The sequence below is a fragment of the Kogia breviceps genome, chromosome 3, assembly GCF_026419965.1.
Source record: "Kogia breviceps isolate mKogBre1 chromosome 3, mKogBre1 haplotype 1, whole genome shotgun sequence".
Lineage (NCBI taxonomy): Eukaryota > Metazoa > Chordata > Mammalia > Artiodactyla > Physeteridae > Kogia > Kogia breviceps.
In genome coordinates, this window is record NC_081312.1 from 78,738,005 (window position 1) to 78,882,183 (window position 144,179).

The 144,179-nt window shown below is 41.8% G+C and overlaps 3 protein-coding genes across 8 annotated transcripts; all 3 read right to left on the reverse strand.

Annotated features, from left to right (window-relative positions):
• Positions 1-3,378: 3,378 nt before the first annotated feature.
• GREM1 (gremlin 1, DAN family BMP antagonist) lies at positions 3,379-16,504 on the reverse strand. Of its 2 annotated transcripts, none has more exons than XM_059056129.2 (2): positions 16,316-16,504; positions 3,379-7,367 (listed from the first exon to the last, which is right to left on the reverse strand). In XM_059056129.2, the coding sequence occupies exons 1-2, from the start codon at positions 16,480-16,482 to the stop codon at positions 6,812-6,814; spliced, it is 723 nt and encodes a 240-aa protein (XP_058912112.1). In that variant the 5' UTR covers positions 16,483-16,504; the 3' UTR covers positions 3,379-6,811. The 2 variants fall into 2 exon arrangements, with proteins under 2 accessions (XP_058912112.1, XP_066885010.1); XM_067028909.1 differs by lacking the exon at positions 16,316-16,504 and adding an exon at positions 15,873-15,998.
• A 31,111-nt stretch (positions 16,505-47,615) lies between these two features.
• SCG5 (secretogranin V) lies at positions 47,616-101,593 on the reverse strand. 4 transcript variants are annotated; one of them, XM_059056132.2, is made up of 6 exons: positions 101,277-101,593; positions 99,569-99,801; positions 62,975-63,124; positions 59,108-59,217; positions 52,344-52,397; positions 47,616-48,192 (listed from the first exon to the last, which is right to left on the reverse strand). In XM_059056132.2, exons 2-6 carry the CDS (start codon positions 99,792-99,794, stop codon positions 48,097-48,099), a joined length of 636 nt encoding a protein of 211 aa, XP_058912115.1. In that variant the 5' UTR covers positions 99,795-99,801; positions 101,277-101,593; the 3' UTR covers positions 47,616-48,096. The 4 variants fall into 4 exon arrangements, with proteins under 4 accessions (XP_058912115.1, XP_058912114.1, XP_066885013.1 ...); XM_059056131.2 differs by having other exon boundaries at positions 59,108-59,220; positions 101,277-101,412; XM_067028912.1 differs by lacking the exon at positions 99,569-99,801 and having other exon boundaries at positions 101,277-101,487.
• A 2,605-nt stretch (positions 101,594-104,198) lies between these two features.
• On the reverse strand, positions 104,199-130,735 carry ARHGAP11A (Rho GTPase activating protein 11A). 2 transcript variants are annotated; one of them, XM_059056128.2, is made up of 12 exons: positions 129,881-130,735; positions 125,880-125,950; positions 124,658-124,754; positions 123,875-124,128; positions 123,035-123,198; positions 122,721-122,867; positions 114,467-114,541; positions 113,504-113,668; positions 110,513-110,642; positions 109,916-110,024; positions 107,142-107,280; positions 104,199-106,738 (listed from the first exon to the last, which is right to left on the reverse strand). In XM_059056128.2, the coding sequence occupies exons 1-12, from the start codon at positions 130,007-130,009 to the stop codon at positions 105,150-105,152; spliced, it is 3,069 nt and encodes a 1,022-aa protein (XP_058912111.1). In that variant the 5' UTR covers positions 130,010-130,735; the 3' UTR covers positions 104,199-105,149. The 2 variants fall into 2 exon arrangements, with proteins under 2 accessions (XP_058912111.1, XP_058912110.1); XM_059056127.2 differs by having other exon boundaries at positions 113,540-113,668; positions 129,881-130,666.
• Positions 130,736-144,179: the final 13,444 nt, after the last annotated feature.

Below are 144,179 nucleotides of genomic sequence, written 5' to 3' on the forward strand. Positions count from 1 at the left end.
CTGGTTTTGGTTTTCATGGTAATACTGGTCTCATAGGATGAGGTAGAAAGTGTTTCTATTTTCTTAGAAGAGGTTATAAAGAATTGGTATTAATTCTTTAAATATTTGGTAAAATTCACCAGTGAAGCCATATGGTCTTAGGGTTTTCTTTGTGCAAAGCTTTTTGAATACGAATTCAATCTCTTTATTTGTGATAGTTCTATTCAAATATCTGTTTCCTCTTGCGTCAGTTTCAGGAGTTTGTGTGTTTCTAGGTGTTGTGAACACCTGTATAAACAGAGTAGACCCTTACCCAAAGTTTGGTTCAGACCGATGACACCACAAACACCCCAAGAGTATATGAAAAGATTTATTACTCACATAATGAGGCTTTCTGTGCAGAGCAGGGCAGGCCTCCCAACCTGGTCTGAAAATGGCTTAAGAGAGCAGGGAAAGGAAACTGACTTGCAGTTTTTATGATCGTTAAGGAATGATGCTGGGATGAGGGTTCCCACCTGGAGGAGAGGGGCCCTTGTATAGTTCAATCATCTCATCAGTGGTAAATGAAAGAGAACCTGGGCTTTCTTATCAGCTTGCTCAGATGTGGGACAGAAGGGGAAGAGAGAGGAGTAAGGCTTAATAGACTAGGAATTTGTCCGTTTTATCAAAGTTTCTAATTTGTTGGCATACAATTGCTTATGGTATTCTTATAGTCTTTTTTATTTTTGTAAGTTTCATTGTACTGTTTCCTTTTTTATTCCTGATTTTAATAGTCTTCTCTCCCTCTTCTCTCTCTCTCTCTTGTCTCTCATCAGTCTAGATATTTTCTCAATTTTCTTTTGCCTGCTCAAATCTGCTGTTCAGCCCCTCTAGTACAATTTTTATTTCACTTACAATACTTTTCAACTTTAAAATTTCTATTTGGCTCTTTTTTATTATTTCTACTCTTTATTGATATTCAGGATTTGGTGAGATTTTCTTCTATTTTTCTTAAATTCTTTAGAAATGGTTTTTCTTAGTTCTTGAACATATTTAAGCAGTACACTTGAAGTTTTTGTCTAAGTCTAACATCTGGACTTCCTAGGGGATAGCTTCTTTGTTTTTTGTTTGTTTGTTTTTTCCTGTGTATAGGCCATACTTTCTCGGATTTTTTTTTTTTTTTGTCATGTCTCAATGTTCTGTTGAAAGTTGGGTATTTTAAGTAATATGATGTGGTGACTTTTGAAATCAGTCTCTCTCCCTCGGATTTGTTGTTGCTGCTGTTTGTTGCTATTTGTTTGTTTTTCTGTTTAGCAACTTTTCTGAACTAATTATGTAAAGTCTGTATTTTTTGTTGTACATGGCCATTGAAGTCTCTACTTGACTAGCTTAGTGGTCAGCTAATAGTTGAACAGTAATTTCCTTAAACACTTGGAACCAGTAAGTCTTCCGGTCTTTGCTGAGGGGCTCTGTGCTAATGTTGGGGCACACCTTCAACACTCAGCCAAGCAGTTGACAACTCTGCCTTAGCCTTTGCTTTCTGCCTATGCAGAGCCTCAAGGTCAGACTGAGGTAAGAGCTTAGGGCCTTCTCAGATTCTTCCTGATCATGTTGAAATCCCTGGGCATGGACACAGCCCTATACCTGATTTGGCTTTCTAGATTCCCAGTAATATGTTGAAACTTTTCAAAGTCCCCCCCACAAAACTTCATCCTGTAGTCTCCTTTTAAGCTTTTTGTTCAGCCTATTGCTTGCCCCAACTGCTATCTACTGCCTCAGGCAGCCACAAAAATATAATCAATTGCCTCTGTTTTCAACTGGGCTTTTCACACTTGGCAGTTTCCAATTAGGTCAAGTGAAGATACCTTTGCAAGGGGGGCCTTCGGGCCTGACAGGTCAAATAATTACAATTCTCTGGGTATTTGGCTTTGAAAGAACTCCAATCTCATTCTACCTCTTCAAGTGGCTGCCATACTGCTCGTATGCACTATAGTTGCCAGCTGTTGGTTTTCAAGTCTTCTATGGAACTGGAGAGGGAGATGAGAATAGGGCAAGTTACAATATCACAGTGCTCACTGTTGTTACAGAGATTCAGCTTTTTCTTCAATAAATGTTCCTCAGACTGCTGCAAGCCTTAGGTTAATTTCCAGAGTCCTAAACATTTTTGCCAGTTTCTCATTGCTTTTATGGAGGAAAACATTTTCAAAACTCCTCACTCCAACATTTTTGCTGATGTCTTATTACATACTTTTTTTGAAACCTAGAATGCATTTGTTTCCAATCCCACTACCTTTTCAAACCCTGTCCAGCCATTACCCCCTAGGTGTGAGTGTGGCTTTTCTGACACTGTCTCCTTGGTACTTGCTGCCTTCTTTCCCCTCCAAGTCCAAGGAGGCCATGACAGAAAGAGAGGTGGCAAAGAGGCTTTGAATGCTTCAGAGCTGGGACTCCTGATAATGCCATCTACAAACTCAGGGTGGCCTTCATCATTAGATGAAATAAGCAAGAGTTGGATCTATCTTTAGACTGCTGCATTCTATCCTTAAAAGAACAAACAGGTAAGTTGAAAATCTCACAATTTTCCATAGCGTTTAAGCGCACAGCTACTGCAGTAAGACTTATGAGTTCACTGCCTCCTATCAGTGATGATAATGGTATACATATTGTTGAGTCACTATGAAAATTAAGTGGAAAACAAAATAAAATCCTTGACAGTGTCTGGCATAAGCACGTCATATATAGTTGCTGGCACTTTCATTATGACTGGCAGAGTACCAATACCTAGTATAAATCCTGTGTTGTACATCTGAGTAGAAAGGGACCTCAGAAATCCACTCATTCAATTGCATATCTGGGACAATAACTCACAATGCTGCAAATCCCTATCAAATGATATCTAGCATACGTTTTAATATTTCCAAGGACAGGGAGTTGATCATCTCAAAGGCAACTCATCGCATTGCCGAATCACTCTCATCATTAGAAAGCTCTTTCTTCTACTGAGCCCCAAATCTTTCTCCCCCTTTTCCCTTGAACATCTCAAAATAAAGCTATTTTCTTTTCAGTGTGACAATTCTTCCACTATCTGAAGGCTTCTCAGAAGCATTCTAACTCTTCTTTCTAGCTCTGGGGAAGAGGTTGGTACTATTCACTGATATCAGTGAATCACCAGATTTCCCCTGCCTCTAATTGCCATGGCCCGAGGTGTCCTCCTGAAATCAAGTGGGACCTGGAAGGTCTGAGTGGAGAAAATAAATTTCCTTTCAGATCATGAGAGATCTCATGATCTGTTTTCTACCTCCCTTCCCATGACAAGTGAATCCCTGCCCCAGCCCTGCCCTGTGAACATTACCAGTGAAACACACACACACACACACACACACACACACACACACACACACACACACACACATGCAAACAGAGAAGAGGTTCAATTTATTGATTGCTCTTTGGGAAAGGTTATATAGAACATTATTGGGGTGGAATTAAATTCTAGTAACAGATTCATAAAACGTTGCTTTCAACCCAATTAGCTTTTATGAGACTATCAAATCCCCTCTCATCCTCATAGACAGCAAAGGACCCCAATCATAGTCTTCATAAATTTTTTGTTTTAAATGATTAAAGCAGACATAATACATAATGCAGTTGATATTAAATATATTGAGAATGACAAATCAGTAGAACTACTTTCACTCTTCAGCATTAACTGATCATTTATAAATGTTCTGTACATACATTTTTAATTTTAGCTTTTCTCCTTAAAGGAACTTGCGAACTATTCATTATTATCTGCTATTTGTTTGTATACACATATTTTAATTCTTCCAAAATAACATTTAAGATCTTTCTTAAATTGCCTCAGAAATGTTAACCTTTAAGGAACATTCAATTAAAAAAATAAAAGCTCAGGTCTTGACTCTGTAACACATGTTCAGATGTGTCAAGATTTTGTTTCCCTCTGATAAAAGCCTCCGACAATATACAACGTGCCAGCCTCTTCTTTGCTCAACTCAGAGGAAGTCATATAAAGGAGAAAAAAAAATGCTTGAAATCACAGTGACCAAAGGATTTGAGTTAATAATTACATTAAATAACCATAACTTTTTGATTAACTATTCACATTCCACACAGTGGAAATTATCCTTTCCTCCAGATTTTTTACTTACATTTCTAACTTTGCAGAACTACAATAACAAAAAACAACTTACAGACTTGCAGGATGTGTTTTTCTCTTTTAATGCCAAGCACAAAGTGTACATCATAAAATTCATATTTGGTGTTTGGCATTATTTTAATAGGAAAGATCTAGATCACAAATATCTTGCCATAAAAAATTCTACTATAGTAATGAAAAAAACATATCATTACATCATCGGTGACTCCAATACAATATGTGACAGATATGGCACTTTCAATAAATGTTGGAAGACACACGGGACTTGGGCTAGTCTTAATGTAGGCACAATAAGAAAAGCAGACATTTCCCTCTTTGGCTAGTGCTGTGCTTTTAGGGCAGTTATGCTGCTGATTATCCCAGTGAAGCTCATTTTGAGGAAATTCTCTTTACTTAAGCCAAATCCAACTTACATGCAAGACTGTGGTACAAGCTACTAAAAGAAGATTCCTGCTGCCAACTGAAGTCATCTCTTTTTAACAAAACTGCATGCTTGTGGCAGAGTTAGAACAAGAGAGATTCAGTGTCTGCTGGTTCTGAGCGTCATTCTTCCTCTCTAGTGTGGTTTTATATTTTCAGCTCCTTCCCCTTTCTTTTCCTCTCCCCCACCCTCAAAATTCTAGCTTAGCATTTGCATGCTTAATTAAATCCATTCTGTATTTTATTGTTGGGAGGACATGGACGATACAAGGATTTAGGGCAGGGGCATACGGTGTACGTGACATGTACAGACTATGTGTTTGCACAAATTCACCTAGTGTAGAATCATCAGTAGTGAATTTCAAAGTTTTAAAACTAGACCCAATATTTCGGGTGTTCAAGATGACTTCTGCCTCAAAGTATGGTTCCTATTTATTTGTTAGTAGGGAGAGCACTGGACCAAAACAAAAATAAAATAAAAGCAGCCCCTTTAGTTGCATTGGTTCTTTGAATGCTGGAGCCTTCATGGGCAACTGAAACACAAGTCTATGGTGTTTGTTTCCCATGTTACACATGACTTGGCTGGTGAGACTGAGAGGATGCAAGGCAAAAAGAGTATCGGGGGTGGGGGTGGTTTACATATAAAACCTCAGGCTTGAAGAGAGCAAGTTGTCCAAATCCAAAATGCAGGAAGGTTCACCCACCCTGTGCTTTGGCCATCAGATAAATACTAAATACGCATTGCAAATAACCTATGTTTAATCAGGGAACAGTAGTTTCCAAATGGTTACAATGTTACATAAATCCTACCAGCTGCAGGACAGCTAATGCACACAAATACTCTGATTTCTTAACTGGGGGTTCCCATTAGACCCTTCAAGGGCAAAGGAAGAAGGGCTGGTGTATCCCTTACATGTCCTCCCTGACTTTTGACTACTCCTTAGCCAGAGGCAATCTCCTTCCTTTCCTTACTCTCCTCTGCTCTCCAGCTCAATCTCTTATAGATGGCTAAAACAAAAAGACCCCAAATATACTTCCTTCTAAAAAGGAGCAGGCCTAAACTCTCTTATCTTAGCCTGGTCTTTCACTGTCAGGTACATTCAGCAGAGGCAGAATCTTTACAATACAGGGTTGTGGCTCTCAGAAACATGACACAGGAATAAGGAACTGGGAAAGAGGTGATTATACCCCAGCCAAAAGGAAAGATAATAAGACCTTCTGCTTATAAGGTTTTTGTCTTTTTCCTATTCCTATGGGGGGGCTGTTTTTTCTGAACTACATCTTTTGTCCATCTGCGGGGCAAAGCAGGAGGGGCTGTTTTGCTTTCGTTCACTCACTTGCTTCTGAAAATAGGAGTGGTCAATATTTATGTTTTAAGTTTGGTATTGGGTTACAGCTAATTTCGACAGTCACAGTGACTCACAGAGTTAATGATTTTGGGGGGCAATTTCATTTCTCCTCTGTTTCCTTGGATTCTTTAAATACCAGGAAAAAACTTGCTAAAGCATGGGTCTCACCATGTTTGGGGGGTTGGCCTTTCCAGGCTCTGCACATCTCCCTCCTAAATTTTGCTGGGCCAGCTGGTCCTCACCTGCGACCTCTCCCTTCTCTCAATCCTCTAACCTTCCTGCCCTACCAGCCTCCCCCAGAGTCTGAAAGGTCTTCCCCAAATAGGAAACATCTGCATCTGTGGTCAAGCGAGCTACTTGAGAACCTCTGGCAGGTAGGGGATTCGAAGGAAATAGTCACTGAGATCCTAAGAAGGGATGGACTGACAGGGAAGAGGAAGGGGGAAAGCAAGCACAGGTTGAAATATCCTTTCTAAGGCCAAGGCAGCACTAAAACAGGTCTCTTGCCCTCAGAGTAGCCTCTTCCGTTAATATTCATTCTGAAGGGAGGTTCTGGTCCCCAGGAGGGCACATGGAAGACCCAGGCAGAACCAGACCACAACCCTGCCCCTCCAAATGTGCCTCAGGTGGCGTGGGCTTTCTGTACCATCCCACACGGAAGCAGATACGTTTACATAATAGGAAGTGCCCTCTAGCAGAGACTGTGTTTCCTCTGGTGTCTGCAAACACCCACAGGGACCCATGCACACTCATGCACACAAACTACGCACTAGCGGGCTCCTGGCAGAAGGCAGCTGGTGGTTCGTCTTGCCTCTAGATTTAAGCCAAGTAAGAATCAGGTTGATTTAGGTCTGGTTCTGGGCCCGCCTGGGGGCCACACCCCAAGGACGGGCTGGGTAGGCCCAGCTTAATCCAAATCGATGGATATGCAACGACACTGCTTGACACGAGTGACCCTCTTCTTCTTGGTGGGTGGCTGTAGTTCAGGGCAGTTGAGCGTGACCATCATGGTGGTGAACTTCTTGGGCTTGCAGAAGGAACAAGACTGAAAAGAGCCTTCCTCCTTCCGGATGTGCCTGGGGATGTAGAAGGAGTTGCACTGGCCGTAGCAGAAACGGTTGATGATGGTGCGGCTGTTGCAGCCCTCCTCGTGGATGGTCTGCTTCAGCGGCTGGGTTTTGCACCAGTCTCGCTTCAGGTATTTGCGCTCGGTCACATGCAGGGCCTCCTGGCTGGACTCCAGCACTTCCTCCCCGGGCACGGCAGTGCCCCGCCCCTGGCCCCGCCCCCGGTTCCTGGAGCCAGGCTGCTGGGGAGACTGAGTCTGCTCGGAGTCATTGTGCTGGGCCTTGTCTGGCGGGGGGATGGCCCCTTGGGACCCCTTCTTTTTCCCTTCGGCAGCCGGCAGCAGGGTCCCCAAGAGGAGAAGCAGGGCTCCCACAGTGTAGGCCGTACGGCTCATGCTAAAGGAGGGAGACACACAGAGGAGAGACATGAAAAATGGAAAAGATAATTCATGAAAACATTCATAAAACAGCTAATGTTTTATCAGGCACTTGCTAAACACTTGATGGAAACTATTTCATTTCCTCTCACGGTATCTCCGTGCATTAGGTACTGTTATACTCGTTACCCTCTGGGCCATTAAGCCATGAAGTAGCTTACCCAGGGTCAGCCAGTGAATAAGCCAAGATGTGAACTCTGTCACTTGTCCTCCCAGGGGAACTGCTTCCTGGCTTCTGACACCAACGACGTTTGACTTTGTATTATGGTCCCTTAACTTTATTCTTTTTTTCTTTTAATTGAAGTATAGTTGATTTATAATGTGTTAGTTTCAGGTGTACGGCACAGTGATACAGTTATACATATATATATTTACTCTTTTTCAGATTATTTTCCATTATAGGTTATTACAAGATTCTGAATATAGTTAGGGTCCTTGTTGTTTATTTTATATATAGTTATTCACTCTTGTACTTGACAGTATTTGGTAAGTTCCTACTATGTAAATAGATGAATTAGCCTCACCAGCCAGAGGGCTCATCTGACAGGAAAGGGTCTCACTCTTTCTCCCTGACTGTCCTGAGCCCTTCCTGAGTTCGCTTGGTTGGATGCTTATGAGATGTTCAGTGTTATCAGGCATCGGAAGGAGATGTGCGGAGACCAGACAGAGGGAGAATCCTTCACAGGAAGAGCACTAGACGAAGTCAAAACTCAGCTTCTAGTCGAAGGCCTAGGATAACAGCTTGCTTTCTGACCTTGAGAAAATTTCACTTTACTTTTCAATAAATGACTTTATTTAAGCAAAGATACAAACACCTCATATCCCCAGATATGTTGGTCAGATCAAAACTGATGTAAAACTGAAAGCAATTAGAGAACTAACTAAATATGGTGGTACTGCAGACAGAACAAATTACTTTACCAGAAAGATCACGTAATTCATAAGATTCCTGGATCACTCGTTCTCATTTTTAAACTGGGCACAGATATTCATTATATCATTCTTAATACCACAATACACATTGTTCTACTTTTAAAATAATGAAATACGTCCTTCACATATGTGTGTGTGTGTATATAAAATTTAGAAGGTAGAAAATGGACACAAGAGAACAGGTATGTGCACATATTTACATTAGTAAGTGCCACAGACATGTTGAATAAGTTAATGATAATGAATTATTGTGGATGGGTCTGGAGTTAGATATGGGTCAGGAGGAACAATGGCATATGAACAATGGCAAAAAAAATTAAATAAGGGGAGTGGAGGCAAAGGGAAAACTGACAAAAAAAACGGAAAGCAAGGATGGAGAGAGAAAAAAGTGAAAGGAGTGAGGAATGTAAATCAGAGAAAGGAGGACTATTCTAAAGTAGGATATTCAGGGAAGGTGGGGCAGATAGAGGAGGAGGAGGAAGAGGAGGAACAGGAGGAGCATATTTTTCAAAAGAAGGTGCGGGGCTTCCCTGGTGGCTCAGTGGTTAAGAATCCTCCTGCCAATCCAGGGGACACAGGTTCGAGCCCTGGTCTGGGAAGATCCCACATGCCACGGACCAACTAAGCCCGTGCGCCACAACTACTGAGCCTGTGCTCTATAACCCGCAAGCCACAACTACTGAAGCCCACACGCCTAGAGCCTGTGCTCTACAACAAGAGAAGCCACTGCAATGAGAAGCCTGCGCCCCACAACAGAGTAGCCCCTGCTCGCTGCAACTAGAGAAAGCCCGCGTGCAGCAGCGAAGGCCCAATGCAGCCAAAAATTAAATAAATGAATAAATAAATTTTTTTAAAAAGAAGGTGCAAGAGAGAAGCATCAGAGTCTTAAGATTCTCCTGGGACAGTGGTTCTCAAACCTGAGTGTGCAGACAATCACCTGGGGATATTGTTAAAATGCAGATTATCATTCAGTAGGTCTGCCTTTCTAACAAGCTTTGAGCAGCAAGACCTGTAGCACCTGCAGCCGTGGGGCACAGAGGGAGTTGTGAAAATGTGGAGGGATTTTCTTCTCAATGAGTACAGTTTCAAATTCACAGCCTCCCTCCTCAGGCCATCACACCAAGTCGGACCTGAATCCAGAGGTTTCCCGTCTTCCACATCCACCACAGTTCTGAACCCGAGGACATGGCTGTGAGGCACCCACGTCCCTCCTCTCTTCTGTCCACCAGTGTGACAACTGATAACCACTAAATGCAATTTAATAGTAACCTCACCGTGGCCCCCAAGGAACTATCCAAGTTGGTATTAGTAGCTGGAGCAGTTACCTTTCAAAGACAAAAGCAGGGTGGAATCTGCATTCTCTAAAGGGCAGCCCCTGTAAGTAAAGAGCATGCAACCCTAAGGATAATGTCAAATTAAGATAATTAAATATTAAATTCAAAATATTCTTAAATGGCACTATCTTTTAAACATTAACCTAATACTTTGGGGCAAGTTCAAGTTTGGAGCTGATAATGTGACATTTAGCTCCTGCTCTGACTGTAGACTCCCTGGCTTTTGTCAGTTTATGTTACAGCATCTTTGTTCTTTAAACAGAGCATTTTTTGCCTCAACAACAGCAAAAAATTAATTTCCTTGTTTTGTCTTTAAAACATTGCTCATGAGGAAGGCCCAGTTATAAAACAGTGCTGATTTTCTCCAGAGAGTAGGACACCTGAGCCATGACGGTCCAGTCTCCTGGGAAAATATATTGTGAATTCAAGAAGCTTTCACAAGTTTCTGTTTTTACTCAATTCTGGGCCAGGATCTAAACTAAAATTCAGTCTCTGCCCATTTCCAAGAGGAACACATAAGACAGCCCTAGGCCTCCACCCACCATCTTCCCCATCCCTCCTAAAAATGGCCTCCAGAACAATCCAAGCCTCCAGAGCAAGATTTCAGAGCCAACATCACAGAGGCAAATCTGAGACTTGACCGGGAAGGTATATTGACTGCATGGGAGAGGTTCAAGTCATGGGGCCAGCCATACCCACAAACATCTATCCAAAAAAATGCAATTTTCTTTCTCTACACCACTTAGGACCTCCTTTATACTCAGCTTTCCCTATCTGGCAGTTCCCATCTGACATTAAATAAATACCAAGTCTGAGAGTCATGAGGGCTTATTCATCACCTCTTCCTCCATGCCTGGCAGAGTAGATGTTCTTTTGTTCAATGAATGACTGTCATGGACCACACTTACCGACAGAGTTTCTGTTCTTTGCATTTAAAATGTCTTCACACATGCTGAAGATCAGCAGAGTCTAGCCTAGGGAACTTCTTAATACTTCTCTTCCTTTTTCCAAGAAAACTCCAAATACCCACTTCTTTTTACCTGGTCCCATGGAGAACACCATTAGGGTTTATATTTCCAATTTAAGCCTTTCTATTCTCTCACTTCATCCCAGCTTACCCTTCCCCCTCCCTATGTCCTCAGGTCCATTCTCTACGTCTGCATCTTTTTTCCAGTCGTGTCCCTAGGTTCTTCAGAACGATTTTTTTTTTTAGAGAGAGAGTGGCATGGATATATATACACTACCAAATGTAAAATAGATAGCTAGTGGGAAGCAGCCACATTGCACAGGGAGATCAGCTCGGTGCTTTGTGACCACCTAGAGGGGTGGGATAGGGAGGGTGGGAGGGAGACGCAAGAGGGAGGGGATATGGGGACATATGTATATGTATAGTGGTACACTTTGTTATACAGCAGAAACTAACACACCACTGTAAAGCAATTATACTCCAATAAAGCCATTGTATTCACTCTGGAAGAAACCAACAATAAAGCAGTAAATTCAAAATTAGTCAACTGTGGTTTTCTGTTTTAATTTGGACTGACTTCCTGTTCCTATGGGAGTGTGCAAACCCCATGAGAAAAAGGGGTCTAGAGTGACAGACTTTTTAAGAAAAGCAAATTTTTCTCAAAATTTATTAGGTGGGAAAAATATTATGAAATGGCTTTTCATTTTCAAAAAGCATACTCTTTAAATATCTTCAGCTTTTGAGTTCTTAAATCTTATAACTAGTTACTTGGAGAGAGGGAAAAAAACCACCTTAGGAATCTCAGTCAACAGAGACCTCAGCTTCTTAGAGAACAGCAGTGCTCTGAAGGACTGCACATCCCACACAAGTAAGAGGGTGGGGGATGAGAATAACTAGTATTAGAACCCGGGCTCTGTGGTCAGTCACCCAACCTCCTCCACACCAGAATGATCTTGATTACGCATTGAAGGAAATAGGGCTGTTGTGTTCTTGAAATCCCGATTGTATTACCACCGAATAATCTGCACTCTGTAAATATCACAGACATGGAGGAAACCAAGAAAATGTAAATTTCTTGAGGATAATTCTTTTTCCCATCAACACCTAGCAGAATGCCTCGTTATCAAAAATGAATCCAAAGGCTAATCCGGACTTAGGTCTTATAAATTATTATCTATATCCAAACGAGAGCTGAAAACATTTCTGGTAATTTGCATTCGTGAAATGACCCACTCACATTATTAAATTAAAGCTGCATCTCATGGACCCAGAGTGCATCAGACACCCACAAAGACGTCCCTTTATTCTCCTTTGCAGACAATATTCTTTTCAAATGCTACCTCAACTTCCCCTTAATGTATTCCTGCTTCTCCAGCTAATGTGATCACGTTTTCATGATGAGTTTCTCTGCAACTGTTTCCCACCAGCAAGACCCACCCACCCCTACCTTTTTTCTTCCTCTACCACCGTTCTCCCCTCTAATCCATTTGTCCCAGAGGACATAGATACTCTCAAAGCACAGCTCCTCTACCTGATGCTTTCCTTCAGGTTGCCCCAATTAATCAACAGCAAACTTCTACACAAAGATATGCCATATCAGCCACCCTCTGTCCTGTGCAGGTCATGGTGATTTATCCCAATCTTTGCCAGGCTGTGAGAACACAATCATGTAGTTCTGGGGAATCAGAAATAAAAGTGTTATGTGTAACCTGTTTCTAATATTCTCGATGTCTTTGGGAAAGTTTAGGCCAGCTCCTTTCAGCACTCTTCTTGCCGTATTTCTCATTTTAGCTAACCAACCTGCTTGTATTCAGTTAAATGGAGTGCTGAGTGAGATAAACAGTGAGGAGACGATGATCAGCAAGCCAGATGTCTGTGGCTGATCAATTCCTCTTGATGAATTGAATTTTAGAAAGCTATTCAACTATTCAACAGGCATGCCATCAAATTATTACCCAGTATTAAAAAAATAATGGAAGTGACAGCACAGCCTCTAAGTGCAGGCCAGGTTTTAGAAGACCCTATTCCTATTTCTCAGAACTAAATCTCTGAGAAGGGCAAAGGTTGTTTTTAAATTGGATCTTTAATTTTTAAAAAGACAGTCAACTTTTAGAAATTGAGCAGAGAAGCTCTTAAGAGTATACTGCGTTGATTTTTCTGTTTTCAGACAATTTGCACCAAAGGCAAACTAGTAGAGGATAACGTCTCATCCTGTATGTATTGCAAGTACCCTAACTGTAACCTCCCTATTCTGGAGACCATTCAGGCTAAGTCAGGCTGGGGCCCAACATCATATAGGGCAGGCAGGAGACTACCTAGTAGTTAAGTATCTCAGAAGCTCTCTAGGCTCATCCAAAGATTTTTTGGTGAAGTTAATGATGGTATACAATTCTTGTGGTCAACGGGAGACAAGTTAGAAAGTAATAAATGTTAAATGTTCACTAAGCAGCACTATTGAGAGTCGGTCAAGTCATAGGTTCTATATTGTAGTGAAAGATGTGTGTTGGTCCCTGTGTGAGCGGGATTTGCGATTTCATTTCAGAACCACCTTGTGTTACATGCTGATGTCCTATAATGTTACTGCCTCTCCCAATGCCATCACTGAGAGCCACCTCTATTTTTTAAACCCTATGCCAGGCATTATGCTAAATTCGGACTGAATTTTATAATTGATTTTTCACAACAAAATATGAGGTAGATAATATAATCTTCCTTTTACCGATCAGGGAATCCAGACTCTGAAAAGTTAGGAATTTGTCCAAGGTCACACAGCCCCTCATGGGAAAGCCAGGGTTTGAGCCCCATTCTCCCTAGCCCCCAAACACATGTCCTTAACCACTCTTCTATGGACACTCAGCATGGTATTTAATAAGGGACACATGGACTTGTTTCTAATGCAATCAAATCTGAACAATATTGTGACTCAAATAATTCTCTATTTTGTTCACATGTAAAGAAAAAAACCCTTCTGGTCCCAGGAATTATTGTTGTACTTTGCATTTCTAAGAGCATATGTTAAAACTAAAGACAATTCCTTGCAGATGTAAGACATAGGCTGATAACACTGGCCTGATTTGTGCTTTCAGTTGGATGCTACAGTCACCTCCCCTACCTCCCCCACTCCTTTTACATAAAAGGTTTAGGTTTTCCCGTCTGTTCTACACTCTCTATTCTGCACAGCTTTGCTGCTCCACGCTTTGCTGCTGACAAGCATTTCTTGGGAGCAGGGTTTGTGGCATAAAATTTCGTGGCATTGTATCACTTTTAACACTTAAACCTTAAGATTAGGGCTTCAGTTTAGAAGACAAGGCAGGCAGGTCTCATTCAGAGAGGTGAGGATGTAATAGGTTTCTATTCTCCCCTGTGTAACCATTCACACAAGTCTATGTTAGCCAGCTTGGATTTCCCATAGATCATGCATGGGTTACCAAAACATTTCACTCAAAACGAACTTTTAAGAAAATAGGAAACCTGTGAAATTACAAAGTTTACAAAACACTTTAATTCCTACAATGACCTGGGGTTAAACACACACACACACACACACACACACACACACACACACACACACACAGCCCTACACACAGCAACTAAGTTCTAAAGAGCCCTTAAATAATTAGTTAATACTAACAATTTGGAGTGTGCAATTTATCCAGTGATGGTAATCAAATCACCTACCACTGAAGGCTGCAGTGTGCCAGGGAGGAGATGAGAATCTGTAGTTTTTAAAAAATATTCTTCTTTCTCTCCTTGCTTTGAAAAGTCCATCCTTTCAAGTCCTGCACCCCAGAAAGAGAGACAGAGAGAGAGAGACAGAGAGAAAGAGAGAGAGAGAAAGAAGGGAAAGAAGGAAGGAAGGAAGGAAGGAGAAAGAAAGAAAGAAAAGAAAGGAAAGAAAGGAAAGAAAGAAAGAAAGAAAGAAAGAAAGAAAGAAAGAAAGAAAGAAAGAAAGAAAGAAAGAAAGAAAGAAAGAAAGAAAGAAAGAAAGAAAGAGAGAGAGAAAGAAAGAAAGAAAGAAAAAGAGGGTGCTGGAAAGTGGAAAGCCCTGGGGTGAAAGAAGACTCCTCACCCTGGGTTCAGGGTTATCTTAACCTCTTCTCCGCTATTTATTTAACTTGTGTGTACAGCCAAAAGGAAGCCACTACTCTGGGGTCCCTGGGACAGCTTAAATCCCTGGTGACCCACTTAACACAGTAGATTGTTTTAATCAACTCGTGTCCTGGCACCATCTCGAAGGGGAACATAAACAGACGCGTACACCGCTTGGATCTGCTCTTTCCAGCGGGAGATCCAATTACCTACCGATGGTCGCCTCTCTGCCCTTGTAACATTTAAGAAGAGATTTTTAACCCCTAACTTCGAGGCTATATTTCTGTCTAAAAGAGGAGAAAGCAGCACCCAGATCTGACCGGGGAGCCCCTTCGAGCCAGCTCTGGGCGCGCTGGAAGGGCTTCACTGGAGAGGTTCCTGTCTGCCCCCTGCCTCGCCCGGGGCGCCCATCACCAGAGCCCTGCGCGGGGAAACGCCAGGCTGGGGCGCCCCCAAGGCAGAGCTGGGATCCGAAGACAATGCCAAGCCAGAGCGGTGGCGCGTCTGTTCTTCCCTAAGCCAGAAATCCACAAGTAACTCCGGCCGGCAAGGTGTCGGCCCCGACACCCCACCGCCCGCCGGCCTTGCTCCGTGAGCTGCAGAGGGGTCAGCAAAGTGGCGGGGGAGGACGAGGGATGACCTGGGCGTCCAAGCCCGGGGACCAGCCTCCCGCCGCCAGTACCGCCTAGTCCGTCTCTAGGAAGGCGCGGCGAGGTGAGGCAGGGGCCTCTGGACACAAATCTAAGGGGTACCCGCACATGCCCATCGCCCGGACGTCCGCAGTTCAGCCGAGAAGCGCATGGGGCAGGGAGAAGCCTAGAAGAGGAAACAGCGTGCACGAGCGCGCAGTCAGTGTGTGCGGTGTTTGCTATGTGAGCACCGCGGGCTCGCGGGACTAGGCGTCCGGGACCGCGCACCTCACTTCAGCTGTCCAGTTACCTGACCCTTGGGTTTACACCACGGCGGAACTCCGCAGCTCCGCTGTTGCACGAGTCTCCATCTTGGGGATAGGCAAATGCATCGCTGATTCTCAGGATCCACCACCTCACGGCAGGATCACTCACGGCCCTCCGACGTGCGCGCCCCGAAGTCCCCAGACCCAGCACCCCGCCTCAAACAAATGGGACCCTCTCATTGCAACCTGCCCCGGCGTTTGCGGTCGAGCTGAAGGTCCCCGCAGCGCCTCGTTGCTCCCGCTCGCTCATTATCCCTCTGGTCCTGCGCTCTGGCCTCACGGACTCTGCGCCCTCACCCAGCGGGCGCGACTGGCAAGCGCGGCTGCCAAACACACCAGGAGCGTATTAGCGGAGCTCCGGGAGGTGCAACTGGGATGCGGGGCTCTTGCTCTTTACATCCTCTTTCCCAGTCTTGCCCTGCAGACCGCGCAAGGTGAGGTGATGGCAGCAAACACCTTGGCACGAAAGACCCCGCGATGGTTCTTCAGGGTTCACCCCAGGGATCGCGGGGCCTCGGCCTGCGCACGGCAAGTCTGCACGGAGCGGGACGCGGCACACGGGACACGGCGCACACACACACACACACACACACTCACTCACTCACACATGCCCGCGCCTCCGCGCTCACCTGTCAGTGCTGCGGGCCTTCGGGGCCTGCGCTCTCGACGCGTGGCGCGGTGTGCGGCCGCGGCACGAGCCGCCCGGGCTCGGCGCGGGGTCAGCGGGACAGAGAGCACCGCTCTTGCTGCACACTAGGTCGCCCGGTCCGCGGAGGGCGCACCGAGTGCGGGGCATCGCTCCGTCTCCCGTTTAAATGCTGGCGGCGGAGCGCGGCGCCCGGGGCCGCGCCTCTCCATTGGCCAGGCGCCGCCGCCGCCGCGGGACCCGCTATCCGCCCCCTTTCCCGGTACTGCCCCCGCCCCCCGCACCCCTCCTGCCTCCCCGCGGGGTCCCCTCTCCGCCTGCCTCGCCTCTTTGTCTGCTCCCCCCGCCCAGGCCGGCTGGGAGAGGTCACCCCAGGGAACCGCGCCTGGAATGCACAGCAAATCACATTTTCCGCTCCCGTTGGAGGGGGAAGCGCGGGAGGAAATCCCCCCGGCTCCCGGCCCCTCATTCCTCCTCTGCCCCAGGCCTGGGCTTTTCCTCTCGCCGGCTCCGCTCCGCCTGAGTCGGCCCCGCGACGCTCTTGGTCCCGGAGACTGCCCCGGGAAGAGCAAGACCTCCGTGGGATCGCGACCAATTAGGCGATCCTTTCCCCGTGGAGGGAGCGGGACTGCAGGGCGCTCTGGTTGAGCGGTCGCCGCGGCTCTGGTACGGCTCCGCCCGAGGCCCCCAACTTCGAGGGCGCTGACCCCTGCGCCCCCGTTAACCCCGGCGGGCTCGCCGGCCGCCAGCAGGAGCCTGTCGCCAACATGACACCCTCCTCTCCTCGCCCGCCACAGGTTCTTTCAGCTCAGATGCCGGCGGCCTCGGGTGTGAGTGTACAGAAGGGAGTAACGGGGGGCAGAATAAACCTAAAAGGACCCTAAAAAATCTAAAATGGAAAGTCAAGCTGTCCATTCCTGAGCCATTTTTAAAAGGGAGAGAACAGTCGCTAGGAGAGAAGAGGTTTTCCGTAGCATGTTAAAGTTTAATAAATAAAGAAAATAAAACCTCAGACGAGGAAATAACTTCCCAGAAATGGAAGACAAAAACTTACGTATGTGAAAAACCCATGTCACATTCTGTGTTCATTCCTGAGAACCCGATAAGAGTGGGGACATACCAAGCGCAGAAATATTTTTGAGAGATGAGCGAACACTTTCATTTGTTCTCTTAGCTTGGAAATTGGTTCCTCAAAGAGGCTGCAAAGTTTTGTGTGTCGAAGTTAGAGCCCGTGCAAAAATCAACTCGGCTGCAAGGTCTGCAGACCAGCTCCATCAGCGAGGTCAGATGATGACTTTGAAAAACATCTGTTACAGAAGGAAATTTGAAGGTGTTTGTACTGACTACAGCAAAATAAACAAGGCAATGAAAGCCATCAAAAGGTACTTATGAGACATTCGTGATTTAAGTATTTGGCTTAAGAAAACAAAACCAAACCCCCAAACAGTGTGTTTTTCTGTTTTGTTTTTGTTTTTGTTTTTCTCTCTAGGCAGGCATTGGGGGAGGGGGCAAGAAATATTGAACTTCTACTAGATACTGCTAGGAACTTGAAATCGATTTTTCAAAATAAATCAAACAAGAAGGAAGTCTGCATTAAATCAATATCTAGAGAATCTCCATCATCTGAATGTTTTGTTTGTGCAAACAGCGGTTTCTATCCATGAACTCAGTGCTGCACTTTAAATGTTTTCAATAATTTTTTGTTAAATCATCCCGTGAGCCATAGTTTGTAGTTGCCTGCGAGATGCAAACATTCAGTAGGGCTCAGAGACTTATCTTGGTCAAGTGGGCTGCAGGAGAGATGATGCACAGTCAGAAATACACAAAATACTTATGCAATTAACGCCCAGCCAAAGTGCACCACCAAGTCCTAGGAGCCAGCTGTTCTCTTCCTGTGTAAACTATTCCGCCAAAGAAAAGGAAGCATATTTTACAAATTCATTAACTCCTTCTAATCTAAAATCAATGCTTTAGTCATGTTTTTTTCCAAAACTCATGTGAACTGCTCCAAATAAAAATACAAAGAGACAAGAGCTTACCTCCTACATTGGAAGTAATTGTTTAAGAGCCCTGACCCTGTGGTTTTATATATCCCACCTTTTTCTCACCATCTCTATCTAGTAAATGTTGTTCATCATTAGGATCCCTCCTCAGGAGGCTTCTCAGACCACACTCCCTATAGTAGAAACATCCCGACCCGCATCCCACCAGCCCACAACTCTCTGACCCATTTCACTGCATCTTTTTTCTTCATTGTCACTTATCTCCCCCTGCCACTAGAATGTAAGCTTCATGAGGGTGGGCACTTTGTCAATCTTGGTCACTTTGATTACACGAGCATATAGAGTACAGAAGTATCTAACACAGAATTGGGATTCAATAACTAGCTGTAGATTGGAAATATTCAGCACATGCTCACTCGGTAAGGTTATCAGCTGAGCCAATGCTGAGGATATAACCATCATGCAGATGGTAAAGATGGGCCCTCGTCTCACCGTTTATAGTCTAGTATGTTGGTAAATATTTATCAAGCTTTCTGCCTCACATTTGTGTTTCCACAGCTCTCAACCAGTCATTGCAAACCATTATCCACTCAGGATGAAGGCATAAGAGTAAAAACTCTTCAGACCTCTTTAACCATAATTACATAATTGAAACCTGCTCTTAGTAAGAGAGGGAAGAAGTAGACGACTCCATGTAGGCAAACTTAAAATTCAAAATCTGAGATGCCTAAACAATAATCACTAAATGATAAATTTCACTTACAGAAACCACTTTCAAATTAATTTGAGGCTCTCTCTGGTGAGAAGTATTGATGCTACTGGCTTGTAAAAGGAAAGTCCATTTCTCTTGTTTTGCTCTCCTATCTAAATATAAAAAGTGTTTCTCCCCATCTAACTTACAAGATGCTAAAGGGGGCTACTCTCAAGATCTGGAGAAGAAATTTGAAGGCCTTTGTAGGGAAGTTTTTGCTTAAATCTGCAAAAGCTATTTATGCCTGTTCCCTCAATTGCAGAGACCGTGTATGCCATCTTGCACTGACTTAAAAAAAGAAAGATCTTTACCCATTTGGAACTGACCTTGTATGGCCCTCTTTTTAAAAAAAAATGTGATAATGAACTTGACAATGATTAAAGAAAAAGATATTTGCAACGGTCAAATAACAGTTAAATGATTCCTCTTATAAATTAACAAGAAAAAAACTCCACAAATAACTCTGTAGGAGTTGGCAAAGCACATGACCAGGCATTTCACAAAAGAAGAAACCTGAATAGCCAATAAACATGAAAAGGGGGCTTCCCTGGTGGCGCAGTGGTTGAGAGTCCGCCTGCCGATGCAGGGGACACGGGTTCGTGCCCCGGTCCGGAAAGATCCCACATGCCGCGGAGCAGCTGGGCCTGTGAGCCGTGGCCGCTGAGCCTGTGCGTCCGGAGCCTGCGCTCCGCAACGGGAGGGGCCACAACAGTGAGAGGCCCGTGTACCACAAAAAAAAAAAAAAAATTGAAAAATTGAAAAATAAACATGAAAAGGTGCTAGATTATACTAGTAAATAGTGAAATGCAAACAGAAATAAGAAGGTACCCTTGTTTATCAAGCAGATTAACAAAGATTTAAGTCTGTCCATATCTAGCATTGAAAAGAGTATGGAGAAGCAGGTAATTAAATGCATTGACAATGAGACTGTAAATTGGTACAACCATTTCAGAGAGTAATTTGTCAAAGTGTAATAAAATTAAACATGTACCTAGTATACCATCCAGCCATTCCACTTCTAGGCAAAACACCTTATAAGAATTTGAGCGTGTGTATGAAGGATAGAAACTTGTGTGAGCACTTCTATTGTGGTTTGTTTGTAACAATCTTAGTGCCAATTAACAGGAGTAGGAGAAGGCATAAGAAATTATTTTATTTATATAATAAAATGCTATACAGTTACTAAAATGAATGGATTAGAGTCTTCTGTTTCAACACACAGCTCAAAAACTTAGTGATATTTGAAAAAAAAAAAAACCAGTTGTAAAATGATACAAGCAGTATGACACCATTATGTATATTTTATAATAAACATATAAAACAATAGTATAAATTGTTTATGGAAACATATGTGTTCATGGAAATATATAAATAGTGGATTGGAAACCAGACCCTTGATGATGCCCACCAGAATGGAGTAGGGGATGGAGTTGGACTGGGGATAGAAGACAAAAGAGATTGCAATTTTATAATGCTTTTGAAATTTTTATTTAAAAAAAAATCTCAAAACTAATATGACAAAATGTTGACAATTTTCATCTCTGGGTGAGGGTATGTGGTTATTTGTTAGAGTATTCTCTTTACATTTTGGTTATTTTAAAAATTTTCTCAAAGTTAAAAAAAAAGGATCTGATCTTTCTATCGTGATTTCAAGAGTGATTTTGATTCTCATTTGGGCGCTGAGGATTTTTCCTTCCTGTGTGTCCCCTGTAACCAGCTCTAATCAAGGTAGGCAGGCTTTCAGAACACATACAAGCCCTTACTGGGGTCTGTATGTCTGCAGATCTGTCTGAGGGTCAACTCCTGACTAGTCACCTTGCTCTTTACACCTAAGTGGTAAGACGTTTACCAGTTGTCTGTATATATAAAAATGCGTGTGAAAATTCTGAACAATGCTGCCAAATGCAAGCATATGAAAGGCTGAAGCATGCAAATTTTAATACAGTTTGGTCCTAATTCTACACAGTATTTATTGTGCACATTACATGTGCAGTGAAGTATATAAAAGGCTAAAGCATAAAAGTCCCTCCCAGGGCTTCCCTGGTGGCGCAGTGGTTGAGAGTCTGCCTGCCGATGCAGGGGACACGGGTTCGTGCCCCGGTCCGGGAAGATCCCACATGCCGCGGAGCGGCTAGGCCCGTGAGCCATGGCCGCTGGGCCTGCGCGTCCGGAGCCTGTGCTCCGCAACGGGAAAGGCCACAACAGTGAGAGGCCCGCATATCACACAAAAAAGAGAAGTCCTTCCCAGTCAATATGTAGGCACGGTGGAAAACACACTGAACTAGGAATCAGAAAAAATCAGAATGTCCTGACTCCTTCTCATAGGAACCGAGTGTCCCTGGGTTAGATATTTAAACCCTCTACCTAAATTCAATCATCTGTGTTACAAGAACGGGAATAATACCTACCTCTGGGTGGATGATGGAACTAAGTAAAATAAGCTCCATGAAAGTGCCAGACATGTAACAGACACGTAATAAACAGTGGTGTCTGTATGGATATTAGAGTTCAATTGGGAGCTCAACCAAGACAATGAAAGTATAATATCAGTATGGGTCGTGTCTTATGAATCTTAATTTCACAGTGCATAACTCAATGGATGCCACATAGTAGGTGGTTGATAAAGCTACTAAATGAGTACTTGCAGAGGGGAAAGGAAGAAAGGGAGGGAGGGAGAGAGGGAAAGAGGAAGGGATGGAGAAAGGGAGAAAGAAACAGAGGAAGGAAGGGAGGAGGGGGAGGGGGGGCGGGAGAAATAAAAGAAAGGAAAGAAATGAAAAGAAGCAATCCCATTCCAGTAAATGGCACAGCGACTTCTATTTTTGGTAAAACCAGTGAATGATATAAATACCCCCACAGAGGGGCTCAAGCAGAACAGAAAACCCTTCTGGCACTCTTCTGCCTGCGTCATAAGAATCACTTTAAACCAAAACTTACAATCCTCAGGCTGTTTTCACTGCAGTGACAGAACTTGAGAAAAAGAGACCAGAAGATGCCTGAACGTGTAACAAGAGAGGCTGAAGCTCCCCGGCCGAGGTCTGCCGGCAGAGACATGGGAGTGAAACAAGACAAAGGCAGAGACAGAAATGTATCTCGGCAAAAATTCACATCCCCGGTGCCAGAATATAACAGAACCTGCTGAAAATTAGGCTCCCATCTTTGTGTGCAGACTAGGTGACTTGTTAAGTCTGAAAAGTTTCTATTTGTTTTGAGCTCTTTGATGTGACCTCCCTCTTGGACAAAAATTGGATGGGATTTTAATCAGTTATTGATTTCCTGCTTTCCCTTAGTGTTTGAACTGCTGTGGGTCTTCATTTTCTAAATCTTTTTTTGGGTACACTTCCCAAGAAAAGCTCATTCTACTGCAAATTTTAAATGCTGGCGCCTTGGAGAAGGTCTACTGAAGGTGCTTATTAAACTGAAGTTCTCTGGGTTTTACCCCATTGTCTTGGACTGCCCTGTTCCTTCTTTTACTTTTGGCTCGTTTAATTCACTTGCAGCCTTTGTTCCCTCAAGATCTCAGCTATTTACTAGGAACTATGTTTTAAGATTTATCTTTTTTTAAGGCATGGAAACATATATCTGATTTTGCTCTTGCTATAACTGTCCTAATAAGTCACTTGTTCTGGTTCATTACATTGAAAAAAAAAAGAGTTTATAACATTACAAGTATATTATAAACTCATTCTAGAAAACTTGGAAAATAGAGAAAATACAAAGAAATTTTCCATAAGCTCACAACCTCCCCAAACCACTGTTTACACATATACAACACACACACACACACAATATATATATATACATATATGGATTTACTTCCAGTGATATAAAGTGTGTGTATGTGTGTGTTTATCTTAAAGTTGACTTTTTTAAACTACTTAACATGTACTGAACACTAGGCTTTACATACATTATCTAATTTAATCTTTATAACAGTCCTATGAAGTTGTTTCTATTATTTGCTCTCTTTGAAGGTGAGGAAACCGATGTCCAGAGAGGTTGTGTAACTGTCTCTAGGGCACACAGCTGTATGAGGCAGAGGAAATATTCACAGCAGGCTGATACCTAGGCCCCCTCCACTTACCTTCCACACCATACACTGTGTAGTTAAGAGTCTACACTGCACACTGTCAGAGCTGGTATTCAAACACCATGATCACTCCACAAAACAGCACCCTGAATGCTAAGTGATTTAAATAATTCAATAACTGGTATTGTCAAGACATTGGTTATGTAAGATATGAAAATATATATGAGAAATATGAGTTAGATTCTACATGACTTGACTTATAAAAAATTCTGAACACGTGGTCATTGAAAACTCAGATATGCCCTGTCTTCTTGGGGTTTTGTATGAAAACTGCTTTACTGCGATTACAATTGTTATTAGTGCTAGACAGTATCAGTCTGTTTTTAAAATTAGGAGCTCATCAATAAGCTCAGTGTTTGGGGTCTGCTCAGAACAGAGAAGCGCTGAGCTGGAGGTGGGAAAGTAAATTCAAGACCTACTTTTCCCATCTAAAGATCAATAGAAGCTCATATGTCAGTTTGCACTTGGTTCACAAAGCGTTCAAATTTAAATCTCTTTTAAGTCATGGTAACTTCTTCACTCCTTCCCTCCCTAGCTTAAAAGGTTGGATCACCTGGAATATGATTTCTCATTCCTTTTTAAAAGAAAGACAAAAAATGTAAACTATGGGCCCCTCACTGCTCATGTCAGAGTAATACATGTGTGCTTTATATAAACTAACCATTTGTCTATTCATGTTTGTAAAGCTTCGCAGACATAAGGTATTTGGGACACACTCCCTAGAGAAATGTGGTGCCTTTCGAAAGAGGATCAGAGAAGGAAGAAACCAATGGGAAGAGAAAGTCCTTTATCCTCACATCCAGAATGTGAAAGGACATCTCCAGGATGAGCATCAAACTGCATTTCCCCCTATATTGAAGGCCATGGCTGGAGGAGGAAACTTCCAAGGAGACTAGGCAGCCTGGCCTGTAATGTTGGTTTCTAGATTCCATGTTACTTGTCTGTGTGACAAGAAAGAGAAAAACACAGAGGACTTACTTTGGACTGGACAACATGGCAGTATGTCCCCAGATACTGGCTTTCAGATGATCTCCCAGAGGTTTCCTGGTGACTGGTTACCCCATCAGCCTGAGTGGTGAGGAGATCTCAGGATGTCCCAGGGGCATGTGTCTACCTGTCCACAGGCCCACCATGTTGTAGGGGAGTGCAGGGCTGAGCACAGGCTCTTAAAGACTATAAAGCATGGACAAAACAAAGTAGTGAATATAACAAAAAAGAAGCAGACTCACAGATATAGAGAATAAACTAGTGGTTACCAGTGGGGAGAGGGAAAGGGGGAGGGGTTATTAGGGATAGGGGAGTAAGAGGTACAAACTATTGGGTATAAAATAAGATACAAGGATGTATTGTACAACACAGGGAATATAGCCAGTATTTTATAATAACTGTAAATGGAGTATAACCTTTAAAAATTAAGAATCACTATATTCTACACTTGTAACATATAATAATGTACAGCAACTATACTTCAATAAAAAATACTGTCAAGCATGGTTCTTAGTCACTGTTGCATAGAGCTAAAAAAGAAAAACTTTCTGAAAATAAACCTTGATTCCTGCTGCAGCTACTCTGCTAGCCAGAGAGATCCATGAGTCTGTGGACAGATTAGGATGTACTTTCCCTCGATACATCTCTGTGGCCACCTCTCAACACCAGCAGCCTCAAAAAGCCTGCCTAACCAAAACCTCAGGACTCTAGCCTGAGCCCTTGTTAGGTTGCGAATATTCTTGAAAGGATGGAAGGGTGAGAGGGAGGGAGAGAAGGAGGGAAGGGATCACACCTTTTAAATAAGAATGAAAATTATTTCAGAAAACAACAGCTTCCCTTAATTGGTACCTAAACTTTGGCTCTGTCATTCTGAGTGTCTATATTAATAGCAGTGATTACTATGTGAGCTCTGTGCTGTCAATCTAGGGAAAAGAATCTTGCCCTAGGAAGAGGAATTTCAGAGTTAGAGTTTGCTTTTGGTACAAACATTTGATACAAAGTTGCACAAATACAGCAGAGGAAGATGGGAAAGGAGCTGCAAGTGTCTGCTGCTGCCCCTGGGATGCTCTCAGTCTCACTTTCTGCAAATCCAACACTTGAGCCAAACTGGACCAAGGGCTGGTCCCCAAATACATACTCAGATCCCCACTTCCAGGCTTTTGCTGTTCCTGCTCCTTTCACTTAGAATTTCCCACCCTCACATCTTTCTTTTAAATTCCTACTTCTACTTCAAGACTCCTTTTCAGACGCTTTAGCATTTTCTGTGATTCTAGTCACGTTTTTACTTTGTTTTATTTATTTATTTATAATTATGCTCCTATGAGTTTTTTTTTTTTTAATTCATTTATTTATTTGTTTTTGGCTGTGTTGGGTCTTCGTTTCTGTGCGAGGGCTCTCTCTAGTTGCAGCAAGTGGGGGCCACTCTTCATCATGATGCGTGGGCCTCTCACTATCGCGGCCTCTCTTGTTGCAGAGCACAGGCTCCAGACATGCAGGCTCAGTAGTTGTGGCTCACGGGCCCAGTTGCTCCGTGGCATGTGGGATCCTCCCAGACCAGGGCTCGACCCCGTGTCCCCTACACTGGCAGGCAGATTCTCAACCACTGCGCTACCAGGGAATACTTTGTTTTAGTTGCATGTTTATTTGACATATTTTGTCCATGGAACACAGACTCCTTGAGGTCTGGCATCATTTCTTTCCTCATCCTTGAGTTCACTGTGGGTCTAGGGCTGTGTGCTGAGCAAAGAAGTTGCTCGCTCAGTAGATGTTTATTGAACTGGAAGCAAGAATTTCACTTAAAAAAAAAGGAGGCTGAGTCGAATCGTAACAAAAGTGCCCCAAATCTCCCTATTGTTTCAGTCTTCTGTTTTATCCCATCACCTGTGGGAACTCTGTCAGAAGTACTAAGTGCTAGCATTCATCCACCAGCTAGTTGCTGGTGATGGCCGTTAAGGTGCTGAGTTTGAGTCCACCCCATCTCTTTGCTGCCAGCACCCCAGTCCAGGTCTCGGACATTTCTCTTCTGGACACATGCAGTGTCTTCTTTACTGACTCCTCTCCTCACTTTCATCAACGCTGACACAGAACTGTTGGAGTCAACTTTTTTTTTTGCGGTATGCGGGCCTCTCACTGTTGTGGCCTCTCCAGTTGCAGAGCACAGGCTCCGGACGCGCAGGCTCAGCGGCCATGGCTCACGGGCCCAGCCACTCCGCGGCATGTTGGATCTTCCCGGACCGGGGCACGAACCCGTGTCCTCTGCATCGGCAGGCGGACTCTCAACCACTGCGCCACCAGGGAAGCCCTCCTTCACTTTAGAAACCTTGTGCTACCTCGCATTTTCCTGGTTTCTGCACTTTGCCTGGATCTCACTGGACAAATGAGCGTGGTATGGCTCTGGATCTGAGCCTTCCAGTGGAATCTCAGTTTTTAGATTTGTTGTGGAATCAGAGAGCACAGCCCTGTGCTCTGTGTGTGCCCCGCCCACTGAGGACCAGCCAGCAATGATGGCACAGACTCACTCTAGGAACTTCAACTGCGTCCCAACATCCCTTGTAAAACCGATCATGACACAACATTCCAAGACCCCAGAGAAGTGAGGAAGTTTCATTGCCTGCCAGATAGGATAGCATCTACTCCACTAAAAATACCATGGTAAAGTTTTGTGAGAAATTAATAATACACTGTTCCTCTTGTGTTTGGGGGAGACCTTAAAGATTTGTTGTAGGCAGATATTTTTGTTTTCTTAGCCTGATGAAATAGGGCACAAAAGAAAGCGATATTGAATGAGAGAAGGAACATTTGTGTATGTGGCCAGGAATGATGCACATTTTGCAACTGATTTTAGATTTTACTCTTTTTTGAAGCACGGTCTAGTAAGTACACTTTCAGGGCATCCATACTTCCAAATGCCTCTTCTTTTACTCTATTTTTTTTGTTTTTTGGCTGCATTGGGTCTTTGTTGCTGCACGCGGGCTTCCTTTAGTTGTGGAGAGCGGGGGTTGCTCTTCGTTGTGGTACGCAGGCTTCTCATTCCGGTGGCTACTCTTGTTGCGGAGCACGGGCCCTAGGTCGCACAGACTTCAGTCGTTGTGGCACGTGGGCTCAGTATTTGTGGCAAAATACTCAGTGGCTCAGTAGTTGTGGCACATGGGCTTAGTTGCTCCACAGCACATGGGATCTTCCTGCACCAGGGCTCAAACCCACATCCCCTGCACTGGCAGGCGGATTCTTAACCATTGCACCACCAGGGAGGCCCCCTAATTCATCTTGAGGAGACAGGACATAGCGACAGCATTTTATCATGGTTTTTGTGGTTTCTGAAAGCACAATTCCAAACCACAGGAGTATCCAATTGCCATTTGGAAGGAAGTGGGCTAGTTAGAAAGGCCTGGGGTCTCAGAAATAAATTCAGGTGATGCTAAGGCATATTTTTCATTTCTGGTAGAATTTTGTGAGACTGACTGTGGTTGGGTGTAGTTTTGCCCACAGCTCACACAGCATATATTCCACCCCCCTCCTCTCCTGGCCTCTTATCTTCAACCATTCTCAAACTATCTCTGGTCATAATTGTGGGCATTGTTTCCCCAAATGGACCATGCAGCAGAGTCATTGGAGGGACTTACTTTTTTTTTAATTCTCAGAGCTTGCTCTAGACTATTGAATCAAAATTTCCTGGGCTAAGGCCCAAGAATCCGTATTTTTACAACACTCTTCAATGATTCTGAAAAGTAACCTGGATTGGAAATCACTGGTGTGGTGTAAAGAATTCTATTTGCCCCTAAACTCAACCACCAACTGCCTAACCAACTTTAGACAAGTCACCTCTAGGACTATCAGGAAAACAGAAGAAATGACACCTACATAACAAGGATGCACAGAATTAAAGGAAATTACATACGGGATCAATCCTCATGGGTATTTAATAGGCCAAGTTAGTTAATACTCTGCTGGTGATTTAGAGGCTTCCCAGAATCTTTTTCTGACATAGTGTTTAGCTTCCTCTTCTGTGTTTAATTCCTTATGGAACTTCATTTCTCCCTTTGTCAGTCTCTAAGAATAAGGCCATATGTAGATGAATCATAAGACCATTATGCCATGTGTTCTAAGAGCCTTCCAATTTCATTGCTGCAAGAAATGCTCAACATTTAATACATATTGCTTCTCGCTATCTCTTTCCAAATTGCCAGTACAGTTTCCATTTCTGGGAAATTACATAGACATGTCTGGATCCAACTCTTTTATCTTTGCATTTCCAACTGCTCTGTTTTCCTTCTTTCTTCCCATCAAATTCTCATATTTTGACAGTTTTAAGACCAGCTCTTCCTTGATCTTTTCCTTCCTATAATATATGGAATTGAAATGAGCCCATTCTCCTTGGTGTGCATTCTCTCCAAACACAAAATATTCTGAAGTTCAGATTCTCTGTCCTTGAGGGGGTTAACATCACAAAAAGTGTGGTTTCTTCCATCATAAACAAGAGTGTTTTAAATGAACTCTGTTTCTTTCCTTCCAAGCATCACAAAAAGGTTGGGACAAAATGAAATGAAGTTTCAGTAAGAAATGTTACGTGTTAAAAATAGTGACAAGAAAAGTATGTAAATTGATTCAGGAGAAAGAATTTGTAAAATGCTTTAACTTAAAAGGAAATACTCTGGTAGACATTCACAATGAATCAGGAGGAAAACACTCTAGCCTCTTGAAAAAAGCTGTTACACTGTTTAGTATTGACAAAACGTATCCCCAAAAAAGCCCTTTCCTCTAATGATGTGAGGGAAGAAGACAGACTGCCTGTGAGAGCATCTGATCATACATACTTCATTTGGGGATGTGTACGCACTTAACAAGCAAAGTATTAGCTGCTGATGGTGTTTTGTATTGAACACACCCATTTGTAAAAATAAAAGAAATACTCTATTCACATTTTCAATTCTCCTCTTTATTTAAAAAAAAACTGCAATGTGGTTTGAGTTGTGAATCTATTGAAGACAGCTCTGATGAATCAACAGTCAAGGCATATGTAAAAAGTGATTTGGAAAATTTCTTCTGGGTTATGGGGGGGTGGGTAGGACAGTGGGGCATCTCTCCACACTCTTTCTGGCTTTTCCATTGGCCCCTTTCACTCTCTAAGTTCATCTGCTTTTACAGTAAAAATAACTCCCTCCCTCTGATGTTACACTTAGAGTTTTCTGGGGGTATGATTGACTAATGGAAAAGTAATCTGACCATTTTGGATAATGGGTGCCACCTGGATATGATGATGATTCCTCATCAGGCAATCTAAAATAGCATCATCCAATTTGAAAGCTTCCCAAAGCTGTGGAGGACAAATAAGGTAACAGCCCAATCCAAACCTCAATCAAAAAAAGGACAAAGTATAGTGAAAAATGAAAAAGAAAACCCTCCATTTTTCACTTGTTTCATTCACACCATTGTACAAATGGGGGAGATGGCTTTTACGTCAATACCAATGATAAAGCTTGAGTCTGATTACATCTTTGCTGCAATTACTCATTTTCTTTAGAATACATTTTAAAATTTTATCAAACAAGAATGTTGTTTTTAAAAAAAAAGTATTTGAAAATTCCACAGTCTACTATTTGGCCAGACTTTCTCCTGTGGAGCTATTATAAAATGATGAACTGGGCTTCCCTGGTGGCGCAGTGGTTGAGAGTCCGCCTGCCGATGCAGGGGACGCGGGTTCGTGCCCCGGTCCGGGAAGATCGCATATACTGCAGAGCGGCTGGGCCCGTGAGCCATGGCCGCTGAGCCTGTGCGTCCGGAGCCTGTGCTCCGCCACGGGAGAGGCCACAACAGTGAGAGGCCCGCGTACCGCAAAAAAAAGAAAAAAAAAAAAAAAAAGATGAACTGATGGCTAAACTGAGATCAGGTCAACGGGCTCTACTTGGACCCTTGACAGAGCACTGAACAGACCTGTGCTTCAGCCACTCCTAGATGGACAATATAGATTTCCTGATTTACCTGACAGAGTGGAGCAAGGAAATGTGATGTGGACTACCTTCACTTCTAAGAATAATAGCTTATGAATGCTGGCCTAAATTTGTATATCTATTAATCATGATGATTAACATTTAAGATCTCTTATGTCAACACTGTGCTAAGTAGTTGAAACATTGGATGTGGTCAACTGGCACACGGTATTTAGTCCCATCACCTTCCGTGCACCTTCTTGTATAGCAGGCACTGGAAAACTCAAAACTGCATTTGCTAACTTGTGGGCAGTGAGGATTCTGTAAGCAAAACAGAACACCAGATAGAAAAACTCCCACAAGTTTTGGAAGAGGAGAGAGAACAATTATTTTTCTGCTGCTGTTCTGCTATGAGAGACAGTAGCTGAAGGCAAACTCCACACACCTGTGTCAAGACCATTGCTTTGGGGGTGTCACAGCAGGGTGGTGTCAGCAGCTAAAACAGTCACCATTCCTGACCTCTGGATCCTGCTTATACTGTTAACCTTGAACTGGCTAAGCCCAGCCATGGGCTCCTGCCTGCTTCTCCATATCTTCAAATAATTTTGTAAGCACCTAATTCTTTTCATTAAATTGCTTTCATCTGGAAATATCCAGAGTAGGGAATTCCCTGGTGGTCCAGTGGTTAGGACTCCATGCTCTCACTGCTGAGGGCCTGGGTTTAATCCCTGGTCAGGGAACAAAGATCCCACAAGCTGCATGGCATGGCCAAAAATTTTTAAAAAGAAAATTTAAAAAATGGAAACATCCAGAGTAAAGACTTTGTTTCTCATAGTTTAATCTGACTAATTCTGAATTTGGCACACAAATCAAGGTTTAATACAGGTGTGGTATCACAAGAAATTTGTCCTGACATCAGTTTAATGATCTAAGTATTGTATTTCCCATTTGACAGATGAAAGAATTAAAATTCAGTGAGATAAAATAACTTGGTCAAGCTTAGTTCAAGATGGTGGAGTAGAAGGACGTGCTCTCACTCCCTCTTGCGAGAACACCAGAATCACAGCTAACTGCTGAACAATCATTGACAGGAAGACACTGGAACTCACCAAAAAATATACCCCACATCCAAAGACAAAGGAGAAGCCACAATAAGATGGTAGGATGGGCACAATCACTAAAATCAAATCCCATAACTGCTGTGTGGGTGACTCACAAAATGGAGAACATTTACACCACAGAAGTCCACCCATGGGAGTGAAGGTTCTGAGCCCCACGTCTGGTTTCCCAACCTGGGGGTCCGGCAACAGGAGGAGGAATTCCTAGAGAATCAAACTTTGAAGGCTAGTGGGATTTCATTGCAGGACTTTGACAGAACTGGGGGAAACAGAGACTCCACTCTTAGAGGTCACACACAATGTAGTGTGCGCATCGGGACCCAGGGGAAGGAGCAGTGACCCCATAGGAGACTGAACCAAACCTACCTGCTAGTGTCAGAGGGTCTCCTGTAGAGGCGGGGGGTGGCTGTATCTCACCATGAGGACAAGGACACTGGCAGCAGAAGTTCTGGGAAGTACTCCTTGGCGTGAGCCCTCCCAGAGTCTGCCACTAGCCCCACCAAAGAGCTTGGGTAGGCTCCAGTGTTGGGTCACCTCAGGCCAAACAACCAACAGGGAGGGAACCCAGCCCCACCCATCAGCAGGCAAGTGGATTAAAGTTTTACTGAGCTCTGCCCACCAGAGCAACAGCCAGCTCTACCAACCACCAGACCCTCCTCTCAGGAAGCTTGCACAAGTCTCTTAGGTGGCCTCATCCACCAGAGGGCAGACAGCAGAACAAGAAGAACTACAATCCTGCAGCCTGTGGAACAAAAACCACATTCACAGAGAGACAGACAAGATGAAAAGTCAGAGGGCTATGTACTAGATGAAGGAACAAAATAAAACTCCAGAAAAACAACTAAATGAAATGGAGATAGGCAACCTTCCATAAAAAGAATTCATAATAATGATAGTGAAGGTGATCCAGGACTTTGGAAAAAGAATGGAGGCAAAGATGAAGAAGATGCAAGAAATGTTTAACAAAGGCCTAGAAGAATTAAAGAACAAGCAAACAGAAATGAACAATACAATAACTGAAATGAAAAATACACTAGAAGGAATCAATAGCAGAATAACTGAGGCAGAAGAACGGATAAGTGACCTGGAAGACAGAATGGTGGAATTCACTGCCGCCAAACAGAATAAAGAAAAAAGAATGAAAAGAAATGAAGACAGCCTAAGAGACAACTGGGACAACATTAAACGCAACAACATTTGCATTACAGGGGTCCCAGAAGGAGAAGAGAGAGAGGAATGACCCAAGAAAATATTTGAAGAGATTATAGTCGAAAACTTCCCTAACATGGGAAAGGAAAGAGCCACCCAAGTCCAGGAAGTGCCGAGAGTCCCAGGCAGGATACACCCAAGGAGAAACACGGCAAGACACATAGTAATAAAACTGACAAAAATTAAAAACAAGCAAAAATTATTGAAAGCAACAAGGGAAAAATGACAAATAACATAAAAGAGAACTCCCATAAGTTTAACAGCTGATTTCTCAGCAGAAACTCTACAAGCCAGAAAGGTGTGGCAGGACATATTTAAAGTGATGAAAGGGGAGAACCTACAACCAAGGTTACTCTACCCGGCAAGGATCTCATTCAGATTCGACGGAGAAATCAAAAGCTTTAAAGACAAGCAAAAGCTAAGAGAATTCAACACCACCAAACCAGCTCTACAACAAATGCTTAAGGAACTTCTCTAGGCAGGAAACACAAGAGAAGAAAAGGACCTACAAAAACAAACCCATAACAATTAAGAAAATGGTAATAGGAACATACACCATAACAATTAAGAAAATGGTAATAGGAACATACATATCGATAATTACCTTAAACGTGAATGCATTAAATGCTCCAACTAAAAGACACAGTCTCGCTGAATGGAAGCAAAAACAGGACCCATATATATGCTGTCTACAAGAGACCCACTTCAGACCTAGGGACACATACAGACTGAAAGTGAGCAGATGGAGAAACATATTCCATGCAAATGGAAATCAAAAGAAAGCTGGAGTAGCAATACTCATATCAGATAAAATAGATTTTAAAATAAAGAATGTTACAAGAGACAGGAAGGACACTACATAATGATCAAGGGATCAATCCAAGAAGAAGATATAACAATTATGAATATACATGCACCCAACATAGGAGCACCTCAATACATAAGGCAACTGCTAACAGCCATAAAAGAGGAAATCAACAGTAACACACTAATAGTGGGGGACTTTAACACCTCACTTACACCAATGGACAGATCATCCATACAGAAAATTAATAAGGAAACACAAGCTTTAAATGACACAACAGACCAGATAGATTTAATTGATGTTTATAGGACATTCCATCCAAAAACAGCAGATTACACTTTCTTCTCAAGTGTGCATGGAACATTCTCCAGGATAGATCACATCTTGGGTCACAAATCAAGCCTCAGTAAATTTAAGAAAATTGAAATCATATCAAGCATCTTTTCTGACCACAACGCTATGAGATTAGAAATCAATTAGAGGGGAAAAAAACGTAAGAAACACAAACACATGGAGGCTAAACAATACGTTACTAAATAACCAGGTGATCACTGAAGAAATCAAAGGGGAAATCAAAAAATACCTAGAGACAAATGACAATGAAAACATGATGATCCAAAACCTATGGGATACAGCAGAAGGAGTTCTAAGAGGGAAGTTTATAGCAATACAATCCTACGTCAAGAAACAAGAAAAATCTCAAATAAACAATCTAATTTTACACCAAAAGGAACTAGAGAAAGAAGAACAAACAAAACCCAAAGTTAGCAGAAGGAAAGAAATCATAAAGATCAGAGCAGAAATAAAAGAAATAGAAACAAAGAAAACAATAGCAAAGATCAATAAAACTAAAAGCTGGTTCTTTGAGAAGATAAACAAAATTGATAAACCATTAGCCAGGCTCATCAAGAAAAAAAGGAAAAAGACTCAAATCAATAGAATTAGAAATGAAAAAGAAATAACAACTGACACTGCAGAAATACAAAGGATCATGAGAGATTACTATGCCAATAAAATGATTATATGCCAATAAAATGGACAATCTGGAAGAAATGGACAAATTCTTAGTAAAGCACAACCTTCCAAGACTGAACCAGGAAGGAATAGAAAATACAAACAGACCAATCACAAGCACTGAAATTGAGACTGTGATTAAAAATCTTCCAACAAGCAAAAGCCCAGGACCAGATGGCTTCACAGGAGAATTCTATCAAACATTTAGAGAAGAGTTAACACCTATCCTTCTCAAACTCTTCCAAAATATAGCAGAGGGAGGAACACTCCCAAGCTCATTCTACGAGACCACCATCACCCTGATACCAAAACCAGACAAAGACGTCACAAAGAAAGAAAACTACAGGCCAATACCACTGATGAACATAGATGCAAAAATCCTCAAGAAAATACTAGCAAACAGAATCCAACAGCACATTAAAAGGATCATACACCATGATCAAGTGGGGTTTATTCCAGGAATGCAAGGATTCTTCAGTATACACAAATCAATCAACGTGATACACCATATTAACAAATTGAAGAATAAAAACCGTATGATTATCTTAATAGATGCAGAAAAAGCTTCTGACAACATTCAGCAATGATTTATGATAAAAACTCTCTGGAAAGTGGGCACAGAGGGAACCTACCTCAACGTAATAAAGGCCATATACAACAAACCCACAACAAACATCATTCTCAATGGTGAAAAACTGAAAGCATTTCCTCTAAGATCAGAAACAAGACAAGGATGTCCACTCTCACCACTATTATTCAACATAGTTTTGGAAGTCCTAGCCATGGCAATCAGAGAAGAAAAAGGAATACAAATTGGAAAAGAAGAAGTAAAACTGTCATTGTTTGCAGATGACATGATACTCTACATAGAGAATCCTAAAGATTCCACCAGAAAACTTGTAGAGCTAATCAATGGATCTGGTAAAGTTGCAGGATACAAAATTAATGCACAGAAATCTCTTGTATTCCTATACACTAATGATGAAAAATCTGAAAGAGAAGTTAAGGAAACACTCCCATTTACCACTGCAACAAAAAGAATAAAATACCTAGGAATAAAACTACCTTAGGAGACAAAAGACCTGTATGCAGAAAACTATAAGACACTGATGAAAGAAATTAAAGATGATACAAACAGTTGGAGAGATATACCATGTTCTTGGATTGGAAGAATCAATATTGTGAAAATGACTATACTACCCAAAGCAATCTATAGATTCAATGAAATTCCTATCAAATTACCAATGGCATTTTTTACAGAACCAGACAAAAAAATCTTAGAATTTTTATGGTGACACAAAAAACCCTGAATACCCAAAGCAGTCTTGAGGGAAAAAAACGGAGCTGTAGGAATCAGACTCCCTGACTTCAGACTATACTACAAAGCTACAGTAATCAAGACAGTATGGTACTGGCACAAAAACAGAAATATAGATCAATGGAACAGGATAGAAAGCCCAGAGATAAACCCATGCACCTTTGGTCAACTAATCTATGACAAAGGAGGCAAGGATATATAATGGAGAAAAGACAGTCTCTTCAATAAGTTGTGCTGGGAAAACTGGACAGCTACATGTAAAAGAATGAAATTAGAACACTCCCTAAAACCATACACAAAAATAAACTCAAAATGGGTTACAGACCTAAATGTAAGACTGTACACTATAAAACTCTTAGAGGAAAGATAGGCAGAACACTCTTTGACATAAATCACAGCAAGATCTTTTTTGATCCACCTCCCAGAGTAAAAAGTCAACAAATGGGACCTAATGAAACTTAAAAGCTTTTGCAAAGCAAAGGAAACTACAAACAAGACAAAAAGACGACTCTCAGAATGGGAGAAAATATTTGCAAACAAATCAACAGACAAAGGATTAATCTCCAATATATATAAACAGCTCATGCAGCTCAATATCCAAAAAACAAACAACCCAATCCAAAAATGGGCAGAAAATCTAAATAGACAGTTCTCCAAAGAAGATATACAGATGGCCAAGAAGCATATGAAAACCTGCTCAACATCACTAATTATTAGAAAAATGCAAATCAAAACTACCATGAGGTATCACCTCACACCAGTTAGAATGGGCATCATCAGAAAATCCACAAACAACAAATGCTGGAGAAGGTGTGGAGAAAAGGGAACCCTCTTGCACTGTTGGTGGGAATGTAAATTGATAGTGCCACTATGGAGAACAGTATGGAGGTTCCTTAAAAAACTAAAAATAGAACTACCATATGACCTAGCAATCTCACTACTGGGCATATACCCAGAGAAAACCATAATTCAAAAGTACACATGCACCACAATGTTCATTGCAGCACTATTTACAATAGCCAGGTCATGGAAGAAACCTAAATGCCCACCGACAGACGAATGGATAAAGAAGATGTGGTACATATATACAATGGAATATTACTCAGCCATAAAAAGGAATGAAATTGGGTCATTTGTAGAGACATGGATGGATCTAGAGACTGTCATACAGAGTGAAGTAAGTCAGAAAGAGAAAAACATATATCGAATATTAACACATATATGTGGAACCTAGCAAAATGGTACAGATGAACCAGTTTGCAGGGCAGAAATAGAGACACAGATGTAGAGAACAAACGTATGGACACCAAGCAGCAGGGGGTGGGGGTGGTGTGATGAACTGGGAGATTGGGATTGACATGTATACACTGATGTGTATACAATGGATGACTAATAAGAACCTGCTGTATAAAAAAGTAAATAAAATAAAATTCAAAAAAAAATAACTTGGTCAAGGTCATTCAATATGGAAGTAGCAGAACGCAAGGTCAAATGTAAATTGAATTACAAAATTTTTGTGCCTAACTACTCTGATGAACTTTGATGGTACAGGGTCAAATACATAATAATAGTGTACAACTAGCTGAAGATTTTTTATTATTTATTTGTTTGCTACAAAGTACATGAGGGAAGAGTCTACATCTTATACATCTTTGTATAAGAAGACTCCCAAATCCCAGAGCATGGCTCAGTATTTGGCATCTAGAATAGTTCCTTGCTAAGTTACTGCTGAAAGAGTAAATGAATTAATGAATGAACAGTATTGTGATGAATACTACCAAGGAAAGTGACACCAAAAGATGACAATTCATATGATGGCCTGCTTGTGGGTTTATTAAGTTGTCAGACTGGTTTTATTAAGATGTTTCTCACTCCTCATGTGTTCAATTGCCTCTACTAAGAGCTATTACAAATATTTTTCTCTTTTCTGTGTGTATATTTTTAGTTTCTGTTGGGAGGAATAGCTAATTGACAAGCTCTCCTGCCTCATCAAAGGCATCAAACAATAGAACATTCAGACTGTTAGGATGGACTTCCAGGTCTATTTATCTCATCCCATCTTGTAGCAGTTCTTTCCTAAAAAACCTCTTTTCAAGGACCTGTTTCTACTAGAACCTTTGCAAACACCTTGTCTTTGCTTCCGAAGCCAAAGGGTGACATCCACAAATCTCTTGCTAATTTTCTCCAGTGTCTCCTCTGTGCCCATTAGCAATCCAGTTTTCTTTCACTAGTTATGATAATTTTCAGTGGCCCCTGCCTTCTTTTAGGGCTGAGAGCTCCCAGATCTGCTATCTTCTATACATTTTCTTTTCATTGTCAAACCCATGTGTATTGTAGGAGGAAATTTGATCCATCTCTTTCTGATTCATCTACAACTCAATCACCAAACTGGGGAGAGCAGCCTGACAGCCACAAAGTCCTGGTAGAGTCTCTTTTTTTCCTTTAGAAACAGGAAATTATGGATGTGAAGAGCGATCACTCTGAATCCTACTAGGCTCAGGCTGTTGGTCAAACCAAGGTTTCGGGAGGCTTCAGGGAATGAAACTTTCTCAAAATATACGCCTCTTTAAGTAGGGCTGGCTTACATTATTTTTTGTGATGAATGTCCTGGGAGTTGCTTTTGAGGGGTGATGGAACTGACCCACCCTCCTGACTTCACCTTGGGGCTCCTCTGTGTGCTAAGCAAGCTTCCATGGATTGGCCAATGTTTCCCAAGGTCTCACTGTTCTAATTCCAAAAGCAGTTACCATAGCACTTGATAGAGTTAAAGGCTGACATATGCTCTGTGTGCTGTCCACATGGCTACTGGATATTCCCCTGGTCAGAGGTGCACTGGCAGTTGAAAGGCCGTGGCATAACCTGATGCTGAGGCTGCTCAGAGATCTGCCCTTGTGGTAAGCAGGACCACTACACTGGTCTGGTCTATTTCCCTGATGATTAAGTCATGCTCAGCCATCGTTTGAGTACAGCAAATAGAGGTGCCTGACACTCCCCAGCTGTCGACATTTGGGTGGTGACTCAGGGAAGTAGGGAGCAGTCGTATCAGATGATTTTTAAAAGGACCTGACAATCGTATACACAGCTTATTGTAAATCTGTCAACCAATGCAAAGTAAGAGGTAATGCCAGTAATACCTTTCCTTCTTCTTTTTTTTTTTTTGGCCGCACCATGCAGCTTGCAGGATCTTAGTTCCCTGACCAGGGATTGAACCCAGGCCCCAGCAGAGAAAGCGCCGATTCCCAACGACTGGACCACCAGGGAATTCCCCCACCCTTCCTTCTTTATACATAGTCTAAGATATTCAACCTTATATGACTTTTGAAAACATTCCATAATATCCATTCATTCAGCAGTTATTGCATTTTTCAACACCTAGGTAAGTACCATGACAGAATGAAAAATAAGACATACTCCGTGGCCTCAAGGAGTGTATAACCCTGTAGAGTGAGGTAGACACATAATAAGCAAACAAGTATCGGGTAGCCGTGTGGTACAAGGAAAAGAGTATTAACTGCGGAGATCAAGAGACTAAAATTCAATTTCCAACTCTGCCACTTACTAGTTGTAGAGTTTTGGCTAAGTTATGTAACCTCCCTGCCTCAACTGCTTCATCTAGAAAATGTAAAGAGGGAGAATTAAATGAACCACATATACATAAACTGCTCTACATATACAGTAACTCTTATTATTATTATGCCCTGTTACAGGGACTGAGTGGAAGTATGTGTGAGGTCTCCTAGGAACACAAAGGGTTATAAAAGGGTCAACACTACTTGACGTTGGGGGGAAGAGTGACCTCTGACCTGACTGTATTTCCAGGTGAAAGTTGCTGAGAAGAATATCTACCCAGTATGTTGGAGTTCATATCCTCTTAGAATGAGCCTTAACTAATCTGACATAGTGAGGTGGAGATGGTACACTAGCCCAGCCCCGAGTCCACTTCGCTTTACAAGTAGCTCCCAGGCATCACAAGACCTGGAATTTCTATTTGCCCTGACATTTCAGTATTTCTAGTTCCCTTACCCCCTTCTGTTTTTTCTAGTCTAGATTATAAACTTGAACAGCCTTTGGCCTGGTCCATACACTATCACCAGCAATCTTTCTAAAACATGAACTTGGTAATGTCCCTACCGTTTATGAAATCCTCCTGGGACTTTTCATCCTTTGGGATGAAATCCATACTGTTTAGTGTGGCCCATATGGCTCTTCATGACTGTCTCTTCCTCTTCACCAGACTCCTCTCTTAGATTTCCCCTCTGTGTTACCCTTAAAACTATCACCAGACTGGGCTCCCTCCACATGCTATTGCCTCTCTCTCCTCTGGAGTTTTGAACATGCACTCCCTTGCCTGAAATATTCTGCCTTCCATCTCCTTCCTGGCTTTGAAGAACTCTTTTGAGACTCAGCTTGGGTGTGACCTTCTGGCTTCCTTTCCTAACCCTTTCCCTCTGGTTCAGCTGCCCCACTTCTGGGTCCTCGTGATACCTGCACGGATTCTGCCATGACTCCTGTCACCCTATCAATCTCTCTACATGGAGAGTTCCTTGGGCTCATAAATCATTTCTGTCTCCCCACCTGGCTCAGTCCTGACTCATAAAATACTTGTGATCGTATCACAGAACCTGAGAGAATCTCAGCCGTCATCCTACATGCAGTGCAGGAATGCCCTCTCCAGAGATTAAACTGAGTGCCTAACAAAAGGGCTGCTTCAAATGTCAGCCTCTTCTGTGTTTAGGGGGAGGGAGTGAAGACTGGAACAGAGACCAAAGACGAGAACCATTATGGGGAGAGAGGCCATTGGCTCTTCTTGAGTATCTAAGTGTCCTGGGAAAGGGTGTAACTGGACCTGCTCTTTGTTAGCGTGGTCCTTGCAGATCGGGCGGGGGAGAGGGTGATGGGGTGGCATGTGTTGGAGCATCCCCACATGCTCCTGGACTGTGCTCTAGAGAGCAGCTGTGACTGTGAATTGAGAGTATGTAACTCCATAGCCCAAATATGGAGCCCCATATCAGCCATCCTGTGGCCTGCGACTGGCATCTCACTAGGCAAGTGTCTATGCATTAGGCAAGACCAAAGATTTACCAACAAGGCTGTGTGGTAGCAAGATGCCTGCAGTAGCAGACAAGGATCCAGAAATCCCACCCCACCCCACTTCAGACTGATGAAGCACACTGGGGTTCTTAAACTGTTCTTTGGAGGGGCCCAGAGGAAGGAGATTCTGGACTACCTGGTAGGTATGTTTGAATGGTTACTGAACACATAAAAGAACTCTGGAGTTGATGGAGGGTTCATGTGGATTGCACAGTGGTGAGGAACCCAGTAGCCCACCAGGTGCCCCTTGCAGTTCTGATGCTCTGATGGAGAATCTTTCCCTCTGAAATAGGTGTTCACTGACTCCCAAAGGGCTCCAGGTGAGGTTTGGCTAAACAGGATATGGCTAAACTTACAGTTCTTAGGTGTCAGAGGAAATGCAGTATCTATTTTCTTTTGGTTTGCTTTAATTTTGTGGGAATCATGAGATTACTAGAGTCTGGAAGTGAGGGCTTTTGCAGATATGGAATGAACTAGGCTCTGAACTGCAGCTGCTACAACATCCTGCCCAATCCCCCCCACTCCACCCCCAGCCCCAGCTCGGCTCCAAGACTCCATCATCTTTATTTACTATTCCACTTGACTCTGCAATGTCACCCCAATAGGTGGGTGTGGGCTGTCTGAACCCTCACGTGCCTTTGCACTCTGCATTGGCTTTATTGCTTTAGTTTTGCTGCTGCTATCTTTCCATCTTTTAGTAGTGTTCCTCTCCACCCCACACACTTATATCTAGATCGGTATTTCCTGTAAGTCATTTAATGGAGAATACCCAGAAACAGGGCTTCTCAATCTTTTTCAACCCACACCCCATCCTATGTTTTCTCACTCTCTCTTCTGTGCATGCCCGCCTGCCAAGTAGTAGGTATCTTGTTCTCCTTGTGAATGTGTTGGGGGAGAGGGTGGGGATCTACAACTATCTTCCTTTTTTTTAAGATCCTTGGCTGAAGCATTGTGGAAAAATTGATAGACCCCAGAGGTGAGGTAAAGACCCTTCCAGCACCCAGAAAATTTAATATTTCTGCTGTAGATGCAGCCCAAACTCCACCAGGAGGAAATGGCCTTTCTGAGTTTGTCTTTCTGATGGAGGGTCCCTTTCTTTCTTGCCTCAAGTCATCATCCTCTTTCCAGGAGGATCTCTTCTCCTCCCAGGGACTCTGAGCCCTCACCATCCAGCTCACCGCCACCACCAGATTCTGTCTCCTAGGAAACCCCCTGCTACTTCCTTCCCCAGCAACCCAGAGAAACATCAGTCCCCATTTTTGCTTCCTCACATTTTCCACAGCCTTACCCAGTAAAGCTTTATACCTTGTCCAACATTGCTATTTTACCATTAATTGTGGTTTTATTGTGGAAAATTTCAAATACACCCAAATGTAGAGACAGAAGTTCAATGAACCACCATGCGCCCATGACCCAGCTTCAACAATTATCAATTTTTGACCAATCTTTCCCCCATTTCCCTCCTTCACTATCACTATCATTGGATTATTTTAAAGCAACTCCAAGATATCTTATCATTTTATTTGTAAATAATTCAATATTTATCCCTAAGAGAATTGTTTTAAAAAAATATAGCCATATACAGAAGCAGACACATGGAGCAATGGAACAGAATAGAGAGCCTAGAAAAAAACCCACACAACTACAGTCAATCTATGACAAAGGTGGCAAGAATATACAATGGAGAAAAGGCAGCCTCTCTAGCAAGTGGTGTTGGGAAAACTGGACAGTCACATGTAAATTAATGAAGTTAGAACACTCCTTCTCACTATACACAAAAATAAACTCAAAGTGGCTTAAAGATATGACATGATACCATAAAACTTCTAGAAGAGAACATAGGCAAAACATTCTATGACATAAATCGTAGTAATGTTTTCTTAGGTCAGTCTCCCAAGGCAAAAGAAATAAAAGCAAAAATAAATTAATGGGACCTAATCAAACTTAAAAGCTTTTTTACAGCAAAGGAAACCATAAACAAAATGAAAAGACAACCTACAAAATGGGAGAAAATATTTGCAAATGATGTGACCGACAAGGGCTTAATTTCCCAAATATACAAACAGCTCATACAGCTCAATATCAAAAAAACAAACAATCCAATCAAAAAATGGGCAAAAGGCCTAAACAGACATTTCACCAAAGGAGACATACAGATGGCCAACAGGCACATGAAAAAATGTGTAACATTGCTAATTATGTGAGAAATGCAAATCAAAACTACAACGAAGTATGGTATCACCTCACACTAGTCAGAAGGGCTATCATCAAAAAATCTACAAACTGGGCTTCCCTGGTGGCACAGTGGTTGAGAATCTGCCTGCCTGCCAATGCAGGGGACATGGGTTCGAGCCCTGGTCTGGGAAGATCCCACATGCCGCGGAGCAACTGGGCCCGTGAGCCACAACTACTGAGCCTGCGCGTCTGGAGCCTGTGCTCCGCAACAAGAGAGGCCACAACAGTGGGAGGCCCGCACACTGCGATGAAGAGTGGCCCCCGCTCGCCGCAACTAGAGAGAGCCCTCGCACAGAAACGACAACCCAACACAGCCAAAAATAAAAACAAATAAATTTTTTAAAAGATCTACGAACAATAAATGCTGGACAGGGTGTGGAGAAAAGGGAACCCTCCTACACTCTTGGTGGGAATGTAAATTTGTACAGCCACTATGGAGAACAATATGGACGTTCTTTAAAAAACTAAAAATAGAGCTTCCCTGGTGGCACAGTGGTTGAGAGTCCGCCTGCTGATGCAGGGGATGCGGGTTCATGCCCTGGTCTGGGAAGATCCCACATGCCGCGGAGCGGCTAGGCCTGTGAGTTATGGCCACTGTGCCTGCACGTCCGGAGCCTGTGCTCTACAACGGGAGAGGCCACAACAGTGAGAGGACCACGTACCGCAAAAACAAAACAAAACTAAACTAAACTAAAAATAGAGCTATCATGTGATCCAGCAATCCCACTATTGGGCATATATCCGGAGAAAACCATACTTCGAAAGGATACATGCACCCCAGTGTTCATTGCAGAACTACTTATTATACAATAGCCAAGACATGGAAGCAACCTAAATGTCCGTCAACAGATGAATGGATAAAGAAGATGTGGTACACATATACAACAGAATATTATTCAGCCATAAAAAAGAATGCAATAATGTCATTTGCAGCAACATGAATGGACCTAGAGATTATCATACTAAGTGAAGTAAGTCAGACAGAGAAAGACAAATGTCATATGATTTCACTTATATGTGGAAACTAAAAAAAATGATACACCTGAGCTTATTTGCAAAACAGAAACAGACTCACAGACATAGAAAACAAACTTATGGTTTCCAAAGTGGGAAAATTAGGGATAATTTTAGGGATAATGAGAGAGAATGAAAATTAGGGATAATGAGAGGGATAAATTAGGAGTTTGGGTTTAACAGATACACACTATTATATATAAAATAAACCACAAGTTCCTACTGTATAGCCCAGGGAACTATATTCAATACCTTGGAATAACTTATAATGGAAAAGAATCTGAAAAAGAATATATATATGTATAACCAAATCACTTTGCTGTATACCAGAAAGTAACACAACATTGTAAATCAACTGTACTTCAATAAAATAAATAATAAAAAATTAAAATCTCATAATATCTCATAACACCTAAATACCACCGAATATCCAGTCATTACTCAAATTTCCCCAGTTGTCTGATCAGTGTCTTTTTCATTTGAGTCAGGATACAATTAAGACTCACACATTGTATTTGGATTGTATGTCTCTTAAGTCTTTCTAAGTCTATAATAGTAGTTCCCCATCTATTTTTTTATTCCTGCCATTTATTTGTTGAAAAATGCTGGGTCGCTGGTCCTGTAGAGTCTCCCCCATTCTGGATTTTGGGGATTGCTTCCTACTGGTGTGTTTAACCTGTTTCTGTTAGCAGGGAGTTAAACCCAGTGGTTCAGGTTAAGATTGTTTGGGCAAGAGTATTTCATTGACAGTGCTTCATATTAATCACACCAGGAGGCACATAATATCTCTCTCTTGTTTGATCTGATTGACTAGTGGGTTCAGGTGCTGCTGGCCTGGTTGATCTATTAGCAATTAACTCTTTGGTCTTTCACCTGGTGGTTAGAAGCCATTGACGATTATTGGCCATGACAATTTTCTTTTGAAATCCACATAAGAGAAGTTACTCTACCCTCTTCTTTCTTTCTCAAGGGCCCCTCACGACAAACTTCACTGTTCCTCAGTGATGACCAACGTGTCTCACACTACTGCTCTCAGCAGTGATTTCTAAACTTTTGTGAGGTCACAGATCCCTCTGAGAATCTGGAACTTCTAAAGAAAAAGGAAACCCACGAGGTATGCATGGGTATGCATAGGCACGCAGAATGCCAGTGTCAGAGGCTCTTGGACCTCAGATTCAGCCTGCACTCTACAAGCTTGTGTGCAGCTTTGACCTCATACGGAATCTTACTCCCCTGACCTCCCCCTCTAACTCGAAGACTTTACCTCTCGAATTGGTGATACTGTCTTTTGTTCTCTGACTTTACAGTTTTCCTACTTCCTCAAGCCCTTTGATCTTCAGCTCCACTCAACTCTGTTTCCTGTAGTTGTCACAACGGAAATGTCATTCATTGTTGCTCAAAATTTTTCCTTTGCGGAGAATCCAAACTCAGCTTCCCTCAGGTGACCAACTCTTTACCTTTCCCTCTTGTTTTCTTTTGTACCTATTGAAGCTTATTTCAAGCCACCTCATTTCCACTAATCTTTTGACCTTTCTCAGATCATTGATCCAACCCGACCCATTACAGAGCCTCATGTCTATAATGGGGCATCTCAGGGTTGCTTTCCCTCATGTTTTAGAATCTTGACTCCTTGATGTTCTACCGTGTGCCAATCTGTGGGGTTCACTCTCACTTCTGCCCTATCTGCCCTTCCTCCCAAGATGCTGACAGTGGCTGGAGAAGGTTTCTAAATAATGTTGGCAGGGTCCTTACGAATTCAGACTAAGTTATTAACTGGGCTCTCAGAGCAGTTCATGCGCTTTCATTCATCCTCTCCTAATTCCCTTATTTCTGTGCAACTCAAGATGTTGCCCATGGAACAGCAGCACCAGCATCACCTATGAACTTATAAGAAATGCAAAATCTAAAGCCCTTCCTGGAACTACTGTGTCAGAGTGTGTTTTGTTTTTGTTTTTGCGATACGCGGACCTCTCACTGTTGTGGGCTCTCCCGTTGCGGAGCACAGGCTCCGGACGCGCAGGCTCAGCGGCCATGACTCCCGGGCCCAGCCGCTCCGCGGCATGTAGGATCTTCCCGGACCGGAGCAGGAACCCACGTCCCCTACATCGGTAGGCGGACTCGCAACCACTGCGCCACCAGGGAAGCCCTTAAACTTAATTCTTGATTTCCCCTATGGATGACTGCATCAGTCAGGGACCAACCAGGAAAACAGAAAACACTCTAAAGATTTCAAACAGAAATAATTCAATGTAGAAAATGGGTTATACAGGTGATAGAAAGGCCAGGAAGCCAAACAGGAGTTGGTGAAATAACCCAGAGATTAACAATATGACAGAAGCCATGGCCTCCTTAGGTTGCAGGGACCAGTGGAAGAGGTGACATGACTGGGGCCCAGGGACGAGGCTTACCTGGCAGGAGATGGAGCCTCAGAGAAGATGCAGCTACCGGGAGCAAAAATGAATTACCTTGTTTTCTTCTCCCATTTTCTCACCTTCTACTCCGCCCTCAGCGACCTCACATTAAACCCAGCCAGAAGTCAGCTGACAAGGCAGCCTGCGTAACAGGGGAGGGCAGAAAAGGCATTGGAAGGCGAACAAGCCTAACCCAGGCACAATGACCTCCCCTTCTCCTGCTTCACTTCTACTTCCTTCCTCATGACCTCAAAGCATGTCTTTAGCCATTTTCCTTCCTTCTGTCCAATCTTGGAGAAAGAGATGTCCTTTGTTTTTTCTAAGAGGACTGGAAGTGGTGTAAAATGTAATTTAAATGCCTACAAAACACAGAATCCATAAAGGAGACCCTCCCAGCTCTGTACGTCTCTAGGACGTGAGGGAACTCTCTCTTAAAATCAGATGATAATGATGCTCCTGAAATGATAGTACGGGTTGTGGAGAAATTGCCTGGTGAAGCCCTCTAGGAAAAATGCCTCCTGCCGTAAAACAGGGGCCAATTCCTTTTTTGATTTGTATAAGTAATAACAGACTCACATGCTAACTAAATATGGACAAGCTATTTTCTATTAGACAAGTCACTGACATTTGGATTTATTACGCAGTTATTAAAATTAAAATCAAGAATGATCTTTCTCCCTGAGTCCTTTCTCGCTGCCGTCTCCCTCTTATAAACAATGAAATTGAGGCCAATGATATCAAAGCCTGAAACCATCATCTCTTTTACAGTGAGGAGGTATAAAGAGCATGAAAATAATCTCACCAGTGAACCGATTCCTGCCAGCCTTTCACTGATTTTTCTGACTTGGGAGGACTCAGCTGAAAGAAAATTGCCTGCCTCTTCAGAAGCATGCAGGAGAGCACGTCTGCACCTGCCATTCCAAGCTTTGAAAGCAGCATGGAGCTGAATGACCTACTCAGAGCTCATGGATTGGATGCTTTGCTGCCTGAGGACCTGGCTGGTGTCAGTGTGAGTCCCCAGTGCGCCCCCCAGAGCCCAGCCCTGTGCCTGGCACATGGTAGAAACAATGTTTGCTGAATAAAAAGTCCGAGTCAGCAGACCTTAGTCCCTGAGTCCTGACTGTGCCACTTTCAGCTTTTCGTGGAAGCTGAGTCTCAGTCCCACCATCTGTAAAATGGGAATAATAATGCCCCCCCATTTACTTCACGGTATTATTGTTAAGATCAGATAAGATCATATCTGTGAGTTTGTTCTAGTAAGCAAAGAAAGTGTTTTTATAATGCTCTAAATTAAAAAGAAATTCACATACTCATGCTTGCATACACATTTATTAAGATGCAGCCAAGTGAAATGTGTCAGCTCCTCCTGGGTACAATCTTCTTTATTGGTGTGTAATAATGCTCAAGGGCTGGATTAACTACATAATCAAAATCAAATGCCAGCCTTTTACAGACTTGGCCAAAACAGTGACACCCGAAACACCATTTTAAACTGTAAGAAATCAGAGGACATTTCATTCATTTGCTTTTTATTGTTATTGACACATACATTTTAATTTTAATGCTCATTGCAGCTCCACAGTTAAAGAAAGAAAGCTCTTATCCTAATTTAGCAGAAAGCAGAGCTATCAGTGTGAAGGACAATAGGATATCAAAATACAGCTGCTTTTCATCCATACTTGCCTAAATTAGAAACATGCTGCCATTCACAGGGGCTCTAACAACGCGTGCACATAAGCAACACCAAGGAGGTCTAACAGGTCGTGTGGGTTTCCACTCAGCATTTTCACTTTACTCTGGGTCCTTATCCTCATCTGAAAAATGAGGGACTGACTTCTTCGCCACAACATTGTCCAGTCTCTGTCCTTGCAGATATGGATTGACACTCTGAAAAAAACACATGGTTTGGAGTCGTACGTGAACATTGGCTACAGACATTGCACAGAAGAAGTGAACGAGAATTGTTTCTGGCCTATTGGGTTAACAAGGTAACAGTGGTGCCTACAACCTACCAGGTGATTACTCCGGTGCACTAATCAATACCTCAGTGGCCAGAGAAACACTGACTGACAGATGTGTCTCTGTCTTTCACACAACTATCTCACACAGCTAAGTATCTGATACAATTTGGCTCCATCCCCTTTTTTTGGCATAAAGATTTGAAGTGAACCAGCTAACAAACCCTCACTATTAACTTAGATACAAAGCCTCACATGAAACAGAATTATTATCCTATGGCCTTATCTTAGGGGAGAGAGAGAATGTGAACTGCATTAAATCATTTTACAAGAAGAATGTTCTAAAGACGATGCATCCATTGTCTTTAGGGCCAAATGGGAATTCGTATCTGCAGAGTGGTCACAGATCACCTGTTGCTGTGACTGACTCTTTCAAAGCAGTAATCTACTTAAAGAGGACGCACCAGGGGCTCTAGCAATCATTTTCACCTTCCCTCAGTCAAATTCAAAACGTGAAGAAAAGAAGGAAGTTATACAGAAAGCTCCTTTATTTTTGACTCAAGACTCCACCATCTGAGATCCTTTTCAGCTGTTGGTATTCTGAACGAGTCAAGGTTTTTCCCTTCCTTCTCTAATCCATATCTATTTTCTGAGGTTTGGATTTGAACTAGTAACTGGAGCTTTACAACATAGTATTTAGCAAGCAGAAAAAATTCAGAAGTTTTGGAAGATATTTATTTGTTGAAGTTGGCTGCCAATAACTGAAAAAAAAAAAATAAGAAAGAAGCTGTAGTTACAAATAATCAGCAATCCCGTCACACCTCTAGTCCCCATGGATGAATGGAGGCATTCTGCAGGGGGTCTCTCTTGCCCACGGGACATTGTCTGCCATAACTTTCGAAGGGTGAGCGGACATTCTCCAAAAGAGAAGGCCTGGAATCTGAGTTTAGTATTTATGAGTGTCCTTCCACATTCTGACAGGTAAAAGCATGAATGATGAAAGGTCCCACACATTCTGCAAAAATGCATCACCAACAGGCTGAGAATTACAAAGTATGCAATGTCCTCATATATCTGAAAAGTGATATGTCACCAAATAACAGTACTTTGCTGGGAAGCATCTTTAAAATATTTTAAATAACTAAAATACCTTTTTATATCAGGAATTGTCAACTGGAATGGCCTGGCCTATCCCAGGGAATCGTATCAGAATCTCTGGCTAGGTGGAGCATGTGTGGACTGAAAAAGTGTATTCAGTATTATAAATATTTTGATTGTTTTTTAGTAAAAATATATTTTACTAAAAATCCTAATGTATTTTAAAAGGATATGAGATATTCATGTTATCAAATATGGGAATAAAGGGTTGATAAACTCTTTAAATAATAGTAGATCTCAAATATCCACAAGATACATCTTAAGAGTTAAACAGTTCACGAAGTCATTTAAAAGGTGAATTGACCTTTTACTCTTGAAGCAACTAGGAATTCAACCAGATTTGAGCAAGTATAGAAATTTGCATAAAACCACCTGAGGCTCTGTTGTAACTCTGGGGAGAATCCCTCCTGGTAAGGGACTGTCATGGCAGCAAGTCCTCTGGCCCAGACCCAGAACATGCCAAATGACAGAGGGCAGGGGAAGTGAAATAATGAGGAAGTAACAGGAGCAATCACTTGAACTTTTTTTAAAAATTTAAACTACAACAGTATTTTTATTTTTTAAAATTTATTTTATTTTATTTTGTTGTTGTTGTTGTTTTGTTTTTCGGTACGCGGGTGTCTCACTGTTGTGGCCTTTCCCGCTGCGGAGCACAGGCTCTGGACGCGCAGGCTCAGCGGCCATGGCTCACGGGCCCAGCTGCTCCGCGGCATGTGGGATCTTCCCGGACCGGGGCACGAACCCGTGTCCCCTGCATCAGCAGGCAGATTCTCAACCACTGTACCACCAGGGAAGCCCTACAACAGTGTTTTAAAAATATATATATATTTATTTATTTGGCTGCACTGGGTCTTAGTTGCAGCATGTGGGGCTTGAACTTTCTTGATAAATGTCTATGAGTATTGAATCCTATACATAAGAGTAATAATAATGATGATACTTGGTTTTAATTATCCTCTGAAGAACTCAAGGCACTTAGATATTTACCTTCTCCCTTGGGTGAGAGACTAGCTAGGTTACACAGAGAACATTATTGCCACTTCACAACCGGCAGAACCATTGGGGTGGGATCCCCTGCTTTCAGTGACCTCTGGAAACCACAGCAGATGCTGAGCTTCGTTGGAGAAAGCCTTGACTTTTCACAAAAGCCCATAATTTCTTTATATTGATTCGCGCACTTGAGGGAGTCATTTAAAGTCTTCAGTCAAGGTGGGAACACCACCTGAGGCCTGATGACAGGGGAGGCAAGTTCTGTTTCTCCACCAGACCTGAAAGGACCCTGGTTTACGGCATGAGCAGAGATCTTTGTATCAATAGATGCCTGAGAGTAGGAAGAACTTGATACCTCTGGGTCAAAGTGATCTTTACTTTCATAAACTCTGAGCCTTTCCTATGTAGAGGAAGTTGAAGCCAAAGTAAAATCCTTTATAACATGGGTTCTAGCCAGAATCCTGAGTTTTGGTAATCACTGGTCTCATGGAAAAATGACCTAAATCATGACCCACAGTCACTAACTGAGTCAGGGTAGAAGGGATAGTGAGCCGGGAAGTAGAGGCAATTAAAGCTTCATGCTAAGTTACTCATTTTGGTACGGTCATTGGTCTGATTTGGAAATGTCCTTGTGCCATGAGGAGATGCTCAAGCCATCTTACTGGTAAATTATGGATATTCTGAGCTCCTGGAATAGAATTTCTTGATGGTCTCTCAAGACCGCATTTATACCCTTCGGACCCTTCCTGCCATCATCTGCCACTAGAAACTAATCACCCAAGAAAAACCCCTAATAACACCATTAACTCTCTGAAGATCTGTTTACAAGCAAAACTTTGCTTCTCAAATAGAAAACTGGCCACGGGTCTTCTGCATTTTGTCAGGCAGCACAGGGGCTTGGAACTTTCTGTTTCAGGGAACTGAGGAATTAATGTTGAGTCCAGAAAATCGAGACCTCTTAAAGCATTCTCTGCCTGGATTCGGCAAAACTATTCAGAATGGCCACAATTACCACTGTCCAGATTCCCAGATTTTGCCAGGATCCAGGCACTTGCTATTCTAAATAAACAGTCAGTAGCCTTGGGTATACAGTTTGGTTTGTATATTTTAACTAAAATGGTTACTCCCCGGCAGCACTTTGCTATGTAATAAGCAGGACTTTAACTTTTTCCTTCATCTGATCCAACACAAATGGCAGGTGGTTTTGTCTAGTAAGGCACCAACCACTGACCATCTGTTCAGTCTCAACACCATAAAATGCATTGGAAACCCAAAGCAAATTGACATCAGCTTTACAAGAGGCATCACTGTAGTGGGTAAATGCACAGCACCTTGGGCAGCTCAGAGACGGTTAATAACTAAGCCTACAGTAAATTCACCAGTCAGCGAACAAATACAATGGATCTAGTGAATTTTTACATCAATCTGGCTAGAGCAAGGGAAAAAAGTATGTAGAAGGAATGAGGTTTGTTCATCTCATCTTCTGTCCCTACATTCCTTCAAAATTATTGCCTGGAGCAGGCAGTTCAACACCTCCTGGCTCCTGTCTTGAGTTTTTATATAATTGATGCAGAGGTGTGAGCCATTTCCCCCGGTGGCCTACAGACCCTTTGAGGAAAGACATACCCTCCTGTACTCCCTGCACCCCTACACCCATGGTAGGGATGCAACTGACATTTTGTGAGTGCAATGGAGCTCGTGGAATTGCCACAAAACTTAGCATGCCACTAAAAATCACATGATAAAACTTGGGGAAGACATCGCAGAAACCAAGGGCAGACTTTTTAGGCATGGCCCTTGTCACTCGGGACCACTGTTCAGCACGTGAAAGGATTCTGCTACTTTCCAACCACTGAGGCTAACGGCCTGTCAACTGCCCCCGCTCAGAAAGCTCCAGGCATCCCCACAGCCCGCCAGCCAGCCAGGCGTTACCCTCCGCTTGCGTCTCTGTCCTCCTTTCATCTTCTCATACAGGAGCTTCTTGTTCTAGAGCGGGGAGAAAAGAAAACACAAATGCAGAAGTATGGATCACATTTGGTCAACGTCTATTTTACACCTGGTGTGTCCCCCTGGATACCGGCATACACATATTTTGGAAACGAAGCCAGATGAAAGGAATGTCGTGGCAGAAAGATAGACCACAAGAGAAAAGCCGGTGGTTGTACAGCTTTTAATAAAGTGCTCTGCAATGCCCCGAGGCACACCAGTGTCATCAATAATCACATAAACAAGAAAATACGACATTCTAACACACAAGGGGCACTGGAGACCCATCTCCTCACTTTGAACAGGCTTTGTTTAAAACAAACAATTTAATCTTATTTTACGTTGGTATCTAACTCCTTTTATGAGCTGTACACATAAATCATTCTCTAGAGTAGGGTCTGACTATTAGTAACAATCCTCTGTGTAAGCAAACGAGACACCTGACTTCTGTGACCCTCCCTCTTGTGGCTTGAGTCAGTGCCCCCAGTCAAGGCAATCGGAAAACCATTCGGTCTATAACATTTTTAATAGAGTGAACCTTTTAAAAACTGCCAAAAAACTTCTTGGCAGAAGGAAAGTTGTGTTGGGGCTAGGCCGTGGGGACAGGCTCCGTTACCACAGTTTGTGTAAGTGTTTCCTCATATTGCTGGATTTCAAACACGTAGTGGACTTAAATGAGCTCTAGAATATCAGACGCATGCTGAATAGATTTCCATCCTTGGGATTACAAGAGACAGAACACTTAACCTGAGGGAGAACTGGAGAAGGGGAATTGGGGGCTTTCTTAGGTTGTTGTTTTATTTGATTTTTTAATCAGAAGGGAGATAATATATAAAAGAGGTGATTCATCTTACTCTAAATAAAATATCCTGACATTGATTAAAAAAAAAAAAAAAAGGAGACGACAGAGTTCTGGTAAGGAACATGTTTCTATAATCCTAGTATCTCCTGAGCTGTCTGGATATCAAATTTTTTTTTATGATAGATTTGCAAATGAAAATGACAAATGCCAAGAACGAGCTTCATAGTTTTCACGTTCATTAAAATCTACTCCACTCACAATTTACAATGTGTGTCTCTTGCCCAACCTCAGCTATGCACGGAAGCCGTGCCAGGGTGTCAAGGAGCCTCCACAGCCCCGCAGGCCGGTCCTGGCCGCAGCCTCCATCTCATGCTTATTTGGAGAACTGGTCAGTTTAAATCTCAGAAGGGAGAAAAGACGGACTTGCAGATCATTCTCTCGAGGAATGAGGATATTGCTGTGAAGCTCCTTCCCATTGTCTGTACTTGCCTTTCTGTGGATGAAATAATTCCTGAGGCAAGAGAATGTCCTGGGAGTTCGTGCTAAAGCTGGGGAAGGGGGTTGGGAGATAGGGGGCCAGGAAAGGGGCTTCTTCATGTGCATCATCAGGATCAGCTGCCTGAACGGGAAGGAGGGCACAGGGGCCCACGAGCTGGTACCATGGGGGTGGGACAGACAGTCAGCCATGGCAGAGGTCCACTGTGCCGCCAGCAGGGTTAAAGACAGCAGCATTTTAGTTACTCCCCTTTAGAAGGTCGTGGGACAGGTTATACTCATAAGAGCCTTCATTCAAAAAGAAATGCAAAGGTCTGTCAGGTCTTCCTCTCAAGGATGGTCCCTGTGTTTCCCTAAGAGCACAGGTTAGGATTAGCAGGATGCTTTCCAACCCCTCCCTGACAGTGGCCTTGGCATTCCCAACTAGCCCCGTTATCATATGGATTTAAAGGCAGGGACTGGCAGGTGGGTGAAAGAAGTATACAAAAACGAATGAGAAGAAACCAGCCCCTCTCCTGACACCCATTCCCTATAGGTGGGGTGGGGAGTGGGGAGCAGTGAGCCTGTTTTCCAGGTGAGTAGCAGGTTTGAGTTCAGGGAGAGAGCTTTCCATGGTGCCATCAAGATTTTGGACAACTGCCCAGATCTTGGCTTCAAATTCCATTCCTAAATGGAACCAGAGAGGCTTCTTAGAGAAATGTCTGATTCTAGGGCTAGGGCAGGGAAAGTACAAGGATGAATGAGGTTGGGTATCTAATTGGGCCAGAAAGTAAGGAAGTACTCAAAAAGTGATGAGAGGGGGCTTCCCTGGTGGCACAGTGGTTGAGAGTCCGCCTGCCGATGCAGGGGATGAGGGTTCGTGCCCTGGTCCGGGAAGATCCCACATGCCGCGCAGCGGCTGGGCCCGTGAGCCATGGCCGCTGGGCCTGCGCTTCCGGATCCTGTGCTCCGCAGCGGGAGAGGCCACAACAGGGAGAGGCCCGCGTACCACCAAAAAAAAAAAGTGATAAGACATAGCGAAAGGAGAGAAAAGCCAGCCTGCAGAGACTCCCACTGGTTAAATCTAGGACAGTTTGAACAGTAAAATAAATAATAATAGGAAACAATGAATCTATACTGATACTAAATTTTAAAACAAATAAATAAATGGGGGAGCAGGGAAAAAATCTGGCTTAGAAGAGAATGCCAACCAAGAAATGCCAAAAGAATAGTAGAGTTTTAAAAAAAAAATCACCATTTTACAACTACCATAGTTATCACTGATGCTGGTGAGTGTCATCAATGAATACTAAAATTGTTAGTTGAAAGTTTAATGGGTATAGAATATTTATACAGTCTTGAAGTAAATCCCCATAGATCAATGATTAATTTCGAAGGGAAAGATACTGATTTTACACTGGAGAAACTTGGCAGACACCACATTGCTCAAGTCACCACCAATTCTGGGACAAACTGCCTTCATAGGCCTCCCGAGGGAAACACTAAGAACACATCAGAAAGGCATAGCTCATGTCTAATGATACGGAAACATGAGAGAAACCCAAACTGAAGAGCATGTGACTCTTCAGACACACTGAGGGCATGAAAGATAAAGAAAGGCAGAGGGTCCTGTGTCTCATTTCTCCCATGGCTCAGGTTCATGGCTCCGTTCAACTGCATCCGATTATTAAAGACCTGAGCTGCTGATGAAAAGATGCGGAAAGCACTTGGAAAGGAGAAACATTTGCTTTCGAGACAACTTTTTCCTAAGTGAGTAACACTCAGCAATGAATGTGTGGAGGGGGAGATGGCTGACATCTATGGTAGCCAGCCTTTGGTCCAGCTGCTCAATGCTGTGGATACACACATCGTCTGAAAGACAAACCAGTCCTAGATAGGACTCGACAGGACCTCTGTACAGGACACACTATGAGTGATGAGCCAAGAAAAGATAAGGAATTTATCCAGTTTTTACAGAACTCTCAGAGTTGAATGGTCTGGTTCAAATACAAGCTCTGCCAATCATCAGCTCTTTGGTAGTGGGCAGGCTATTCAAACTCCCTAAGCCTGTATTTTCTCATCTATAAAATGAGCATGATAGGGAAGGGCAGACTGAATGAAATAATTCATGTAAAGTATTTAGCATAGTGTCTGCCTCACAGTATGTGCTCAACAAATAGGACTATCTTATTATTATTATTCTTACTATCTGATTATAAAGTACAATCACTATTGTCATCATCTTTGTATTTCCGTCACCTAACACAGGGCCTGGAAGGCATATGATGTGCATTTAATAAATGTATCTTGATGTATTAACAAAGAGAGAGGAATGCAGGAAATTAGATAGACACTGATATTTATAATATGTGAATCGCTGCTCAAAACCCAGCTAAGCTCCAGCTAATATCAAAGACAGGAAAACATTACTAGCAAATAAGGAATCAGGGTCCTGTGTGCAGGTCTCTTGTGAGAGATAATTCCTTTGTTAACTTAAAGGGTAATGGAGCTTAAGACAAGCTTGAGACCATCATTCTTTATAAACACTAAGGAAAGCTTCGGGGCCCCAGCTTGCAAAAGTAAGACATACTCAATTCACACTTCCATGTGAAGATCAAGCAAATCATGTTTGACTGCTGGGTGGTAATGAGAAAATAAATGAAGGAAACTTAAGTTTAAACAGACACATAATCACAGATGAGAAAGGTGTGTAAACATTGTTCCTGGTCATTGATCTGTAATAGTCCTAACTTCTAGTCTTTAGCTCTGATGTAGACAAAGAATGGGAGTGACTGAGAGAAAACATATCAGTATTTAGAGAAGGAAGCAAAAAAGAATGAGAGATGGTGGCCGGCCTTGTACTGGAGTGCTGGGAGTGAGTGGAACGTGATGAGAGAAATCTGTAAAGGTTTTCAAGAAGAGGTGAGGAAAGTTGGCAACAGAGAAGTTTCCATCTCTCCCACTTCCTCAGTTGGGCTCTCTGCCCTCACTCAGACTGTTCTCCATTTCCCCCTTGCATCCTTTCCCTCATTTCCAGCCTACCAGTCATGCGAGGTAGACATGTCACCCTAGAATTCAGTGCTGCCCTTTTTAGTGTCTTTGACATCCTCAATTGTTATCATACAATTGACCACGTGAGTCCTCAGTCCTGGGTCTTCCTCTACCCTTCTCTTCCATTTTCCCCAGTAATTTAACCTGGTATACTCATGGTATAGCTGGATCAGGAAGCTGAACAGTGCTAAGTTGAGTTCATTTTATTTTCATGCAATTCATCACAAGATGCTAAGCTCATCGAAGACCACTACCATGTTGATGACTACTGTATATCAAGCACCTAGCACAGTGCCTGGAACAAATCAGTCTCCATCCTGGCCCTTGCTCCAGTTTGGCAATACTTTTGCCCATCTCTTATGGATTGCTTCCCAGTGCTCTGCTGTGGTCTTCTACTTTTTCCTACCCTGTCTCTGCTTCCTTCTTTCTCTGCTACCTCCCTCTCTTCTTCCTTTCTTTTTTTTTTTTTTTTAATTCCCTCAGAGGAAAAGTTCATACCTTCCATTTCTTATAAACCTGATATAGCTCTTTTTTCCTCCTCATGCTGTGTATATGCCATACACCAATTCTAGTCAGTTCCCTGGCCCCCTTGGAAATGCCTTGGATTCTCATCGTGTTGGTGAAATTCACTTAAATGCTCTATGTTCACAGCCGTCATAACTAGAATTACCTTCTCTATTTTTTTCCTGCCTTTAGTCTCTTCTCTCTATATTTCATCATTCCCTATGCCACCCTAATAACTTTTATAAAAGACTTTCATGATTTCAGTCTCCTATTCAAGAACCTATAGATGATTGCCTATGTAATTCAACATATTTAAGTACTGCTAGTAGGCTTCAGGATGGCTCTACAAATTCTCCCTAACAGAGCTGCTTATGAAAAAGAAGAGAAATAGAATAACACGTAATGGAAAAAGCAAAATTAACTTAGAGTGTATTGTTGCTTTGTTGTTTTAAGACAGGAAACGTGCATGTTGACAGGAGAGGGAATCAAACTGCTTGGATGATGGAAAAGATGATGGAAAAATGAAAGTGGTTATTAATGAGGAAGGACCTCTCTCTCTGAAACAATGTAAAAGGAAGTGAGAGAATTTAGTCCTGAGATCACAGTATTCCTAGTAAAGTAGGCAGCAAGCTGGCTGCCAGTAATGAGCTGAGAAGAGACCTATAACTTTAGAGGGGCTTAGGCAGTTAGGAGTATCTCCTCATTCCTCATTCACTCACTCCTTCCACAGATGTATTGACCACCTATGTATATGTGAACTAACACTTCCTAGTATTTTTCCACTTTGCTCACATGGCTTCAGCATTTGATTACATCATCCAAGCCACAGGTAGATAGATCTCTCTCCACTCAATTGTGATCGTGTTCAATTCATTGTTTCAGCTTGTTAGGATCTTCTTGAATCCCAACTCTGTCATTCAGGCTCTCCCTTTCAACTTTGTGTCTTTCTGAAGAATCTGATAAGTTCATGTTCTATAGTTTTTATTACAAACATTTATAAAAATGTGGAGTGGGATAGTGCTAAGACACACAGGATATTATGTGAAATCGCTCTCCCTCTTGACATGGACTCTTTAAGAAGCTCCCTTCTGGTAAAGTTCTCATGCCTAGGTTGTATCCCTCCACTTCTTCAAACAGGAGATCATGAAAGAGCTCGTCAAACACTTTGCTGAAGTCCAAATGCACCATGCTCACTTCATTTCCCTCATCAAGCTGGCAAGTAAATGAATAACACTGGCATGTAGAAGAATACAATTAGATTGACAAAACTTGTTTTTTAGCAAACCTACGCCAAAGGGTCATGATTTCTCTTTTAAGTGCTTATAAACAATTTCCTTAACTGGCAGTTACAGATTCTTGCCTGGTATTGACAGCAAGTTCACTGCTACACATTTTGGAATTTATCTTCTCTTTCCATAGAGCAGAATTACATGTCTGTTTCTTAGCTTCTGGCATGGTCTTCCCTTAGTTCTGCAGAGATCATCTCCTTCAGTCTAGAGATAAAACTTGCAAATTTTCTTAGTATCCTTTTTTTTAAAAACAAAAATATCATATACTTCCTATAAGAGCTGCATGAAACACTGATGAGACTTTAGGGCATGTTGTGACACAGGCTATGGAGTAGACCAGAGTAGAAGCCTCTGGGACTACAGCCGATGAGACTGGTTCAAGTCCCTGACTCTTCGGATGGATTGGTGTATTGAGCCCTAGACAGTGAGTGTGGTTTGGAATTAAAGTCCCTCTCAACCAGAGATTTCTGGAAAATATCAGCTTCTAAGCAATTTTCCTTCTCTCTCCCCACCCATGTTGCTCATCTCTGCCATCAGTACCTTCAGAGTACCAGAGTATAAGACCGATTAGCAATTAAGATTGGACTTACCCACTTGCCCAAGCCTGGATAGTCATGTTCTGGATCAAATAGGTGCTGGTGTAACTGGAATTCTCGACTGAACTCTGCTGTGTCAGGGGTGTTTTCTAGACATCCATCATCTACTGCAAACAACAAAAGGTTTTTGAGGAACAGCCACGACATCTATTGTTATTCTAAGAGTTAATTTATTAAAAACAACTAGGCACCCAAAGGTCAGAATCTATTCACATCACTCTAAGTCACTTTCCTTCTGGGATTTGCTCATCCCAGACTCCCACTCCTCTCCTACCCATGGCAGAGACTGGTTGGCTGCTCCCCAAACCCACTTGCCATTCCCTGTTGGCACATGGCTAATTTCCCAGCCTTGCTATGCAATCAGGTGGAGTGATATGCCTGGGTTTGGGCCAATGGAATGTGGGCAGATGTGATGTACTCCACCTCCAGGCCTGGCCCATAGAAACCTTCTATATGACCCCCTCACCTTCTCTCCCCAACCCCCCGCCTTCTGTCGGTCTGCTTGCTACATGTTGCTGACCAGGGCAGCTGTAGCTGTCAAGTGCAAAGATGAAAGATGGCAGTCTGCGTTGCTGAACCATCCACCCCTATCACACCCTCATCCACCTTTGGCAGGACTTCACACAAATGAGAAATAAACTTCTATTTTGTTAAGCCACTATTATTTTTTAAAAAATTTTTATTCATTTAATTTTTGTCTGTGCTGGGTCTTTGTTTCTGTGCGAGGGCTTTCTCTAGTTGCGGCGAGCGGGGGCCACTCTTCATCGCGGTGCGCGGGCCTCTCACTGTCGTGGCCTCTCTTGTTGCGGAACACAAGCTCCAGATGCGCAGGCTCAGTAGTTGTGGCTCACGGGCTTAGTTGCTCCGCGGCATGTGGGATCTTCCCAGACCAGGGCCCAAACCCGTGTCCCTGCATAGGCAGGCAGATTCTCAACCACTGAGCCACCAGGGAAGCCCAAGCCACTATTATTTTTTATCTGTCATAACGGCAAGTATTTCCTTCACTGGTATACTTCCATTCCACATGACTCACTCTGTTTTCTCTTCATTGGGCTCTTTAGAAATGATTCTGGCTTCTTGGAGAAAGTCCATTATATAAGAACAATAATTATTGGACAGTACTTGATGTTGTGTGTTGTAGTGGTAACAGGGTAAGCTTGGAGTCAGAAAGCTAGACCCAAGCTCAGGGTTCAAATCCTAACTCATGAGTGATAGATGGGTTTAGTTTCTTGGGAAAGTTAACTTAGTCTAAGTCCATTTATTCATCTATGAGATGAGTATAATCAAATCCTTACCTTACAGGGCAGCTATGAGGAATAGAGATGATCATATATAGAGCATCTGGCACATAATAGGTTTCTTCCATGTTTAAGTTCCCATATCTCACCATCTTTCTTTAAATAACAGTTCATATTATCAATGCTCTTTGAAATAAAACATGTCTTCCATTCAAACCCAAGAAAGGTTATTCCTCTTGGCTGCTGCTTTTACCTAAGCCCTATCATTACTAGACACAATACTCTGAAAATAAGCCATTTTTTTTTCTGTCTCTAATGTGTTTTAGACAACAGCTTTAAAAAGGGGGGCTGGGGAGGGATGTGAATTTTGTGCAGGACTAGAATGAAAGAGACTTCCTTTCGAAGGGATAGTGAGGCATCAAAGTCAGTACTAAAGCGGGTCTAATACAATCAGCCAGGTAGTCTGGTCTCTTGAGACTGGTCTGACGCCTTCCAGCAGCTTTAAGCATCCAGTCTCTCAGCCCTTAACAGCATGAAGCTCCTGAGGAAGGCACTAGCATTTGGAACAAATCCCTAGTGTGGCTCTGACGTGGCTCCCCACTTCTCACTGAACTATTTATCTAACTTCATCTAGAGCAATTAACATGGAGGAAAGGGATAGCAAAGCAAGAGAGGTCAGGCAGTCTGCATATGGCAGCGTATGAAAAGACAGGGAAGGAAATGGCAGGTAATCTCAGACAAGAAAGGTCCTGGGAGCTGGGTCCTTTTATCCAACTCTATCAGCCCACCCTGACTGCTCCATCTCGGAGCTCCTAAGTGTTCCTAATTATTGCTTGATCACGTAGATCTATATATTGCTTTTCTTTCAGGATAAGCTACATTGAATTTTTTTTTAAGGCACTGACTATGTCTTCATTTTACAGATGAAGAAACTGAGGTCCAAGGGAGTAAACTGACATACTATGATTAGGACAAGAACTCAGATCTCTTGGCTCAACCTCTGGTTCTCTTTCCATTCTCCAACAACAGTTCTCAAAACTTTGGTATGCTCCAGAACCACATGAATGGCAGGTTAGAATATGAATTTCTGGGTCCTACCCCCAGAGTTTTTGATTCAATAGGTCTGGAGTAGGGCCTGAAAATCTGCATTTCCAGTAAGTTTCAGGTAATGCTGATATTGCTGGGACTATATATTAAGAACCACTGTATTATACGATATCGAATCAATTTAACCAAATCCCCATGGAGCCTGAACTGGCCTTTCTTCCTTCCCATCCAAAGTCCCACAGCAAGTAAAAGGTGGCTGATTCAGATTTTCCTGTGGTCCTGGGCCAGCGTCCCTGCACTAGCTTGGCCACATCCAAATACTCTGGTCGTCCCATCCCAGGATGAAGCCTCTGTGCCCCTTGGAAAACAGAGACCTTGCCCTAAATGAGAAGAGGAATATCTTTCAGAGAGAGCCTGTATTGAGTTTCAGAAAAGCTGAGGGGCCAATACTGACAGAATTTTCAGAAAAAGGCAGCATGACATGGTGGTTGCATGCACAGTTCTGAATCAGGTAGATCTGGGTTTGAGCCTTGGCTCAACTACTTGCTACATGGATAACCTTGGTGAAGTTACTTTCTAAGTTTCCTTATATGTAAAGTAGGGATAATAAATACTACCTATTATTATTATTAGGTTGTGGGGAAAAGACTACTCTGTTGCTGGAAGTGAGTAGAAGCCCAAGGAAAGAGATTCATTTCTTACTAGTGGCAAAGCTACTTATAATCAGGATGACATTTAATGAGTCCTTACTCTGTGCTGGGTGCTGTACCAAGTGTTTAACATGGATAATTTCATTTAATTCCCCAATAACCCCCATTTTGCAAATAAGGAAACTGAGGTGCAAGTCGTTCACCAACTTGTTCGAGGTCACATATCTTGACCTTGGGTTTGAATTCTGGTAGTCATCAGTCTAGAGCCACTACTCTGAACCACCAAGGTAAGCTGCTCAAAGCCCAGCATAAGTGTAGCACACTCACCATTCATTCTCTTTGGAATTGGGTGGTAGGAAAGTGGGAGCAGTATATGAGGATCCTTCTCCCTTAACCAACTTCTTCCCTTCCGGGGCCCCCTCTCTCTCATGCTGTCTCCCAGCCCCCAAAGAAATAGTTCAGGATAGATGCTCACTGGTTACAACATAGTTGAAATATCGATTGTCAAGAGAAGGTAAGGAAAACAAATGAGCATGGGTCATCCACACACTAAAAAGTTCCCAAGACACTAAAAGTGGGCAGCGATTGTATCATAGAAGAGGCAAAAAAAGAGAAAATCCTTCTCCCTTTTTATTAAAATTGGAGCAGCCAATTTTAATTGGTTGCAGAAAAGAGCATCAATTCCCAAAGAGGGAGAGAGACAGAAGATAAAGCCTTGGCTAGGAGAGTCCTCTGTGGGTGTATCGGAACACCAGAACTCACCAAGGGTTCTAGAATCAAATTCCCTTTCCAACCCACATACAAATACACAGGGGCTCATCGGAATAGAAATACTATTTCTCTGAACATGTGCAGCCAATGTTAGAATTTTTAATTTCCTCCCAAAGGCTCTACATTTCATGAGAACCCAAGGGCATGCCCACTACCTGTTTTTCCAACTGGACAGGGATTTGGAGGGTCTGGGTAGCCCTGATCTTCACTGAAGTCCTTGGGAATGTTGTCACCGGTCAACTCTGCCACAATGTTTGGGATGTTGCCAAAGGGACCCAAGTGCTGAAGACCTTCATGAGCTCCACCTGCCAGGGAATCAGAAGTAGTTCATTTCAGTGCAATGACATTCATTTCAACTAATATTTATTCGGGCATACCGTACAGACAAAGCACTGTGCCCTATGTTGTGGAGAGAAAAAAGGAAATCCAACAGTTCCTGACCTCTAGGGGGTTAAAATTTTAGTTGTGGAAACAGACACATACTGCACATGTATCATTTCCACACAAGGCACACTGTATATGTGCTATAATAGACATGTTAAAATATAGCATTGGGAGCAGAGTAAAGGGAGAGTTTCATTTGGCTGATAGGATGGGGAGGGCTTCTTGAATGAGTTGGAGCTTGAGTGGCACTGACACAGATGGGCTGGGGTTTGGAAGCTGGGCATGGAGCTCAGGGAAGAGAAGAGGATGCAACTGGCATCCAGGTAAAAGAACAGGTTGAATGACAACAAATTACCACAAAAAAGGGAGATGAAGAAAAAGGTCTTTGTCCTCCTGCCATTCTAGATCAACCACTTAAAACTGGGTGCATTTAATTCAGTTTTCTTCTCTGCACATCTTTTTATATCTAAGTGTTTATTGGTTTTCCACTTACTATTAAAGCATGTGGCTGCATGGTCTCTATCCCCTTGATTATAAATGAATATGCAGTCTTCTATCCAGTGGCTCTACCACAACATTTTAATCATTCCCACTCTGTGGGATGTTTAGTGTTTCCCAATTTACTCTTGGGCATTTAATTTTTTCCATATTTTGGATTAGTTTTCCTCAGGAGAGACTCCCAGAAGTCAAATTACTGGGTCAAAGGCTATAAATATTTTATGGCTCTTTATATTGCCAAACTGTTTTCCAAAAAGGAGGTACCAATTAATAAAATATCAACAAAATCTGAGAATACCATTTTTATAACATCTTAACCAGCATTGGGTTCTACAAAAATAAAATTTTATGTTGTCTTTGCTAATTTAAAATCTTGTAGAAAAATTACTGTTTTATTTTGAATGTCTTTGATTACTAGCTCAAATATTTTTCCATGTGTTTATTTACTAGCTTTAATTTCTTTTCTGTGAGTTGTCTGTTCATGCTCTTGGAATTTTACTGTTTCTCTTATCAATTTGCATGAACATTTTACATAATAAAGATATCAGGCCGGGCTTCTCTGGTGGCACAGTGGTTGAGAGTCCGCCTGCTGATGTAGGGGACACGGGTTCGTGCCCCAGTCTGGGAAGATCCCACATACCACGGAGCGGTTGGGCCCGTGAGCCATGGCCGCCGAGCCTGCGCATCCGGAGCCTGTGCTCCGCAACGGGGGAGGCCACAACAGTGAGAGGCCTGCGTACCGCAAAAAAAAAAAAAAAAAAGTTATCAGGTCTTTGGCCATTACATTTCCTGCAAACACTTCCCCATGCTGTCTGACTGAATTCTGGTTATTATATTTGTAATATTGATAGTTTGCTAACCTAAGTTTTAATATTTATGCACTCAGACTTCTTGTTGTTATCCTTTGTGATTTCTTCTCACCTTCTAAACTTACAAAACTATTGCCACTTCAAAAGTACTATCAACATTTAGGTATTTCTTTCAGTTTTTCTATTTTTAAAATGAACTCTTTGGTACAGCCACTATGAAAACAGGGTGGAGGTTCCTCAAAAAATGAAAAATAGAACTAACATATGATCCAGCAATTCCACTCCTGGGGATTTATCCAAAGAAACTGAAAACACTAATTCAAAAAGATATATGCAGCCCAATATTCATTGAAGCATTATTTACAACAGCCAAGATATGAAAGCAACCTAAGTGTCCATCAACAGATGAATGGATAAAGATACATATATCTTTATATATCTATATCTATATTTAGATACATATAAAGAAGATATCTATATATCTATATCTATCTATCATCTATCTATCTCCCACCCTCCCTATCCCACCCCTCTAGGTGGTCACAAAGCACCGAGCTGATCTCCCTGTGCTATGTGGCTGCTTTCCACTAGCTATCTGTTTCACATTTGGTAGTGTATATATGTCCATGCTACTCTCTCACTTCATGCCAGCTTACCCTCCCCTCTCCTTGTGTCTTCAAGTCCATTCTTTACATCTGTGTCTTTATTCCTGTCCTGCCCCTAGGTTCTTCAGAACCATTTCGTTTTTTAGATTCCATTTATATGTGTTAGCATACGGTATTTGTTTTTCTCTTTCTGACTCCACTCTGTATGACAGACTCTAGGTCCATCCCCCTTACTACAAATAACTCAGTTTCGTTTCTTTTTATAGCTGAGTAATATTCCATTGTATATATGTGCCACATCTTCTTTATCCATTCATCTGTCCATGGACACTTAGGTTGCTTCCATGTCCTGGCTTCTGTAAACAGGGCTACAATGAACATTGTGGTGCATGACTCTTTTTGAATTATGCTTTTCTCAGGGTATATGCTCAGTAGTGTGACTGCAGGGTCGTATGGTAGTTCTATTTTTAGTTTCTTAAGGAACCTCCATACTGTTCTCCATAGTGGCTGTATCAATTTACATTCCCACCAACAGTGCAAGAGGGTTCCCTCATCTCCAGAATTTATTGTTTGTAGATTTTTTGATGATGGCCATTCTAACTGGTGTGAGGTGATACCTCATTGTAGTTTTGATTTACATTTCTCTAATGATTAGTGATGTTGAGCATCCTTTCATGTGTTTCTTGGCAATCTGTATATCTTCTTTGGAGAAATGTCTATTTAGGTCTTCTGCCCATTTTTGGATTGGGTTGTTTGCTTTTTGGATATTGAGCTGCATGAGCTGCTTGTAAATTTTAGAGATTAATCCTTTCTCAATTGTTTCATTTGCAAATATTTTCTCCCATTCTGAGGGTTGTCTTTTGGTCTTGTTTATGGTATCCTTTGCTGTGCAAAAGCTTTTAAGTTTCATTAGGTCCCATTTGTTTATTTTTGTTTTTATTTCCATTTCTCTAGGAGGTAGGTCAAAAAGATCTTGCTGTGATTTATGTCATAGAGTATTCTGCCTATGTTTTCCTCTAAGAGTTTTATAGTGTCTGGCCTTACATTTAGGTCTTTAATCCATTTTGAGTTTATTTTTGTGCATGGTGTTAGGGAGTGTTCTAATTTCATTATTTTACATGTAGCTGTCCAGTTTTCCCAGCACCACTTATTGAAGAGGCTGTCTTTTCTCCATTTATATTCTTGTCTCCTTTATCAAAACTAAGGTGACCATATGTGTGTGGGTTTACCTCTGGGCTTTCTATCCTGTTCCATTGATCTATATTTCTGTTTTTGTGCCAGTATCATACTGTCCTGATTACTGTAACTTTGTAGTAGAGTCTGAAGTCTGGGAGCCTGATTCCTCCAGCTCTGTGACAAATCATATCTTGATACATATTTCTTCTATTAGCTTTGCCACTCTCATTCTGTTGTTTTGTCTGGTGAATCTCTGATCATTCTTTTATTTTTAACCTTTCTATATCTCTCTGATGACTTTTCCAATTCACACTGAGGTGCCTGCCTTCAGAGACCTTCTAGAAATTCACATTTATTAACTCACATTAACCCAAGACCTGCAAAAAGTTAGAGAGACAGATCAGTATACTTGGTATTGATATATTTGAAGTTCTGTACAATCTTGGCATTAGAGCCACCACTGTGCTTGCTATAGGGCATGCCTTCTGGTGTGTCAATACATGTCTCAACTTTTGAAAGCACCCTAGCCTTAAGTGCCAGGAATTATCCAACTTGGCTTCAGGAAGAATGCATGTCTTAATGCTCCATTAGTAATTAATGAAAGAAGCAAACACAGTTTCCTTTATGGAGGACCTGCCAAGGCTCTGTTTACCTCTGTGTACCAGTGCCATTAGAATGAATGGCACTCTTGTTAGGAAGCAACAGATGTTTAGCACCAGGCAGATACATTATAACACAGGCTCTTTTAAAACTATATTTAATGACATCAAATCAAAAAATACCGAGGAACTATGGGAGACAGATGGAAGTAAAAAAAAAAAATGCTATCCTTTGCTCTCCAAGAGCTTGAATTTTATAGACAAGTAACCACATATAGAAAATAATTAGAAAAAGATATCATTGAGTATACAATCAAACACTAGTTATCTGGTTCAGTATAATTTTTAGATTATGCTGATCTACTGCACCTGAAACCAAGTCAACCAAACTGTTAGGATGCCATGGATGCTATTTGGTCCATTCATCTCATACTCAACCAAACATATTTTAAAGTCATTATTCAGTCAGTTTAAAAAAATATGTACTGAGTACATACTACACATCAAGACGTGGACTAGAGGGTCAGTGATGAACCAGATAAATATAGGCCCTGCTCACACAGAGCTTACAGTCTGTAAGAGATACATAATGAAACACATTTTTAATGATACAGATGAACTTATTTACAAAACAGAAATAGACTCACAGACATAGAAATCAAACTTATAGTTACCAAAGGGGAAAGGGTTAAAGGGGGGAGGGATAAATTAGGAGTTTGGGATTAACATATACACACTAATATATATAAAATAGGCTACTCTATAGCACAGGGAACTATACTCGATATTTTGTAATAAGCTATAATTGAAAAGAATCTGAAAAAGAATATATCTGAAAGAATATATCTGAAAAAGAATATATATATATTATATATATTGGTATATAACTGAGTCACTTTGCTATACACTTAAAATTAACACAACATTGTAAATTAACTATAACTCAATAAAAAAAAAGAAGCGCAGATTTAAGATGCAGAGTTGTGATGCACTTATAGTGTAACTGGGATACAGTGAGATGTCACAGGTGCTTAGAGAAGAAACATCTAACCCAGATCTAGGATGTGGAGGACTGCCTGCAGGAAGCAATGTACCAATGATTATGTGCAGTGCTGTAGAAGACACAAATGTAAAAGACACGATTCCTGCTCTCTACTTGGTTCTTCATTCTAGTTGGTTGTTTAGCACCAACACAATAAGCCAGTGGTATGTTATAAGATACATTCCCTGATATAATTCATTATGGCATAGACTATAAATGATGTAGAAATTCAGGAAATAGGGAACCTTCCAGGAAAACTTCCATGGAAGAGGTGACACTTGAGTTGAATCATGAAAGGCAGGATCCATCCTTATAGGTGGCAAAGAAAAAAACTACACGTGAGGGCACAGAGGTAGGTGTGAGCATGGGATATTTGAGCACCGGTGAGTGATAAGCACTGCTGGGGAAGGGAGAAGCTGGATGGGAGAGGAGAAGGCCAATGCAAAGCCGAAAAGTATGAATTGATATAATAACAAATAGCAACCAAAGCTTTCTGGGAAGAAGAGTGATATAATAACTGGATGTTGTATAGAACATTAATTTATCAACAGTTCAAAGCCCCCTTTCCTACCTCGGGGTGCACATCAGTATCACTTGTGGAGTTTTCCAAAATTCCAATGCCCTCTACTCCAGATCCACTGTACCCAAGCATCCTTCTGAAGACCACTGTACATAGGTAAATTGGAAGGAAGTTAAGAAGACCTAATAAAAGGCAATTGCTAAAACTCATGGGAGAAGCGATAAGGATTGGGGTTGGGGTGGCCACAGCAGGAGTAGAAATAAGAGAAATTTCAAACAGTGCACAAGGGAGAGATGAGTCAAGAGTCCATGAGGTTTCCAAAGTCTAGAGCCCCCTTGATTTGGGAAAATAATGCCATTGGCAAAGAGAGGATCTTTCACTACAGCTTTTAAATTATTTCAGGCAATTAATTATTTCTATCCTGTGATGATGCTTTATTTGTTTCCGTCACAGCCACATGTTTCTAGAATAGACAAAAAATATTTAATTCTTGCCAAATAAGTTATAAGCCCTTTTGCTTACATAAACCTTGCTTTATATAATAAAACTGGTACCACCCAGCTGTTTACTTTCAAATTCTAGATATCAAATCATTGGTAGGTTTTCTCTGCATTGTTATGGCAATAAAGTGCCAGTCAGTTGTGATGTTCAGAGGCAAGGGAGAGCAAGGAAGGGGAAGGAGGGAAAGAGACCTGGGTTGGTCTGACCTAGGCCAAGGCCCTTAAATCTCCTTCTTGGCCTGCACTGGAGCCCTCCATAAAAATCTGCCAAGGCTTTTTCCACATCTTGGGGAATTTCTCCAACATCTTTTTCAGCTCTTTCCTGCACTCCCATCCTTGCTTTGTGCTGGGATTCTCCCTCCTCTGCATGTCCTTTTAGTTTGGCAATTCTAATGGGTGGTTGATCTTGCTGGTTTCAGACAGCTATCTGGTCAGCCTCAGCTCCATGCTTTGCCACCTGTAGCCTTGGCTGGTCTCAACGTGGCAGCTCCCAGCAAGACTCCAGAGGACCACCAGCCGGGAACCAGCACCACCAATAATCACTTATCCAGAAAAAGGCACTCACTTTTCTGTTTAATTTAAAACTCCATTTAGTTTCAAATCCATTTAGCTGCCTTAGTGATTCTGAAGATCAGTTGTCATTATCTAGTAAATGAAAATATGAAAACTGAATACTACTTACTGACGCCTAAAATTTTACCTGGCTCTGGACAGTCATGGGCTTTTTTTGTTATAACAGTTGAATTTTTTAGCTGTTTAGTTATGCAGTAAATCTCCTGTATCGCACCTTACCTTGATGTCATCTAACTCTCCTAAATGCAGTGCATAAAAAACAAAATCTGAATAAGAACCTGCTCTATAAAAAAATAAATAGGGCTTCCCTGGTGGCGCAGTGGTTGAGAATCCGCCTGCCAATGCAGCGGACAAGGGTTCGTGCCCCGGTCCGGGAAGATCCCACATGCCGCGGAGCGGCTGGGCCCGTGAGCCATGGCCGCTGAGCCTGCGCGTCGGGAGCCTGTGCTCCGCAATGGGAGAGGCCACAACAGTGAGAGGCCCGCTACCACAAAATAAATAAAATAAAATTCTAAACAAAAATAAAATCTGAGTGAACTGGGGTTTCCAATTATAGTAACATCTCACTTATCTCTTTACTGGAGAATGTGGTTTTCCACATAGTATCCAGATCACTGAAATATCCCCATTAACATCAATATTCATTTATTTAACCACTTTAAGGGAAAATTTTCACCATGAATTTTAGGTAAATACTCTAAACAGCAGCTTTGAAATATGGTTTTACCTCTTCTTGATAACTTGGGCCTAGTATTGGGAATATCCGTGACTATATAGTTTTGTAGCAGTGTGTTCTCAGAGCATTAAAATGTATACAGCAATACAACTGTATTAAGCAGTCCCAGCTGCTAGGGCTCTTAAAGTTCTTTGTCTCCTCCCTCTTTGTAAGCTATTAATCCCAGTCATCCCCAGTGCTTTTCATAATAAAGCTCAGTGCATAAATAAATAAACTGAAAGTGGGTCAAGGCCCTGTAAGTCCTGTCTTCAAATTTGCTTTACCACACACATATGCGAGGATCTCGTCAAAATGCAGAATATGCGGGCTTCCCTGGTGGCGCAGTAGTTGAGAATCCGCCTGCGGATGCAGGGGCCACGGGTTCGTGCCCCAGTCCGGGAAGATCCCACATGCCGCGGAGTGGCTGGGCCCGTGAGCCATGGCCGCTGAGCCTGCGCGTCCGGAGCACGTGCTCTGCAACTGGAGAGGCCACAACAGTGAGAGGCCCGTGTACCGCAAAAAAAAAAAAAAAAAAGCAGAGTCTGATCAAAGTCTGGGGTGGACCTGCCTCTGCATTTCTTACGAGCCCCCAGGTGATGTCGATACTATTGCTCCAGTAACCACACTTTCAGCAGCAAGGGCTCGAACACCAGAGGGCCAGACTTATTCGGATTATATGCAAAATAAGAGTCAGTTAGCACTTAGACCTTGGAGTGACCATCTTGGTTCATGGAGTTTGTGACATTCAGCATGGCTGCTGAGAGGCTTTTTAAAAGTCACTTGAGGTTTCAGATAAGGGAGCTCTAGCTACAGCTGAAGTCCCTTTATTTGAGGTTGTATTTTAATCCTAGAGGCACTCGCACACATTTCACAAGAAAAGGAGCCCACTGCACCCTTTCCCATTCTAATTAATTCTGTGGGCCCTGGAAGTAAAGACCTGCTCATGAAGCACCAAGGTATGTTCTCACGGAATAAGCGGTGTCTTCCGCAGAGCCCGATGCAAGAGCCCGGGGCTGAGGGCGATGGTTTTGGTAGAAGTCAAAGTTGGTCAGAAAAGAAAAAAATGAACAGGGGCTGCACCACTCCCCCGCCTTTTTGTAACGCTCTGATTTCAACACTTTCAAAGTACTTTCATCTCCTTATTAAAACCATTTTAGTGAGGTCCGTGGGACGACAGTTACTACTCATAACTGTGAGAAAGTGAGTCCTAGGAGATCATTACTTGCCTAAAGCCGCTCAGCAAGTCAGTGCTATTGGGAGCCTGGGATCCCAGCGCTGTTTCCAGGCACCAGGAGAGCTTCCCGGGGCCTCCTGCCATCCATCATCCAAAGATCAGCTTGTGCTCCCGAGCAATAGTTGGTAGGATGGCCTATCAGCATAAAAGGGGCCTCTCTCGTATTTTCTAGCTCACTCTGAGGTTCCAGAGTGTCAGCGACCAGGGCGGGGTCGACGTTCCCCCTTGAGCCAGGCACCAGCGGGGTGACTCTAAGACACGGCTCCAGCCGCGGGCCTCACCACCGTGGGTCCCGCGTGTCTGAGCGCCAGCCTCACGCCAGAAGGCTGAGAGCGGCCAGGCACAGCCCCTTCCCTGCAGACTCTTATTCACAATCCGGCAACACCCTGCCAATCTCGCAGCCAGGAGTCTCACCCGCAGCCCCGCGCTGGGGCCGCTGGGGGTACCGTGCGGCGGGGTAGCCTGGTGCCAGGGAGCCGGTCACCTACCTCCTAAAGAGGGAGTTCCGTGAGGAGAGTTTGGCAGGCAGCGGGCACACTCGCCTGAATACCAGCCATTCAGCTGAAGGGAACGGATCCAGCAGTTTTCACTTATGTTACCACAAACAGCAGATGCTAAAAATACACTGCGGTCTGGGCCTTCATTCCAACCGCGTGTCTCCATACATCATTTATAAAGCGATGTCCAGCTTTCCTTTTGTTCATGGTCTGGGAGACTGAAGCAGTCAGAGAGGTGATTCCAACGAATGCTGCCCTCTTTTGGTTTGTCCCTCTGAAAGGGCAAAGGAGGGGGCAGCTGAGAAAGAGGAAAGAAAGCCGAAAGACAGCAGAGGCCCCCGGCCGGGCCGGAGGAGGAAAGAAAAGTGAGGCAGGTGAGGCCCCTGATGTTGGTTTCCGAGGCCACAGGGCAGGTGTGGATGCTGTGATCAGGCAGCCCCGGCTGGACATGAGGGGAGAGAGGGGGCCTTAAGGAGGAAGGGCTGGCCGGCCCCAAAAGTTTGCGGGTTTTTTCCCACAACCTGTAAACACGTACACTTTTACAAAAAGTGCTGTCACTTCTCAGCTTGGAGGACAACAAGAGGGCCTTGGGGATGTGGCGGGTTCAGTTCCAGACCACCACAATCAAGCAAATATCACAATAAAGCCAGTCACACAAATGTGTGGGTTTCCCAGCGCATATAAAAGTTATGTTCCTGCTATAGTGTAGTCTGTTAGGTGTGCAATAGCATCATGACTAAAAAAAAATGTACATACTGTCATTAAAAAATACTGTCTTGGGCTTCCCTGGTGGCGCAGTGGTTGACAATCCGCCTGCCGATGCAGGGGACACGGGTTCGTGCCCCGGTCCGGGAGGATCCCACATGCTGCAGAGCGGCTGGGCCCATGAGCCATGGCCGCTGGGCCTGCGCGTCCGGAGCCTGCGCTCCGCAATGGGAGAGGCCACAACAGTGAGAGGCCCGCGTACCACAAAAAAAAAAAAAAAAAAAAAAAAAAAAAAAAATACTGTCTTGGGCCCGTGAGCCACAACTACTGAGCCTGCGCGTCTGGAGCCTGTGCTCCGCAACAAGAGAGGCCGCGACAGTGAGAGGCCCGCGCACAGCGATGAAGAGTGGCCCCCGCTCGCTGCAACTAGAGAAAGCCCTCGCACAGAAACCCAACACAGCCATAAATTAAAAAAAAAAAATACTGTCTTTCTAAAAAGTGCCAACCATCCTCTGAGCCTTCAGCAAGTCGTAGTAGTAACATCAAAGATCACTGATCACAGATCACCATAACAAATACAATAATAATGAAAAAGTTTGACGTATTGCGAGAATTACCAAAATGTGACACAGACACAAAGTGAGCAAATGCTGTTGGGAAAATGGCACCGATAGACTTACTCGTCACAGTGTTGCCATAGACCTTCAATTTGTCAAAAACGCAACATATGTGCAGTGCAATAAAATGAGATATGCCTGTAACCTGTCACCTCCTGTACAGCCATGGGTTTCTCCATAGCACAGCATTCAGGCAAGTTTCAGGCAAGCACACGACTGTCTGCACTGGAGCAAAGACAGAAGCAAGGAGATAGGGCTGGAAAGAGACAAACAACTTAGCCCTTATTAACGGGGGAAAAACACCTGAAGGAAATGGCCAACTTGAGGGGTGAGATTTTTAATGTCTGACATTTGTTTCTTCTTCCTTCAAGCCCAATAATTTAAGTGGGCTAAAAGGAAGAAATGAAAACAATTAAGAGTAGTTTCTGCAGATTCACAGACATAGAGAACAGACTTGTGGTTGCCAAGGAGGAGGTAGGGTGGGGGAAGGAAGGATTGGGAGTTTGGGGTTAGCAGATGCAAACTATTATACATAGGATGGATAAACAACAAGGTCCTACTGTATAGCACAGGGAACTATATTCAATATCCAGTGATAAACCATAATGGAAAAGAATAGGGAAAAGAATAGGAAAAAGAATATATATATGTATAACTGAATCACTTTGCTGTACAGCAGAAATTAACACAACATAGTAAATCAACTATACTTCAATAAATTTTTTTTTTTCCTTTTGGGGTATGCAGCCCTCTCACTGTTGTGGCCTCTCCCTTTGTGGGGCACAGGCTCCAGACGCGCAGGCTCAGCAGCCATGGCTCACGGGCCCAGCCGCTCCGCCGCATGTGGGATCTTCCTGGACCGGGACACCAACCCGTGTCCCCTGCATTGGAAGGCAGACTCTCAACCACTGTGCCACCAGGGAGGCCCGAGAGCACCTTTTATATAAAGAACCTTTATAGCCTGCCTGTGTTCGGGCCCCGGGTTCAAATCCACATGCTGTCGCACATCTGATGACATCCCAAACCCTTTTTAACTTGGGCGTAATTTGCTACATGCATAGCTAAGTATCTGGAATGTAGTAAGAACTCAATAAATGTTAACTGCTTTCATTATCCAATCAATGTTTTGTAACAGCACAATTAACAGAGCCCAAATTCACTATCCTACATATTTTTCATTCTGATGCCCACAGTTCTGTATTTGGGGCAGTGAGATACAGGGACTCAAAAACAGTTGAACTTTTTATTTACAGCAGTGCCTCCTCATCCACTTAAAACTAAAAAATTAATGCTTGAACTCATTCTACTCATTTTTTTTCAGGGCAAGCACCCCCCCCCCCCCCGCCCCGCCTCAACCAGGCAACATAATCTCTTTCTCAAGGCTTTGCCATCCACTTACAGGGGACAAAACACATCCACATAAACACATAAGTGCCAATTTCATGGAACAGACCATGAGCACAGTGGGGGAAAAGAAATATGTATCCTAGAATGAGAAAACGAGCATCTGATCACATACAATTAGAGATGGATGTTATGTCCTCAACTCTCCTCCTCCCTAGTAACAGTGTAGTTTATTTAGGCTGTTTAGAATGGTGAGGACTTATGTTGCAACATTCACATTCTCTAAACTCATGACAAGTGACCCCAAAGCACACAACATTTGGTAATTGAGAAAAACAAAGGAATGATTCTATCTATGCTGAACTGGCTTATTCATCGATTTGCCCCAGGGCAGGGGGCTGGTCCAGGCAGCTTGCTAAAGCTATCGTAATGCTCTGAGTGCGAGCCTGGTCCCTCAGCAGGGACTTACCCACGTAGCCTACATCACTGGCAAATGCACCCCATTTCAGCGGCATCATCCTATACATGCCAGACAGATCTGAATTGAGTTGCGCCTGTTGGCAAGTAAGCAAAAATGAAACTCACTGTTCAGATATTTTGTCTTGAAAGGCATTTGTTTGCATGGCTTTCTTTCTTCTTTTGCTTCCTCCCTCATCCTAGGATCTAAAAGACTCGGGCTCCTTTGGGACCAAAGGCAACATTATCAGCTTCTACTCGGAGGCACGCAAACAGTGAAGGCAGAAAGTCGGAGTTGAAATGTACTGCGTTTGTAGCTTTCACATCTCCATATGGTCCCAATTTAGGATCACAAGCAGAGTTGTTTATTTTAGAAAAGCTTTTTAGTTCACTTTTAAGGTATTTTGCTTAGGCATTGCTTGCTTTTCAAAAGGAGAAAATGTGTATTTTTTCCCAAAGTGGTGTTTGTTTTGGCTGTTTACTCATTTGCAGAAGTTCAGATTCTATTCTGTGAATTTAACTCATTTTCCTGCAGCCACAAGCCCCGCCCCTGCCCAACACATACACCCAAAACTCCAAATTAAAGCAAAATACATTAATTTGAAAATGGGCATTTTTAGGGTAGCTGTGAATTTTGTGGGTTTTGAAAAAATCATTTTAACAGGTAATTTACAGTAGCATTTTCAGTCCCTTCATGTAACTTCATTTGCTGCCTGAAATGAAGTCTCTATTTGGCAATTTATATGGAGGCCAGGTATGTTTTTGTACTGAGGTTGAAACCCATTTAGGGTTCTTTAAAACCTGTACTCTATGATTCTTGCTGAAATTATATGACTTAACTGGGAGGCAGTGGAGCTTAAGTTGGGGTATCAACTAATGTTGAAGAAATGGGACATACAGACAAAATTGTGGTGGGGATTGGTATTAGGTGAGGATATTGGTAAAAAAGTCAAACTATGAACTTGGACCCTCTAGCACCTGGTTCCATCCAGGAGTCCTGCTGTCTCCAACTATTCAAAGCCCCTAACTGCATCTTCCTTTCTGAAACTTCACTTACTGATGACATCCTCTGTCCAGAGCCTGGGCGTCATTCTCTGACACAAATCCTGGGTGTCATTCCTCTACTAAGAAGTATGAATTAACACGTGGTACTCTGCTCCTGTATAATATATTTGCGCCTTGGATAATTATTTTAACTTAAAGTCATGACTTCACTAACAGGAGTTCCAGGCCCCCTGATGTACCAGCTAAAGAGACAAGCAGGCTATGTCAGGTTCTCAGGTCAGGAGAAAGGACAATGGCGGTGACGATCCTGATAGGCAGGCAGAAATCAACGTAAGGAGGACATCAGAGGCCAAACGGGAGCCAAGTAAATGGCTGCAAGGTTCATGATTAGTGATCAAGCATCCAAGGAAATAGCTTCCAACACAAAGGAAAAAAAAGGAGGTCTGCAGAAGTGTAGAAAATAGGGAAGCAATGACTGGGTGAGCTGACAGGTGACGTCAACAACAAGCCATTTGGGATCATGGAGGTGGTCCTCTGCTCCAGTCTTAAAGCTCTTTGATAATTTCTTTCCCACCAGCTTGAGTGTTACAGGGGCAGCAGGTCACTAGGAACACAGGGCTGAGAAGGAGGCGTGAATAAGGGGTAGCAGAGGCCATGGTGGGTCCATTCTGGATGGGATGGAGATGGGAGGTGACAGGGCTTGGCAGTCCTGTGCTTGGTGTCAAGAGTCTCCTTTCTGAGGTTCTGCACTGGCCAGAGAAGCATCAACCTAGCCCAGAAGATACATGCCCAGGAATGCAATCATTTCCTATGGCAGCCCCCTTGTCTGTAAATTAAGACAAAGGGACTCAATTCCAGTCAGGGAAGGCCTCTGGGCCATGACAAAGAACATTCCCACCTGGTCTTACCAATTGGTATCTGCATTATCGAGCCCCTATTTCCCTTTCTCCATCCAAAGCTGCTGTAAGTAACTAAGCATCTTATAAAGAGCTAGCATAAACATTTGTTTTGGACAAACAGTGATCTCCTTATAGGACATTCTTTTCTGAGTTTCTAGCAGTTTTACCTTTTTTCTTTCTTTCTTTTTTGTTTTTGAATTGCAGCCTCGGGAGGAGAGGGCAGGTGGTGTGTGTGTGTTGGAGGGTTGGTAGGCGGGGGTACACTGGGACTAAATCCTCTGCAAACATTTGGTATAGTTTTTCTGGCCTGTAGTTTTCCCATCTCACACACATATTCCCAACTTCTTCCTTTGGTAGCCATGTAATCTCTGCCTGGCAATGTTATTAAGAATAAAACAACATCCTCACACACTGTGGATGGGAATGTACTAGGATACAGCTGCTTCGGGAAACAATCTGGCAGCTCTTCAAACGGTTCAATAGAGCTATCATATGACCCAGCAATTGCAGGTCTAGGTATATACCCAAGAGAAATTAAAACATACACCCACACAAAACTCATACTCAATGTTCATAGCAACATTATCCATAATAGCCAAAAAATGGAAATAAACTAAATGTCCATCAATTTTAAAAAGGAATAAGACAACGTCAAAACCAACAAAAAGTGCTTAGCTACTTACTCAGTATAAACTACGTGCCAGGCACCATACCTGGAGCTAGGGGCCCGTGGCATGCTGGAGGAGACACAAAGTTGGTTGGCACAAAGCTGTGTGCAAAGTGGAAGCAGCTCCCACTAGGGAGGACAGAAGACAGGCATATGCCATGCAACACTGAAGTCATAACTCATGTGTTTCTTCTGAACCTTAAAAATGGCAATCTTTCTTACCCACAAATGGTAATGGGAGTGAAGAAAGCATAATTCAAATTCATTCATAAATCCAGACTTACATAGCCTTAAAAAATAATTTTAAAAATTTTGAAATGGCTTCAGCCTCCCCACCCACCTTACCAACTAAAATTTTAACTAGAATTACTGATGAGAAACAAATTTCATAGTCTCTCTTTACTTGCAATAGTAGATAGCAGCTCTGTCCTATAGAAATATAATGAAAGCTACGTAGGTAATTTTAAATTGTCTAGTAGTCTCATTTCAAACAAATAAAGAGGAACAGATGAAGTTAAATTTAATAATTAGAAAAATTTATCCCAAACTATGCAAATTGCTATATCAACATGTAATCAATATAAAAAATGACTGATGAGATATTTTGTATTCTTTCTTTCTTTTTTGGGGGTACTTCCTTCAAAATCTGGTGTGTAGTTTATATTTAGAGTACATCGCAATTCCAACCAGCCATATGTCAAGTGTGTAGTAGTCACCCATGGCTGGGGTCTGTGTGTACAGCTCAAGTTCACAGAGGAGGTGAGGCATGGTGTGCAAAAGTAGAGGCTCTTGGGCTTCCCTGGTGGCGCAGTGGTTGAGAGTCCGCCTGCCGATGCAGGGGACACGGGTTTGTGCCCCGACCCGGGAAGATCCCACATGCCGCGGAGCGGCTGGGCCCATGAGCCGTGGCCGCTGGGCCTGCGCGTCCGGAGCCTGTGCTCCGCAATGGGAGAGGCCACAACAGTGAGAGGCCTGCGTACCGAAAAAAAAAAAAAAAAAAGTGGAGGCTCTGCAGTCTGAATGCTTGAGTTTGAATCTTGGCTCCATCACACTACTCTATGTCCTCATCTGTAAAATGAGAATAGAAATAATGCCAATTTGAAGGGGTTGGTATGAGGGTAAAATAAAAATGAAATAAATCAATAACATAAATTTTAAAATAATAAAATAATTAAATTTAATTTAAAAATTAAAATAAGACAAATAATAAAATAAAAATATAAAAACTAAAAAAATAAAATAGACCTTGTGAGGTTTTTTGCATGGATCTTGGCAAATATTAAGTTGTTGTAATTTTACAATACATGTGCTCCATACTTAAAAACTTAATGTGATCCTGGACAAGTTATCTTACCCCTTTAAATATTCATTTTCCTTTTCTGTAAAACAGAGGTGATAATAATACTTCATTAAGAAGATTAACTTGCACAAACATAGCACTTAATAAATGTTCGTTTCTCACCCCTTGGATTCAGGTGTCAACAGAGAAATAGACAAAGGGCCAGCAGAGTGGGAACGGAGGTAAATGAGCCCGGGGAATTGGCAAACTGGATCATCACAAGGTGACTGTGAGACAGGCAAGCATCTAGATGGTTCCAACCTACCTCGGGCAGTTTGAGAGTGCCCAAGAGATGTGCTTCTTTTGTAGTCCCTGTACTAGAAGCCATCTAACAACAATCAGGGTCACTGTTTCATAGGCTGATGGAGGATGGATTTGCATCTTATATGATACGTCCCTGCTTATGCCCAATTCAACAGACAGCCATTCGGTAGTTTAAAGCTACAGCCATGACCTGATTCTCTTGGTGTTAATAAGAAGAAAAACAAATAAACCGTTCATTTACTATATAATTCAAAATCTCTAATGGTAATGGCCTTGACTGCTTTCCCACTCCGAGGCTTGTTTTTTCATATTCAATGCCTTATACAAGATTTTGAGAAGGAAAACTTAAAAATTTTAATTAGAACCATATCCTAAATACCCTTCTACTCTTCTGCATATTTGTTTATTTTTTCTTAGGATTGATTTGTTAAGAGTTTTGGAATTACCGGAGAAGAGCTTTTGAGGATGTTTGAAATCCATGATTCAAAACAGGGAAGGTCACAAGAGTGATGGGATTGGTTATGACACCAGAAGGATCCAGCCATTCCTCAAACCAGGGGCTCAGAACGCCCCACCCTGCACTTCAAGGAGATGTTGTAAACCCTCCCAAGGTTTTAATGCCCCTTCGTGCTTTCACGTTCCAGAAGGCTCATTTCTGAATAATAATAAAACTGCCACGAAAAACAAAGTGAGCTCTAGATGATACCAAGGGCTCAGCCGTTCCTCCCACCAATGGAAAGGGAAATTTCGATAAGACACGAACAGTCCTTGATTTTACCTAAAGGGACTCACAGCTCTGACGCCTCACTTCTCCAAGGAATTCAATAAAACTAAGCGTAACAATAAAAAATGAAATAAAACAGACAGCACGAAAACACCCTCCACTAAACTAGGTCCCCTCTTGATCTAGATTTATCTCTGTAGCCATGTTATATCTTTCAGAAAGTGGCAAAAACCACTCTTTTATTTTAAAATACAGGAGTTAATGCTGATATGATCGATTACATAAAACAGCATCGGGCACAGACAGGTGCCTTACCAAAATGAATAAATATCCTGAGAATCTGCATAGAGATTATTCAGGATACTCATGTTATTCTAACTACTTCAGGGGCATCAGGCACAGTTTTAGGGAAAAGGGGCCCTGATGAATAAATGTACTTTTAATTCATTTAAAGGCAGTGATTTGAGATTTAAGGGACTCTGGAGGAGTTGGGGAGAGGGGTGCAACCACAGAAATGTCATTTATTTTTATTTTATTTTATTTATTTATTTATGTATTTTGCGGTACACGGGCCTCTCACTGTTGTGGCCTCTCCCGTTGCGGAGGACAGGCTCCGGACGCGCAGGCCCAGCGGCCATGGCTCACGGGCCCAGCCGCTCCGCGGCACGTGGGATCTTCCCGGACTGGGGCACGAACCCGTGTCCCCTGCATCGGCAGGCGGACTCTCAACCACTGCGCCACCAGGGAAGCCCAGAAATGTCATTTAAACCATGAAAAGTTTTTCATCCAGAAATCCCAAGGGTTTTACTTATGTTGATGTCTATTCCCCGCCTGATAGAGGGAGAAGAATGATTACGAGAGGAAGAAGGGGCTCTGAGACCAAAACTGGAGACACAGATAGAGGCTGGGTTTCCTTAGGCATCCCTGGCCCAGCCCACAGTTGTGAAGAAATTATTATGGATTTATTATTATGCTTTGGAGCCTCATCTCCTAAGTGAGACTGTAGCCTCCTTACCTCTCTCTGTCCCCTTCAGTATTTTTTTTTTTTTTTTTTTTTTTTTTTTTGCCACACAGCTTGTGGGATCTCAGTTCCCTGACCAGGAGTTGAACTCAGGCCATGGCAGTGAAAGCCCAGAATCCTAACCACTAAGCCACCAGGGAACTCCCCCTTTCAGTATTCTTTACGTAGAGCAGCTATTCAAGACATATTCGTTGATGAAATGGCCTCCGTTCTGTGAGACTGGAGGTAACTAAACGGTTCTCAGCAGGTTATGTGTTATTTATACAAACAAAAAAATTCTAGCAGAACACACATGAATAGTTGCTATAACTGCTCCTAGAGGTGGAATTACAGTGAAGTGAATGTAGCTGAAGATTCAGAACCTCTCATTTTCATAGACTGCTTCCAAGGCCCTGGACCTAATTTTGTAATTTGGTGTTATTTGCCTTAAAGAGGGTTTCCAAATTACATAAGCTTCAGGCCTCACAAAGCTTGGATCTGCTCTGGGCTGTTCTTAAAAGCCATCCATGAATACCATCGTGGAGTTTTTATCTCCCATTATTTTAACTCCTACTTATCCAAAGCAAATATAAATCAATTAGCTCTGGAACCATGGACAAATTAGGCCTGGGTTTCCTCGCTTCTGAAAATGACAAGCAACTGCATAGGATTCCTCATGTCCCAAAAGAGAGAGATGCGGAGAAGATACAGCGAGAAAAGAAGGCAGCAAAGGACCTGAGCCCCCAGCCCCAGTCCTGGCTGCACTGATAACAGCTGGTATGTGACCTTCAGTGAGGAACTTCACCTCTCCAGACCACAATTTTCTCTACTGTGAAACGAGGCAGGTGGACAAGATGCTCTCTGAAGCCCCATCTCCTCCTGTGCTTCCAATACCCTAATTTATGCCGTAGGCCACATGTCTCACCTTCTCTCACCAGATGCTCACAGGGGCCCCAGGGAGTATTCAGTGGGGTATTCTGGTGAGCTTCTGGATTCTAATTCAGTGTTCTTTCTGCTATACCCCACTGCAGACATTTGCCAGCCCAACAGTAAATAAGGCTGATGTCACTGGCTTTGATGGCCTTCAAAAAATGCACTGTTGTCATGCTGAGTCAAAGATGATGCTCTGACATGAACCAGCCTTGTAGCGTGTGGACGTGGTGATCACAAGCGTGCAGCCCCCTTCCCACGAGAGTCAGTGGATTTGAAGCTGCAGCTGGTACAGCTGGTCGGCAGGGAAACGTCATTTTTTTTCTCATGCCTCCATTCCAAACCAGGTTTCCTTTTCTCCATTACTTGACTGTCTATTGCTGACAGCTAGACAATCATTGGAATCACCTGGTGCACCCCCAAAAAAAAAAAAAAAAAAAAATCCTCAGCAGCCCCAACTGCCCAGAACTACCAAATTTACATTCCTGGAGATATTGGGGGCCAGGGATCTTTAATTCTAAAAGCTTCCCAGCTGATTCTGATTACCCAGCGGGTGAGAATATCGCTGTTCTCGGTAGTTTTCTCTATCTTCACAGGCCTGGAAATGCCACAGCACTTGAAACAGTCTATCCCGCTACTCTGATGCCTCTTGTTACAAAGTCAGCTGGGGCAGTGTTGGCTGGGACAAGTAATAACAGCCAGAGAACACCCCTATCACAAAAGACTGCGCATTGTACGATCCTGTTATATGAAGTGTCCAGAGTAGACAAATCCATAGAGTAGATTAGTGGTTGCCAGGGGTTGGGAAACGGGAAAAGGAAGTAAAGGGAGGGGAGGAGGGGGCACAGATGGAAGGAGTGGTGATGGCTAAGTGGAATGGAGTTTCCTCTGGGGATGATAAAAATGGTCTAAAGTTGACTGTGGTGATGTGAATATGCTGAAAACCATTAAAATGTATGCCATAAATGGGTGAATTGTATGGTATGTGAATTATATCTCAATAAATATATAAGTAAATAACCAGCCCTAACCTTCCCTTCCTCCTCTGCACACACACATAAACACACACCCACACACGTACCATGCCAACTTGTGATCACTGGCAGGTTAATCACAAACACCCAACAAGTGAATGTGCTCCGTGTTTGGCATTCAGCCTCCTTATCACCTCACTCACCTGTGACCGCTTGTTATGACCCTCTTCCCACCCTCCCAGACCAGATCCCAAATTGTCCCAGGCCAATAGTGCCACCTGGTGGCCAACCCAGGAAATCTCTGACTAGGTATTTCTGCGCTACCTACCTCCTCGCAATCTGAGGACCTCAGGCATAAGCCATTCTCTCCTTTTTTCTTCTGCCAGCTTCAGGGTTCAGTTAATTCTCATTTAGGTAATCTCCAATTTATACACAAGCATTCCCTTCCATCTCTTCTCCCAACCCTTTTCCAGAGTCTAACCCTTCAACTGCTGCTAAAAAGCTTAAGGAACTTCAGTTATAAGCCTGCACTCTGAAGAAGGAAAAATCTGAAAGTGGTTAGTCACAATCCGATCTACTAAAGAACAACGCAACTTTTTTTTTTTTTTTTGCGGTACGCTGGCCTCTCACTGTTGTGGCCTCTCCCGTTGCGGAGCACAGGCTCCGGACGCACAGGCTCAGTGGCCATGGCTCACGGTCCTAGTTGCTCCGCGGCATGTGGGATCTTCCCGAACCGGGGCACAAACCCGTGTCCCCTGCATCGGCTGGCGGACTCTCAACCACTCCGCCACCAGGGAAGCCCCACAACGCATCTTATTAACAAATATTTTGGAGAATAAGAAAAGCAAATAGCTACATAATAGATGGAAAGATGGTCAGTTTTGCTGGTAATCAAATAAATACAAGCTGAAAACAGTGTCATTTTTGCCTCTCAAAAGATTTTAAAAGGTAATACTAACAGTCAGCAAGGGAGACAAGATTCCCACAGAGGAAGAGAGAGCAGCCCTATTACTCCAACATTTACAGAAATCAATCTGACAGTAGGTAGGAAATGGAGCCTAAAAATATGCATGGAGCTTGACCCAATTTTTATTTTCATAGAAATATGTAGCCTAGAGTATTTATCAGGAGTCTACACAAAGATTCATATGCAAATATGATCACTGAAGCAATGTTTTTGATGGGGACAAACTGGAACAACTCTAAATGTCCTGTATTTGGGGAATACTTAACTGAACGTGGGATAAACATATAATGGAATATAATTCAGTTACTAAGAATAGTTACAGTGATTTTAAAAAATGATAAACAAAAAGGCTCTTGATATCATATTAAGTATAAAAATCCAGATTAAAATATTTACAGTATGGGGGGAGGGATAAATTAGGGGGTTAGAATTAATGCATACACACTATTGCATATTAAATAGATAACCAACAAGGACCTGCTGTACAGCACAGGGAACTATACTCAGTATTTTGTAATAACCTATTAAGGGAAAAGAATCTGAAAAAAAAATGTATGTGTAACTGAATCACTGTGCTGTACACCTGAAACTAACATGACATTGTAAATCAACTATACTTCAATAAAAAAATATTTACAGTATGATTTTTTAAATTACATATATATGCATAGAAAAAGAGACTGGAAAAAAGCACAATAAATGTTGAGATGCTTTTTTTTTTTTTTTCCCGGTACGCGGGCCTCTCACTGTTGTGGCCTCTCCCGTTGCGGAGCACAGGCTCCGGACGCACAGGCTCAGCGGCCATGGCTCACGGGCCCAGCCGCTCCGCGGCATGTGGGATCTTCCCGGACCGGGTCACGAACCCTTGTCCCCTGAATCGGCAGGCGGACTCTCAACCACTGCGTCACCAGGGAAGCCCAATAAATGCTGAAAGTAGGTACCTCTCCGTGGTAAGACTGTAAATAATTTATTTTCCAAATCATCCACAGTGGCCTTTATTACTTTTGTAATAAGAAAAATTACTATAAATATAAGTAGTCCATAGCACTTAGAGAGTCTTTAAAGGTATCCCAAATGTCCTTCTGAAATGTGCTGCACCAGGAAAAATAAAGCCTGCAGAGAAGTGGTTCTCCACAGGAGGCGATGTTGACCCACAGATGACATGAGTTCTGGTTGTCACAAGTCAGGGAGTTCTGCCGGCATGTAGTGGGCAGGTGCCAGAGATGGAGCCCTCACAGCAGAGAAGTCTCTGGCCCAATGTCACAGGTGCTGAGAGTGAAAACCCCGCTCTCAAGTCAAACTCACACGATTTGAATTCAGACCTGTATCTGTGTCCCCCTTAGCTGGTCAGTCCTGGCCAATTACTCACCGACGCTGCACATCAACTTGCCCTTGTGAGAGAAAAGCACCTGCATAGGACTTCTGAGGGCAAAAGTAACCAAATATATATATATATATATATATATATATATATATATATATATGGTGTCTGGCACATAGTAGATGCAAATAAACATTAGTTCTCTTCCCCTATAAGCACATTTAAAGAAAAAATACTATTAGTATTCAATTTTGTGTTTCCTTTTGTTAGGTATTATAAAAAAGAGAGCTTCTTAACCTTTTAACTAACCTCAATTACCCTTTTCAAACGTACATTTGGAGTCAAGTCAGCTTTGATGTGCTCTCCCCAGATTCTAGAGCTTTAATATCAGGTTGATAGGATGAAAAAAAGTGAATTCTTGAATCTACCAAAAACTCATGGAGGCAAATGTTCTAAGTACTGGGGTTAATGTAGGTGAAAAGCTGATCTTCTGTCCTGACACTGCCCACTGGGTCCACCCTGGGGTCTGGAGGGGGACACAGGGCACCAAAGGACACACAGGTGTTGTGTGTGCGTCTCTGCTTAAATCGGAGGGAGGCTGATGGTCATCACGTGCTCTCCTCGTTGCTGTAACTGGGGGTGAGGGATGAGATTTGACTCGTCTTGGACCACAGATGAAGGCACTGAAGCAGGGTGGGGAGGCCTGGGTGGGTATGCGGGCTGCAGAGAGAGTTGTGTGGGTACCAGGTACCGATCACTTACTCTGCTCATGGCCTGGATCTGGAGAGCTGGGAGGAGCTGAGCGCTCTCCCTGCCTGCAGGCACGTCTTGCACAGCCCAGACCCCTAGGCTCCACAACTCTGCCTGTAAAAAAAAGACAGACGCGCTGACCTGGCTCCAGCGTGCTGTATGCAGACCCAGTTCAATGAGAACCAACTGCCAAAAATCCTCTTCACTGACCCCATGCGAAAAAAAAGAATCCTTCTGGTATTCGTATAATGCATCATTTACCATCAGAAGAACTTCTCTTTTACCCATCCCTTCGGAAACATTTTCAGGCAATAGCACCTGCACTGTTGCCATATTTTTGCACACTCCAGTGACCAAGGACTATTCCGAGTCTGGACAAACTCCACAAGTGGTCCTTCCCATCATCTGCTGAAGGATTAAAAAAAAGAAGAAGGCAGGCAAGCAAGAGACAGGAGAAGCGACCCCCTGGTTCAGTTCAGGAGACGGGTGTCTCGGGTAGTTTACAGCAAAGGGACTCCTCCCAGCACGCCCATCCACTCTTGCTGCTCAGGTGGAAAACGTGAGTCACCAACATCTCGTCCAGACCGGGCCAGGCTTGTTGACACAGGCCTGCTGAGCTCTTGGACCAGGAAGGTCCCCTGGGCCTCTACAGGGCAGGCCACTCTACTGGACTGACCCATCTCCTCAGCCACAATCTGTCTCATGCAAAGATAAACGTGGACAGGCCACCGGGGGGAGATGGCCAGTAGTGCCCCGAGCCTGTCACAGACCCCTGCTGGAAGGGCCCGTCACCTTGGTTGTTTCCAGCCCTGGGGGGAGTATCGCTCTGCCTTGCTCAGGCCGAACACCATGCCGAAGTTCTCACTGCACGCTGTGCCACACCCACTGGGCACCAGCATCCTCTGAAGTGCTGGGAGGGGTCAGTCTCTGGCCCCCTGAGAGCTTACGATCCAGTGTGTGTCCCACACAGAACAGGTGGAGCAGCTAGAGGAAAGAGCTGGTCCACAGACCGTCCAGGCCGCGCTGAGCATGGCGGGAGGCACGCTCCCTCGATTCTCTCTCTGAGGTCCATACGCGCTGAGTGACTGAAGCCACACCCACGTCCATCCCCCGAGATCCCAATGGCCTTGGTATCTAATGCGCACGTATCTGACCAAGACACAAAGAAATACCCCACCCACCTCCCACCTAAAACCACCACCGCCGCCGCTGCCAGCCAGGCTTGGGGCAGCCTTTTTATCTGCAAGGAGACAGAGGAGGTGCAGGACACTCTGCAGACAAGGGGACAGGCAGAGTCACACGCATCATGTACCCCTGTCCCCGGATGCTCTTAAGTAGAAAAACTCGGTGACAACCCTCAAAGTGACCAGCTTTCCTGCCACCTCCCCTCCACCCCTAACCACCCTGCAACTCCACACATTCTGGATAAAATGTCTATTTCTTCCCGCCTCCTCCTGCCTCAACCTGAGTCCCCATGATCCGCAAGATCCTTCCTCAAGGAAGCCCGGCTCAAGTTCAACTGACCTGCGGCGTTTTTTGTTTTTTGTGGGTTTTTTTTTTTTTGGCGGGGGGGTGCGTAGCGCAACGCTTTACCTCCCCTCAGAGCTCCTGTCGTGGTGACTGTGAGAGCCACATTCTGGACTCTCAGCTCCTATCCCAGCGTGTGGAAAGTGTGCATTTCTATTTTTATGTCCCTTTCCCTCACCTAGACTTCAAGCTCCTCAGACAAGGGCTGCTATAGTCACAGTAAGAGAACACGGGCCCGGCCGCTCCCCTGCAGCTCCGCGGATACCAGTCTGTATCACACCCATTTAACTGACCCACTCCACAGGAGCGAGGGGGTGTATGAAAATACAGTTTATCATTCCTGATCATGCGTGTGTTGTCTCATTCTTACCCCTCTGGAGCACCGATGGAAAACGCATCCGGGGATGGGGTGAGGTTTCGGAAAGGCAGTCCAGTTCTGCTCCGTTCCCGATCCTCAGGAAAACTACCCAGTTCCTCGGGTCGGAGTTTAACTTTTACTAACAGGTTAAGAGGAGATAATGACTGACCCTTGTTTCACAAAGATCCTATGTAAAAAAATTAGATGTGTGTTGGTTGGTTTGAAAATGTATCCAGGTTACAGCTCCTGGCATTTGGTAGGCACTCAGTAATTACTTATGGAGTCAGTAAAAATGGAAATGTGTTAGATGATATTTTGATAGGACGCATGGTTCGGGGGAAGCATACTGATCATGGCCTGCCAGTCACGCCAGCACGTGGACAATCTGCTCTCAAGCGACTGAGAACACGCTTTCCAACCCATCTGCACACCATTCTCACACCAGCATCTCCTACAGGCACATGAGCATGCTTCGCTCTTGGCTCAGCAGCTGACTAAACAGTCAGTCTTCTTGACTTGTAAGATGCTTCTATAACCCATGTCACGGCCAAACACAGGACATTCAGTCATAAGGATAAGAAATAGAACAGAGCGTGGTTGGGTACGGAAAAATTGCTATTTACTGTTTTTCAGGAAGCATCTCTCTTCACTATAGTCACATGTTCCTAACTCCTAAGGTCAACACTAGCTAGAGCACTTCATAAGACTGGGGGTGGGGGGATGGGGGGGATGGGTACTGGTTCCTCCAAAGTCTAACATGCAACTATGGTGGGCAGTTTCCCCAGGCCAAGCCTAGGAGGACGCAGGGAACATAGGATATGACCATAGACACAACCATCTTCCAGCCCTGAAGCCATTTATACCTAGAAATATATATGGTAGAATGAGACAGGTAATGACCATGACAGCAATGCTTCCCATGGGAGTAACATCTCATATTGTCCTAAACACTTTTATATGTATGATTTAATTTGACTGCTATATCAACCCTGTGAGATGGCCTGGGTAGCTTACCTCCAACTTCAGACCGGGAAACTAAACTTCATAGAGTTTAAGGGGCTTGCTTAGTGCCACAACGGCAGGTCTGAGCCAGGACTCAAAGCCCTGGGCTTCGAGCCTCGGTGCTTTTCCTGCTACGTCACATGATGATCACCTCCCCCACCATCCACGCGACGTCACATGATGATCACCTCCCCCACCATCCACACCACGGGTAAAAGTCACACTTAGTTTTAACCGTGGTGCCAAGCTGTGGTCTGCTAAACCCTCCCAACCGGCTCCCACAGCTTTCTTTACGAACCGTGGTGCCCAAGGTATTTGCACCAATTTGTTCCAAGAGGGCAGTTCGTCGGAAAATTTGCTTTCTGAAGCTTCACGTCCCTGAAACACCATCTGCCCCAATCCGCCTGTGGTTTACCATGACTCCCAGCATCATTACAGCTTCTCAGCTAAATATCACAGGATTAGCCAAGTCTACGGGGGTGGAAGACAGCTGGCTGGAGAAATTCAGTCAAACCTAACACAGCTGGTTTGCCAACTAGATCGAAAAGCTCAAGCCGTGTGATTGTGGGCAACTTGACACTTTTTTTTCACTGTTAGAAAGGTTATATCAAACGAGACAGGGTTTGGGAAAGTAGTTTTGCAAACCATAAAGTATTATATAAGATTCTGTTACCACTATTCCATTTCCCATATGTGTGTGATCTGCTTTGTCCATTATCTGTGGAAATCATGTCCTGTGGTGACTCAGAACGTTGCTATTGCCGTGCCCTGTCTCCAGATGGCAAGTCTCAGGTGAGGAGGTCCCAGCTTGAACCTGCTCTGGGCTTCAGACAGGACAGCTGTGTCTGGGAGGACACCAGCCAGAAGCTATTTGCACGAGGAACTGAGATGTCTCCTGGGGAAAAGCTCAAACGAAAGGAAGGAGGAAGGAGCAGTCTGGCCAGGCAGACCCTGAGGCAGGGATAAGTCCTGCCTTTGTGGTTAGTGGGCGGCGTGGGGGAGGGACTGTTAACCCCTACGGTGCCTGATGCCTAGTTAGGTTTCTCTCCCTGTGCAATCTCTCCTGTGATCTATGGAGAGCAAGGTGGGGGGCTGGGTGTTGCTGGGAACAGTGAGAAATAAAATGGAAAGCTCTGTTTTCCTAAAACTCTCCAGGGTTTAGGGGCACAAGGTACACTGACGGGGCTCCCCCCTGCCCTGGCCACCCAACACTTTACGACAGGCTCCCTGAGGTTGTAGCAGCTCAGTGGCTGGAGTCTGGAGGATGAGGTGTGGTGCACAGCTGAAGGGGACAAGGAGAGGAAGAAGGGAAACATGGCTAAGTGCTCCGTGGTAGGGGCCAATGCACTGTGTTCAGAATCATACGTGGATTTAGGGCACTTTGCAGGAGCTGAGGTCCTAAGTGAGTAGGTGGGAGAAGAGCCAGTGAATTTTGAATTATTAGGGTTAAAATGCTTGAAATAGGGAGTTCCTGGCGGTCCCGTGCATCCACTGCAGAGGGCAGGGGTTCAATCTGTGGCTGGCGAACTAAGATCCCACAAGCCGCGTGGTGCGGCCAAAGAAATAAAAAAATAAAAATAAAATAAAATGCTCGAAATATAGTTACAGGCTGGATGATCTTGACTGATCTAACACTAGTTTCACCTGCTGGCATCTCAGAGGTCAATGTTGTTTCCAAAGAGCAAATACAGTGAGAGGTTCTTTCAAAAGGTATTTTGTGAGCATCTATTATGTTGCCTGGCCCTGTCTAGGCCCTGCAGATACAAAAAGCAGGGCAGACATTGTGTCTGCTCCTGCAGATCTTACAGTCTGGTGAGGAAGGCAGGCAGCAACCTCATCATAAATGGCAAGTCAGAGGCAGTCTATATAGAGCAGCAAGTTCAAAGAAAGATCAATAATCAACCCAGGAAGAAGGAACATCCTTAAAGATAAACCTATTTCCCCAGTTTGGTCCAAGATCAAGCCTGTCCTCAACCACACCATTAATCAACTAGCGTAAGCAGCAGCATGCTCTGTTGGACAGAACAGAAGAAGGGTACACCAGGGTCCAGCTCAGGCTCTGAAACACATTCAAATACTAGCTGCATCCCTGGACAAGTCACTCCTCTGACCTTCTGCTTCCACATCTGTAAAATGTGGCAAAGAATACCTGCCCTCCTTGCCTGAATCAAGGAAGCAAGTGTGAGGGGCAAGCATGAACTTCAGAGCATCCTGACATACGTCTGCCTCTTCCCTTTCTTCCCAGCCGAGGAAAGACCTAAATCCAGGCCTCCATCTGAGCTCCCGGTTTCATCTCCTCCCACCTCCTCAGGAATGTTCACCCCCCAGTCATCTGCTCTCCATCCCACACCTTTAACTCTCTATTGGGTCTCGCCAATTAGCACTTCAACAAGTTCAAATCTCTAAAACAACCACCTACACAAAAACCTTCCTCATCTCTACATCACCAGCCCCCCCATCCTTCTACAACAGTTACTCAGTCTTCTCCCCACTACCCGACATTCTGGAACAGATGTTTACATCGTGTCTTCTCTCCTGTTTCCTGCACTGTGGTTTCTGGCCCCACTACTCCGCAGAACCCGTTCTGCCCAAGGACCCCCGGGAACTTCAGTGTTGCTACACTCAGTGTACACTTTACACCCAGTGGTCCTTATTTCACACAACCTCTCTGCTGATTTTGACAAAGGTGACCACTGCCCCTTCCTGAAACACTCTTTCCTTGTTTACACTGCACCTTTCTGGTCCTCCTTAATGCCCAACCTTTCTTGGTTTCCTTCGCAGATCCTTCTACCTGGCCCTGCAGACTGAGTCGTCCGGGCCTTTTCTCAGGTGTCTGCTCTTCTTACTTGATACTCACCCAGGTAATCTCATCAATTTCTATGGCATCAGCTGCCACTAATACGGAGATGACTCCCAAACCCCTTCCTTTACCCAGACAGCTCTCCTGTGTCAGATACATCTGAGTGCCTTCTGGACTCCTGCACCTGGATGTCCCAGGGCACCTTAAACACAACAAAGTCATCATTTTTATCTCCTTATCCTCCCCCCGCCACCGGAAAAAAACCCCAGACCTCCCCCTATTCCTTTTCAATTTCTTATCACTATCAGTGCAATTGCCTAAGACAAAAAACTGGAAATCATCCAGGGAAATTTTAAGGATTTGAGTTCAGGGTGGTCTCAATGGAACCCTAAAGGACATGCGCTAAACTGGAGGCCCTGGTCCACTCAAAGACAACCCTTCAAGCCCATTGCTCTCATTGGCTCTCCCAGGATGAGGATAACCTAGAAAGAGATTTTAGTCAGGATACCTGGGTCAAGAGTCAGCCCCACCCCTTCCTCCAAATGCAGAGAGAGGCTAGCCTGAAACTTTGAGAGGCCCAGGTCGGTTGTTCAACGTTAACAACTCTTCCCTCCAACCTTCAAATGGGAAGCAACTATTGCCACCCTGTGGCCAAGTGGAGGCACTGCGGCTCCTTTACGAGGCCAAAGGTTGGCCACGTAGAGACTCCTTAGGATCTGCCCCTTCAAATAGACCTTACCTTACAAAGACTCTCCCCCTGATAATTATTAAGAAAATAATCTTGGTTCTCTTTGTTTTAAAATAAGAAAGATGAAGCCCCAAATTTAGTGTTATAAAAAGGAATTTTGGTATTTTTAGGTTTGGCAATACCGGTTTAAATTTAACCGGGATCCATTAAGTGCCAATATTTATAAATTTCCCAGTGGCTTGGTACCTGGGGTATATCATGTGGTCTAGAATGGTGGGGAAAATGAACCAGTGGTATTGAGGAGAACCTCTTTTACCTGAGGCTGCTATTCTGAAGACTGAAGCATGTTTTCTGGTTGGATTCATCAAAAGCTAACATTAGTGTCAGCCGGCAGAGCCACTTCGGATTCCTACGCATCTCTATCCCATAGCTAATGGCTCTCTGAATCAATCCCTTGGACATCTGGTGGCTTTATTTGTTTCTGGGGATAATATAACAGCAGTAGCCATTTAGCTATGTCATAGGGACCAATGAGCCACTTTGAGCTTGGAGGGAGGTGGGCACTGCTGAGATACAAGGTGCACTGAAACACAGCTGAACTGTACTGCTAACTGGGTGAGTCATACAAAATAATGTCAACGAAAGCCATTAAAGACTGGAAGCGTGTTCCTGATATCCACAAAGTGAGAGGAGGCAGGCCTACATTCAGTTACTAACAGAACCCACTTGTGAGAGCGGGCAGAAGCCCCACTTTATGAGAAAACCAGGTTTCAGAACAGTTGCTGAGATCACCCACAGCTAATAAATAGTATGGTTAGGACTCAACCCGTGGGTTGAGTGGGGTAGGGAGGGTAGGAGGGAGACGCAAGAGGGAGGAGATATGGGGATATATGTATATGTATAGCTGATTCACTTTGTTATAAAGCAGAAACTAACACACCATTGTAAAGCAATTATACTCCAAGAAAGATGTATTTAAAAAAAAAAAAAGACTCAACCCGGCTTTTCCTTACCATCAAAGCGTGTTTTCTTCTCTGTAAAACAAGTTGGTGCCTGTTTGTCTTTACTTTGTATTTTTGTTTTGCTTTGGGTTAAGAATTTACACATTTGATGGCCATCCTTTAATAATATAGTCTCTCTTTTTCCCCAGACAGAAGATAAGCACAAACCACAACTCTCCATTAATTACTTAATGGTTAGCAATTCTCATGCTAGAAGATGTTTCTCATACAAATTTTTAAACTCCATGATTATTTTCTCTACACTATATGCAAAGCTATGTAAAATCAGTTAATTGGGGGGCAAAGTATGATTAATCCTCACAATGTTTATAACATCATTAAAAATCTTTACAATTTTAATTAAAGGAATACATTTATTTATGAAGTTTCAAAAAAAGAAAAAAAAGAATTTACACATTTGAAAGACGCTCCTTACCAAGTCATGTTTAAGGTACCTACGTAGAGTGAAAAATAACCTCCAACCTCTTAGGATGTTTTGGGCAAATGCTTCCTCCCCAGGGACCATTTAGAGCAGGTCAACCAGAAGGCTGGCTTAACAACTGGTGACTTAACAATCAGGAGGCTGGGTACCAGGTTTCAGGAATCCTCTATCTATTGCCTCAAGTCTAGTTGGCCCCCTGCTGGTTTCATTCCATAACTGCAAAAAGCCTTTCCCATTTCTCAATAGGCCCCTGTACAGAAGGTTCAAACCTTGCACCCTGGTGATCAGTCATAGTCAAAGTAAATAGACCTTTTGCCAAGCGCATTATCACTGAGTTCCTGGCAAAAACCTCTAGGTAGATTTTTTTTAAAACACAGAACAGAAATGGAATATTTTCCTTGAACTGAAAGGAAAAAAGTCTCAAAAGATCCAGAAGTCAAATAGAATTTATCTACTTATTGCTGCCAGATATACTTATTTTTTAAATATTTATTCAAATATACATTCATTCTTCAAATATTTACCAAGTGCCTACTACGTGTCTGGGTATAAAGCAGTAAATAAAATAGATATTGCCTCATGGAACTGCCGTTCCAGTGGGGAGACAGACAATAAATAAGCAAGGAAACAAACATTCATTATAAATTTTTTAAATGCTATAGAGTTTTAAAAAAACAAAAGGGCACTGTGGCAGAGACGGGGGGCCACTCAGAGAAGCCGGGTAGACCTCTCTGAGTGGATGACTTTGAAGCTGAGCCCTTTAGAGGAGGACAGGTGTACGCAGAGTGGAAAGAACAGGTGAGAGCCTGGAGGAGGGAAGACACTGGTGTGGGTGTGGGGCTGCAGGGAGGTTGGGAGGGATGAAAGCAGAGTGCAGGTGAAACATGCAAGGAAGTTGTCGGCCTTCACAAGCACAGCCTAAAAGGCATCTCAACATTAACACGTGCAGGGCTTCCCTGATGGCACAGTGGTTAAGAATCCGCCTGACAATGCAGGGGACACAGGTTCAATCCCTGGTCCGGGAAGATCCCACACGCCGCAGAGCAAATAAGCCCGTGTGCCACAACTACTGAGCCTATTCTCTAGAGCCCGTGAGCCACAACTACTGAGCCTGCGTGCCACAACTACTGAAGCCCACGTGCTTAGAGCCGGTGCTCCGCAACAAGAGAAGCCACCGCAATGAGAAGCCCGTGCACCACAATGAAGAGTAGTCCCCGCTTGCCACAATTAGAGAAAGCCCGTGCACAGCAACCAAGACCCAACGCAGCCAAAAATAAGAAACAAAAAAAAAACAAAGTTCCTTTCCAGGATATCATGGCAATATCCTGGCGTCACCCCTGGCCCCTTTCTGTTTTTCAGTTCCTACCTCAAACCCACCGGCAAATCCTATTGGCTCCAACTTCAAATATACCCGCCCTCCGACCATGCCTCGCCACTTCTCTAGCTGCCATGCTAGTATACCCCTCACCTGGATTATTATCTTAAGTCTCCTAATTCATCTCCCCCATTTCAGTCCTCCCTCTCTACAGAGTATTTTCAAGACAACAGTTGGAGTGGTCCTTTTCAACGAAAGGCTGATCACATCACAGTCCAAAGTCTCCAGTGGCCTCAGATACACGCTCAAAGGAAAAGCCAAAGTCTCTATGGGACTGTAAGACCCTATGACACGATCTGTCCCCACACACCACCTCCCACCTCCCCTTCCTGAGCTTACCCCAGTCTCATCTCTTCCTGTACTCCTGAGTCCTGGGCTACAGCCACACTAGCCTCCTTGCTCTAACCTTATGGCTTTCGCATTTGCAGCCCTCTCCATCTGGAAGGTCATGGATCACACAGCTGACTCTCTCAACTCTTATTTTTGCCTGTCTTCCCAGTGAGGAGTCCCCTGACCCTATTTTGTTTCCTCCATCCCCCTCTTCTGCTTTATATTTTTATAGCACTTATGACCATTTGACTTATTACATATTTTACTTATTTCTTTATGTAATGACTCTATCTCCCCTGTCCTGCCAATCTTTCAGGTTCATGTTCATTTCTTCAGTACCTAAAACAGTGCCTGGCATTCAAAAAATGCTTGTTGACTTGACAAATGAGTGGTGAGAACAGTGGACTACAATGAACTAGGAGAGAACAGGAGGTGAGGAAGTACATTAGCACGTGTGGAAAGGTTGCTGTGGAAGAGAAATGGTAGAGTAACTCGAAGGGATATGGGATCAAAGGAGGAAATTTTTTTTTAGTGGGATATATGACCCCAGTGACCTAATAGTAATTTACACTGATACTACATCCTATTTTAAAAGGAGAGTTTATAATGCTATGTTTGAGAGCTTATATACATCTTCAATAGTGAGATTAATCTAAGGATTATACAATTAATCAGAGTAGACACAATAAGAGGAAATTGTCTTCCATGTGCCACTTATTAGACAATGAACAGCCCTGCATGCAAAGAATTGAAGAGTCCAGTAACTGTCACCTAAAATGACAATGATGATTCATTTAGAAATGATTTCATGGTAGAATAGTTGGAGTATGCTAAAACTTTATTTTTGTTTCTCTGAACTGGAATATTACCTGCTTGCAGGGGAATAAATTTAAATCCTACCCCCAAGCTAAACGGAAGCTTCAAGAAGTAATCACTCAAGGTCACGTTACTGATAAATGATGGAGCTGCTGGTTAAATCCAGATATCCTTGGGAACAGTATATGTTAAAGGTGCATTGAAATGTACACCAGAATATATATATGTGTATATATATATATATATATATATGTGTGTGTGTGTGTGTGTGTGTGTGTGTGTATATATATATATATATATATATATATATGTGTGTGTGTGTGTGTATATATATATATATATATATAGTATTCTTTCTATAAAAATTAGAAAGAAAAATTTTCTAACTTGGTCCTTCATAACAAAATACTAAAATAAATGTTGAAGGGATATGGAAGACACCCCATGTATCTGTCAGACACCTGGGAATTCACATGAATGAATGTCAGCAGAGACAAAGCAAATAAACGGATGAGTTGAAACAATCCTACACTCACATGAGAAAATATTAGACCACCCAATAAATTAAATGCCAAAGTCCAGGACAGGGAAAAATCCCAGGCTTTTTATTTTGTTTCCCTGTTAGCTTGCACCCAAGCTGTCATAGGCAGAATTCTAAGATGACCCCCAAGATTCCCACCTACCGGTGTACATGCCCACCCTGCATAATCCTCTGCCTTTGAGTGTGGGTAGGACCTGTGGGCTATCACTCCCTTGATAAATGACAAAAGTAATGAGATAGTCACTCCTATAATTATATTGTATTATGATTAGCAGACTAAAGGGATATTCTCCCTCCGGATTTGAGGAAGTAAGCTGCCATGTTGTGAGAGGGTCAGTGGCTTACAACCAACCTGAGAGTGGCCTCTGAGAGCTGAAAGGGACCCTGCTGACAGCCAGCAAGAGAAAGGGGACCTTGATCCCACAACAGCAAAAAACTGAATTCTGCCAACAACCTAGATGAGTTTGGAAGAGGACCCCAAGCCCCAGCCAAGACTGCATCTCCTGTCAACACTGTGATTTCAGCCTGATGACTGAGCAGAGGTCCAGCTAACCCATGCCTGACTCCTGACCAAAGGAAACTGTGAGCTGATCAATGGGTATTGTGTTAAGCTGTTAAATGTGTGGTAAAAGAAAACCAAAACACAAACCGATATTCACCCCTTCCACAGACACTGTTAGAGGAGACCAGCATGGCTATTATGTCACATTACCCCAAAGGTAATAATGAAAGCAGAGTTTTAAATTCTGAATTGTTCTAATCCATGCTCTTTCACACTTTCAATGCCTTTTCACTTGACATTCCCTGATGAATTCCTATTCAAACTTCAAAACCCAGGTCAAATGTTGCTTCTTCAAAACAGCATTTCCTTACAGACACCCCCATCCACTCCCAAGCAGAAAAAATTACTGTGTTCTTTACTTCTATGGCAGCAGCTTGCCTGTCCAGCTATCAAAACACTGGCCATCGGGGCTTCCCTGGTGGCACAATGGTTGAGAGTCCGCCTGCCGATGCAGGGGACACGGGTTCGTGCCCCGGTCCGGGAAGATCCCACACGCTGCGGAGCGGCTGGGCCTGTGGGCCGTGGCCACTGAGCCTGTGCGTCCGGAACACGCAATGGGAGAGGCTACAGAGGTGAGGGGCCCGCGTACCGCAAAAAAAAAAACCCACAAAACACTGGCCATGATGCACTGTAATAACCTCTCCCGGTTCCCACCCCCCAGACTGAGAATCTTTTAGGGCAGAGCTGCCTCAGTCTCCTGCACTGTGGCCGGCACAGAGCGGGTGCTGAATAGCTGGCTACTGAGTGAAGGAAAGGAGGCTCTGAATACACATAGGCTGTTGATGTCCAGGGAGTTGCTGTTTCTTTTCCACACAGATGATCAGGCCTCCAGTATTAATGGAAACCTAGAAAGCCGTCTCCATGACAACAGCTGGTGACTAATCAAGCACTTTTACTGGTTAAAAGGGCAGATATTTACTGTCTTGAAAGAGCTGGTCTGAAATGGGTAGGTGTACCTGAAGCCAGAGTTGGCAGCAGGTGCTGGAAAGGATTTAGATTCACCCCAAAAGGGGTGGTGTGAAGCTCTGTCTGATTTGTTCTGCCTCAAGCCCTGTGCTAGATTTGCATGCTTCTGATTCAAATCATCTGTGTTAATCCTTTCCTGAAATCAAATGTCAGCCTAAATAGACAACAACTCCACAGAGTTAGTTTTACTCAATGGTTTAAAACTATGAGTAACAAGACAGAAATGAGAATCATATATCAACAATATCCATGGCATTCCCAGGACCCCCAAAGCAGATAGCTGTTTAAGGAAATTATAGACTCAGGCAAAATTATACAAAATCAATGCACAGGAAATAGTATTTGCTGGGTGTGTGTTTTAACAAAACTCAGAGAAAGAATTCATGTTTTTCCTTAGGGCCCACTCCTGTGGGCAACCACTTGAAGTGCTCTTTTGTGTTCAGACTAAATTAACCATGCTACTGCTTTAGGGCTCCACTTTGGTGTAGAAAGAGAGCATTCAGAATCAGAGGGGTACAAAGCAAGGCATGGAAATAAGGCACCTGCTCTTAAGAGCTGCTCATCACCACCTCATAAGAGCGAGATTCCAATTCTCTCTATAAGTAAATCACTAAACAAAAAAAGTATCACTTTCTAATAAAAGTATTACAATCATATTGCCAGAAACTTAGAGGAATTCAGCTGGGAAATGGTCTTATCACCCTAAAACAGTTAAATTAACATCTGTTATATTAAAAAAATTTTTTTTAAGTTATTGACATAAACTCTTAACATCAGTACCTCTTTTGGCTTCCTTGGGTTTATCTGACATCATCCCTAAGAATCAAATCAGATCCTTTAGGTCCTATATTTTGAAGATCTTTTACAAATACTGGCTGGCAGTGGCTCAGAGGCAGCCAGCTGGGGACACAATTTCCCAAAGATCAGTTTGGGAGAAGACATGGGGTCTGGGTTCTAATCTTTTTTTAGTGATAGCGCTAGATGCTCCTTCATTCACTTACTAAATATTAATGTACCAGATTTTGTGCTAGATGCTAGGGCTACAGCTGTGAATTAGATAAGGTCCCTGCTCTCACAGGACTTATATTCTCATGTGTATGTATGTATCTATATACTGTGTAGTATAAGAAGAAAGGGAAAATAGAAGGAGGAAGTAGAGTTCTTCAATATGCATTAATTATTTTTACTGCTAATGGAAACTGCAAACTGGTAGAACACAGTAAATACCTTCAATGCTCTGTGGGCCCACAAGGTTCATGGCCTGGTGAGCTGGATACTCTACCCGTGGCCTGGCAATGCCCAGCTGCTCCATCACACCATGGAGCAGCCTCTGGATATCTGTTTCTGAGACCCGGTCAGGGGTTCTCGGGCTATAAGCAGCTGTTGGAGTCCATCCAAATGTCAGCCAAAACACTAGGCCAGACAGCATGGTAGAAACCATCCTGGCAACCATTTTTAACCTGCAGAAAAAAGACCAAACATGTATCGATTGACCACAACTGGCAATTGTGATGATGCAATCATGTAATCACTCAAGGGAGTGATTCAAGGACCGCCCAGGAAGGGACTGCAATGAAAAATTCTTAAGGATTTGCTTAAGCCTTATGTGTCCACCCTAGTCAGGACATCAGCTGTGAGAAGGTATTAAAGAAACAGAATAGTCTGTCTGAGATAGCCAATTCCATGTGTCCTCACATTCTTGGGAAGACTAGACTATAATGGCACTTCTCACTCACTTTTTATTGTCCTTACAGCTCCCTAGAAGCTCTGCATTACGCCTACCCCACCACTCCCTCCCTTAAACAAAAACAAACAACAACAAAAATTTGCCTCAATTTTGAGAAAGGGAGAGTGACATCTTGACTTTTCTAGTCCTGGTGAAGAAAAGGCTCAGGGGAAGGAGTTGGGAGACACCAGTGGTAAAGGAGCACAGAAAGCTTAGGAGTGGTACAAAGGAACATCAATACACACAGCTCAGGCCTGCCCTCTAATCTGGGAAGGAAGATTAAGGATGCTTGCTGCACCACATGCTAGCAGGGCAAACTTGGGCAAATGCCTCAACTTCCTTCTCTGCAAAAAGGGATGAGAAAAGCATGTCTTACAGGGTTATTGTGAGGTTAAGTGTGAGGGCACATGTAAGAGGACTGAAAACAATGCCAGACACACAACTCCCCAGATTGCTATTATTATGTTGGCAATATTGCCTTACTGTTCCGGAGGTTCGAATTTGGGGAATCGAAGGGTGATGAGAGAGAAAACAGAACAGGTGAAGGAGACTGGAGAAACCTAGTCTGGGGAGTCAACCTGTCCTGAATGTTGGCTTCCATGCAACCAGAAGCCTGCAGAACAAAACAAATATTCACGCAAATTCCCTCTGCAGCTGCTGAACCTTAGGGCTGAGACTGCAGACAGTGGCCATGCAAAGCCTCTTCTGACCATCCTTCTATGGGAGCGCGGAGGCGGGGGGCGGGGAGGAGAAGGTGGTGGCGGCATGCATTTCTTCCCTGAAACTGAAATATTCATAATCCCCAATATCTACTTCTGTAAAGGAAAGGCTTTTTAAAAAGCCACTCAGATGTAAAACCCTGTACTACAAAGAGCTGAGACAGCAAAGCCTGCAAAATCTGACGAAAAAGGCCAGAGGCAGACACCAGCCTCTCCGGCCATTTCCATCTTTCCCTCCTCGGCTCTGAATGCAGGATGTCTTTGTTTCATTTACACCCCCAGCCAACAGCGTTCTGATTTGATCTCCTTCCTCGGTACTCTTTCCCTGTTACTTAGAGCCGCACCTCCGATTCCCACACCCATCCTTTGTCTGCCCCCAGCCTCCAGCTCAAGGATTTCAGCACGACACCCTCCCCCACTCCCGATCGTGAAGAGCCCGTTGGTCTGGGTGGGCGTCAGGAGGTCGAGCCGGCCTCAGCGGAGCACTCACCGAGCGGCAGCCGCAGGAGCCTGCTGCGGTCTGGGCCTCGGTGGGGGTCGAGCGCGAAGCAGGGAGATCTGGGTCGCTGGTGCGTCACCTCCCTCCTCATCTTAGCCCCGCCCCGTCCCTCCTCCAGCAGGTGGAGGTCGCCTGGCCAGAACTCCCCAGAACTCAACTCAGATGCTGGGGCCTTCCGCCCACGCATTCCACATACACATCTCCCAGAGACCCTCTTCCTCTATCGACTCCTGTGTAAGTAATTAACCTTTTCTCAAGCAATTATCCAAACAATGTGCCAGATCGCCTCGCCATTTCTGTCTTTTGATCTCGATAGCACACCTTCCAGCTTTTTAGAAGTCTTTTAGCTTTAAGAGAAAAGAAGCACTGGGGCAACAGAAGAGACAAACAAAAGTTGAAGAGGCCTTAAGAGGTTTTTTTGTGTGTGGTACGCGGGCCTCTCACTGCTGTGGCCTCGCCTGTTGCGGAGCACAGGCTCCGGACGCGCAGGCTCAGCGGCCATGGCTCACGGGCCCAGCCGCTCCGCAGTATGTGGGATCTTCCCGGACCGGGGCACGAACCCGTGTCCCCTCTCAACCACTGGGCCACCAGGGAAGCCCCCTTAAGAGCTTTTAATGATGGCAATGATTAGGTAAATCATGAGTGCTTTCAGAAGCCTTTTCATTGAGCCGGAAACCTATGGGGATATTTAATACATGATAGAAATTTCTGTTAAAGTGATAAACCAAAACCACGTGAAAACCGCTAGGAATATTAGTTCTAAGAGCTACTTCTAAACTTCCACACCAACTATTAAGTAAGATTCCTTTTGCCGGAAGAGAAACCATACTCCCTGCACATTGCGGAAATGTATCCAGGTAGATCCAGAATACATTCTTCTGTAAAAGATTTATAGGGCAACTTTGAACATTTGAATTTTGTTCAAACACAAGAATTGAAATGGAAAACCATACAACGAATATAAGTATTTAAATTTCTTTCGTCAAGACGAAAGATTGAGGGACTTTCCTGGCCGTCCAGCGGTTAAGACTCCCCCTCCCAATGCAGGGGGTGCGGGTTCAATCCCTGGTTGGGAAGCTAAGATCCCACACGTCTCTGTGGCCAAAAAACTAAAACATAAAACAGAAGCAATATTGTAACAAATTCAATAAAGACCTTAAAAATGGTCCACATCAAAGAAAAAAATCTTAAAAAAAAAAAAAAAAGACTGGGGATGAGTAAAGTACCTGGAGGTCTAAGAATAAGTACCTTGAGGAGGTTGGAATCCAGAACTCTACATACCCTAGCTCTGTTCCCCAAATCCATTATCATCTACAGCAGTTTTATGCAATGAAGAGCAGGTCTGCAAAATTCATCCATGGCCTTTTGGTTTGAAGCCAACCTCCTTCCCAGCACCTTTTCTTCCATGGATGCTCTTCCATTTCCAGCTTTTTGTTTCAGTGCATGCTAAATCAACTGGACAAATATTGTCTATTGGTTCTAGGTTCAAAAGACCATGCTGGGGTTTAATATTTATTATTCACACATACTGAGCTTTTATTCAATTCTGAATTTTACATTAATGTTGTTGCACTGTTATCTTCATTTTGTGCTTGGAAAAATGGAGAAGCCATTACAATTTACTGCCTTTGTGCTGAATGGAAATTTGACCGAAATACACTAAATTATTTATGCTTCATATGAAACTTGATTTTCTAAAAACAAAACATCTATTATATGTCCTGGGCTTGATGATTTTCAAAATCCTATATCAAGTTTTTAGTGATTTTAGAATATTGCCAAGCAGTCTATTAAGTTCTATATATAATTGTATTGTTTGTTGCTCATAATAATCAAATTAATATTATTAATTTATTTACTTGTAAGAACAAAGTGAAAATAGTTCTTGGAGTTACTGCACATGCTCAGTCACTTTAACTTTGTTAAGTATGTTTGTATACCATTTGATCAAATATCCCCATGAGATTGGTAACCTCTATTTTTTATAAGAAAAAATGAAAGCAGGAATATGAAATCAAGTCTAAAACTCAGCTTTCCCAACTCTCCAATTACCGCATCTCCAAGGTTTGCACCTTCATAATCCTTTAATCTGTATTGCAGCTTTTAGCTAACCAAAAATGGGAGTGACATGTGGGTAGTTTTCTTTAAATAAATATCTTTCATTATTGATTAATGATTAACCTCTCAGAAAATCCACTAATTCAGGTGATTTGTACAGTCAATTCCTACGACTTCTTACTGAATTAGTCTTCCAATTCAACATTTCACCTACCCCCATGGATATAAAAGGACACTGATGTATTTTTAAAAGTTTAAGTTAAAAAAAACTGCTTTGAACCAGACAAAAAACATCTCAGAATTTATAAATATTTTCTATATCCACTTACTCTTAGAAATACCATAAACATCTGAAATGCATACCCAGTCTACATTAAAAACCTGTTTTTGATGTCAGATAAACATGATGTTTATATCTACCGATTTTTAGTCTTTATATAAGTAAATACTTACTAATTCTGAGAAAGGGTCGATTCCTAGGTAGTGAATATAGAAACAGGAAATAGCTTTGAATTAACAGATGTACTGCTATTAGGGAGAACTTGGTAAAGCAAACCTCTGATGACTTAATGCTGCCTGGTTGCTCTGAATGGTGTGCAGTGTGGTTCTATTCTGCCCCAAGCTTGAATGTGGCACCCTAACAATTGACCTGCAAAACTGTCTTTAGAGGTTGAGTCTGCATGCATATTCCTTCCTCCAAAGCTCAGAGAATACCCTCGACTGTTGATATTATTCTTTCGTTAAAGATTTGTTATTTCTAATAATTTAAAATATAAATTTAGATAGATTTGCTTGACAATTTGGGTCAAATTCTAAAAGGTTATTTTGAATTTCATTAGAGTCTCAGGCAAGTCATTTTCCAGAAAGTTATCTTTAATGTCTTTGCTAAATAAATAACATTTACACACACGACAAAACCATCACAGGCTCCTGTAGGAATCCAAAGTGTAAGAATCCAAGGTAAATGTACAGAGGTGCATCAACTATTTCAAAGTCTAAAATCAAGCATCTGTATATAAGCAATCACTTTGATTAAAATCTTCCAAGATTAATTACTCCCTCTTAAGACATTTTAAATTCTATATTGGAAAAAACAGGTATAAATGTACTTGTGCAAATTAACTTTAAAAAACATAGTATGGCTTTAAAGTCACAGTTACTTCTGCAGCATCATATACTATATGAGCACACTTGAGTCATCATTCTGCATTAGCCATTATTCTTAGTTCAAGTGAACACAGTCACATCTATAGACAATATATGTCTAATTACTCTGCACCCAAAAGGAATAAAGGATTAAGATGCTATTGAAACAAATTAATTTCTAGGGACTTTGATAAAGATAATAAACATTAATGGAATTTGGGAAATAAGATTTGCAGGGCTTATCTCTCTCTGTGTGTGTGTTAGACATTTCTTAGAGAAACCTCATCTGACTTAGGAGTAACAGGAAATAGGCACAACTTATTCCATTCTTCCTATCGCACGTTAAAAAATAAAATTCATGCAATTTTCAAAAATTAATTTCTTATAAACCCAGGCAAAGATTCCTTTAAAAAAGTAAAGTGTAACCTCTGCTTTGAGAGATGACAATAAAATTAATAAGTTTAAATATTGCCATAATTAAGAAAAACAAAGTCATCATTTATACAAGCTTAAGAATTCAAGTTACTTGTGCAATGAAATTAAAATTTATCACATACCAATCATTCTGACCTACAAACTAACACGTAGATTACCTTGCAAGTCATATCACCAATTGCTAATTTTATTTACATTAATGACAAGTAGTATAACATTTACCAGTTACAAGTCTACAGGTCTACTTGTTGGTAGTAGTTGAGCTTTTCCAATAGGATTTTTTGGAGAACCTTTATACCAGACCCTCTCTTTTTCTGATGGTCTTCTAAGGACCCTGTTATTTATGCCACGAGAAAAGCCCATATCACTATTTACAACAGATTTTACTATATCATGATTTGTCAGATCATCCAAGGGAACCTTAATTTGGCCATTAGATATCACTTCCTGCTTACAAACTCTGGTGGACCCAAGAGAAGCATTTCCAGAGTTTGGGTGCCTCTTCATTTGTGAGAAAGATGTATAAGTTACCTCCACGCTTAATTTTGAAATCGTATCAACATTCGACTGTTTGCATGATGTAGACTTCTGTTCTTTAGGACGTGATGTGGTACATGGAATAGAGGAATCTTCTGACGTACACGCTACACGAGAGGGAAGAGCACTATCACAGCTCACCGATTTAACCAGAGGAGAAGCAGCATCACCAAGACTTGCTAATTTATGTCCTGGAGGTTGTCCACCACACAGCAACAAAGAATTAATTCTTCTGACAGACTGACGGACAGGCATACGCTGAAACTTAAGAGGTGACTTAACTTTTGTCCTATTTGGTTCATTTAAAGAAAGATTGTTAAACCACTGTATGTGGTCTGAAACCTTTCCATGCTCTGTCATTTGTAAATGTTCAGAAACCGTTTTATCACATGTTTCCACCAGTGACTGCTGTTTAACAATTCTCACAGGCCTAGGTTTTGACAGGTTTGCGCTATTACACGTAATCTGCTCTGAGGAAGAGGCGCTAGCCACGTCCTCTCTAGAAGCTGCACATTTCAGTAAGTTCTCTTCAATCATATTTTCATTCTCCTTTAATTTAGTATTTAGTGTATCCCTTGGGGACTCTTGTTTCTTTATTTGTTCATCACTGGGCAATTCCTGCTTGCTTAAATAATCTTTTGGTATATTCGAATGAATGTTGTCTTCTAGTTCTATCTTCATCTGAGTTGAGTAACATTTTATAGTGGCTTCTCTACCCAATTTTTGAGTTTGATGTAGTGAGAAGTCTCTTTCTGAAAAACTATTTTCATCTTTACTAGTGTGGTGTTCACTGGATTCTGTCACAGTGAAATTATTAATTTCAAATAGATTTCTTTCTGGGCTACATTTGATAGAAGATGTTTCATTAAATTTTACTTTCCCTACATTAGTTAATAATGATGACTGCCTGTGATTTATCAATGCATGAAGATTACTTCCAGATTCAGAAAATGCTTTCTGAATTTTCACCACAGTCTCTGTGGTCACGTTATTTTCATCCCCACTAAGAGAGCTGCCAGTTACGTTGTTATTATGCCTACTGTGTACATTAGAAGGGGTAAGCTCATATGACCTAACAGGTGGCTTTTCAACCATCATATTGGGCTCCAAGGAAGAGTTTTCCACCTCAAGAATTGCATCTATTGGAGAAGCTTCATTTCCATCTATTTCTTGAAAACTTGAATTACTAGGTCCTGTCCAAGACATCCGGTAATTTCTTCCACCTAGTTGCTCTGGAGTTAATAAGTTTTCCTCAGACTTACTGATCTTTTTTGAACCTAAAATAAAGCAGTTCAGTGTTTTTAATCATTTATATCTGACCTAGTTTTGAAATGTTATTCAAATACATGACAAATTAAATACTAAGCATTTAATTCTGATAAACTAGATTTGTGTTAAAAGAGATAATTTTTATCTATAAATATGTCAAACATCTTTATATTTACATTTGTAAAGATCCTCCAATTATTCATAGAAAAATACATTACAATTCCAATATTTTCACTATTCAAACACGAATTTTCAATTTCTAGAACAGTAAATTACTTAATATATTTTATCATTAAAAACAACTAAAGGTTATATGTCAATTATATCTCACTAAAATGGGAAGAAAATTTTTTAAAAAACAACTAAAGTAGGCTTTTGGGGTAAAACTCTAACAATATCATGTAAATGTACCTTTTTTTGTTAATCTTTCATCAATATACGGGCTAAAAAGCAGACCTGTTTTTACAGATTCAATCCTATTTTTTAAACTTTGTTGATTTGCAAGTCGTCGACCAACATTTTCAGATCTATCGACACCAGAACAAACATTCTGTACAGAACAAATTGAAAAAGTTTTGGTTAAGAAATAAACCTAGTTAATTCAAAATATTACTTTGTAGTTATCAAAATCCTCTACAGCTGATTTTAAAAGGTGTGTATATAATTGAGGAACAATTTTATAGCAAACACAATATACTTGCATGCATGCTGATGAAAATTATAAGCATTTGACTTGGCTATTAGTGGATATTTTATGATCTAAAATAAAAACAGCCTCACACATTAACTTAAAAAAATTTTTTTGTGTGTGATGACTGTGCCAGTGCCTGTTCACAAGAGTGAAAGAAAACAGAAAACAAAAAAACAGAACAAAATCTTACCTCATGGAATTTACATTCTTGATGGGCAGATTTAGACCAGAAGAAGATAGACAATAAACTATAAAGTATAATATACAATACATAAGGTGAAAAGTGCTAAGGACAAAAGCAAAGCAGGGTAAGGAGGATACGGAGTGGTAAAGGGTGGGGTATAATTTTAAACACAGTGAACAGAAGATGATTTGTGAGTAAAGAAAAATGAGAGCGACGGTCATGAAGGTATGAGGGGGAAGAACATTCCAGGAGAGGAAAATGCCAGTGCAGTCTCTAAGGCTGAAGCAAGGTCTGGCACATTTGAGAAACTGCAGGAGGCAAAAGTAAATGAAGCCGAGAGAGCAAGGGAGGGTGGCAGGAGGAGAGCTCCAAGAGGGAGGCCAGGAACAGATCATGCAGGGCACTGCAGATCAGTGTAAGAACTTTGGCTTTTCTCTTTTTCCCCTCAGAGTGAAGCAAGGAGTCACTGAAGGGTTCTGAGCAGAGGAGTGACATGAGTGACATGATTTAACTCTGGTTTTTAGAGGATAATTTTGGCTCTAGTACTGCAGCAAGGTAGAAGCAGGTAGACCTACTAGTAGGAACTTGTAGTAATCCAAGTTCCAGATGACATAACTTAGAGAAGGTTAGAAATGTAGTACTGGTGAGAAATGGTCGGCCTGGATAGACTGAAAGCAGAAGTTAGACAGGATTCCATAATGGTTTTGATGGTACATATGAGAGAAAGTGAGGGGTCAAGAATGTCTGCATGCTGTTGGTGGGAATGTAAATTGATACAGCCACTATGTAGAACAGTATGGAGATTCCTTATAAAACTAAAAACAGAACTACCATACGACCCAGCAATCCCACTACTGGGCATATACCCTGAGAAAACCATTATTCAAAAAGAGACATGTACCACAATGTTCAATGGAGCACTATATACAATAGCCAGGACATGGAAGCAACCTAAGTGTCCATGGACAGATGAATGGATAAAGAAGATGTGGAACGTATATACAATGGAATATTACTCAGCCATAAAAAGAAACGAAATTGAGTTATTTGTAGTGAGGTGTATGGACCTGGAGTCTGTCATACAGAGTGAAGTAAGAAAGAGAAAAATAAATACCATATGCTAACACATACATATGGAATCTAAAAAAAAAAATGGTTCTGAAGAACCTAGGGGCAGGACAGGAATAAAGATGCAGATGTAGAGAATGGACTTGACGACACGGGGAGGGGGAAGGGTAAGCTAGGACGAAGTGATAGAGTGGCACTGACATATATACACTACCAAATGTAAAATAGCTAGTGGGAAGCAGCCGCACAGCACAGGGAGATCAGCTCGGTGCTTTGTGACCACCTAGAGGGGTGGGATAGGGAGGGTAGGAGGGAGACGCAAGAGGGAGGGGATATGGGGATATATGTATACATATAGCTGATTCACTTGGTTATATAGCAGCAACTAACACAACAATGTAAAGCAATTATACTCCAATAAAGCTGTTAAAAAAAAAAAAAGAATGCCTGCATGGTTTTTGGCCTAAGTGATTATAAGAATGAGTTGCCATAAGTGAGATGGTGAAGACTGCAGGTAGAAGTGTGGGTGGAGGAGATAGGGAGAAGTGGAGAAATAGCAACAGTGGAGAAATGCATCTTGGGAGCTCTACTTGGGGCAGGTTACACTTGAGATGTCAACACCTCCCTACTTGGGATCAATACCCAAGTAGGGAGGTCAAGTAGGTAGGTGTTAAACAGTCAAGTTGTTCAGGAGAGCATTTTGGGCTAGAGATATAAACTTGAAGTCATAAGTATATACATGATGTTTAGAGCTGATGATCACCCTGAGTGAGTAGAGTGAGAAAAGAGAAACCCAAGGGCAAAGCTTTGGGCACTCCAATGTAAAGGAATTAGAAAATTAACTAACAAAGAAGGAAGAAAATCATGAGACTATATGTCCCTGAAGCAAGAAAAGAAAGTATGCCAGAGAGGAGCAAGTCATCAGCCAGGTTACATGCTGCTGACATATCAAGGCTAACAAGGACTGGTATTTGTCCACCTGTCTGAGCAATGCTGAATTCATGAGTGATCTTATGAGAGCTGTTTCAGTGAGCGTTGGGGATGAAAGCTTCACTGGAATTGATGTCAGCAGAATAGAAAAGGAGGAACTGGAGATAACAACTCAAGTGTAAGGGCTGCTATAAAGAAAAGCAGAGAATGGGACAGTCGATGGAAGAGAGGCAGGGTTGAGAGAGTCTTTTAGCATCAAGTCTTCAGCTTTATCCTAATATCAACTTCAATGAAATGCTGAAAGACACTTACTCCATCTTTGCTACTTTTCCCTAGATTAAATTTCAAACGAAGAGATCTTCGAACCTTTTCTTTACGGCTGATTTTAGGAGAGAAGCAGTCTGCTTTTCCGGATTCCACTCTAGAAAGAGTCAAATTAAAAACATCAGTTTACAGCATAAGAATTGGAATTCCTACAAAATAAAGTTTGAAAGTCCAGAGCAAATCACATTGTTAGTAATTGAATAGAGTAATAATTTTTTAGGTTTAAGATACCATATATGAACACATTGTATTTGCATAAAAGATACAAATATTTTATAAAATAAACTTTCCTGTTTATCACAAGAGTTTAGTCACTTATAAACCAGAATCATTAGGGCAGACTAGCTTTTTATATTAACAGGAAATTTTAAAATTACACACATCAACATAAAATAGGATTTTAAAAGCAAGCAAAATGGATTCAAATTAGGAATCTTTCTCTAGAGGATATGCACTTGATTAATAAGACTATAAAGGCAAAGGGGATTTTTAAAAATTATGATTCAATTATGATTCTCAGTAGAAAGACACAAAATATTTTATTAACTCTATATACCAAATTTTTATCCAACGTGGATAAATTACCTGCAAACTTTTTTGCTTGCAAGCCTTTTACTTCGCCTTAGCACACCTGTACTGATCAAATGGTTTCCATTGACAGCGACAGGAGAGAGTGAGCTCTGAGATGACCCTTCTGGGCTTGTATCAAAGTGAACTATAAAAATAACCACACGTGATAGACCACACATACTCATTTTCTTTTCAAAGTATAAAATATTAATAGCAATTAGGTTTAAAGTCTTAATTTCCACCCCTAAACAACCGCAAAATCACTTAATTTCTGTTAGAATCTTCAGGGGTCAAATAACCCAAGTCAACTAAAAAAAAAAATCTATTTCTTACTTTTTAGTTACCAACTAAAGGTCAGATTAAACATTATTTTTATATTAGAGTTTTGCTTTAAACTCTTTTAATGCTACAAGGGAGGGGTGGGCACTGTTGCAGACTGGAGAAAGAGCAAGCTTTCGAGACAGACTTGAGTTTGTCCACCACTTACTAAATGGCTTTAGACTCTAAAATTGGACTTCTATGGTGAATATAAATATTACTGTAACATATATAAGATGTCTAGCACAGTACCTGGTACATAAGATTAATTAATGCTACTATCAAAAATAAACTACTGAAAAACAATTTAGTATCTGAGTGTCCAGTATGCACCTGCTAGCCAACTTGCTGTCTACTTGACTCTGGAGTGCAATTTGTCCAAAACTTTTGGCAAACAAAAACTGATGATCTATAACATACACCTAACCACTTGGCTACTGCCATGTTCCATGATAACAAGTGGAGGTTACAACAGCTCATTTTGATTAAGTTATTTAACACTATACCATGAAACCAACTATAATAAAAAATTAGAGAAAAGTATAATAGTTATGAGCAAAGGCTCCATATACATTTGATTTGTATTTGAATATTGCCCAGGATACACTCAACAAACATGAACCCTCTCAACTTATCATTGGTATCGATAAAGAATTCACACAGGTCCCCAAACAGAGATATCCAAGTTTTTTCAATTACAAAAACAGAAAATAATACAACCATTACAGTGACTTTTTGGGTGCATTTGGCTAAAAAAAAAGCTTGGAGGCAATATGATATATTCAATGTGACATAGGTAGCTTTATTCTAGGGCTGCAGTCTAGTTATCTTGAAAATGTATCAGTGGGGCTTCCCTGGTGGTGCAGTGGTTGAGAGTCCGCCTGCTGATGCAGGGGACATGGGTTCGTGCCCCGGTCCGGGAAGATCCCAAATGCCGCAGAGCGGCTGGGCCCGTGAGCCATGGCGGCTGAGCCTGTGCGTCCGGAGCCTGTGCTCCGCAGCGGGAGAGGCCACAACAGTGAGAGGCCTGCGTACCGCAAAAAAAAAAAAAAAAAAAAAAAAAAAAAAAGAAAAGAAAGAAAATGTATCAGTGGTGATCAGTGGTGACAAGGAGGCACAGTCACAATAGATGGAATAACACATAGTTACAACACATATTAGAAAAAAATTAAAAATAAGCACACTATGGATTATAGATTAATATTGTTGCCTACATATATTAAAGAAAAGCATCATATCTGTTATAATCCAAACTTAGAAACCAACTCATTTACAATTTTGCAGATGCAATTTATTGAATTGTGGCTGAGAAAGTAAGGTCAAAGAAAAACGGTGAGTTAAAATAATAGAATTACTGATGCTGAACTTGTTAATTTTTTTATAAAAGAAGTTTCGCTGATTAAGCAGGCTCATACTAATGTTACAGTAACATAATATTTAATCTATTTTTGGGGAGCTTGGAGAGGAGAAATCTGCAGGTTCATTTCTTGGGGAAGATGATGTATTGCTAATAAACAAAGGCAGGTAGAACTATGATTCACATCTGTCATTTGGAAGTAGTCCTCCAAAGCAGAAAGCCTTTAAATACTAAAAACACACTAAGTTACTTTAAAGTTTAAGTCTCCCGCCTGTGAATACAGATAGAACTACAGGCATAGCTTCAGAGTTCTTATCATTACACTTTAATGAACCACAGAGAACCTGAAGGACCATAGAGAACAAGTTACTATTCTGTTCACCTTTTTAATAAAACAAACAAGGAGAAAATGTAAACCTTTCGGATAACAAAGGCAAAAGAGAGGCTTTTGGGAAGAAAACCTCATAACCCAGCTAACAAATTAAAATTGAAACTCTTAACATTGTCTGAAACCAAAGAAAATCTAAAAGAATCAGAGGCTACTCACATTTTGTCTAAATGTGACACAAATATGAGATGGAAGATTCTGGGCTTAGAGTTTCAATTCATTTTGGGTTGACCATAGGTTAATACGAACCAACTTGTATTCTACACATGCTAAAGGAGCCAACTCAATCCAAGATCACACTAACAAAAATTTGGTATTCAAATTAGCATGATTATAGTTTTCTCTGGAGGCTCTGGTTGGCCACATTAGGAACTTGTATTTCATTTGGAATAAAATGGCTGGGCTGGTAAGGGATGTGGAAACCATGCCATAAGGATGGCTTTTTATAAAAGCCACTTGAGTATAAAACTTTAAAAATACTGCCCCCCAAATTAACCCACAATGGTACTTCAATGGTAACACCCCTACTCTGGATTCAGAGATGCTTAAACGCTGGTGACCTCAACTCAACAAAAGACAGCAATCCAGCCACAGCTACAGATCCAGAAGTAACTAAAGTAGAATTTAGGATGTTCAATCATGTAAAACCTGAACACAAGTGCTATCCTATCCACAGTGACCCATAACTTTCAATAGGCATGGCAGTAAAACACACACACACACACACACACACACACACACACACACACACACACGCGCGCTAATTATACTGAACCACTGTCTATTTTAAAAGTTAGGGGACTTTATAAAATTCAGAGATTTGATAAAACAGAGAATAAAACTCTGGCTCCTAAAGGGTCATATTAATATGAAATAGCACTTTGTCCAGAATAGGCACTCATGTTAATGTTTATAACCCAATTATGTAAATTCCATTTGTTACCTGATACTGGTGTAGAAGTGCTACTGAAGAGATTACCTGGCAACAACTCAAAGTTAAAATTGTGCTTGATGGACTTCCTTTTCTTACTTGAGAAACCATGGGAATCTACTGGCATTTTACGCTTAGCATTTGGTGTAAGAATCATTGGTGAAATGGATAGCTGGGCTGAAAAAAAGAAAACTTGTTTTTACTCCCACAAAGTTCATAAAATACAAACACTTTATATAATTTCTTCTTATAAAGCTATTTCTTAGAACCAAAAATGGGGGGGATATGTTTACATTAACATTATCAAATATATACTATAAAACTAAATTAACACTATGCAATTACCTAAAATAAAAACAGTGAAGATGCAAAGAGGCCAGATTCTTAGTAACTTCAACACCAAATAGACTAAAAGATGCATATAATTCACATTAAAAAGTATTAAATAGGCAAGAAAAATTATAATCAAGGTGTTGAAACAAAAACTGATCTAAATATTTTTGATTTTCATCATAACTGAGTATTAACCAGTTAATGTCTTCAATCTAGAAAACAAAACAAGTAATCAAATTTTCTATTACTGGGTTGAATAATTTCAGCCACAAGCAAACCAAAAAAAAAAAAAACTGGAACAAATACTAATAAACTTCTGGTTCTAAAATAAAAATGAGATTGAGTTATTTTCACATGTTCAGTATCATCCAACTTACAAATGGAAGAACGTGATTCAGAAGATCAAAGATATAATAGACTAAAATAAATTCATACCTACAATTTTAGGTTCATTATATCCAATGTAATTATATATTATGTATTACATATATATATATCCAATGTCATAATATTATAGTACAATATCTCCACTGAAAATTACATTTGGAATTGATTAAACAAAATAAGTTAGGTAATCATTATCGTAATTAACTTTTGTATAATATATATAAATGTCCACTTAAATAAATATATAATACCTACCAGTTCTTTCCTGTTGAGGTGTAATAGAGGGTGTCCTGTTAGATTTAAGTTTATTGAATGCTCCACTAACAAAATCTGAAATGCAAGGCATATTTATAATCATATAGTCAAATATAACAACATTTACCTAACTTTTATCAGTAATTCATATTGCTATTTGTCATCTTTCAGCATCTAAGTTTATATCAGCTTATATGGTTTTTTTTTTTGGTTTTTGTGGTACACGGACCTCTCACTGCCGTGGCCTCTCCCGTTGCGAAGCACAGGCTCTGGACGCACAGGCTCAGCGGCCATGGCTCACGGGCCCAGCCGCTCCGCGGCATGTGGGATCCTCCCGGACCGGGGCACGAACCCGCGTCCCCTGCATCGGGAGGCGGACCCTCCACCACTGCGCCACCAGGGAAGCCCTCAGCGTATATGTTTTAAAGTCATTTAAGGTCATTTAAAAGGAATTATTTCAAAATAGGGGAAAAAAACTAAAGGATATATTTGTATTCCATTCCCCTCTTATACTCCCATGTCTCTCAAAAAAAAATAAAATAAATAGCAAGACATTAAATACAGAATGAGGGACTTCCCTGGTGGTCCAGTGGTTAAGACTTTGACTTCCAATGCAGGGGGTGTGGGTTCAATCCCAGGTCGGGGAGCTAAGATCCCACATGTCTCTCAGTCAAAAAACTAAAACATAACTTTAAAAATGGTCCACATCAAAAAAACCCAAAAAACATACAAATAAATAAATACAGAATGAATTGTAAAACAAGTATCTATATATAATGTATAGAAAGAGTATGGAACAGGAAATCATTACCTTTTGAGGAAGGAAAGAAATGGCATTAAGAGAGGAAGCTTTGCAAGGGAAATAAAACCTGAACAGTGTTCTGAAGGATTTGTAGGTGTTGATTAGGGTGGAAGGTAGAATTCAGGCAAGGTGGCTAGTATATGAAAAGGTATGTAAGAAAAAACAGAATTTATGTATACTAGAAACCAGGAGTTTGATACTGCTAGAGCAAAGAGTGAACAGTGGATATGGTAAGAGATAAGTCTTGTGTATTAGGCAGAACAGGGCTGTGTATCATTTTGAAGAACTTGAACTTCTCCAAAGGCAAAAAGGAACAATGTCATCATTTCTGCACTTTAGGAAAACCACTAAATCTGCAGCAGTATGATAGATTTATTGGGGGGTAAGCCTCCTTGGATGGAGACAGGCAAACTAGCTAAAGGTTCTTCTAAGTGTGCTATTCAGTCATTCAACAAATATCTATTTTGTCCCTATTATGTGTCAGACACAATGAAGATACAACAGTGGCCAAAATATGAAACAGTGTCCTTTACAAAACTTATTCTATTGGAGGAAACAAACATTAAATATACTAAGGAAATAAATACCTATTGACAAATGGGTAAATAGCGTGAAGTACAAATATAACAACAGATTTAGATTGTGGAGTTAGAGGAGGTATCCTTGAGGAACTGGCATTTAAGCTGAGACCTGAAGGAAGAGTGGGAATTAGCCAGGCAAGAGAAGAAGGTCTAAATTGAGGTAGCAGCTGTGGAAATGGAGGCAGTATTAAGGGTATTTAAGAGATCAAAATGATAAGACTTGGTAGACAGTAGGATGTGTGAATGAGGAAAGAGCAGATAAGGACATCTAGAATTCTGACTTTGATGACTGAGTAGACAATAGTGCCATCCAAAGAAACTCAACAGGCCAGGAAAGAATGGAATGACATACTCAAAATATTTAAAGATTAAAAACTGTCAGCTATATCATTCAGATATGAAGGAGAAATAAAGGGTTTCCCAGATGAACAGAAGCTGAGTGACTTCATCAGTGCTAGACCTGCCTTACAAGAAATGATGGAAGGAACTCTTCTACCAGAAACAAAAAGGCAAAAGTAATCAAAATTTTGAGTAAGATGATAAACAGAATCAGAAAATTGCAACTCTATATCAAAATAAGTTGTCAAACAATTCTATAATAAAGGTTAAAGGGAAAAAAGCAGTAAAACTGTAGCTACTTCAATTTGGTAGAGAACACAAAACATAAAGAGACAATTTGAGACAACAGAAACATAAAAGGTAAAAGGAAAATGATGAACCTCATATAGGCAAATGAAGGTAGTAAGATACTATTGGCAGAAAAAGGACATTTATCTGTAAGACAATTTACACAAACCTCATAGTAATCAGAAAATATAAATCTAGAGGGACTTCCCTGGTAATGCAATGGTTAAGAATCCGCCTGCCAATGAAGGGGACATGGGTTCGAGCCCTGGTCTGGGAAGATCCCACATGCTGCGGAGTAACTAACCCTGTACACCACAACTACTGAGGCTGCACTCTAGAGCCCACATGCCACACTACTGAAGCCCACATGCCTAGAGCCTATGTTCCGCAACAAGAGAAGCCACCACAATGAGAAGCCCGTGCACCACAACGAACAGTAACCCCTGCTTGCTGCAACTAGAGAAAGCCCTCGTGCAACAATGAAGACCCAATGCAGCCAAAAACAAACAAACAAAATAAATAAATTTATTTTTTTAAAAAGAAATATATATAAATTTAGAGCAGAGACACAGAACATAAAAGAGAAAACTGAGAAAAACATCATAGAAAACCACCGAACCAAAATGGTATACAAAAACACAAAGAAAAATAAACAATGGAGATACAGAACAACCAGAAAACAAAAGATAGAATGGCAGTACTAAGTCTTCATCTATCAATAATCATCCTAAATGTAAATGGATTGAATTCACCAATCGAAAGACAGAGTGGCTGGATGGATTAAAAAATAAGACCCAACTATATGCTGCCTCCAGGAGACTTACTTCAGCTCTAAAGACAAACATAGGCTCAAAGTGAAGGGATGGAAGATGATCCTCCAAGCAAATGGCAGCCAAAAGAAAGTGGGCATAGCCATACTCATATTAGACAAAAATGACTTCAAGCTAAAAAAGTTAACAAGAGACAAAGGTGGACATTATATAATGATAAAGGGGAGTTAATATATATGCACCTAACATATGAGTGCCCAAATATATAAAGCAAGTATTAACAGACCTAAAGGGAGAAACTGACAACACAATAACAGTAGACTTTAACACCCCACTTACATCAATGGATAGTTCATCCAGAAAGAAAGTCAACAAGGAAGTAGCAGTTTTAAATGAAACATCAGACCAGATGAACTCAATAGATTTATACAGAACATCCCATCCAAATACAGCAGCACACACATTCTTCTCAAGAGCACATGGAACATTCTTGTGGATCGACCATAACTTGCAACAGAAGTCTCAATAAGTTTAAGAAGACTGATATCATATCAAGCATCTTTTCTGATCATAATGGTGTGAAACTAGAAATCAACTACAAGAAGAAAACTTGAAATATCAGAAATATGTGAAGACTAAACAACATGCTACTGAACTACTGGGTCAATCAAGAAATCAAAGGTTAAAAACAAAACAGGTGAATCCTACCAAACATTCAAAACAGATTTAATATCTATCCTTCTCTAATGCTTCCAAAAGACTGAAGAGGAGGGAGCATGTGCTAACTCATTTTATGAGGCCAAATTTCCCTGACACCAAAACCAGGCAAGACAATGCAAAAAAAAGAAAATTATAGGCCAGTATCTCTGATGAACATAGATGCAAAAATCCTCAACAAAATATTGGCAAACTGAATAATACATTAAAAGGATCAAACACCCGCAAATCAATCAACGTGATATACCGCATTAATAAAATGAAAGATAAAAATCATATGATCATCTCAATAGCTGTAAAAAGCATTTGACAAGATTCAACATCCATCTGTGACAAAAACTTTCAATAAAATGGATATAAAAGGGAAGTACCTCAACATAATAAAGGCCATATATGATAAACCCACAATCAACCTTATACTCAATAGCAAAAAGGTGAAAGCTTTCCCTCTAATATCAGGAAGAAGATAAGGATGCCCACTCTCAACCCTCTTATTCAATATAGTATGGAAAGTCCTAACCAGAGCAAATAGGAAAGGAAAAAATAAATTTAAAAAAGATATCCAAATTGAAAGGAAGAAGTAAAACTGTCACTATTTTCAGAGGACATATTTTATATACATGTATATAAAACCCTGAAGACTCCACTAAAAAACTATTTGAAATAATAAGAAAACAATCCCATTTTACAATCACAACAAAAGGAATAAAGTACCTAGGAGCAAATTTAACGGAGGAAGTAAAAGACCTGTACATTGAAAACGCTAAGACACTGTTGAAAGAAACTGAAGAAGACACAAAGAAATGGAAAGATACTCTGTGTTCATACATTAGAAGAATTAACACTATTAAAATGTCCATAGTACCTAAAGCAACCTAAAGACTCAATGCAATCCCTGTCAAAATCCCAATGACATTTTTCACGTCAACAGAATTAAAAATCCTAAACTTTATACAGAAACACAAAATTTCCTGAAAAACCAACGCAATCCTGAGAAAAAAGAACAAAGCTGAAGGTATCACACTCTCAGATTTCAAATTATATTACAAAGCTATATAGTATTCAAAACAGCCTGGTATTGGCAGAAAAACAGACACATATCAATGGAACAAAATTCAAAGCCCAGAAATAAATCCATACATATATGGACAATTAATTTATGACAAAGATGGCCAACAGGCTCATGAAAAGATGTCCAACATTACTAATTATTAGGGAAATGCAAATCCAAACCACAATGAGATACCATCTTACACCTGTTAGAATGGCTATTATCAAAAAGGCAAGAAATAACAAGTGTTGGAGAGGGTGTGGAGAAAAGGGAACCCCCGTACACTGTCGGTGGGAATGTAAATTGGTGCAGCCACTGTGGAAAACATTATGGAGATTCCTCAAAAAATTAAGACTAGAACCACCTTATGATCCAACCATTCCATATGAGGGTATTTATCCAAAGAATATGAAAACACTAATTCGAGAAGACACATGCACCCCTATGTTCATCACAGAATTATTTTCAATAGCCATGATAAGGAAACAACCTAAGTGTCCATCAATGGATGAACAGATAAAGAAGATGTGGTATATATATACATAATGAATACTACTCAGCCATAAAAAAAGGACAAAATCTTGTCATTTGTGACAATATGGGTGGACCTTGAGGGTATTATGCTAAGTGAAATAAGTCACACAAAGACAGACAAACACCATATGCTTCCACTCATATGTGGAATAAAAATCCCAAACAAACTAAAACAACCAAAATAAATGAACAAACCAAATAAACCAAAACAAACACATAGATACAGAGAACTGAGTTATGGTTACCAGACGGAAAGAGAGGTGTGGGAATGGCGAAATGGGTAAAGGGGGTCAACTGTATGGTGATGGATGGAAATGAAACTTTTGGTGGTGAGCACACCCATAGTGTATACATAAGTCGAAATTTAATGTCTACATGAAACTTACAATAATGTTATAGACCAATGTCAGATCAATAAAAATATATAAACGGTAAATTTTTAAAAGGGAGGGGGAAAGCTTGCTGGATAAGACATTTAGGCTGGGTTTTTGTGTGTGTGTGTGGTACGCGGGCCTCTCACTGTTGTGGCCTCTCCCGTTGTGGAGCACAGGATCCGGACGCATAGGCCCATCGGCCATGGCTCATGGGCCCAGCTGCTCCGTGGCACGTGCGATGCCCCTGGACCGGGGCACGAACCCGTGTCCCCTGCACCGGCAGGCGGACTCTCAACCACTGAGCCACCAGGGAAGCCCTAGGCTGGGTTTTGATAAGTGGATATTATTTGAACAGTAGAGGTAGATGGAAGTAAAAAATTATATCAATAAAAAGTATAAGCAAAAGAACAAAGTGTCTAAAAAACAATGAATAAAGAAAGTAGTTTGACTAAAGTATAGACTGCATAAAGGAGAGACAGGATACAGTAGAAAGGCAAGATAAAGCAATCCTATGAAAGATCTTTAATGTCAGGCCACAAATATCAGTATTAATGAAAGTTTCTGAAGGGTATGCATGTGAGATACATGACTAGAGTTATATATTAAGAATATCAGCCTTGACAGCAATAAGCAGGGCAGATTCAAGAAGGAGGCACAAAGACTAGGAAGGAAATTCTTACAGTAAACATGCAATAAACGCTGCAGACAGAATCTTACAGAACCTGAAAACTGTGAATATAGACAGTAAAGTAAGAGTAGGCACCTATGGCTTAAACCTGTGACTAGAGAATGGTGGTACCATTAATAGAAAAAAGAATTAGAGAAGAACCAGTTTAAAGAAGGGGAAGATGATCATTTCAAAATACTGAGCTCAAGCACCAAGGAAAAGCAGAAGTGTGATGTCTGCCTAGTAGAGACTTTTACTAAAGTGGTTTGACATTTGTGAGATAACAGTGGTAGAGATTTAAGTGTTCATCTATTTAGATGCAATAAGTGAAACTTACAGGAGTGAATGAAATCACAAAGGGAAAAGGGTAATAAAGATGATCTGCATCCAAGAATATCTGAATTTGGGGTAGGACGTTTTATGGGTTGAATTGTGTGCTCCAGAAAGACATGTTTAAGTCCTAACTCCCAGTACTTGTGAATGTGACCTCATTTAGAATTAGGGTCTATGCAGATGAACTCAAGTTAAGATGGCACCCACTGGTGCCATGACAGTTCAGAGGCCGATGTCATAAGAGGCCAAAAAGTGGGTGGTACTCCAAGGCCTGGAAATCCCCACCCCTCCTCCAAGATAATTAGAATATTCCTCCCACTTGTTAACCTATGAAATTACCCAGCCCATAAAAACTAACGACCCTCACACCTCAGGGCCACACTTGCCCTTCGAGACAGTCTACCTATTGCCTGAGATGGCCCACACTCTGTCTGTGGAGTGTGTATCTCTAAAATAAACCTGCTTTCACTTAAAAAAAAAAAAAAAAAGATGAGGTCATTAGGGTAAGCCCTAATTCAATGTGATTGGTGTCACTATAGGAAAAGTTGGACAGAGAGACATCTAGGGAGTTCGCCATATGACAACACAGGCAGAGACTGGAGTGATGCAGCTGCAAATCAAAGAATGGCAAGAATCGATAGCCACCACCAGAAGCCCGAAGAGGCATGAAAAGATTCTCCCTTAAAGGTTTCAGACAGAGCATGGCCCAGGCAACACTTTGATTTCAGACTTCTAGCTTCTAGAACTGTGAGACAATACATTTTGGTTGTTTTAAGCCACCCAGTTTGTGGTACTTTGTGGACTTTGTTACAGTACTGTACAGTATAGTACAGTACTTTGTTATAGAACAAAGAAGGCATAAGGGAAATCTACAAAGGAGGCAAAAAAAAAAAAACAGAAGGAGGCAAAACCATACAAGCCAAAAGATTCAAAAAGGCATCGGACAGTTAATAGAAATTGGTTCTGATACTCAAAAGATAAGAAATATCCTAAGGCAACTGGAGGAATAGCCTGTCTTCCGGATCAAGAAGATTAAGAAGTCTCATGATTGATTCTACCATGAGGAAACTTAGGTTCTTTTTGATTCTTCCTTGGTACTGTTTCCTTCATTATTTAGTTCATACTGCTAATTCATATTATTGTTTCAAGTCATTATCTCACACATGGACTATTGCCACACATTTCTGACTATTCTCCCTATCTCCAAGTCTCAATTCTCCAAACCAGATGATTTTCTAAAATAGTGTAATCATGTTATACCTCTCTCCAAACCTTCAATTGTTCTCCAATACCCAGTTTAATGTTCTAATTCTTTAGTGTGAGTTCAAGCTTATCATAATACCATCCTAATCCCTAGGATGAGCCACTCAAGTCATGCAGACATAGATTACTTCTACCTTACAGACACAGACATAGATTACTTCTAGCTTACACAAATCTTTCTTCATAGCGTCCTCAAATAGGATACAAATATTCTGACTCTCCACCCAGTTCTCCTAGATTCTACCCATTCTGCAAAAAGTTTCAGTTTAACTTTCTTTTTATAGTGTCCCTGGTTATAACAACCAGGGAACTTTTCTCCCTGGAATGCAGTTTATGTTTGTGCTAAATATCTAGCACATAATATTAGATTATATTGTCATTTTTATTTTTCACATGCATTATGTCATGCCTCTCCAACTATGCTGTAAGCACCAAAAAGGCATATACCATAGCTTATGCTTTTTTATGTTCAAACACATTTCAGGCAAAAGCAAATTGCTGTACGTCTACAAACAGGACTGCCATTACTGCTTACCTCCTACACTTTGTCTTCTCTTTCTCTTATAGTCACCAGGTGTTTCATAATCACCTTCTTCAAAGCCTTCTAGTGATGGAGTAGCACAGAGATCATCAATACCCAACATAGCTGGTATCTTTTCTAGGATAAAATCTGGAACATGCCCTAAACGAAAATGTCCACAATTAAGATTTTTCCTCTACTCCCGCTCAAAACATTTCAACAGTATATAGCCACTCTCTAACACCTGTCTTCATAGTTCACTTAGAAAAAGCTGGGATCTCCCTCATTTAAACAAAATCCCATTATTTAATAACACAACTACATCTTACCAATATCTGATGCATAATCAATAAGAGTTTGTACTATTGCAGCCTGTAATCGTAGCTTTTTTTCTGTGTTAGCAGACATCTTCTCATGCCCTTCACTTGTCTGAAGAAGATTTGGTGCAAATATCACAGCAAGATTGCTGCTATCCATCTTATTCTCACTGCACCTTAAAGGAAAAAAGGTTTTATGAGATGGAGCTAAAGATAAAAATACAGAGTTAAAATAACATATTGGGCACATTTTGAAGACCTCTTATTTTATCAGTTAAACACAAATCAAGATACAGTTACCCTTCATCTACCCATCTACATGACTGGCTTGAAATAAGACAGAACCAGAAATACACAGCCTCTCTGTGCTTAAATATATGTCATAAAAACATTGCTACACATAGAGTTCACACTTTGTTTTTCCACACAAACTGAACACATTTCTTTGATTTTTCAAACCCACACACAGAAAATTCAAAGTACTGAAGGCAGCAAGTATGTCTAAAACAAGCAGGCTCAATGACAGCAGGGAGAAGGGACAAATTTGAAAAGCAAATCGCAAATATTTTAGAAACACAATAATCTGAAGCCATTCAATGGACTACGAAGCCTATAAACACCAATAAGCCATTAAGGCATTCACCATGACAACCCTAAGACAGCAAGGAAATATTATATTTGGTATATTATTTTTAAAAATTATACAGGGTATACATCTTATAGTAAGGAAAAATATAATATTTTTAAGAAAAATTTCCATGCCAAATGAAATTTAATTTCTTATCATAAGGGTAAATCTAGCTAGTTGAGAAATTAAACTATCATCTCCAAAAACTTTTAATTACTACTCACCTAAGAGAAACTTTCCTGAGAAAGTTAAAGAAGTATCTTAATATATCAATTGTGTGGTCGGCCATAAGACAGGAAAGCAACAATGTAGCTTTATTCTTCTCCTCCTTTCTTAATTGTTGAGCTTTGAAAAGTGCTTCATGCAAATCAGCTGGGAGAACGGGCTCTGGCAATTCCCTAAAAAACTGCTTAAGAAGCCCTGCAATATCACAAGGAGGTGCAGAAGACAGGCATCTTTCACCATGATCCAGTTTATTCTGAAATAAATACAACAATCTTGAGCGTTCGGGGGTTTAAGGGTTTAATGCAAATAAAGTATCCTTTCTTATACTCTAAAGAGCTTTCTTTAATAAATTTCTCTTAATTCTTGTTTTAGTATTTATCACTTCTCTTTAGAAGGCTAAAAACAAAATTTTAAAAAATTTTCACTTCATATAGTACATTATAGGAACAAGGACCATGAATTTGAAAGTGCTCTGTAAACTTTTAAAGCATTATATAAATAGCTTGATTGTGACAATCATTTCACAACATATACATATATCAAAACATTAGGTTGTACACCTTAAATGTATTTGTCAATTATACCTCAATTTTTTAAAAAAAGCATTATATAAATGATATACATTTTGGAAAAAAGAAAAAGGGTTCTTCTGCCATGAAAAAAAGCTATCTGCAAACTCAATTTCTGTCCATAATTCATATAATAGTTCTAAATATTTCAATCCTAAAAACCAAATTAAAAAGTGGTACAAATGAAAACTTATAGTTCAAGAATATGCTTACCTTTAGTGCTTTTAGACGAATAACAGATCCTGATTTCCTAAAAAGCCCTTCTGTATGAATATGTTCTTCTAAAGATGTGCAAGCATCAACAAGAAAACTGGAAGAGAGAACTCTTTTTAGGTGGTAAGACACACATCTCACTAAATCCTATTCTCCTGCCAGAGGCTACACCCCTTTCAGCTCTGATGCTACAAATCCCTTTAATCTCTGTGATAGAAGGTTACTTTGTTTTCCTTTTTGCTTCCTAAATTCTTCTCTAAAGCCCATCTTTTCACCCATGACAACCTCAGTGAGCCTGCTCAATCCTTGATCCTTGCCAATCTTAATCCATTTCTCTGCTTCTGCTCAGAGCACAAGATGTCTTTTTTTTACTGCCTTCACTTCTTCATATCCCAGTCTTTGCTCAACCCTCTGCAATCAGACTCATCCCCATTACTCCATCAAGATCACGAATGGCCTCTGCCTTGCCAAATCCATGGTCAATTCACTGTCTTTATCTTCTTGTCCTACCAGCAGTTGATACACTCAACCACTCCGTGATGATCTTGAAAATACTCTTCTTCACTACACTTCTGGAATTTCTGCTGTCTCCCTGACTGCTCTTTCTCAAACTTCTTTTCTGGCTCCTTTTTCTGCCAGACTTCTCCATCCTAGGATCACCCAGGGTTCTAAGGCCTTCTCCATTTCTTTACCTATTGTATCTGCACAGGTGATCTTGCACAGCACACATAGCTTAAAAAACCTACCATCAACTAACTACATTTGCCCAAAAATAAGGCAAGGCTTTTTTTTTCTCTCACCAACATTACCTGTCAGAAAGTCAGATATATCCATCCCAGTCCTTACAATCCTCCTAACATTTAGAGGTGTGTGCTCAATTTCTTTACACTGAATAATTTTTAACAATCAATATTGGCTTAGATACTTAGGTAACAGCTGATAACAAAAAATTTGAATGGATGTCAGCTGCAAGCAAATGAAAGCATTGTACTGGTGCATAGTGGCTGAATGTTGCAGAGTAACTGACAGAAAAGCTTTCTTTTTAAAAAAGTAGACAAAGAAACTACAACAAAGATTTAGTCATTATTACTAGAGATATGACTGAAACTCTAAACATTGAAAATCATCATTAAAAAAAACCTTTCATAGGTCATTTAAAAAGCAAAATAGCAGTTTGAATACCAGTTTGAAATATTTACTCTTCCTTTCAAAGTTTGCTCACCTTGGAATATGTCCATATTCTGGAACAACAGACTGGGGCAATGTATTAAAAGGTACTCCAAACAGTTTACCCTAAAATGACAAAGTCAGTTACTCTAACACAAATATTAGGCTCAATATAAGCTTTCTTAAACATTAGGCAAATTAAAAACCTCACAAAATAAAACAAGATAGCAGAAATAAACTATTGGTCAAGACACAGAAAACAATTACATCAAGTATATTTGTTAAAAAATTACTACCTTACACTAGATATTATGCTAGGTGCTGGGAGTACAAAAATGGTCAAGATAGAGTCATTGCCCTTAAGCAACGCAGCAGATTCCCTCAGTTTCCAATCCCACAACAGAAAATCAATCCATTTAGTGTTCAGTAAGGAAATTCTTAAACAGAATTTGGCCCAATATGCTAACATTTCTGGAAAATACTACAAGCTCCTTTACTAACTATATAAATACTGACCTTAAACTTTCTGTTGGTCACCTTATAAATACTAACTTGAACAAAAGGCCAAATTGGACTATAACAGTAATTCCTGTCACTCAGTGAGTACTTCCTAAAATTATATCAGGGTGGTTCCTTTTAGACCTGATTATCTTTTCCACACTCTATGGGAGAGTACTAATCAAACTGTTCTGAGGTATCCAAGGACGGGATTCTGCAAACAATTTAAATTTCACGTCGTACTTTCAAAACCAATTTTAAAAGGTCAGAGTCGAATGTATTACTCACATTCAAATTTTAATACATTTGAAGATCCCAAGAGCACATTTGTATGTTGGTTAACTTGAGTGTTTGTGCACACCTCTGAATAAAGAATCTGCCACTATCTTTGGGCATATATTCAAACTTCTTAAAAACGAGTCACTGATTAAGAAGGTTGTAGCTTTGCCTTGAACTTAAAAGTAAATTCAAGGGATTTCCCTGGTGACTCAGTGGTTAAGAATCCGCTTGCCAATGCAGGGGACACGGGTTCGAGCCCTGGTCCGGGAAGATCCCACATGCTCGCGAGTGGAGCAACTAAGCCTGTGCACCACAGCTACTGGGCCTGTGCTCTAGAGCCCGCAAGCCACAACCACTGAGCCCGTGTGCCACAACTACTGAAGCCCGAGCGCCTAGAGCCTGTGGTCTGCAACAAGAGAAGCCACCGCAATGAGAAGCCTGCGCACCGCAGTGAAGAGTAGCCCCTTCTTGCTGCAACTAGAGAAAGCCCGAGCCCAGCAACAAAGACCCAACGCAGCCAAAAATAAATAATTTTTTAAAAAAAATTCAAGCCTGTATATGTCTGCTTATATGAAATTAGATTAAGTGTGCATACCTAATCACTCATATGTTAATTTAGTTTAGATACATCTGCTCTCCATGAATGCTCTTGAAGCACTTGTGTTGTAAGAGCACCTTATTTAACCTGTTATTTATAATAAGAAATCATTCAGGGAATTCCTTGGCGGTCCAGGGAATTGGTTGGGACTCCACGCTTTCACTGCTGTGAGCCTGGGTTCCATCCCTGGTCGGGGAACTAAGGTCCCGCAAACCACGGTGTGGCCAAAATCACTCAGCATTCTTAATGATTTGACAAAACCTTACTAGTCCTTTTCAAGTAGCTGGCTCAATTTAATTGACGGATATAGAAAAGACTGTGTAGCATAGTGCTTAAGTGAGCAGGCTCCTAGAGGCAGGACTGCCAAGTTTTAAATCCTGGCTCTTCCACTTATTAGCTGAGTGACATGGATTAAATGATCATTCTCTGTGCCTCAGTATCCTTATATAGGTCCTAAGTCATAGAGTTGCAGAATTAAATGAATTAAAAGGTGTAAAACATCAGTGTCTGACAAAGCAAACATTCAAAGAATATTTGTTGCTGTTACAATTATCATTTCAAGGTGAGCTATTTAAAAAAAAAAAGTTAGGGGGACTTCCCTGGTGGTCCAGTAGTTAAGACTCCGTGCTTTCACTGCAGGGGGCACGGGTTCGATCCCAGGTTGGGGAACTAAGTTCCCACATGCCGCATGGTGCAGCCAAAAAAAAAATTAAATAAATTTTTAAAAAGTTAGTATGGGCAACCCCTTATGTGGGTAAATCAGAATTTTCTTGATACTGTGCAACCAAACAAAATGCAAAAATAAATCAGATGCTAAAGCTGATTGTAAGTTTACAAATGTCTTACATAACCAGAATTCAGGGTTGGTTTTTTTTTTTTCAAGTCTCATTATGCTCAATAACTGGCTTCACAAGTAAGTGCTATAATTTAATCTCATAAAATAAAACTAATAACATGCTTTTAAAATTTTATTTATTAGAACATCACTTACAGTATCATCTTTAAAAAGATGTCTAGCACATTTCTTTTTTTTTTTTGCGGTACGTGGGCCTCTCACTGCTGTGGCCTCTCCCGTTGCGGAGCGCAGGCTCCGGACGCGCAGGCTCAGCGGCCATGGCTCACGGGCTCAGCCGCTCCGCGGCATGTAGGATCTTCCCAGACCGGGGCACGAACCCGTGTCCCCTGCATCGGCAGGCGGATTCTTAACCACTGCGCCACCAGGGAAGCCCCTAGCACATTTCTTAAAGAGCTCAAAACTATCATTAGATAACAAACACCAAAGAGCCAAAGAAATCTAGTATTCAAATAATTACCTAACATGTTAGATCTCGTTCGTGTTAACACAATGATTTTCTGTATTTCTCTATTAGAATATTTTTATTAGTGTTTCTAGCATGACTACCAATTAGGATGAGGACCTCTGATTATCATAACAACTAGCTGAATAAGTGGCATGTGACAGGCATTGTGTGCTAGTCTCATCTACAGATCTTATAACTTTTTAAAATCCCCTAAACAACTCAACGAGAGATACCATTCCCATTTTATAGAGCAGGAAACTAAAGCTTAGGACAAGCAGCCCAAGATCACACCCCAGGTAGGGGTAGAGCAGGAATCAAACTCAGGTCTATCTGATTCTAAAGGCCAAGTGTCAGTTTTTCTTGAGGGGTAAGAAAAAAAATCTGCATACAAATTCTTTCATATACTTACAAAACCTACTATATTTGAGATCTTGGAAAGCCAGTTTTACAATCAGAAGAAACCACTTAGTTTTAAAATATAAACAAATATGTTGCCAGTAAGTTGCAAACAACAAAAATAATTTCTCCAGAATTTATAAGCTGTTAAGAGGAATATAAATTGTCAGTTTTCTTCTCCAAGTACTTATTTTCTTTCAGAAACTATAAACTATTAAGAGTTATGAAAATTAATTTTTAGTTTTCATCTGTATTTATGAAGCACCATATAATTAGGCAAGTAAATCTAAAACAAAATGCTTTATATTCAACTTATTTTTCACAATGAAATTCTTGATGATTCTGTAGAGATATTAAAATCTCATTCGAAATCCCCTAACCTCAACCACCCCAAAATCAACAGCTTCTGAATCATTCCACTGTGGTTTCTCAATTTACTCTTTAAAAAAAAACAACCTTTATGTCTCAAAAATATGATATAGCCAAGCAGCAAGCATGTTCTTTTCAAATCGGTGAATATAAAGTTATTATCTAAAGCCTATTTCTAATACTGTCACACCTCATCTACTGATTCATTTTAAAAAGGTACTGGTACCCCTTGTCTCTCTCCAAATATTACTCAAACAGTGGTGGTGGGGTAGTGTTTGTCTCCCTTCCCACGTGCAACTTGTTCAAAATATTTACAATAACTTAGCAGCATCTGGAGACATTTTTGTCACAATTGGGACACGCTATGGGCATCTAGTGCATAGAAGCCAGAGATGCTGCTAAACATCCTATAATGCACAGAACAGCTAACCCCAATGCCCCCCAAAGAATTATCTAGTTCAAAATGTCAGTGTTGCTGAAGTTGACACACTTAAACATATCCTCTTTTAGATCCATACAAAACGAACATTTTAGCATGACCTGGTAATAAGTGATGGTAGGGAATACGCCCCCCCTCCCCCTTTTTTAACCTAAACCTCTTTCCCCAGAACTTACCACGATTTCCGTGGCTGCTGTCTCCGGTCTCCTGCGATCGCACTGCCCACGGCCACCCTTGACCTTAATGCCATAAACAGCCCGAAGCTGCTGTACAACGGCCAACCGCACCAGCCTCCGATCCCACATCCCGGACACGTCGCCCACTCTCCGAGGTGGGATCTGAGTCCTGACCCTCTTTCGCCACCAAGTCTTCCAATTTCCGAACACTCTCAGTTTTGCGCTCAGCTCCGCTGCCTTCCGGCCACGTCTGGCACTCTTCCCGCCCCGGACCCCAGCCACTTCCACGGCTTTTTCCTTGCTCCACCGACCGTCGTCTCTTATCTCTTTGACCTAGCCACACCTCACGTTCCCTTCACTTACACCGGCATTCTTTCTAGTCACTTAATCCTTTCAGCTACTTACACAGACCTCCCTTCTTTCTTCCAGATCCTTTCGGTTCCTTGTACCACGCCCGTTACCAGCTTCTCACTATTTCAGGCCACCTTCCTCCAAACCTCCCTTTGCCCTCGTCTCTCTCCGAACTGTAAAGACAACCCTTCTCCTCGCCCCTCCTGCCCCGCCCCCCGCAGACTCAGCTGAGCGTTAGTCCTTTCGGCCCCGAGCCCCCCACCCTAGCCCAGTCGCCGGACCAGCCGGCTGTTCAGGGGCCTCTTCCAGTCCCGGTCCCCGCCCGGGCTGGTGGCCGCCGTCACCCCGTTTCACAGGCTGCTCCCTCCCTCCTCCATCAACCTGCCTGCCGCCCCCGGCCAGCACATCCGGGTGCGCTCACTGAAGTCAAGTGTCCCTCCTCATGCCTCCGACCCACCGCCTCGACAGACAACCGGAACCACCGCGGCCGGCCCACCTTCTGTTGCAGTCCAGCCTCAAACGGCAGCGCCAAAAAACGTTCCACACTCTGATTGGCCCGCTCCTCTTTTTAAAATCAGGGCCCCGGAAGGTGGCCAGGAACTGCCTGTCTAGTAAGTCACGGGCAAAGGGGCGGGACCACGAAGGGTGTGGCGGGCAAAACTAAGAAACACAACAAGACGAGTTACACTTGCTCCTTCTTAGCCGTATTTTGGAGGAAAATTATTTTTATCCTGTATTTTAAAACACCCGGCCTGCGCCTGAGACAATATATTCGGGGATATGTAATAGACATCTCATTCTCATTTTTTTCAGAACTTGGCCGAGGCTGAAGGCCCTTTTACGGAGAAACCTGTTCTACGGAACCAGAGGGGACACAATTTGGGTCAGAATTCACAAACGCTGATTTTAGTAACCCTCAGCCGGGGCGTTTGGTGGGAACTTCGGCTGTGGGAACTGGTCCATACTTGGCGGGGGAGCTGATGGTGACGCCCAAATCTTAGCTCTTGGGTAGTTAAATACAACAAAGAAAACCCGTCATGAGAGAGTGTAGAGTGCGGAAGGAATGCGAAGTCCGCGGAAGGCGGCAGCTGCAGAAGCTTCATTTGGTGGGATATGGATTTAGGACACCAGGGAGGAGCCTGGCTCCGGTGGGATATGGATTTAGGACACCAGGGAGGAGCCTGGCTCCGGGCCCACACAGTGCAGAAACCTTATCTTGTTGACAGACAAGATTGCACATACTCGGCCCTACTTCCCGGGCTGCTTTTCCATTCTCAAACATCAGCAATCCCATCAGGGTGTTTTCTGTTTTGGGGGGATGTAATTTGTTTAGGGCTGGCGAGTTGGACTCAAATACTAGAGACAATACAGCATACATTTACTACCACCCTTGCCTCACTCCCATGTAAACTTGTTAAGAGTATCAACAGAACTTTATCTGCATTATCCACTTGTGTGTCTATTACCTAACTGTGCCAGGGGCCAAATGTGTATTTACGGACATGAACGGATTTAAGTGGGAAACAGTTTTCTTAGAACCATTTTGCTCCTTTTGGAGTTCAGGTCCTTAGGTGTGCTACCCTTCCCAATCTAAAGAGGATTCTCTGAAGAAGTGGGAACAAAATGGAAGTTAAACATTTTGCTTTATTTTAACAGTTGTTTATTGAGCCCCTATTATGCAGTTTGGTATAGGATGATGAGCAAAACCAGACACAATTTTGGCCCTCGAAGGGAGCGGGGAAGAATATCAACCAAGTAACTTATATGAATGGGGGCTTAATTATTTACTAAGAGGTGTGCATTAGGAAAGGAGTACTATTCCATGGCAGGGTACAATGAAAGATCCTTGATGGGGGAGGGGCAGTGTACCAATTAACTGATCTGAAGAATCAGCAGAAATTAACAGTAAAATGTGAAGGTGGGATGGTGGACTGGGACCAGCATTTAGGAGACAAAGGCACTGCAGAAAAAGCCATCAGTTTTAACAGGAACCAGTGCATCAGAGGCTATGCTGAACCCATTTCTCCTCCTTTCTTCTTGCTTCAGACCTAACTATAAAATATTACTTATGTTATCTTTAGCCTCCTCCCGTCCCCAAACTTCACATTGTTTTGGGCTTTAGGACCCCCTACGTCTCTTAATATTGTTTTCTAACTGTCTTAATGCTTTTTTAAAGCTGAGCTCTTTGATTTTGTGTTTTGTCCTTTCTCTTAAGATGAAAATATTAGTTCTTAATGATATTAACATAATTACTTATTTGCTTTATCCATGTATATAAATATATACACACATATACATATATACATATAAAACAGAATAGGAATAGCAATATTGCTAACGTAAGACTGCTGAATGAAGTTTAAATTTGTTTGTTTTTCCTTCACATTATATCCCCATTGGAAATGTACAGACACGATATTGTGTTTTAAATGAACTGGACATACACCTTCTCTTTGGTTATTATGGATGTACCATAGTTTAATCAACCAGACCTATACTGTTGGATACATGGGCTATTTCCAGTCTTTGCTATCACAAAAAGTTACTTGCTAATGGATCTTTAGCATAGATTGGGACAAATGGGATTACCAGGTTAGAAAGTAAAAGAATGTTATTTTTTTTATTATTCCCAAATTCACCTTCATAGAAGTGGTGTGATTTTGTATTCATACTAGTAATATATGAGTTCCTATTTCCCCACATCCTCTCCCATAGAATGGATTGTCAAACTCCTAGATTTTTGCTAATATGATAGGTGAGAAATGGCATCTCAGTATAGTTTTGCATTTATCTTTTCATGAATGAGATGGAGCATCTTTTTGAATGGTGCATGAATAAAATGAATGCATATAATGAAGTGCGAGGATGAATCTGTTAAGGAATATGGAAGAGATACAGCTATGAAGTGGAAAAAGCAAGGCACAGAAGACCGTGTGCAGTATGTATGTAAGAAGGGGTAGAAATACATACACAAATGTAAACTTGCTTACATTTTTAAAAATAAACAATGGAGGGGACTTCCCCGGCAGTCCAGTGATTAAGACCACGCTTCCACTGCAGAGGCCACAGGTTTGATCCCTGGTCAGGGAACTAAGATCCTACGTGATCCCACACGCTGCATGGTGCAGCAAAAAAAAAAAAAAAAAAGATTTAAAAAATGTTAATGTAAATCAAAATCTAATAAAAATGGGAACCAATAGGGGAAGAGCAAGGGGAGGGAGAGAGCAGGAATGGAAGCTAGATTTCTGAATATATCTTGTTTTATAGTTTGACCTTGGAGTCATGTAAATGGTTAACATGTTAAAAATACAAAATAAAGTTTAAAAGCAACCGAGTGGAAAACAAACTGAAACAAGTGAATCAACCTTTTCATCTGTTTTTTATCTGAATTTTATTTCTTTTTATTTGACTTGTCCACCCATTACCTATTTTCCATCAAGATGGCCTTTTTAAAAAAAAAATTTAGAAACTTTTTATATATTAGCCCTATGTGATATGGGTTGCACTTTTAAAATATTTAGATCTCCGATCCATTTGGAATTTATCCAGTGTAGAATAAAGAATGGATCAAATTTTATCATTTTCCATATGGCTACCCAGTCCTAGACATTTTAATCTTATCTCACTTCAGCAACCCCCCACACCTGCCTCTGAAAGTAGCAGAACACTACTACTGAATGCCCACAGAGTACCTTGACTGGGTAAGGGGAAATCGCTTTTACTTGAACATTAGATTATGCTTTTATTATTTTATTTTCATTTTTATTTTTGGCTGTGCTGCGTGGCTTACGGGATCTTAGTTCCCCTACCAGGGATCGAACCTGGGTCCCCAGCAGTGGCAGCATGGAGGCCTAACTACTGGACCACCAGTGAATTACCTAGATTTTGCTTTTAGTTAGTGCCACTAGATGGCACACATCTTTTTCTTTAGATATCTCACTTAGCTCTCTTTACCGTGACTTAAATCACGTATCTGCCAAAGGGCTTCCCTAAATTTTCTTCTTGCACCCCTGCTTGGGAAAAGGTGACTCGGGTAACTTTTCAAGTCAGATACAGAGTGTTTCTCTGTAAATCTAAAGTGATTGTCCTTGAAATCACTACCTCCAAGGCCTGGCACATTGCACAGACACAATTTCAAAAACCAAAACATTTGGGGAAATGTCTAAAATTCAGACTTGACTAAAATAGAAAATACTACAATGATTTTCTCAGGTCACTGGAGCTCTCACCAGAATAATGGGCACAGCGATGTTTCACCTAGATTCCCCTCCAGGGCTGAGGTGCTTGCTTTCCCTGCTCGCAGGAATGTTGGCTACAGATGGCTCACAGCCAAGTCCCCTGTGAGAAGTGAGAACTGCTCTCACAGAAGGGAGCTGCCCCACCCCAGATGATGCCTCCTGAGGGCGGTGTGCAGTGTGCTTACCATGTCTGGTTTATATGCGGGTCCACAGGCCTGGCCCCTTGCCTCAATTCAGGACAACTGAAGGGCCTCCCAGCTACAGAGCTTCCTGTGGGATGGGCTGAGGCCTATGTGGCAACTGTATCACAGCTCAGCCTTCCCATCTGTCCAATCCTACTTTCTTCACTCCTTTACTCTTGTTATTCCAAGAGTTTGACCCAGTAAGACTCCTGCTCACAAATCTCCATCTCAGTGTGTTATTCAGGCAGCCCAACTTAAGATACAGGGTTGATGGTTTTCCTTAACCAGTGCTCTCAGCTAGAGTCTTGCTACCAAAATGTGGTCCATGGACCCGCAGCATTGTTGTCAACACGGAGAAGTTAGAAAAGGAGTAACTCAGGTCTCACTCAGACCTACTGAATCAGAATCTGCCTTTTTATAAGGTTCCCAGATGATCTGTCTGTACACTAAAGTTTAAGAACCTGTGGACTAGGTTCAAAGGACAATGGTCTAAGTGCAAAAATGTTTCTTACTCTGGGTTGTTAGGTGGGAAAACCAAACAATGTTGTGTTGTATTTTATATTACACAAATTAAACAAATAAAAGTGGGGGGCATCCAGAGAGTAAATGTCATCATCTGACTAGTCAGTTTTAGGGCTTTTAGTCTCAGGTCACAGGGTTTTTCTCTTGCCTTTAAGGTTGCCTTGTATGGTGTTCCAATATCCAAAAGAATAGTCCAGGACTTGTGCCAACTCTGAAACGACTGACAAAAAAATGTCAAACAGAGAATAATAGCCTTCTGAGACTTGTGAGTGGAAGAGACACATACAAATTTCTGTTCTGTTCTAGAGCAAGAAATTCAAGCTGCTTTTTTGGGGGGGAAGAGGAGCATGGGGGACGGTAGGAAAAATGAGATGGAAAAAGATAATGATAGATAAGCCAAAATGATTAAATAAAAACTGTAAGTACAGAAAAGCTTAAGAATTTTTCTGTCTTTGACAAAACTACAAAATGGACAGTTTAATAGTGCCATCAACCACAGTATAGGCTTGATTAGATAAGTTATTGTGCACCAATTACATAGATGGTATATTTATATTTATTGATTTGGAGGGTGTCCAGGATATAATTTTAGAAAAGGAAGTCACAAAGTTGTGTGTATAATATGATTGCCATGCTTTATATGTGTATATGCAAAGAAAAATGGAAAGATATTAACAGTAGTTATGTCTGAGTGGTAACTTTCCAAGTGACTTTTGCATTCTTCTTTGTGCTTTTCTGCTATTATCATTTGAATATTTCATAATGGGTTTATTGTTAGGGGTTGAATTGTGTCCCCCCAAAAGATGTGTTGATGTCTTAACACCCAGTATCTCAAAACGTGACCTTATTAGCAGAGGTACTTAGTTAAGATGAGGTCATACCAAAGTAGGGTGGCCCCTTAATCCAATATAACTAATATCCTTATAAGAAGAGAAGAGACACAGCCGTGTGAGGTGAGAACACATTTGATGATGGAGAGAGAGACTGAAGAGCTGCATCTGCACACCAAGAAACACCAAAGATTGGTGGCCACCGCCAGAAGCTAGGAGGAGGCGAAGAAGTGTTCTCCCCTACAGGTTTCAGAGGGAGCACTGCCCTACCAACCTTGACTTCTGGTTTCCAGAATTGTGAGAAAATAAATTTCTGTTGTTTGAAGGCACCCAGCTTGTAGTACTTTGTTAAGGTAGCCCTAAGTGACTAATACACATGTTACTTGATAATCATTAAAAAGTCAAGTCACTGCCATTTTGAAAATTAAATGAAGCTGTAATTGATGTGAAGGAAGATGACACTTGTCAGCCAGCACAAAGGTGACTTCTCTCACAAAACCTTCCCTGACAGTTCAGAGGGCAACACTAGAGTCCTTGTCGGGAGCAGCTATTTGCACGCCTTACATTTTCTCCTCCAGCTCTAAGGCCCACAAGTGGGCAGGGGCCAGGTTCATGTTCACTTCCCATGAAGTGTAGCCCTGAATTTTGAATAAAGATCTCAATGAATGCTTTTTGAATTACTGAATGAGGAATTCCTATTAGCAAGAAAAGCTTTCCCTCCCACTCTTACAGAGTAGATAAACAAACAAAAGCAACAAAACACCTAAAGGATGAAAATTGAAAGACTCTAGATTTGGGAAGAGAGGAAGGCAGGGGAACCAACATGTCTATGGGCACAGACTCCAGATTCCTAGCTGTGTGGAATGTTAAAAAGATCTCCTGTCAAATAAATGTGGGGATTTAAACCAGTTTCCTTACCATAGGGTCTCTAGGGGCCTTTAATACACCACTGTGCATTGGGACTTTCCAATAAGAGGAGGGAGTTGGACTGCACTTCCTAGTATTTGTTAAATTATTCTTTTTCTCATTATTTCAAAGCACTTGGTGGTTAGTGTTTGAGGAGTGAGCTTTGGTGCCCTGTGCACCGTGTTCATGTAGACCCATTGAGACACCCTTCAGCAATGCTCTTCTCACTGTTGTTGGGCTTTCCTATCTCTATACCCACACTGGGTCTGCAAGCTTTAGTCAAATGTTTATGTGGTCTCTCAGATCTAAGAAGTTTGGACATAGTTGTAGATCATATACATTTCCCATTAAAGGAAGAAGAAAATAGAGTGGGTATGAGGAAAGTAACAGTTTGAAATCATCAAAAGCCTTTCAAAGACAGACGTTCCATCAATCTAAATATCCCTGGCAATTCTTGCTTGACCCTTGGAGTAAGCAGACAAGGATAGGGAAGTAGATGCTACTCTTCAGAATAAGACCCGGGTAATGTATTCTTTGGGTTCTCTAAGAAACTGATGCCAAGACATGATTAGATGTGCAAGAGAATTACTGGGGGAAGTGCTTGTGAAGGATAAAGGAGAGGAAGCAGGAGTAGACAGGGAGAGCCTTTAGATCCTGAGGCAGTTCTAACACCCGTGAACGTGGAGGAGGAAGGAAGGAGGATTGGGTAAGAAGAACCTCCAACCACAGCACAGTTCTAAGAAATTTTAGCCAGGCTGATGGAGAGTTCCTCCCTTAAAGTCAAATGTTAGAGGAGTCCTGTGTCCCACAGGAATGGGCCAGCACTTGTAACCCTCAGTCATTGGCTGGGAGCAGCCCATGGTGCTAATGTTGTGGTGGATCCAGAGGGCCCGGGACAGGGTCTGTCCTTCAGCTATCCTCCTCCCAGCAGGAAATCTGAGTGCTGAATTTTTATGGCCACCAGGGAGAGTGAAGTCAGATGACCAGAGTTTGAATTCTAGCTCTACCACTTAATTATGCGAAAGTTACCTAACTTGTCTGAACTCCATATTCCTCATCTGTAAAATGGAAATTATTAGAGTATCCATGTCACTGGGTTCTTATGAGACATTTACATGACTCATGAAATTCTTAGTATTTTGCCCAGTGCATTGAAGACCTCAATAAATGTTAACTATTATTATTACAGGTACTTGTAGCTGACACAAACTCAGAACTCTCAGCCCTCAGGGAATTCTGATAGCTGGAGGAAATGCTGAAAGGTAGGAGAAGTCTCTACCCTATGTGCCATACTGTGTGTAGAACTCTTCTCCAGGATCTTTCGAATGTGATCCTTTCCTCTCTGCTCCTTAGAACAAAGGCATTCACTTCCAAATGCTTAAAATAAGGGAGAAGGACAGCATCCCCATTTCCCTGCTAGACTGACATGGCTGGTGTGAGGCTCCCCCTTTGCAAGATGCCCTTGAAGAGTTTGGTGTGTTTATCTATTTATTCTGTCTGCCTCATGTAGAGGCCAATAATGCTATAAACAGAGAAGAGCTCCAGGTTCTGTTAAGCAAATTACAGAATATTGAAAAAGTCATGGCAGTAAAGTACATTACTATAATCCACAGAATATATGAGGCATTAAAATCCTAATGCCTTGACTCTTGATCAGAATTTATTGGAGATGGGAAGAACAAACTACCTCAGCTCATTTTTATGGCCAAAATTAAAACAGGGGTGGATTCACTTAACCCCTGCCAGCAGTCTTAAATTCACTGAACCACCTTCTGTGTTCATAGAATTCTGTCTCTATGGAACTTGGTGAGATGGGGAACTGTTATTGCTTTGGAACTGTCCCTGAGGTGAAAGGTGAGATAAGTGATAGGTGATAATATGACCAGCTGGTGAGACATGTTCACACATTTGAAACCAGGATGATGGTTAAGGGGATGCTGATGGTTTCTCAAGGGTGCTGGGCACCTGACCTCCCTGTGTCTATGATGCTGACTGGCCTAAATTCATGACCGATTCTTCCATTGACCAGGCAGCAGGGTCAGCTCTGCATGGATGCTGCCCCTCTGCATCACACCAAGCAGAAGTGGTTGATAACTAAAGACAGTAGTTTCGCAGACCAGAAAGAAGGTACAGAAAGAAACATGAAGCTTGTGGATATCTCACATCCAGAAGAGAGTCCTTGATACCTATAGAAATTCTGGGTGAAGCAGCTATGGGGCCCGATTAGTAAATATTTCTAGGAAATATTTCCTATGAAAAGTTCCTGGGAAAGAGCTTATCCACCTGCACAACCTCATAACTGAAATTATTAGTGGTGTTACTGTCTAACCTTTTGCAAAACTTAAATTACTCTGCCATCTGAGAAGCTCCACCAAGGGAAAAGGCAGAAGGAACTAGCATTTATTGTATACAACATGCCAGGCGTTAATCCTCAGGGCCACCCTAAGAAGTAGGTATTATCCCTGTTTTACGAATGAGAAAAATGAGGCTTAGAAAGGTTAAGAAAATTATATGAGGTCCTAAACTGTTAAATGGCAGAGCTGAGATTCCAACGTGGTTCTGCCTGGCTCCAAAATCCATGCTCAGTCTAATACAAACACAACTCGATTGCAACACCTTTCCTGTGGGGAATGCTGGTGAACTTGGGAGCAGCCTTGATTCAAAAACCACCACACATTTGACTTGAGCAGCAACTGAAAACCTTTCTGTTGGGTTGGCCAAAAAGTGCCTTTGGTTTTTCTTTTGTTTTTTAATAAATTTATTATTTATTTATTTTTGGCTGCGTTGGGCCTTCGTTGCTGTGTGTGGGCTTTCCCTAGTCGGGCAAGTGGGGGCTACTCTTCGTTGTGGTGCGCAGGCTTCTAATGGCCATGGCTTCTCTTGTTGCAGAGCACAGGCTCTAGGCACACGGGCTTCAGCAGTTGTGGCTCACAGGCTCAGTATTTGTGGCGCACGAGTTTAGTTGCTTCGCAGCATGTGGGAAGTTTCCTGGACCAGGGCTCAAACCCATGTCCCCTGCATTGGCAGGTGGATTCCTAACCACTGTACCACCAGGGAAGCCAGTGTCTTTGGTTTTTAAATAAAAATGAAAGACACATTTTTCATTTTCACCAAGAACTTTATTGAACAACGTATTCATCCTTTTGTTCCACTACCTTCTGCCATTTTTCAGGCAACTTCATAATTCTATCTTCCCAAAACTTTTCATCTTTTTGAGCAAAGAACTGTTCTAGGTGCCTTTTACAGTCTTCCAGGGAATTGAAATTTTTTCCATTAAAGACTGAAATAAATGGAAATCCGAAGGTGCAATGTCTGGTGAATACGGCTGATGAATCAGAACTTCCCAGCTAAGCTGTTAACAGTTTTTGCCTGGTCATTAAAGAAACACGTGGTCTTGCGTTTTCCTGATGGAAGATGATGTGTTTTCTGTTGACTAATTCTGGATGCTTTTCATTGATCGCTGCTTTCAGTTCGTCTAACTGGGAGCAGTACTTGTTGGAATTAATCATTTGGTTTTCCGGAAGGAGCTCATAATAGAGAACTCCCTTCCAATCCCACCATATACACAACATCACCTTCTTTGGATGAAGACTGGCCTTCGGTGTGGTTGGTGGTGGTTCATTTCACTTGCCCCACGATCTCTTCTGTTCCACATTATTGTACAGTATCCACTTTTCATCGCCCATCACAATTTGTTTAAAAACGGAACATTTTCATTATGTTTAAGTAAAGAATCGCATGTGGAAATATGGTCAAGAAGGTTTTTTTCACTTAACTTATGTGGAACCCAAACATCAAAGCGATTTACATAACAAGCTGGTGCAAATGATTTTCAATGCTTGATTTGGATATTTTGAGTATGTCAGCTATCTCCCGCGTGGTATAACATTGATTGTTCTCAATTAACGTCTCAATTTGATCGCTATGAACTTCAACTGGTCTACCCGACTGTGGAGCATCATCCAGAGAGAAATCTCCAGCATGAAACTTCACAAACCACTTTTGACATGTGCGATCAGTCACAGCACCTTCTCCATACACTGCACAAATCTTTTATTGAGTTTCAGTTTTGTTTTTACCTTTCTTGAAATAATAAAGCATAATATGCTGAAAACGTTGCTTTTTTCCTTGCGTCTTCAATATTAAAATGGTTACACAGAAATTCACCAATTTTGATAAGACTTTTTTAAAATGCATGCTGATATGACAGCTGTCACATACAATCTAACAAAATTGTTTCGAATGAAGTTAAAGACAACTAAGTGCTACTAGAGCCATCTTAACGGAAAAAACTGAATGAACCTTTTGGCCAACCCAATATCTAGTCTCTGTAATTTCCTGTTAGTGGCTAGTTGCTTTGGCTTTCCTTCTGATTTTCTTTTAAAACTCAAATTATGCTGAGAGACAAGATACTTACTGTGAATAAATGTTTCAGATACTTCATTTCCTAAAGGAAGACCTTGATAGTATTAGACCATGGGTCACCTGGTGAAGAAGCAGAGGGCTTTATAAAGGAAATGGCAACAAAGGGAGCAGCTGGAGGTGCCAAGTACTTGAGTCTACTTCAGAAGTTTACCTGTGGCCGACCCCGGTGATCCTCTTTGCTTTTTAGGAAAAGTAAGTTCTGTATTTTAGAATGTGCATATCTATCTCATGCCATTGTGAGAAATAAATGAGACAGACACGAGAATGTTTTGTAAAGTAAATGGCTTATACAAACAAGGTGTGGTACTATTTCAACTTGTGAATGAACTCAGTCTTATGGCTAAATGCCCTCTTCCTGTTCCATGTGGTCCATTCTCTTGACCATGCATCAAATATAAGTGGGGGGGAAAGCCATATGTGGACACTAGAAACAAATGACCAATGATTTATTCTAGAAAACAATGTTTAATAATTCAAACAAAGAATTGCATTATAGAAAATCTTTTCATGATTTTCAACATTATTTTCTCTTATAGTTTTAAAAACACAATGTTTCTATCAACTTTTTAAAAATTAACACTATATTAGAACTTACCAGCAGAGGGGAGTAAAGGAACACAAAACACCTTTCAGTTTTAGGCTAATTTTTGTGTATAAACAGGGCAGAAAAGTCCTCAAATCCATGCTTTTCTTTTATTAGCCAGTGGATCCACATGAACACATTAAATTTTATGAACAGCCCAGTCTTTGACAAACAGACAAACATCTATAGGCCACAAAGGCATTGACTTTTGATCAAAAGTTATGGTTGATGAGAAGAATGAACTACCTTAGTGCATTTTTACAGCCAAGTTTGCCAAGTGTGAAGTTTTATTTTCCAAGTTTCTTAGAACGATGGTGAAATCGACTTTACTGTATTAAAATCAATTTCTTTTCTTAACTTTGCATGCCCAGTTTTGAATATTCATTTAGAATGAAATTCCAGTGAAATGCACTTTTCATGGCAGCTCTGTGTTACTGTGGGTGGAAATCTGACTCTCACAGACTGTATCTCAGACATATAGTCTTTATTCAGATGAAGAGGGGATGTGGGAACACAATCTGATGCCTGTTCAAAATGTACCAGAAGCACATAAGCAGACACACCTTTGAGAAGCCAGTTATTTACCTCTAGATGGATGGTAGTTAATGTTCCAAAATCTCTTTCTCTAGATCTTGAAGGAAGGTGACTATAGATTAGGTCTGAACCCTTTCCCAGAGGGAAGAGGTCTCAGGGATCATTGTCAGCAATCCGACATATACATTGAGCGATTCCCATGCTAGGCATTAGAGACACAGCAATACTGAAGAGGCCATTACCTTGAGAGGGAACATCTAGTTGAGGAGGCAGACCAGAGTATATTTTGCAGTGAGATATCCCTTGAAGGAAAGAGAAGACCAGTCACCAATAGGTGAGAATTGCAAAAGCAAACCAAGGCATTATTCACCAAGGTTTCCCCTCACATTCATTCAGTCCATAGTTTTCATAAAGTGGTGTTAACAGATAAACTGAGGTGTATTTAAAAAAAGTAAGAGTTTATCTGAGCAAAAGTACATTTGAATCAGACAGTGAGAAACCAGAAGTGGTTAGGAGTGCTCCACTAACAGGAGCTCAGGGAAATACTTTTTATAGAGAAAGGGCGGAGCAAAGCAAGGAAATTATTGATTAGGTATAGTTGAAGCCTATGGCTGTCTGTGATTAGTTGTCCTTAGGCTTCAATTTTGTAACCTGGAGGCATTTATAGGCTAAGACTGCAGTTTGCTTATGTGGGAGCCACCACATAACAGCAGTAGAGCCACCCTGGCCTCATGGTCTCCTTGTTCAATTACTTTAACAGTGGTAACCAGAGTTTTGTGCTCTTACCAGAGAGTTCTAATTTGGTAGGTGAGAGAAGGAAAGTGATAGCTTTAGATTTCATCTCAAGAAGTGTCCACTCATCAGTTTCATCTTCATTGGTTTTTTTTTTTATACAGGATCTAGAAGTAATACCATCCTCTTTCCTTTAATGAGTATATGGTACACATTGTTATTTACCTGTTTAGCAGCTTTGAAGATCTTCTATTCATATTGATATTTTCCAGGCCCAGAACATCAAGTATTGATAGAGGTCTTGATAGAAGACTTGATATCTAATGATCCATCATGGTTCCAGCATGTGTTGTCAGTTGATAAGATAGGCTTGATTTGTTAGTGGCCTTAGTGAGGGCCTTAGTCAGCACACCAGACAATCAAAGAATTCTGGGACTGCTGGGGAGGTCCTGATAAGAAAATGGAATGATAGCAGGCTTCAAAGATAAGGTAAGAATAAGAGCACTAAAGGGGGAGTAAAAAACTCAGTCCAGGGAGGAGAGTGCTTGGTAAGTAAGAAAGCAGTTATATATCAGGTGAGTTATAAAAAAATGGTGAGTATGAGAGGGTTCAAGGAGTAGAGATCACTTAGTCTTCTGGAGTTTAAGAGATGCCATACCTGGAAAAAAGAGAGGAGACTGTCCTGGATCTCACACATATACCTGGGAGCAACTCCAGTAGGTTAAGTAGATAAGGATAATAACTATTTCACAGGTTTGGGAGATAAATGAGATTATGTGCCCAAGGTTCCCAGCCTACGAGTGGGACCTAATCAACATTAGCTCCCTTTCCATTCTCCCAGTCATCATAATTCATCTTAGAAATACAATTCTCCTCAAAAAATGACAGTTGGTAAGCATTAAATGTTATCTCAGTATTACACAAAATACATTATTATCAAGAATTTTAATAATAAATATAAGCATAAATAAGAAACATTATATTTCTCTACCACCT

Excerpts from the sequence above, each read along its gene's own strand:
- GREM1 (XM_059056129.2), bottom strand. The coding sequence starts at position 16,482 with ATGCCCCGCACTCGGTGCGCCCTCCGCGGACCGGGCGACCTAGTGTGC. Across the intron at positions 7,368-16,315 it reads AAGGCCCGCAGCACTGACAG|CATGAGCCGTACGGCCTACA; the intron begins GTGAGCGCGGAG and ends TCCCTCCTTTAG.
- SCG5 (XM_059056131.2), bottom strand. The coding sequence starts at position 99,794 with ATGGTTGCCAGGATGGTTTCTACCATGCTGTCTGGCCTAGTGTTTTGG. Across the intron at positions 52,398-59,107 it reads ATCCAGGCTTGGGCAAGTGG|AACAAGAAGCTCCTGTATGA; the intron begins GTAAGTCCAATC and ends TCCCCGCTCTAG. Across the intron at positions 48,193-52,343 it reads GACAGAGACGCAAGCGGAGG|AGTGTCAATCCATATCTGCA; the intron begins GTAACGCCTGGC and ends TGTTTTTTTCAG.
- ARHGAP11A (XM_059056128.2), bottom strand. The coding sequence starts at position 130,009 with ATGTGGGATCGGAGGCTGGTGCGGTTGGCCGTTGTACAGCAGCTTCGG. Across the intron at positions 123,199-123,874 it reads CTCAGGAAAGTTTCTCTTAG|GTGCAGTGAGAATAAGATGG; the intron begins GTGAGTAGTAAT and ends TTTTCCTTTAAG. Across the intron at positions 114,542-122,720 it reads GAGAAGACAAAGTGTAGGAG|ATTTTGTTAGTGGAGCATTC; the intron begins GTAAGCAGTAAT and ends CTTGCATTTCAG.